General features: G+C 34.4%; 5 protein-coding genes across 50 annotated transcripts in view; 4 read left to right on the top strand and 1 right to left on the bottom strand.

Annotated features, from left to right (window-relative positions):
• Positions 1-19,680: 19,680 nt before the first annotated feature.
• On the top strand, positions 19,681-20,070 carry LOC145291125 (uncharacterized). The gene has a single exon (XM_080136640.1). It carries the CDS (start codon positions 19,681-19,683, stop codon positions 20,068-20,070), a length of 390 nt encoding a protein of 129 aa, XP_079992766.1.
• A 34-nt stretch (positions 20,071-20,104) lies between these two features.
• Positions 20,105-20,575, top strand: LOC145291124 (uncharacterized). The gene has a single exon (XM_080136638.1). The coding sequence runs from the start codon at positions 20,105-20,107 to the stop codon at positions 20,573-20,575; it is 471 nt and encodes a 156-aa protein (XP_079992764.1).
• Positions 20,576-28,976: 8,401 nt separating this feature from the next.
• LOC145291556 (rRNA N(6)-adenosine-methyltransferase METTL5-like) lies at positions 28,977-80,426 on the bottom strand. 2 transcript variants are annotated; one of them, XM_080137617.1, is made up of 6 exons: positions 80,339-80,426; positions 73,981-74,101; positions 54,281-54,395; positions 40,036-40,223; positions 35,092-35,174; positions 28,977-29,168 (listed from the first exon to the last, which is right to left on the bottom strand). In XM_080137617.1, the coding sequence occupies exons 2-6, from the start codon at positions 74,090-74,092 to the stop codon at positions 29,028-29,030; spliced, it is 639 nt and encodes a 212-aa protein (XP_079993743.1). In that variant the 5' UTR covers positions 74,093-74,101; positions 80,339-80,426; the 3' UTR covers positions 28,977-29,027. The 2 variants fall into 2 exon arrangements, with proteins under 2 accessions (XP_079993743.1, XP_079993744.1); XM_080137618.1 differs by lacking the exon at positions 80,339-80,426 and adding an exon at positions 80,085-80,230.
• A 176-nt stretch (positions 80,427-80,602) lies between these two features.
• On the top strand, positions 80,603-91,893 carry LOC145291557 (INO80 complex subunit C-like). Its single transcript, XM_080137620.1, has 5 exons — positions 80,603-80,748; positions 85,746-85,850; positions 86,809-86,914; positions 91,029-91,096; positions 91,255-91,893. The coding sequence occupies exons 1-5, from the start codon at positions 80,635-80,637 to the stop codon at positions 91,384-91,386; spliced, it is 525 nt and encodes a 174-aa protein (XP_079993746.1). The 5' UTR covers positions 80,603-80,634; the 3' UTR covers positions 91,387-91,893.
• Positions 91,894-141,171: 49,278 nt separating this feature from the next.
• Positions 141,172-144,179, top strand: part of LOC145291553 (phosphatidylinositol-binding clathrin assembly protein LAP-like) — a 343,700-nt gene continuing 340,692 nt past the window's right edge. For 11 of the 45 annotated variants that reach the window (XM_080137615.1, XM_080137614.1, XM_080137600.1 and 8 more), the window contains exon 1: positions 141,184-141,738. In XM_080137615.1, the coding sequence (XP_079993741.1) occupies positions 141,609-141,738 (130 nt within the window). In that variant the 5' untranslated portion in view covers positions 141,184-141,608. Of the gene's footprint in view, positions 141,739-144,179 lie in introns of all 45 variants that reach the window. The other 34 variants (XM_080137613.1, XM_080137603.1, XM_080137610.1 and 31 more) reach the window with 9 other exon arrangements.

Genomic DNA, 144,179 nt, shown 5'->3' with positions numbered 1-144,179 from the left:
AATTTGGTAGAAAAGTAATTTATCTTGCCTTTGATAACATTTATTTGTTATATATTTCTTTTTTAACAACTTTTTCGAATCTATGTGTACAGTAATACAAACCCATAAGAACCAAAATAGGAGAGGGTGAGAATAGAGAGATAGGGGGAGAAGAGAGAGGGGGAAGAGAGAGAAAGAGGGAGGGGATAAATATAAAGGTGTATATCGAGAGCTAGAGAGAGAGAGAGAGAGAGAGAGAGAGAATACTCGTATTTCAACTGTTTTATTGTGCTGACCGCGCTCCCGGACAACGTCGGGCAACCATTTAATATGGGAATTCATTTTCCATTCACACTCGTCGTTTCTTAGGTCTGACAAGTGATTATTATTAAAACGAAATCTACCCAGTTTTATGAGTATTTCTAAATAATAACTTGTTGGCTAAGGGTAAAGTGTAGTACCTGTTCTCATACTACAGTTTATCTTTTCTGTCCTTGATCAGAGAATGAGTTTATTTACCTACTTTCTAGGAAATCAGTCACACGATTGTGAAAAGACAGTGCAATATGATAAACGCACTCTGGCCTACAAAAAATGTCTGAACAACCCCATCAACATTCCTTGGTAGCGGCGCCTCAGGAAATTAGCAATAAACTAATCCCTTCTCAGAGAGATTATAAAGCCTGGTAAGGCGAACCTCCCGTGATTTTCGAGCACAGCTAACAAAAAAATAAAATAAAATAAAATAAAAAAGGTCGAAAAAAAAATACAAATTCGAAAATCAAACTCCAGATTGTTTTTCATTAACTGCAAAGAATTTTATAAGACTTGAAAATTTACGTGTTTTTTTTTTGTTTTTTTTTTTTTGTTTTGCTTTTTTTTGCATGACGTGGTCTTTAGGTTCAAACTCCGCACGTAAATTTCTTAATGTTGTTGTTGTTGTTGTTTGTTTGTTTGTTTGTTTGTTTGTTTGTTTGTTTGTTTGTTTGTGTGTTTGTTTGTTTGTTTGTTTGTTTCGTTAACTGGAAAGAAGTTTATATAAAATAATTTTAAAATTTTATACAAATAATCCTCACGATTTAAACCAACTAAAGGAGAACATTACCAACGATATCAGGAGAATCACCAAAGAAGATCTACAGGCAGTATTTTCAAACGTCGTTCAACAATGCATAAATGTCAACGCAGAGCACTTCCAGCAGACTTTATAACACTACAGGTAATTTAAACAATAAAAAAAATATTCCTCCTCCTCTCTACTACATTTTCTGGACTACTTTTAAGTGGGCCACCCTGTACATACTACAGTGGCGCCCAACTTGACCTGGGTGTAAAATATGCTTAAATATCATATTTTAGTTACTTCAGATTTCGTATATATTACTAGCAGGGCGCCCAGCATTGTCCGGTCGTAAAATACCTTTAAATATTATACTTTGATGAATGTAGATTTCGTATTTATTATATCCAATATAAAGTAATGATTTAAAAAGTTTTTTTTTAAATGACTCATTCGCCACCACTGAGAATCGAAACCAAAACGTTTACCTAACAATTTTTTTTCCTCGGCCGTTAATGACTAAGCTAAGAAGACATGTTTGCTATAAATTAAAACATGAACCAATAGCTACTACGTTATGCATGCATATTCGTAATGCCGACGTTCGACTTTCACCTGGCAAATTTCCTTTTTTCTTTTTAACTTTCACGCTTATGTACCGACTTTCCTGGGCTAAAAGCCAAATATAAAGTTTCACTTATGTATGAAGTTTCAAGGCTGTATGCCAAAAACTCTAAGAGGGGTTTGGTAGGCAAACTTTTTAAATATATACGTAAACATAAATATACTAGCATGAGTGCCCGGCGTTACCCGGGTGTGAGGTGTATGCTAAGCAAAAAAAAAAAGGTCAATTTTTTTAACTTTGACCCCTATTATGACCCCTTAAAATTTATTGTTTTGGGCTCAAATCAAGTTATTAACTTAGATCCATGTTCAAGGAACCTATATCTAAAATTTCAAGTGAAGACCCAAAATTTTCGGAGGAGTTTGGTAGAGTTCTCAAAGATCAAATCGTTGAACCTTGACCCCTTAATCGCCAAAGTTCTGGCTGAAAACCGATCACATAGATTTTCCCAAATCACAGTACCCTGTATATCAAATTTCGAGTCTGTAGACTAAAAATTGATAAAGTTATTGCGTATGGAAATGTACACATACAGACAGATACACAGACACATTCACTTTTATAGATATATACTAACATTTCAGCCCGGCGTTGTATGACGAGCAAAAAAAAAAAAGTGGTAGTAGGAAGACAGGCTTGAACTCGTACCTCGTAGGAGGAAAAGAACAGGAAAAAAACTTGACGTTTTTGCTGTTACGATCACCGCCAAAACGGAAGTCACGTAGGTTTAAATTACGGCTAGACAATCGAAAGGAGCGGATGACTTTCAAAAATGTCGGCGTAAAAAGCGACCCCTCCCTGTAGAAAACTACCGAGTTTAAGGTGAAGATATTAGTGTTTTAAGCCAATTTTTCGATATTTGCATCTGAAAGGTCGAACTTCAAAACGATACTGATTTTGGTAAAATCCGTCGCTTTTGTCGAAGGTTTTAAGCAAACATACAAACATACATTTATATATTGGTAACTAAAGATTTTCGACACAAACTGGTGAAAAATCTTGCCCTATCTCTGAATACACTTTATGTAAAATTTCGAATGCTTAGACCAGAAATTGTCTGAGTAATTTGGTAGAGACCGCAGAGGTCAAATTTTTAAAAAACTTTGACCCCTATTATGACCCCTTACCATTTATTGTTTTAGGCTCAAATTAAGTTATTAACTTAGATCCATGTCCAACGAACCTATATCTAAAACTTCCAGTGCTTAGGCCCCAAATTGTCGGAGGAGTTTGGTAGAGTTCTCAAAGATCAAATCGTTGAACTTTGACCCCTTAACAGCCGATATTCTGGCCGAAAACGGATTACAAAGATTTCCCCAAATCTCAGTACCCTGTATATCAAATTTCGAGTCCGTAGACTGAAAATTGACAGAGTTATTGCGTAGAGAAATGTACACAGACACACACATACAGACACACACACAGACACCTTCACTTTTATAGATATATACTAACATGGGTGCCCGGCGTTTCCCGGGTGTTTGGGGATTTATGTTGACAAAAAAAAAAAGCCAATTTTTTAACTTTGACCCCTTAAAATGTATTGTTTTGGTCTCAAATTAAGTTATTAAGTTAGATCCATGTCCAACGAACCTATATCTAAAATTTCAAGTTTTTAGACCCTAAATTGTCAGAGGAGTTTGGTATAGTTCTAAAAGGTCAAATCGTTGAACTTTGACCCGGGGAAAAAATATCGAAAAATTGGCTAAAAGCATTAATATTTTCACCTACAACTAAGCACTTTTCTACGGGGGGGGGTCACTTTTTTGGCCGATATTTTTAAAAGTTATCCTCTCCTTTCGAATATCTAGCCTAAATATTAACATGAGTAATTTCAGGTTTGGCGGTGGTCGTAACCGCAAAGACGTCAGGTTTTTTCCCCGTTCTTTTCGTCCTTCGCGGTACAGGTTCGAGTCTGCCTTCCTACTACCACTTTTTTTTTTTTTTTGCTCACCATACACATCCAAACACCTGGGCAACGCCGGGCTGAAATGCTAGTATATCTATAAAAGTGGACGTGTCTGTATCTTTGTGTCTGTGTGTCTGTCTGTGTACATTTCCCTACACAATAACTCTGTCAATTTTTAGTCTACAGACTCGAAATTTGATATACAGGCTACTGAGATTTGGGAAAATCTATGTGATCGGTTTTCGGCCAGAAATTTCGCTGTTAAGGGGTCAAGGTTCAACGATTTGACCTTTGAGAACTCTACCAAACTCCTCCGAAAATTTGGGGTCTAAACACTTGAAATTTTAGATATAGGTTCGTTGGACATGGATCTAAGTTAATAACTTGATTTGAGCCCAAAATAATACATTTTAAGGGGCCATAATAGGGATCAAAGTTAAAAAATTGACTTTTTTTTTCTTTATCGCCTAAAGAGGTCTCTAGTTACTAGTAACTAGTTAACCGAAACATGTTCATGAATGTGTAGCGATATATTAATGCTGATGTAAAAACAAATAAAAAGTGTGAAGAGAGAAAGAGAGAGAGAGAGAGAGAGAGAGAGAGAGAGAGAGGGACGTTGTCTGAAGGTAAATTCTGATGGGATAGTTTAAAATGATAGTTCAGTGAAGCGAAACGAATGAATACTTCGTGCGTGCCGTCAACATACCGAACGGCCGTTGGATTATATTTTCTTTACCTGCAAATCCGTGATGAACCAACTTTCTTTAGCTGAAGCTTCAATTCTTGTTTACCTGCGTCTTTTGCTTAAACACAAGGTCAGATGAGGTTTGGGAAATATATGCCTTACCAGCTCTGTCGGTATTCCCCGGTAAAATTACCTCAAGCAATTAACAAAAATGTTAGGTTTATTGTCAATAAACTAACTCTTTCTCAAAGAGAGAAGCTAATGCTTGGGAATAGGGCTCTCCTAAAACTGAGCAGAATCATGCCTCAGTCCGGTTGCAACAAAATTTGTGTCGGAATGATTGTCAAAGACGTACCCTCGACTGATATGATTAACACCTACTCAAGCTGTTCCAGGTTTTAAGACACATTGTTGAAGTATTGAATACATTTGTTTTTCATTTCCCTACGATAAAAGTACAAATGTCCCTCTCTCTCTCTCTCTCTCTCTCTCTCTCTCTCTCTCTCTCTCTCTCATTACCATGGAAATAAGGACACACGTGAGATATTTTCATAAGTAGCAAAGTAAGGGAGCACTGCCTGTTCTACAAGTACTTTAACGGTGAATGCTCTGACGAACTGCAAGCACTTGTACCCCCTCGACGTAAATACCCCCGACAAACCCGACAAACAGCAAAACCCCACCCCTTCACAGTAGAGATCCCTAGATGCAAGAAAGCCTTCTACTCCAGTAGTTTCTTCCCCAAAACCGCTAGACTTTGGAATTCCCTTCCGGGACCCTACTTCCCAACTGTACTGATATGCAGAAGTTCAAGTGTAACGTGAACCGACATCTTGCTGCCTAACTCCCTACATAGTACCCCTGTAGCTTATGTCCCTGATAGTAGCTCCCTACATCAAAGTGGCGATGTGCCTTGTTTGAGGTAAAAATGTAATAAAAAAATTTTAAAAATTTGACCCAAAATAGCATTGTTATTTTTAGGGTCCAAATGTAAAAAAAAAAAAAAAAAAAAAAAAAAAAAGGTAAAATCGAACTTTTTCAATCAGTTTCATGCGCTTCAACTCACCTATACCCCACTCCCATCCCCCAAAATACTGAAATGTCGATGATTGTTCAGAATTCCTCCTATATTAAAAAACAAAAATACAGAAAAATTTTTATGATGTGCGTGCGTACCCGTCACGGAACGAAAAGGTCATATTCCAAGAATCACGTAAATTGATAAGGCAGTTTGGAAACTCATTTCTTTTTTTACTATTTTAAGCGATGAATGGAAATCGTAGCATATGGCAACAAACAAAAATTCTCAGAAGTTCGAATTAAGTTATCTCCCTTTGTTTATTCAACGTGGCGGACCGAGATACTCTATCCTTGATTCCTCATAAAATTTGATTTTCTTATTAAAAAAAACAAAAACTTACTGATCAATTTACGCGATTTTAAAAATATGACATTTTCGTTTTGTCACGGGTACGTACATCGCACAGAATTTTCTTTATTTTTATTTTTGTTTTTAATAAAATAAGAATTCTGGATATGAACCGAAATATTAATACCATGAAGAGTATAAAATAGATTTCTTGCTTTTTTACTGCCCTCCCCCGCCCTCTATTTTGTCTGTTGGTTGGTTGTTTTTGTTTTACGGCATATCAACCATTTTCAGATTATTTAATGCCGAATTCAATGATTTTGAAGAACAATTTTTTCAATAGAATATATTTGTTTTTCTTAAAGTCGGTTTCTATTTAACCCATAGTTGGGACCCTAACAGGTACTACCACTCCGGGTCAGAGTGGACCTGGGAGCAATGGCAATTAAAGGGTGGCTCCACACTCCCCAAAGCCCGAAAATTGGGGCCTCACCATAGTTCAATGTCATATCCAGGACGATTTCGTCTGTTAATTTTCACATTCATGAGCGATGTTTCTGACAAAGGTGGAACAATTGCTGTTTTCTCGATCGGCAATTGATTAGTATGTGAAGATTTTCGATACTTTTAAAGTAAACTCGAGAATCTGCACGGAATTTCGAATGGAACCCTTTATTAAACCCATGGGAGTAATATGCTCTCGTTCTGTCAGTCATGACTGGATAAAAGTCCTTAGTAATTCGCAATTGTATTTTGAGTGTCACCCGTACCGGCAATAAGTTTAAAATTCCTAAAATGCATACTATAATTGTCCGTAAGAACCCGTGGTGAAGTGTATAAAGTATTTGGTGAAATTCAGATGTAATTTGTACTCTTCTGGGGGTCGAAGGTTCATTCCTTAGTGCGGGCGACATTAAAAATACAATTGCGAATTACTTAGGACTTCTACAGTCGTGAAAACCAAATTATAATACTACCATTATTACTACTACTACTAATAGTAAGAATGATGATTTTGACGAAAATAAACAAGTTTTTTAAGCGAAATAAACTTAATTTCTTTTTTGTTTTCTTTCTTTTCTATTTCTGTTCCTTTCTTTATGTTATAATGGAATGACCTAGCACTCCTCCGGACAATAAGATAGACATTGTAGATATACTCCTCTGGAATTCGAGAGTTTGGGAGACACCGAGCGAGACAGACTCTCGTATTGTACCCTTTGTAAATAAACCTTTGTAGTAACCCTAAGTGAATGCCCTGTGTTATGATGATCTAACGAAAGATATATCAGTTTACATTTCCAATCGCTAAACAATAGAGAGATCAATCAGAGCTACCTACCCCTAAAAATAATAGAATCTAAAGAACACTTGTACCTCCCCGACGTAACTACCCCCGACAAACCCGACAAGCTACTAAGTCTCATCCCTTTACAGTAGAGATCCCTAGGTGTAAGAAAGCCTTTTACTCCAATAGTTTCTTCCCCAGAACTGCGGGTCTTTGGAACTCCCTTCCGGGATTCTGCTTTCCCAACTGCAACGATATGCAGAAGTGCAAGTGTAATGTTAACAAACATCTTTCTACTCATCTCCCTTCATAATGACCCCGCTAATTAAGTCCCTAATAGTAGCCCCCTGCTTCAAAGTGGCACTGTGCCATGTTTGGGGTGAAAATTGAAAAAAAAAAAAAAAAAACATACCTGAAAAAAAGGAAATAATATCAAAGATCCCCTCCCCTGTCTTCCAATCAAATGACCAAAATAAATAAAAAGGCGGTAAAAACGAATTAGTGAGAAAAAGGGCGATAAGCAAGAAACTATAATTTGCTGCGCTGAATTTTATTCTTATTCCTCCAACAATCATGGAATTTTAAAACAAAGGAATTCAGAAAAATTGTTGCATAGACGAAGGTTATATTTAGAGATAAATGGGGACATTCATATTGATGAGGGGAGAAGAGAGAGGAGAGACATTTATACAGTTCTGTGGACCTTATGACATAGATTAGCGACTGAGAGAGAGGGGTGGTGATCAGTTCTTTTAACACAGGAGGAGGCAACAATCATTACTTATGATGAGTCATTCAAATTTCATTAAAGATGATTGCACATTACTTTTGTTGTAGAAAGGCGACACGAAGACGGCAGTTACAAAAATATGAGATGTTCTTTTATTCCATTTGACCGGTCGAAATGATGATGACATCCAGGAATTCAAAGACGTGATTAAAACTTTCTCCCTCGCTTCCAAAGGGACCCTCCTCTGACCATGTTAGCTACTATTGTCTCCTATTTTCGTCTCCAACTCTATATCACTCCTCTTCGACTATAGATCCTATATTGAGAAATCATTTCTGCCATGACGTCATACGTGTGTCCAAAAACGTGATCGACTCACGTGGCCTGAACATGCGTGGTTCGGCAAGTTTCTAAACCATTTCTGCAGACAAAGAATTTTCACTCCTATTTTTCCTAACCTATTTTTCAACATATTTAAATTGCATTGTTCATTAATTTCTAGCTGACCTTATTTTAATTAAGTTTTCATAAAAAGAATTGAACAATCAGAAATCCTTTTACAAACAAACATATCTAAACTATTTTATGTGAAACTGAACAATGCTAAATTCCATTACAAAGTTCAAATCTCGGTCTATCCTGATCTCATTTTCACTTATCTAATGCTTTTTCTTACAAGGGAAACAAATACAAAAGAAGAAAAGAAATTCCATATTTCTTTCAACAACATCAACTAAAGTGCATGAACAGTCTGAAATCGACATATATATCTATTTGTCATACACATACACATACACATACAGAAAGACTGAAAAGAAATGGTAAAACATTAAATACATTTATTTATTTTGTATAAAAATCACAATATTTTGGAGCCAGAAATAAAATAAATTTGAATTATAAAAGTGGGAAAATTTCAATAACTAATATTAACCAATGTGACACTACCATTAATGACGAAACGAAAACATGCTACCCCCGTGAATTAAATAAAGGGTTTAATGTGAAATTCAGTGCAGATTCTCCAGTCGACAGAAAGATTCCCGGGTTTGACAAGATATATCTGAAGAAAGTCGGAGGTTACATCGACCAAAACATTGTGAAAATAACTTTCACAATGAGAAGAAAATAATATAAATGTCTTTTCATATTTCATTGGATTACTCGCAAAATAAATTCTGGTATCTTTTTTATAAATTCAGTTTTTACTTTGACGTTGGCTTCTCCCATTTATTATTATTTAGTATTACATACTAGCCTGAGTGCCCGACGTTGCCTGGGTGTTTGAGCAAAAAAAAAGAAAAAATAGAAAGAAAAAGTAGTAGTAGGCAGGCAGGAAAAGAAAGTGAAAATAATGTGACGTATTTGCTGTTGCGGTCTATCGCCAAACTGGAAGTGAAAGTGACGAATGTTTAAATTAAGGCTAGTCAATCGAAAAGAGGAGATGAATTTCGAAAATATCAGCGAAAAACGTGGAGCCTCCTTGTAGAAAAGTGCCCAGTTGAATGTGAAGGAATTAATATTTTTAGCTAATTTTTCGATATATTTTTTTTTTTACAAGGAAGTCACCACTTATCAAAGCCATTCAGTGATAAGGGTTATTGCGTGTACAGTAATCAATGGGATAATATCGTAGTAATCATTAGTAATGGAGATCTGATAAAGTTTCTTACTTAAGGGGGCGGTTCAACAGGAATTTGTTTATGTTGGACTTGAAGATATCCAAGTTGTAGTCAGGTGAGAAACAGGCAAATGGAAGAGAGTTCCACAGTCGTACACTTCTAAGAAAGAAGCTTTGTTCATGGAATCTACGTTTTGAATGAGGCATAGATAAAGAGTGAAGAAAATTACTGACAGTGGTTTAAGCTAGACGGGTGTTTTTCGTGAAAGATTGGCGAGGGGGGGGGGCCAGAGATTGAAGCTCAGATGAGCACTTGCCATGGAAATAACGATAAAACAAAGACAGGCGCGCAACGTCCCTTCTGTGGGAAAGAGGTTGCAGGGAAGAGAAAAGGGCATCCCTCACTAGGCTACGAAGTCTATTTTGTATTCTGTCAAGGCAGGATAGGCTGTTTTTAGCAGCTCCTGCCCAGATATAGCAGCAGTACTCCATCCTTGGACGTACTTGGCTTTTATATAGATAGAGAATTGCATCAGCAGTGAGATATCTACTGGAGCGGTAAAAGGATCCTACCATTTTTCCAGCGACCTTGGCAACAGATTTGATGTACATGTTCCATTTCAGATTAAGAGTAAAATCCCAGAAGGTTGTCAAAACATGGAGCTTCCCCAAAACGAGAGCCATCCATTTCAATTGATGCCAGATGGGGATCAGAGCGTTTATGATGTAAAGATAGAATCTCGATTTTTGATGCATTAAAAGTAACCAGCCACCTCTTCCCCCATCGTACCACGTGCTCAAGATCAGAGGAGAGAGAATCAGAGAGAACTTTGTCGTTTATGGCCTTTGATGTGTTGCCATAGATGGTCGTGTTATCAACATACATGTCAACGAATGATTTTATGTGTTCTGGGAGATCATTGATGTAGATCAAGAAGACAGTTGGGCCCAGGATGGACCCTTGAGGGACTCCAGCATTAATAATGTGAGCTTCTAATTTCTGCCCATCAACCACTACTCTTATGAGCCTATCAGAGAGAAATGATTTAATAATTGAGAAAAAATTTCCAGTTATACCATAGCTGAAAATCCTGTGAAGTGGGCCTTTACGCCATACCTTATCAAAGGCCTTTGATATGTCAAGAGCAATTGCCCTGAAAAGGAAGGCTTTTCGAGAGATTCACTAATCCTATGAGATATAACCGTTAGCACATCTGCTGTAGATCTGGCAGAACGGAAACCATATTGCATGTCACTGAGAAGGTTATTTCTGTTGAGGTGGTTGACTACTTCTTTATTTAATATGGATTCCAGCAACGTATTCATGACACACAGGAGACTTATTGGTCTGTACTGAGAGGGAGATGACCTGTCACCTAAATTCTTTAATACAGGGCATACTGATGAGGTTTTCCAGGGTGTTAGGAAGCCCTTCTCCTTAAGGCAACGTTTAAACAGTTTTGTAAGTATGGAGGCAAGTTCTGGTTGAAGCTTTTTCAACACTATAATTGAATACCGTCAGGGCCAGTTGCTTCACTGGAATCACGGTTCTTGATTAGCTAGGCGACATCACGCACAGATATTTGTATGTTGCATAGCGTGTTGTCTGTTATAGGAGGAAATACAGGGAGTTGATGGCCTTCGTCGCATAGGGTAGAATTAGCTGCAAAGATCTTGGCAAATAGTTTGGCTTTGTCTGATGCTGACGAGATAACCTCTGGTCCATTGATGATAGTATGTATAGATGGTTAGGATAGAACGCACACTTCTGTTCAGGATCCTATTTGCTATTTACTAAAACTGGTGGCAACCAAGCTGCTGGATTTAACGGACTGAGCATATAGCTCTCTTGCATTTTTTATTACTCTTTTACAGTGGTTGCTGGCAGTCCTGAAAGCAGCTTTAGTCTCAGTACATCTATTACGTTGGTAGCTATGGAAAAAGTGATTTCTGTGCGCGATGACAGCAGCACATTCTGGGAAGAACCATGGCTGGCTGTTAGGTTTTTGTTGGAATTTTTGGGATGATATGAATCGGTCTATACCTACAATTAACCATTCAGGCAAGTTCTGATACTATAGAGAAGACATCCTTTTTAAACATTGAATGAAGAGGTAGATCAGATATAAATGTACAGAAGCTATCCCAGTCAGCCATAGAGTATCGATACACTGTACGGTGGAGAGGTACGTCTGAAGACTTGTTGCATTTCATTTTTATCTTAACTGATACAACCGAGTGGTCAGAAAATCCCAGAGGAGATAGAACGGAACATGAACATAGGTCAGGGGAAGTTTTGAGAAAAAGATCTAGAAGGCTTGCATACTGACCGGAAGTATCAGGTATACGTGAACAATCTGAGTCAGGTCATAGGCATCTGTCTTATTTGAATGGGTCAGCCATTCCACATTATGGACATTGAAGTCACTGCAAATGTGAATGTTAGCCGAAGGATGAGCAGACAGGATGTGGTCAATTTTCTCAGATATGCTCTTAAAGATAGTAACTCCGCTGTTGTGGGGCGATAGAGGGCAAATATAAATGCAGTGGTGTAAGCAAGTGCAACCCAGAAGCACATATAAGATAAATTCTCAGGAGATATCCCTACCACACAGAAAGCCATCTTTAATGTAGGCACATATTCCATACCCATCGCGATCTTTGGGGTCAGATTTAGTTAGAGTATCCATTAATTATAAACTCATCTAGGGAAGTGGTCGGCCCTATTCCAGTTTCGCTTAGGAACAATACATCCGGTTTCGTCTCCTGCAATTGGGTTTCAACCTCTGGAAGGTTGGAACGTAGACCCCTGACGTTAGAGAAGGAGACATGGTAGTAAGGGTCTACATTGGAAGGTGGGGTTCTAGGTTTATTCGTGTTTTTTTTTGGAGAGATAATTCATGTTGAGGTTTTGGTATTTGTGGAACAGGTTGACAGACTTGGTTAGAGCAGGTTAGAGAGGGAAAGTAAGAGAAAAAGACAGAATTTTTTTGTGGCAAATGATAAGATAAAGCCGTAACAATTACCCACTAGTATGGCATGGAGAGGTCCCACCAGAAACTACTGCATGGTCCAGAATCCATTCACCAAATGGCAATACAGCAGCCCCAATACTTTGCACCTGTTGATAAGCCAGCCTGCGTAGTGGCTCATCCAAGATTCAGGTCCCTGACTATCAGGCGGATAACGTAAGCCCAGATGAAACATTTACCTCCATCACCCTTACTAGTGACATGGCCACAAAGATAGACATAGAAACAGAAAATCTCAAGCTACTGTTCACATGTTCTGCCAACCTGGAAAGCAGCTTTTTCTTCACCCTTTATCAGAAAAATTACTCATTGACAAATTTGTCGCCCGAAAGGTCGAGCTTCAAAACGATACCGATCTTGTGAAAATCAGTCGCCTCTGTCGAAAGTTTTAGGCATACATACATACATACATACATACATTTAAGTAGACAGGTGAGATTTATATTATAGATAAAGTAGTAGCGTTCGTGTGTGTGTGTGTGTGTGTGTGTGTATACAACTCTCCTACAGCCAACACCACTGGACCGATCATGACCAAACCTGGCATCCAACCTAGGGATGGTGCGCACCATTTTTCAAAATCAAGGTCCAAGGTTAAGCTCATATTTAGTGCAGCTCTTCATAAACACCCCTACTTAAGGATGGTGCATACCAAGTTGGGGAGAAACACCATCCCAGGGGGCGCTGCCATGGCACCGACCAAATTCTTTCTGTATTTGAAGCAAATAACCCTCCTCCTCCACATCCACTTTCTGCAAAGATATCTGTTATGAGCGCTCGAGAGTATGATGAGTAGTAATTAAAGAGATAAATTTTTATAAAATATATATATATATATATATATATATATATATATATATATATATATATATATATACTAGCAATCGGTGCCCGGCGTTGCCCAGGTGTTTTGAGGTTAATGCTGAGAAAAAAAAAAAAACGGTCAATTTTTTAAAACTTTGACCCCTATTATGACCTCTTAACATTTATTGTTTAGGGATCAAGTAAAGTTAATAAGTTAGATCCATGTCCAAGGAATCTATATCTAAAATATCACGTGTTTACTGTTTAGACCCAAAATTGTAGGAGGAGTTTGGTAGAGTTCTCAAGGGTCAAATCGTTGATATTGACCACTTAATTGCCAAATTTCTGTCGAAAACCTATCACATCGATTTTCCCAAATCTCGGTACCCTGTATATCAAATTTCGAATCTCTAGGCTTAAAATTGACAGAGTTTTAGCGTAGGGAAATGCACACAGACACACACAGACACTTATATATATATATATATATATATATATATATATATATATATATATATATATGTTTATATATATATATATATATATATATGTGTGTGGCATCCGTCTGTCGAAACGACTATGGATCAGCAGCGCCGTATTAAGATGTTGTTATAAACATAAACATCATATATATAAGGATGATAGTACGCCATATATATAACAAAAGACCATTATTTACTCAAGTGAAAGGAAAACCCGGGGGAACTTTACCCCAAAATAAATCTATATTTTTTTTGTGTGTAATGATAGTCTTATAAGCGAGTAATTAATAATTCAGCCATCTTGATTCTTAACCAAACAGAAAGTTCAAGTAGGGGGAGTTCCCTTTTTTTTTTGATAGCGAGGCCAAATTTCGCGAATTTGGCCTTTTTTTAAAGCAGTTTGGCCTTCAACATTTCTGTTTGGCCTTTTTCTTCACCGATGAAATCTGGAGACGCAACGGGAATTTTCGGCAAAAAAATGTTGTTACTATGCACATCTATGTAATGAAATACAATTTGTGGCAAAATTTCAGGAAAAACTAATGGATGGTTATCTCGCAATAGTCCGGATAATTCGCTAAATTATCTCGTCAAAACCTTAAATCTCGAATTTGTGTGCATTTTGGGGGGGGGGGGGCTAATTTGGCATAATAGTGTCCATTTAATAGTAATATCTTGAAAAAATAAAAAAATAAGGAAAATTACCAAAAAAAACAAACAAGAACAACAAAAGTGTGCCGTATTTTTAAAAGTTTTATTGCGTTGTTTTTATTTGCTTTTTTTATTTCATCGGTGAAGAAAATGGCCAAACAGAAATTTTGAAGGCCAAACTGCTTTAAAAAAAGGCCAAATTTCGCGAATTTGGCCTCGCTATAAAAAAAAAAAGGGAAATCCCCCTACTTGAACTTTCTGTTTAATTTCGCTTGTAGCGTTGATTGTTTCCTTTTTTCGCTATAAAAAAATAACTACTTGATGAAATTACGTGATTTTTTCTGTAGGAAAACTTTATCCCATGACGAGTACGTACAATATATTTTTTTTTTAAATATTTCCATTTTTTAATGTCAATGGAAAACTGCACAAGTACCCAAACCCGAAATGTAAAGACCACGAGTGAACGCGCGTTTTTTTTTTTTTTAGTTTAGTTTCATAACGGCGGCCGTGATGTCGGAGGTTCGATTGTTAGATTGTAAGTTAGTTTCGTATTTTTGTAATTTGTAAATCGCAAGTTAGGAAAAAATTAAACCCTTCCAAGATGGACAATAAATAAAGCCATAATATTTTATGGTAAAGTTAAGAGCCTACGAACCATAGTTTTTTAGGAGATGTGATTATTGGATTAACCAATCAGAAATCGTCTGTGGCACACACATCTCTGTTTTTATAGATATATAGATAGATAGATAGATATAGAAGATAGATATAGATAGATATAGAAGAAGATATATATATATATATATATATATATATATATATATATATATATATATATATATATATGCATACATTGTGTGAGAAATTCCAGATACAACCGCCATCTTTTTTGTTTAGGCCAGCCACACAGTTCTAGTAGCCGGTCCGTGATTGGTTAATTTTGAATGAGTCAAGTAAATTGCTTTGCGCCCTTTTTTGCATCATGTTTTTATTTTTCAGTCTAACAGAAAGTCGGCATCGGAATAGACTCAACACAGCGGCTTTCTCTCGAAGACAATTCCTTCATGACCACTAAACAGTTGGTGAACGAAGGACACATCTCTACAAGCAGAAACAACTTATATTTCTGTATTTATCCTAAGTGAGGATGACATTCAAGAATTGTTCCGCAGTTATTTACCAAATATTGGATTTTATCTCACTTCATCTTGAGTTCCAAGGGGCTCACATTTTGTCTAATTATAGGCGCTATCATTCCCGCCGAGTTTACCATGAACATTCATGGATCCTTCCAAAGGAACAACAAACTAACATTCCAACAATAGGAATTCGAACTGTTACTTGTGAATAAATTTTGAGTTTAAAGGTATGGCTTTGTTTGTGGAATTCATTTGCTTCTGCAGGGAGGAAATTGAGAGGTGTAAGAAAGAAATTTCTCACATTATATATATATATATATATATATATATATATATATATATATATATATATATATATATATATATATATATATATATATATAATTTGATTGCAGAAATTCCCCTCTGGACCAAATTACGATAGGTTTGCAATGGCAGATGCCACATCCGAATTTATTTCGTGTAAACTTTACCTACCATTTTATGTAACTTATTACTTATTAACGCCATTGCAGACACATTTATTAGATACTAGCTGTACCCTGCACGTTTTGCTGTGGCTCGATTTGGTGTAACGGAAGAATCCCCATCACCGCGGTTTTAGCACCCCAAAATCTACCAAAGAAATATTTTGTTATATACAAACGTGAGACGGACGTTTCCAACCCAAAAAAGAAGGAAAAAAAGGAAGGAGAATTGAAAAAAAAAGTGGATTCCGATTACCGCCGGGAAATACTTAAAAAAGAGAAGAAAAAAAACAAAAAGAAATAAACGATGAAAATAGAGAGGAAGGCATCGAACAAAGCGAAATGTAACGGAAATGTTTTATATGTTTATTAAAAAAAAGAGGTTGGAAAGACAGCGAACAAAGAGCAAAGAAACGGAAGAAAAAGGAAAGATTCGTTGTAAATTATTTTGTTTTTAGCGTAAAAAATCCGGCTATTTAACAAAGAAAGAAACGATGTTAAACTTGCCAAAGGAAGATGAAAAATGGAAACAAAGAAGAAATAACAAAAGGAAAGAACGTGAAAACAGGAACAGAAACAGAGGAACGTAAAACAAATAAATAGATAAAAATAAAAAGCGGTCACGGACAGTGTAAATGGGTGGCGGTGGAAGTATGAATTTATTAGAGAGAGAAGACTTTACTACTTCCATTGATCGTAACCGATTTTGGCAGTGGACTCTCACCAGATAAAATATAGGAAGCTCCGATCAGCGAGGTAGCGGATAGGTAATATGCCTATAACACACCTCAGATAGCGCGATGCAGTTTGTGTACAGTACATCTGCATAGAATCTCTAGATTTTCAATCCTATTAAGGTCAAACTCGGAGGGGAAAAATGAGTTCATTTTATTTATATAGAGAAGAGAAGAGAAGAGATAATAAAGCCTTATCTTATTTCCTAAGAGCGACATCATCACGATTGCCAAGACTTAAAGGCGAAGTAGCTCATATTTCCTCCTCTAACTGAAAAGCCCTCCCACTCTCCTAAGCAGGACAGGGTATTTCTATAACCATTATAACTATATTGACCTGACGCCGATATTAACTGGATTGCACACTCATACACTTAAAACTACCAGTACACTTCAATATTCAAAAATACTGATTTCTTCCCCATAACAGTTCGCCGATTGTCATTGCTTGCAACGCTACCATCCTATTATTCTGGAATATACACAAGCATACAAAATAAAACGAACACTGCAGTCCTAATTCTCTAAGGCAATTCAACCGCCGCACATTGTTATACATCATTTCTTCCGTTTAATCTTACACATGCCATCACGCATTGTTATAAATCATTTAATCACTTTAGAGTTACTATTGCCATTTTCCTTTACTTGCATTACCGTTGTTTACATCTTGTTAGATTTAACACATTCTACGTCGAAGCTTTCTATACATCATAACCAGTTTTAGCGTCCTATATTTACCGAGAACACAACCGATCTTGACAGGTTAGGCATTCTGATAAATCATTCCGACGTATACGAATACATCGCAGAACATATGACGTATGCCCTTGCTCTGAATCGTCTCAGTGATTTATATCTAAAACCGACTAACGAAATTTTCGCTAGACATACGTTGTCAACTCGAAGACAAAAACACGATGAAAACATCGACGAATACGTAGAATCGCTATTGTTAGCTAAAGTTTGCGACTTCCAAGCAGTTAATGCTATTGAAAACAGAGACGCTTGCGTCAGAGACGCCTTCATTACTGGTTTACGTTCCAACTCTATTCGGTAGAGATTGTTTGAGAATAGAACACTTGATTTAAATACGGCCGTCGACCAATCTAAATCATTTTTTTTTCAGCACAGAAAAATTCCGAATCCTACGCTCATTTTAAATCTTACACTCATTCTTATGACACGGTGGCTACTGTTAACGACGAACAAAACTATCATGATAAATCTGAGGATGACCTTTGTGATAATTCTGCTTTTATAAAAACTAAATTTACTTGCTATTTTTGCGGGTATTCCAGACACGATCAGAAATTTTGTCCAGCGAAATCCGTCATTTGTAAAAAATGTCATGTTAAAGGTCATTTCGCGAAGGCATGTCAAAATTCTCAGAAATCTACATATGCTTCCATTCAATCTCAAGCCACGTCAGCATCTACACAGTCACACAAGCTAATGTCCATATTGTCTGATCCTTCAACAAAGAAAAACAATTTTTTTCAAAATACATCTGCTTCTTTTTCGGGTAGTTTAGAATCAACTTCTGCATACATTCTAGTCGGGAAAACTGAAGCAACAGCTATGATAGACACTGGGAGCTCTGGATCCTTCATCTCGGAAGACTGTTGAGAAAAATAAATTGAAAGTACAACCAACTACTGAAAGGGTACATATGGCCTCCTCGTCACTTAATACTCCAGTGAAAGGATAGTGTACCGTCAACATCAATTTACAAGGTGAGTGGTATGCTAACACAAAATTTTAAATGTTACCGGATCTTTGCAGTGGTATCACTCTCGGCCGAGACTTCATTCTAGTGTTTCTTTTAACTTTGGTGGTCATAAGAGAAATCTCCAAATCTCTAGCTCTGTTTCCTGCTTTAGTAGAAACACCATCTCTTTTCACAAACCTTTCTCCGGACTGTAAACCTAATACCACTAAATCTAAGAAGTTTGGAAATCAAGATAGACCATTTATACAGTTAGAAAGTGAGAAAATACTCTGGGAAGAAGTAATTGAAGAAAGTACCTCACCTTGGGGAACCCAAGTTTTAATAGTTACTGCTGAGCGTCACAGAAAAAGATTGGCTGTTGATTACAGTCGAACAATCAATAGATTTATATCATTAGACGTTTACCCTCTACCAAGCATGGATGATCTTGCTGCTGAAATTTCCAGATATAAAATTTACAGCTCCTTGGATTTAAAGATTCCGTATCACCAGATATCCATTCGAGAGGAAGAGAAAATCTACAATGCCTTTGAGGCGAACGGAAAATTATATCAGTTTTATAGAGTTCCGTTTGGCGTCACTAATGGTGTCACTTGTTTCCAGAGAACGATGAACAACATCATGAAGCAACATAAGTTGCAGGGAGTTCATGCATATGTTGACAATATAGTTATAGTCGGGAATACCCAAAAGGAACATGACGAAAATCTTGTAAAATTTCGGAAAGTTGCTCAGGTCCATGACCTGACTTTCAACGAAGCAAAGTCTATATTGTCAACTACCTCAATAGATTTCCTTGGTTACACAATAACACACGGAACAATTAAACTACGACCACACAAGGAAATACCTTTTCCGAAAGACAAGGTTTCTATGCGCCGAGTCATTGGATTATTTTCATATTATTCGCAATGGATATCTAAATTCTCCGAGAAAATAAAACCTCTTGTTAACAATGACTCTTTTCCCATCAACACAGAATCTAAGATGGCCTTCAATAACATCAAAGATGAAATCGGAAAGGCTCTGCTACATTCAATAAATGAAGATATTCCCCTAATGATTGAAACTGATGCTTCAGATACCGCTATATTGGCCACTCTCAATCAAGCTGGTTGACCAGTTGCCTTTTTCTCAAGTTCTCTTATCCACACTGAATGCAAACATGCTTCCGTCGAAAAAGAAGCGTATGCTATTGTGGAAGCAATCAAAAAGTGGTCACACTACCTATCTGCCAGACGTTTCATAATAGTTACTGAACAAGAAACAGTGAATTACATGTTCAATTAAAAAAAAAAAAAACAGGAAAAATTAAAAACAATAAAATTCAAAGATGGAGAATAGAATTGGGATGCTACGATTATGATATCATGTATCGGTCAGGAAGAAATAACATTTCTGCTGACACACTCTCACGAGCTTATTGTGGAGCCATCAACAACAAAGCTAAACTATCAGATATCCACATGTCTCTCTGCCACCTCGGAATCCCACGAATGGTACATTTTGTCAAAGTTCGAAATCTTCCTTATTCGATAGAAGAAATCAAGAAAGTGTGTGCCGAGTGCCCCATATGTGCACGATGGAAACCAAGGTTCCACTCTCCAAACTCAACCAATGGAAAGCTACTCAACAAATGGACTCAACATAGATTTCAAAGGATCGCTTCCATCTACATCGAAGAACCGGTACCTACTAGTAGTAGTGGACGAGTACTCATGTTTTCCATTTGCTTTTGCTTGTGCAAATATAACTACTAATGTAGTAATCGAATGTTTATTCCAAATTTTTACAATGTTTGCGATACCCTCATACATCCACTCTGATCGAGGAACTTCATTTGTATCCAAAGACCTACGGGAACATCTCACAAGTTTAGGCATAGCAACTAGCCGGATTACTCCTTACAACCCTCGAGGAAATGGACAATGTGAGCGATACAATGACGTTATATGGAAAATTATATCCATGGAATTGGCTTCTAGTAACCTCAAAGAGTCACAGTGGGAGACTGTAATTCCCAAAGTATTACACTCCATCAGATTTCTAATGTGTACTGCAACTAATGCCACTCCTCATGAGAGACTATTTTCCTACCAACGGAAGTCACTTAGTGGTCATTCTCAACTCTCTTGGCTAACTGTACCAGGACCTGTATTACTGCGTCGTCATGTTCGACATAGTAAATATGAACCCTTGGTCGATGAGGTACAACTTTTGGAAGCAACCCCTCAGTACGCCCACGTGCAGTTTAATGACGGATGAGTCTACGGTCTCACTACGTAACCTACATCCCATTGGAAACTTGCTTCTATCTAAAAAGCCGATTCCAACTGAAACCTTAGTTCATCCAGTCGAACAATCCTTTCGCTGAGAATAACTTAGCTAATCCAACTTCTACCAAAGAACAAAATACAACACCTGAGATATCTTCTCCATTGATCCTGAAGCTGGTGCTGATTTTTTCCGTTCCTGAACCTAAACCTTCCTCCACGGTACCTATGGGCCTGGAGGAATTATTACCCCCTCCTAAACCTGAATGCCCAGGGACTCTAAGACGATCCTTACGTGAACGTCGAAAACCATCACGTTATCAATGACTGTGACAAATTAACTTTAATTAACACTATAACTAATTCTTTTAAGAAGGGGAGAATGTCGTAATATTAAAACTCTCGTATTTTTTGTTTACTGTGTTGTCTAATTATCTCCCCTTGTTGTGTACTCTCTAGTATTTTCTATTAGTTCATTAAAACCTTTATTCTAGGTAAACGTGTCTTTTGTTCTCTTTTTGCAACACACACACACACACAAACATATATATATAGTAAGTTATAAAATATATATGGCGATTAAGCTATACTGAATATTCCGCGTTTCATCCACTTTAGGATTCTTCAGGCTTATGCGCATAAGCCTGAAGAATCCTAATGTGGATGAAACGCGGAATATTCAGTGTAGCTTAATTGCCATATACATTTTATAACTTACTAACTAGCTCTACCTATGTATTGGGCACTTTTGAAGTAAATACTTAAAGCTTACGCATAAATCTATACTTTCGTATATTAATTTTATGTGAGTAAATGAAGTAGTTATATATATATATATATATATATATATATATATATATATCGGCATGCTTTTAATATCCTACATAGTTTGGGGGGGGGTGTTTAATGTATTAATATGTTCACGACTGTGGAACCCCCATGTATAAAAAAAATAAAACTTCTTATGTTTTTTTATTTAGAGGGCGGATCAACAGAAAGCGAAATGCGTGATTATGTAAGAGATGTTTAATTTGCTCTTCAGCCAATGTGATTAAAATTCTTCGCGTGTTTGAGTTTTTTTTATTGCTTTTTTTTTGTTTGTTTTGTTTTTTTCTTTTTGTTTTTTAAGTTTATGGAAGGGTGCGGTTTATTCTTCTTCTTTGGTTTGTGGTTGTTGTAAATATGACTGTATTTGGTTTTATACCTGAATAAATTTTGATTGTTGGGAAGGTTTTAATGTCCTTTGTGATACCTGCTGCGTGATTTGTTTTTGTCTTTAATGTTTATTGTTTCGCTACAGTGAAAAATGTGTTTTGAAAATTTTATTTTTTCAATTTTGTAATAGTATGAAAAGTGAAATTGATTTCTTGACGAGAACACTTTTATGTCCCTTACAAAGAGTAAAATCAATATATCATTATGTCTTGAATCCCTATTTCACTTTCAATAAAAAAATTACGTGTAGCATCACTCTCTCTCTCTCTCTCTCTCTCTCTCTCTCTCTCTCTCTCTCTCTCTCTCTCTCTCTCTCTCTCTCTACTACAAGAAAATGTCCCCTTTTTTGTAAGAAAAATATTAAATAAGTAAAAATGAGATAGGATGGACGAGATTCGAACCTCGTAAGCAAGGTTCAGGAATAGAGTCAGAAATGGAATTTAGCCATTGTTTAGTTTTCACATGAAATAGTTTAGATATGATGTTTGAAAAGGAATTTAATTATTCAATTCTTTTTATGAAAACGGAATTAAAATAAGGTCATATAGAAAGCGAACAATAGAAAATTAAAAACATATTGAAAAATAAGTTAAGTAAAAAATAGGTTAGTAAGAATTCTTGTCACGCATGTTCGGGCCACGTGAGTTTGATCACGGTTTTGGACATGCGTATGACATCATGAAGAAATTAATTCTCAATATAGTTTGCTAGTTTTAGACAGACAAGAGGGGATCGGACAGACAGAGACAGACAGAGTCGGACAGACAGAGAGAGAGTTGGACAGACGAGAGACAGAGCTGACATCGTCAGAGAAGCAGGGTCTCCCTTTGGAAGCGAAGGGTTAGAAAGTTTTAATCATGTAGTCGGCTTTGAATTCCTGGAACCATCATCATTGCAAGCGACCGAATGTAATAAAGAACACATCATATTTTGTAACTGCGTCTTCGTGTTGCATCATTCTCAACAACTAAAGGTAATGTGAATCATTTGTACGAACATCGTCTCCCTCATTTATAATGAACTTGTGTATAAACCACATCCTTAAGTAATGTGTCTCACCATCTTCTAAGTAATATGGCCCTCTCTATCATAAGTAATGACTGTTCCCCCTTGTGTCATAAGAACTGATAACCCTCCTCTCTAAATATATGTTATAAGTGCATCTCTCTGTTGTATACTGCTGGTATTTTTGAAGGCACCAAATATGAGAGCATGTTTCGTTGTTCTTATTTAGTGTTCTTGTTGTTGAGTGTTCATATGTCTTAATATGTTCATGTTTGTGGAGATAACATATTGGAGACATAAACAGGTATATATAAAGAGAGAGGCAGTTCTGTATATATATATATATATATATATATATATATATATATATATATATATATATATATAATAGACAGTGTACATGTTACTAGAAGAGCACCAAACCTGTAATTCAACTAGAAGAGATTTTTGAATATCTTGATAGACTGAGAGTGCGTTTGACATTTACGTTTGACAGTTGTACATATAATATAAACACGTTACCTTCCTCGTTGTAATGATGAACACAGAAAGACGGCAGTTATAAAAAACATGATAATCATTTATTCTTCGACCGGTCGGAAATGATTCTGTATTTCAGGGATTCAAAGTTGTTACATCGTTATTTCTAAACCTTCTCGCTTCCAGAGGGAACCTTGACTCTAACCGAGAATCGGTCTGAACCTCTCTGCTTCTCTGGTCTGACTGATCTAACTCCCCCTAACTAACTTTGAACTCTTTCCTATAATGAGAAATCACATGTATGTCTGGTCAACGTGACCATAACTCACGTGTTATCAACATGCGTGATTTGCACGTTTTTGAAACCATTTCTGGCGACCAGGAAATTTCCCATTCTCTTTGTTGTTTTACAAAGAAATTTAACCTACTTGTCTAATTCTGTAACCCATATTTTATTATGCATTCTTTCTAAGAATGTGAATAGTTTCCAGCCAAATTTATATTTATTAAATATTTTAACAGAATCAACATTTTACTGGACATTCCATTTATGATAACATTCTGTGTTTATTTTAACTTATGATTGAAATTTTCAACTCCAAATCTAGCTTCGCAAGTTCGAATCCTTGACTATCCTATTTCATATTTACATTTAACTAATCCCCTATTTTTTTTTACTTACATGAAACATCACTTCTATCTCCCCCTCTCACTGTTATATACATGTCCGCCATATCTCTCACCAATATGAATGCCCCCATGATATCTCTAAATATAACCCTCGTCTATACAACATATCTCTCTCTCTCTCTTTCTCTCTCTCTCTCTCTCTCTCTCTCTCTCTCTCTCTCTCTCTCTCTCTCTTCCCAGATCTTGGAAGGACAACAATTTCACATGGAACTTCTCTCTTGGGACTCATCAGAACTCACCCGGCCTTCGGGCTCGGAATTAGACTAAGCCGTGAATACAAATCAACCAACATGACTATCTCACACTCAGACTTCAATGCGACGTACACACACAAACATACACACACACACACTCACGTACACGCACACACACATACGAACTCTGTTTCTCATCCTACAGTGCTGTCTCTAAGCTTTCGTGATGCACGTTTCCCCTACTTCAGACAAAAACTCTTTTTACTTTCAACAAGTCTGTACAATCATCAACGTCTCTACACATGATTTTAATTCTAGAAATTGTCTAAAATTTTAGGGTTAAGCTTAAACGGTGTTAAGAAAACACTAAAATTCAGAGAATTAGTGTTTAATCATGTATTTAAACTTTTAAATAAAAGAATATGATTATATTATGCCACTTAAAAACCTTTTTTTAAATCCTAAATAAACTGAAGTTTGGGGAATATTTATTAATTGATGTTTGATATCTATTGTTGTTTCGCTGTGTGTATTAGACCACTGCTTCCAAAACAAACAATGGCTACACTTGTCGGCAGAAACAGTCACATGACCAAGACTTCCTATTGTTTTAATAACAAACTAGAGGAAAAAAACATGAAACAATTTTTCACAAATAAGCAATAACAGCTGACTTTTAATTTCCAGCCGAATTTAATAGAACACACAATCAATATACAACTATTATACCTGATATTGATTAACGACCTCTGCTCTATAACATGCATGAAGAAAGAACAGATGTACACAAACCTAAGTCAATGGCAGAATCATTACACCATAAACGGATGATAACATTTAATGCTAGTAAGACTAAGCTGCTTTCCTTTAACAATTACAAAAAGCCTCTCTAACCACCAATATCCATGAGAAATAACAGCCTGCCCGAGAATTCTTCCTACATTCACGAGCAAAATGAACTTAAACGAATACATTGAAGACATTGCAAAGGCTGCTACAAAGGAGGTGGGTTCCCTCTATCGACCTAAAAGACTACTCACACCTGAGAGTATCCTGTACCTTTACAAGGACACCATTCGCCCATGCATGGAGTATTCGTTGCCACATTTGAGCTGGCGCATCTCAAATAAGACCGATGATGAGGGGAGGTTCTGTCATGATTTTGCCCCTGCCTATGACCTCACTCAGATTGTTCACGAACCCACCCATGTGCTCGATACAACCGGTCAGTATGCAACCCTTCTAGACCTTTTCCTCACAACTTCCTCTGAGCTATGTTCATGTTCTGTTCTATCTCTTCTGGGATTCTCTGACCACTCCGTTGTAGCAGTTAAGATAAAAATGAAATGTAATAAGTCTTCAGACGTACCTCTCCACCGTACTGTATATCGATACTCTTTAGCTGACTGGGATGGCTTCCGTACATTCATATCCGATCTACCTCTCCATTCCATGTTTAAAAAGGATGGGTCCTCCATAATATCAGACCTGACCAAATGGTTAATTGCAGGCATAGACCGATTCATATCATCCCAAAAATTTCAACAAAAACCCAACAGCCAGCCATGGTTCTTCCCAGAATGTGCTGCTGCTATCGCGCACAGAAATCACTTTTTCCATAGTTACCAACGTAATAGATGCACTGAGACTAAAGCTGCTTTCAGGACTGCCAGCAACCACTGTAAAAGAGTAATAAAACATGCAAGAGAGCTATATGCTCACTCCGTTAAATCCAAAGTAGCTGATCAGCGGCTTGACTCCCACCAGTTTTGGCAAATAGCAAACAGGATCCTGAGCAGAAGTGTGCATTCTATCCCAACCATTATCAATGGACCTGAGGTCATCTCGTCAGCATCAGACAAGGCCAAACTATTTGCCAAGAACTTTGCAGCTAATTCTACCCTATACGACGAAGGCCATCAACTCCCCATATTTCCTCCTATAACAGACAACACACTATGCAACATACAAATATCTGTGCGTGGGGTCGCCAAGCTAATCAAGAACCTTGATTCCAGTAAAGCAACTGGACCTGACGGCATTCCAGTTATAGTGCTGAAAAAGCTCCAAGCAGAACTTGCTCCCATACTTACAAAACTGTTTAAGTGTTGCCTTAAGGAGAAGTGTTTCCAACACCCTGGAAAACCTCATCAGTATGCCCTGTAGTTAAGAATTCAGGTGAAAAGTCATCTCCCTCTCAGTACAGACCAATAAGTCTCCTGTGTGTCATGAGTAAGTTGTTGGAATCCATATTAAATAAATAAGTAGTCAACCATCTCAGCAGAAATAACCTTCTTAGTGACATGCAATATGGTTTCTGCTCCACAAGATCTACAACAGATATGCTAACAGTTATATCTCATAGGATTAGTGAATCTCTTGACAAAGGTTTCCTTTCCAGGACAATTGCTCTTGACATATCGAAGGCCTTCGATAAGGTATGACATAAAGGTCTACTTCACAAGATTACCAGCTACGGCATCACTGGTAATGTTTTCTCAATCATTAAATCCTTTCTCTCCGATAGGTTCATATTAGTGGTTGATGGGTAGAAATCAGTATTAATGCTGGAGTCCCTCAGGGGTCAATCCTGGGCCCAACTGTCTTCCTGATCTACATCAATGATCTCCCAAAACACATACTTAAATTATTTGTTGACATCTATGCTGATGACACGACCATCTATGGCAACACATCAAAGGCCATAAATGACAAGGTTCTCTGTAATTCTCTCTCTTCTGATCTTGAGCGCATTGTACAGTGGGGCAAGAAGTGGCTGGTTACTTTAATACATCAAAAACCAAGCTTCTATCTTTACATCAACGCTCTGATCCCCATCTGACATCAATTGAAATGGATGGCTCTCATCTTGAGGAGGCTCCATGTTTTGACAAGCTTTTGGGTTTGACCTTTACTCCTGATCTGAAATGGAACACGTACATCAGGTCTGTTGCCAAGGACGCTGGAAAAATGGTGGGATACCGCTCCAGAAGATATCTCACTATTGATGCAATTCTCTATCTATATAAAAGCCAAGTACGTCCAAGGATGGAGTACTGCTGCCACATCTGGGCAGGAGCTGCTAAAAACAGCCTATCCTGCCTTGATAGAGTACAAAATAGACTTCATGGCTTAGTGGGGGATGCCTTTTCTCTTCCCTGCAGCCTCCCTCCCACAGAAGAGACGTTGCGAGCCTGTCTTTGTTTTATCATTATTTTCATGGCAAGTGCTCGTCTGAGCTCCAATCTCTCGTCCCCCTCACCAATCTTTCACGAGAAGCACCCGTCTAGCTGAAACTACTGTCAATAATTTTCCCACTCTTTATCTGTGCCTAAATCAAAACGTAGATTCCATGAGCAGAGCTTCTTTCTTAGAAGTGCACGCCTGTGGAACTCTCTTCCTTTTGCCTGTTTCCCACCTGACTACAACTTGGATGTCTTCAAGTCCAACATAAACAAATTCCTGACAAACTGTCCTCTTAAGTAAGACATTCTATCAAATCTCCAATATTAACGATTACTACAATACTATCTCATTGATTACTGTACATGCAATAACCCTTATCCCTGACTGGTCTCCGGGCCTTGATAAGTGGTGACCTGCATGTAAAAAGAAAAAAAGAAAAAAAATAAAAAAAATAAAAATGACCTTCTTTTGGTGCAACTCTGAATTTAGGAAGTGTTGTAGATCTTTGGTGTCTAACCATTGATCTGAGCGTCGCTAGTTCATGTAAAGAACCCACTTTTCATCACAAGTCACAACCCAGTCAAGAAACGGGTCATTCTTGTTGCGTAAAAGAAGGAAAGATAGCTCTTCATAACAGCGTTTCTTTTGGTTGTTGTTCAATTTGTGAGGAACCCACTTATCAATTTTTTTGGTTTTCCAATCTCTCTCAAGTAATTGAAATCATTATATACATTACATCTAATTCAGAAGCAAGTTCTCGAACAGTTATGCATGGATTGGCTTCGACTAAAGCTTTTAATTGATCGTTGTCAACATCGGATGACCGACCACTACCCTCATCATCTTCAAGACTCTCATCACTGCCATGAAATTTCTCAAACCATCATTGTGCTGTGCATTCAATAATGGTTCCTGGACCAAATGCTTTGTTGATATCGCGAGCTGTTTCAGCAGCTTTTTGGCCTAACTTAAATTGAAGAAAGAAAACTTTGCGAATTTGCGTTTTTTCATATTATATTTAAAAACTGCAAAGAAGACACAATTGTTTTAAAACGATTGTAATTTAAACAATTAGATAGAGCAAAAAAAACTCTAAAATATAAAGTAAAGGTATGAAAACAAATACATCATTTGAAATCCAAATTAAAAATTCTGCAAGAACTTTCTGTTCAACCTAATACGTGCAAAAGATTCGATTTTTTTTATTTTAGAATGTAATATCATTAAGCTAATTTATTGAAGTTAAAAAATCAAAGTGATTGTTTAACTTCAGTTTACTTCATACTCAAAAAATAGTAAAAAGAAAAAATGATTTGTTCTACAAGAACCTCTTCATTCCCAAACAAAAATCCACATAAACTCATACTCGATCACATAAATTAATCACTTCAAAAATCTTGAACGCCAGCTTTTTTGTGTGTCGATAAGTCAATTGAATGAAACAAAATTCTAAAACAAAAACTCTTAGTTTCCACACATTAGAAGTATACAGGTCTGTAGAGAATGTATTTCTATTGTGTTTGCTAGCAATTATTTTTTCGTTTTATTTTGTGCTTTTGAGTTTGCAACTGTTAACTATTCTTTATCCTAGCCAGCAAAAATAAAAAGAAAATAAAAGCAACATTTGTTTTATGTTTTTATTTTTACAAAAATAATTTAGTTTTTTATCCTTTGTTAAAAAGAGAATCGGATGAAGTCAACTTCAATGTCCACTGAATTTTTTTTGTGGCATTTGTAAATATTTTTTATATCAAACCGAAGCTGTGCAAGAACATCCATTTTCACACGCCATTCGTCAGCTTTCTTCTTGATATGCTGCCAATAAAAAGATACATTTATTAATTTTTTATATAAACAGCAATGTCTGTATGTCTGTGCTTCTTAATCTACATAAAAACTAAAAGTATATATGTAAAATTTTACATGCATTTTATATGCAAAATTCTATATATAAAATTTTACATGTAAATTGTTGGTTGGTTGGTTGGTTTTGTTTTATGGCATATCAACCCTTTTCAATTTATTTAATGCCAAATCCAGTGATTTTGAAGAAAAATATTTTAGTAGAATATATTTGTTTTTGTTTTTTTCAAGTCGGTTTCTATTTAACGCATAGTTGAGACCCTAACAGGTACTACCACTCCGGGTTAGAGTGGACCTGGGAGCAATTGCAATTAAAGGGTGGCTCCACACTCCTCCACTCCCCAAAGCCCGCAAGCTGGGGCCTCACCATCGGATATAGTTTAAGGTCATATCCAGGACCTTACATATAAGAAATAAAATTTTATATATAAAACTTTACATGTAAAAATTTACATGTAAAAATTTACATGTAAAAATTTACATGTAAAAATTTACATGTAAAAATTTACATGAGAACAATGGAAGTATTCCCCAAGTGCTCCCTAAAGAAGCTGTTAAGAAATTCAAATATATTTTATTTTGATGAAATTTAAATCATGTGTGAAATTCTTGAGACTAAGACAATGGAAGATGTTTCGAGTTTCTGTGTGTTCCTTCTGAAGGATGCCCCATGGACCAATATCTTTTTTTTCCTGCTCAACAGTGTGCCAAGGAGACAATTGAATGGTGCAAAGCAGGAATTGAAGCACATGTTCCCACACAGAATTATTATAGCAAGACTCAATCTCCTCAATGGTTCACTTCAAATTGTGTGGCTGCCATTGCAAAATGGCAGCATGCATTCTGCTGATTCGTACGTCATAAGTACAAATAGGCAAAAAAATATAAGGATGCTAGAAATCACTGTAAGAGTTAAACAGCTGCAGACAAAAGGTAGCAAAACAACCAGAATACGTATAATCACAGAAAAGGAACTTGTGATTTCTAGAAAATTCATAGCAGTATATTAAACAATGGGCAATCAATAATTCTTTCATTATTCAAATATCATTAGGTTGTTTGCACAGCAACCGAAAAACTTACTTGCCCGACGGTTTGCCTTTAAATCCACTTTCGACTCAACAAACAACTCTCGCCTAAATTTCCCTATGTGGACAGAAGCCTCACTTGATGATCTGAAAATCACCCTTTCTCTTGTCTGCAATATCATAAAAAACTTAGACACATCCAAGGCTGGTGACCTTGATCTCATTCTTTCTATTAAGAAATACTCTACTGAGCTAGTCCTTGTACTTTCTAAACTCTACAACAAATGCTTTGTTAATCTTGCTTCTCTGATAGCTGGAAATTAAAAGTTTAATTAAAGCCTCATGTTTACTAGCAAAAATATCCGACCATAGGAAGCATTTATTTACAAATTAATATGATAAGATGTTGCAATTAAGTTTTGCTCTTTTCTTTCATTTATACTTGTGATGCATCTGTCCAAATGTGATAGCGTTTTTGTTCAGTGAGATCCCTTGAATATTTATTGTTATCAATGGAGTGTTTTTCGCATTCATTGGAAAAATATTATGGAGTTTGTGTTCACATATTTTCTTTTGGATTTGTGACCAGATTTGGTGCTTAAAAGCTTTGCCTATTTTCTCAGATGATTCACTTCCAATATAAGTTTTTCTAGTTGTATAGATTGCATTCAGATTTCATACCACAATTTCACTTTTAAAGATTTGCTCCAACTCTGAGGATTGATTATTGAATGTATATGATAAATTTGGGCTCTTATTAAAGACCAATTTTTTCCCAGTTCAAATGAATGGCTCTCCAAACACCAATTTTTTCCCAGTTCAAATGAATGGCTCTCCAAACACCAATTTTTTCCCAGTTCAAATGAATGGCTCTCCAAACACCAATTTTTTTCCAGTTCAAATGAATGGCTCTCCAAACACCAATTTTTTCCCAGTTCAAATGAATGGCTCTCCAAGCACCAATTTTTTCCCAGTTGAAATGAATGGCTCTCCAAACACCAATTTTTTCCCAGTTCAAATGAATGGCTCTCCAAGCACCAATTTTTTCCCAGTTGAAATGAATGGCTCTCCAAACACCAATTTTTCCCCAGTTGAAATGAATGGCTCTCCAAGCACCAATTTTTTTCCAGTTGAAATGAATGGCTCTCCAAACACCAATTTTTTCCCAGTTCAAATGAATGGTTCTCCAAACACCAATTTTTTCCCAGTTCAAATGAATGGTTCTCCAAACACCAATTTTTTCCCAGTTCAAATGAATGGTTCTCCAAACACCAATTTTTTCCCAGTTCAAATGAATGGTTCTCCAAACACCAATTTTTTCCCAGTTCAAATGAATGGTTCTCTAAGCACCAATTTCTTTCCCATACTTTCTGGCACCATCGAAAAATAACAAACAAACAAAAATAAATAAATTTGACTTAGCTTTCTTTTTTTTTTTTAACACAAGTCATTTATCATTTTTCTTTCTCCCCCATCTCAACACCAGCTTAAAACGTCTCTTGTTCTCTGCCATTTTATGGCCACATATCCATCTCCCTTGGCATTTGTTTTGATTTTTGCTTCATTCCACGCTGGCTGTAGACATTTCTCATCTTTTTCAACTGCACTTTTTCTTCCCTCAGACTTTTTTTCTTTTATTTGTCGAATCAACTTGCACACACTTTCTGATTTGCATATGTACTTTTTTAAGCTGCTGCTGCTAATATTCTCGCAAGCCAGTTATCTTAGAGCTGCTGCTGATACTTTCCCATGCACTCATACATGCTCTATTACACTAGCACTGAATTTCACTTCAGGCTTGAAATAGAAGACTTCCATCTAATCTGTTGCTAATAGTTGGATCATTCCATCTCTCTAGAAATAGCAATATGCATGAAAAAATTTAAATGGCTTAAAATATTTCAATATTGGTATATATAGAAAGAGCTTGATAAGCTAAGAAAGAATCTTTTTAAATTTTTTTAAATCCAATTAAAATCAAGGAAGTTATGACTATTTTTATGCCCTGCGTGTTTGGATATTTTCCCCTCTTTAAGACCATATGCGTTTTGTCACATTTTTTGCACTACTTTTTCAGTAAACATGCTATATCTTTGTTAAAACACAAGATTAAGCAATGAAATTTGCCATATAAGTGTATTTTTGTGCAAGGAATCTGAATATGCTACTGAAAATCTCCAGAACTGAATGGTTTCCAAATAATCTGCAGTAAATGCACATAAATATGCTGCGATTGCTTAAAAATGCCATGTATTCGTTAAAAGAAAAGAAGTTAGAAAACTCAAAGTTTAGTTGTAATGCATTTTATGAGCCAAAGACTGAAATCGAAATCTAGGATTGGTTAAAAATGAATATATTGCAATATTTCTTTGGTATTATTGTAGATTGATACCTTCTGCTACCCCTCCCCCATCTGACCACCTCTCCAAAATATGTGATTCTACCTTTATAGGCAATTGCATGTGAACAACTTGAAAAACTTTAAAAGATAAACAAAAATTATTTTAGAAATTAATGTAAAATGATTTCCGATTTTGAATCATTCGAGCGTTTTAGGGCAGTTACTCCCCACTTTTCCTATGATAGATAAATCCTGGGTGTTTTTTTTTGTTTGTTTGTTTGTTTTCTAAAAGGCGATTATGCATGGTTTTAAGAGGGTCTTCGTGCAATTATAAGAAGGTGGGAAGGTTGCAACTCTGATTTTGGGTTAATGATAGGTCTAAGGAAAATTATGTGTGAACATCCTGAAGACTTGATAGAAACAAAACAAAAACAATTTTAGAATTTAGAGTGGTGGTTGGTTTCACATAAATGTAAAATAATTCACCATTTCAAGATGATCCTAGCATTTTAGAACAGTTGACCAATTTATTTTTTTATGGGTGATTAATCATATGCACTTTCTTTAAACGTTTTTTATGCTTTTTTTTTACACTTATATGAACTCACAGAGGAAGTTGGTTTAGTGGGGAGCTCTGCCACTTGTACTTAGCGTTATTGTTAAGGCTAAAGGATTAGACATAGAATTAAGTGAGTTTTTTTGTTTTTTTTTAAGAGGGTGTTTCATACCCATTGTGAAACTTTATAAGAATTATGACAGACAGACAAAAATAAATGTTATTTAAAAAAGTGACGTCCCTCTAACAGAAAACATGATGCTTGGAAAAATATCAAGTATTTAAATTCTATTTAAATATAAAAACGAAACAAGTTTTTGCTAAAGCTGACAAATTGTTAAAAATTTTGAATTAATGTTATTTTGATTTTTAATTACATTTCATGTCTTTTCTTACCGTTTTTATTTTTTAACTGAGCACCTCCTACAAATATTTAAATATTGATTATTTTTTTATTTCATTTTTAATAATCGGGTAGATTAGTTTCCATTCGATAATAATTCACTGAAAACATTTTTTAAGGGACGAAAATTAGAAGTGTGTGTACCGTTTGTACACGTGAACCAAAACAATGATAGTTCATATTTTCACTTGTTAAAATATTTTAAAATTTACTACTACCCAATTTTTAAAAATATTTGTATGGTTGATAACAAAATAGCTCTAACTAAACATGTAAGAATTTTTATTTATAACCAGATTTTCAATTAAAAAAAAAATCGATTTGGAATAAAAATAACAAAAACAAAATGTCTGTTTACGCCATGTTTTCGCTGCTGCTACTATCACTACTACTACAGAAGACTTGATTCAAATTCATAACGATTTTTTCGGATATTATGTTTTTAAATTGCTACGTACCACTAGAGAAAACACTGTCCAATCATCTTTTTAACGAGTAAACATAGTAAAAAGATTGTTTTATTTAATAGTGAGTGTCCGAAGAACATTTTTTTTTAAATTTTCAATACTCATCATTTTGAAATCTTTTTTTTTAACACAACAAAAAAACGAGTGGTCAAATGAATTTCGGACACTCAAAATTATTAAAAATGACGTCTCTTTTGGTTAATTTCCAAATTTCATTAAAAAATTCTTTACAGAAACATGGTACGAATGTTTAGAAATAAGGGGGGGGTCGTTAAAAAATTTACCGGAAATGCTGTTTTATGATGTTCACATTTTTATCACTTTATTTGCTTAAACTCTAAAAATATATAATGTATGTTATTATTTCCTAATTCATTTGAAAGTATATTCATTTCCGAACAAAACGGTGGTATTTTGAAGTCTTAAAGTGCTTTGGTTTTTAAAATATGACTATTTTAGCAGAAACCCCTTGAAATCTGTGATTATCCAAAACGTTTTAACGGCCATGTGTATTGCTACTAGAAAGTACCTACTGACACAATCTGTATGAGTTAGATGTATTCTGATATGGAGTACTGCTATCATGTCAAGGGACGGGGAGGATTACCACTTGGAGAAAACTTTCCTGATACATTACTGGCCTCTATTGTTATGTTCATGGTATGTGCATCAATGAGCTCCGTTTTCTAAATACCCTGTAAAGCATTTCAAAATAAGAACTCGTCTATCTACAACCACATCAAAATTTTTTTCTGTTCTGTGTGTACCTAAAACTAAATAGAACTTCTATGAATGGATTTTCTTTCCCAGAACATCTCATCTGTGAAACACAATACAACAAGGCTGCTTCCTAACTGACTATGACATAGTCTTCAGGTCTAATGTTAACAAATACTTGTTGAGTCAAACTCATAAATAAGCAAATTTTCTCCTTTCTATCCATCGTTTCCAATCCTCTCATAATATTGGGCATCATCCAACTAACAATCACATTAACCTTTACCCTTGGGTGCCCCACACCCCAATCACCCCAGATCCAAATAAACAGTGAACTATTAGAAAAAAAAAAAATTAACATACGTTTCTCGTAGTCGACTTGTGTAATGAATAGACAGCATCTTTTGCAAGATCAAGGCCTGTCTTCAAAAACTGCATGTCAATTCCTAAAAACAAAACAAAAAAAATAATCATCATCATCATCAGTTTAACAATCATTTTAATTCATCCTTATCATTTCCATATTTCCTTAGTCTTCTATGAACTAACCCTGCTACCTCAACTGTTCTACATCTACTAATCCATCCAAAAACTCTCATCCATTCTTTCAACACGACCATGCCATCGGAATCTGCCTTGCACACATCTTTGCATTCTGAACAGATTAAATCTTTTTCGGATGTCATCAGATCTAAGCTTGTCTTAAAGATTCACATAAAAAACATCTATAAAAAATCATCCTTATAGCATTTTCTTTCCATGCAATGCATATCCTCAACTCTCAGTTCTATATTTCTTTTGTTCTTCTTCTGCATAAACATGCTTAATCGACACTTTTATTAGTCAGCAGTGGTAACGCTCTGCTGATTAGTAATAATAATGATTAGTAATAATAATGATTAGTAATAATAGTTCTCTAGATTTATTAATTATTTATGTATTAATTATGTAAATTATGAAAAATTTATAACATTTCAAATAATCACCTGAAATGGATAGAAAAAATCTTGAACAACAAAAAAATTATGTATTTCCATAAATTTTCTGTTACCTAATTTTACCAAGTTTTTTCTTGTTTTTCTTTGAATTAATCCCAAACCATGGCATGGTTTGCAATAATTGATTTTTGTCTTCTCTTGACAGTCTCCGTTGATTTTACATCTGTCATTCTCATCATCGGTTTTCATGCAGTCACTTCCTAGCCATTTCAATTTTAAAAGAGAGTTTCATAGCAGTGTCGATGTCGGCCATCAGCATATCCAACCTATTGCCCAAACGAGGTTTCAACTCATAATCTCTGCTTTTAAGAACAGCATGCTAAATGATTTAGCCAATGAATCAATTTCTCTCTCTAAACACACACAGTCGAATGATGATTGAATGGAATTCTTTCCATCTGTCTTCTCCTTATTACTTTCTCTTTCATTCTGTCAGCCAAAGACAACAAAAGAACGCAATGAGGATAATTTGAGTTCCTTTTAAAACAAGAAAATGTTGCATTCTTTGTTTTCTTTCTCTCACTTTACTTTCTCTTTCTAACAAAAAAAATGAAAGTAAACAAGCCAAACATGAGGAATCTCCCTCCACAGGTGAAAAATTTACTTTCACCATGACTAATGTTTGTGCAAATTTTTGTTTTAATTCAAGGCGTAGTTATTGAAAAAAGTGCGAAAAGTGTACAGATGAACGATTTGGGGGAAATTTTACCCTGTAATACCCCCTAGGCAGGCAATCGATTTACTTTACCATGACTAATGTTTGTGCTAAATTTTTAAAAAAATTCAAGGCGTGGTTATTGAAAAAAGCACTTTACTGTTGAATATTTTTTTTTTCCTTCTCTCTTTTTTATTTTCTTTCTTTTTTACTTTCTTTCCTTACACTTAAATGTTAATCGGCCAACGGCAACGAAAGAGAAAGAAAGTAAAGAGAACAAGTCAAAACTTCTTTTTTTTTCATTAATTTTTAAAGATTTTGTATTATTTTGATTCTTCAGATTATTGTTCTCTTTTTTTTTTATTAACATGGAGGTCACCACTTATCAAGGCCCAGAAGCCACTTGGGTATAAGGGTTATTTTGTGTACAGTAATCAATGGGATAGTGTTGCAGTATTCATTAGTATTGGAGATTTGATAAAGTGTCATTACTTAAGGGGGTGGTTCATCAGGAATTTGTTTATGTTGGACTTGAAGACATCCATGTTGAAGTCAGGAGGGAAGCAGGTAAGCGGTAGAGAGTTCCACAGGCATGCACTTCTATGAAAGAAGCTTTGTTCATGGATTCTACGTTTTGATTTAGGCACAGATAAAGAGTCGGGAAAATTATTGACAGTGGTTTCAGCTAGACGGGTGTTTATCGTGAAAAATTGGCGAGGGGGGGACGAAAGATTGGAGTTCAGACGAGCACCTGCCATGGAAATAACGATAAAACAAAGATAGGCTTGCAATGTCTTTTCTGTCGGAGAGAGGTTCCAGGGAAGAGAAAAGGGTATCCCCCACTAAACCATGAAATCTATTTTGTACTCTGTCAAGGCAGGATAGGCTGTTTTTAGCAGCTCCTGCCCAGATGTGGCAGCAGTACTCCATCCTTGGACGTACTTGGCTTTTATATAGATAGAGAATTGCATCAGTAGTGAGATATCTTCTGGAGCGGTAGAAGGATCCCACCATTTTTCCAGCGACCTTGGCCACAGACTTGATGCACGTGGAGCCATCCATTTCAATTGATGCCAGATGGGGATCAGAGTGTTGATGATGTAAAGATAGGAGCTTGGTTTTAGATGTGTTAAAGGTAACCAGCTAGGTCTTCCCCCACTGTACCACACGCTTGAGATCAGAGGAGAGAGAATCAGAGAGAACTTTGTCATTTGGGGCCTTTGATGTGTTGCCATAGATGGTTGTCATTGAGTGTCATTTTCACGTTTCAGTTTATATAACCGTCGATCTTCTTCAAGGATATCTTGTCGGACTTAGGAATCTGCACAGAATTTTGAATGGAACCCTTTATTTACTCGTGCTTTTTTGATATCCATTCTGGTGTTCGTCAAGGCGGTGTTCTTTCGTCCACACTCTTCAATTATGTCATGGATTGGATCACATCCAAGGCCTTGGCCAATTTTCCCGTCACAACAGACGGTCGTGGTTTCAAATTTTCAGACCTTGACATCCAATCAGCCATAAACGAGAGGCAATCTTATGCATCAATGATCGGCATGAAGATTAACGCAAATAAGACTAAGCTTCTGACTGCTGGTTTCCTTTCAACTGAAAGATAGCCGGTTGTCCTTGACACGGAAAACCTCGAAGACGTCAATCGATTTAAATATCTTGGCTCCATCAACACTGCAACAGTCTAATGTCAAGATCTACCTCGGTCCGCACTACTCAGCTTTATGGTTGTAAAATCTGGCCTATTCGTTGGTTTGGCCATGCGCTTTTTTAAAACTCAAGTGACCTCATTCTATCCAGTCATGGCTGATGGAACAAGAGCATGCTAGCATTCAGAATTCTGTGCAGATTCCCAAGTTCAACAGAAAGATTCCTGAGTTCGACAAGATACACCTGAAGAAGTTCTGAGGTTACATCAACCGAAACATTGTGAAAATGACATTCAAGATGAGAATAGTAGTCCAAAAATTCTAAATAATATGAATAACCAATCCTCATCTCAATAGTTCAGAAACGTTTTAAAAATTTATGTTATTAAATTTCTTCCAAGTATTAGGGAAAGGGGGGAGGGGTAGAAGATCTGACCGTAAGAGTAGAAACTTCTACATCTTTATTTATGCTTAATCAAAAAGAAAATATCAATGAGGATTAAGTATTAAAATTAATCAAAAAGAAAATATCAATGAGGATTAAGTATTAAAATTAATCAAAAAGAAAATATCAATGAGGATTAAGTATTAAAATTAATCAAAAACACAATTTTTACTTGTTAACAACACCAATGAATATTTACCATAAACAGATTTTTATGAAGAAAACTATTAATAAGGGATAAACTGACTATTTTAAGTGTTCACAGCTAAGAACGCTAAACGGGCATTTCTTATTTTTGCACGTATATTCCAGTCAGGTTTTTTGCAGTTCTTGTAGGGAAGTGTTGATGTCTATCAGTAAATCTGTGATGCTTAAACTCAAAATAAAATTCTAGTTGATTTGTCATGCATAAGTTTGAAAAAGATTTTGTTTTCGTAAACATATGTAACCAAAACGAAAATGCTATTTTCATTATCAAAAACTTTTAATATGTTTACATAAATCTTTATAAAACATAAACATAGTATCAAATTTATTTTGATAGCTAAACATGACTTAACATGAAGTTTTGTTCATCCGATGTTGAGAATACCTTCCTGACAATCAGTCCGACAGAGTCTGGGTCATTTTTAAGTAGGTGATGACCATATATCTGCCAGGCTGAGGTTCTAAAATTCTGCACAGTTCTAAGAGGCCCACCCTCCCAGGCTTTACCTTCTCTTTTTCAGTCTGTTTATTGCTAATCGCCTGAAAAGCACCCTCAGTAGGGAATGCCAATGGGGCTGTTCAGTAATTTTTTGACAGCTAGAGCGCATGCCACTCTTATGCACTGGCTTTCAATCCTCACCTTCTGACCTTGTGTCACATCTTCCCACGATGGGATGGAGGTAACTATTAACCTACTAAACATGCAGATTGAATGAACTCATTATAAATGAATCTGTTTTCATTTCTTCAAGCACAAGTGGCAAGTTTATCAAATTGGCAAAAGTACATCCAAAGTAAAACGCCTGATAATAAGATTGAGAAAAATAAGTCAAAAGTCAATTTGATAAGATTCTTCATATTTTTACACATATCTTTTATCAAAAACAGATTAACAAATAATAATAGTAATAATAATAATTGTAAGTTAATCCCCTTGCACCCCTACCTTCCCTCATTTTTTTTTTTTTTTGTATGTGTGTCACCAACAATTGACACCACACCAAATAATGAAAGTCAAGGAGGATGGAAAGGCCGACGAGAGAAAGCACTAGCCAGACCTCCGCTAGATGAGTCCAAACAAGACTGGGACCTTGAGGAGGCTTATTGCCACCCAAATTCCAGTGAAAACCAATGGTCACTGTCACCTAGAAATCAATGGTTAGATCAAACTCAGTCATCAAAGCACACACTCACTATGAAGAAATTAATTTCAGCAAATCCAGTCAAACATGAGATGTAGATGAAAGAGTTGTTCAACATTAAAAAGGGAATCCATAACAAACTTTGGATGAATATATGAAATCAAGGATTATAAAATAAAAATCATTTTTATCAACTGACCTTCATTTTTTTTCGTTCCAAACGGAGGGTTCATAATCACAACGTCAAATTTTTTCCTGTACGCAACCATTAAATCAGCCTGAGTTATATCTACTTGCAGTAAGTCGATGTTGTCAATTTCAAACTCAGCAACATTTTGTGCAGAGACACACAACGCATCTTCATCAATATCAAAGCCAACACAAGCTCTTAAAAAAGAAAAAAAAAACGTAAGATATTAGATAAATTTTTAACCTGGGACCACATCCAATATATAAAGTCGGCCAGTTTCTTGCATTTTTATAATAACTTTTCTCCTACAAAGTTAACTATTAACTGTTTTAATATAAAGTTCTTCTTTCAACTATGCTCTTAAAAAAATTATTCTGCTTAATCTTATAGATTACATATACAAGGTGCCTTCAATAAGTTTCCAGATTTTTATTGTATGGGCACTTTTATTGATAGTACACACATGAAACTCTAGTCCCCTTCGAAGTAATCTCCTCCGGCTGCAATACACATTGTATCATTCCAACAACTTCTGCAAGTTCCCATCAAAATTCTCTTGTGTGAACGTGTCAATGACCCTCGTCACAGCCTCTTTCATCTCCTCAATTGTCTCATAATGACAGCCTCTAAGGTTTTCCTTGAGCTTATCAAATAACCAAAAGTCACAGGGAGCAAGGTCTGGACTATAGAGAGGGTGAGGAACAGCCTTGACCCCCATCTTCATCAAATAGTCTGTGATCTTTGAGCACCCTTGGGGCAAACTTTGTGCAAACCTTTTGCATCTTCATTTCTCCATGAATTATTGGCCTTTGATAGAGTATGAAAAAGTCTAATCCACAAAATCTCTAGCTACGGTATAGCTGGAAAGGTCTTCTCAATTATTATATAATTTCTCACTGATAGGTTCATAAGAGTAGTGGCTGATGGACAGAAATCAGAAGCTCACAGTATTAATGCTGGAGTCCATCAGGGGTCCATCCTGAGCCCTACTCTCTTCTTGATCTACATCAATGATCTTCCAAATCACATCCTAAGAAAGATCATTTGTAGACATTTATGCTGACGACACTACTATCTATAGCAGCACTTCAAAGGCCATAAATGACCAAGTTCTCTCTGATTCTCTCTCCTCTGATCTTGATCACGTGGGGAAAGAAGTGGTTAATTAATGTTAAAGCATCTAAAAGCCAGCTTCTATCTTTCCATCATCAATACTCTGATCCCCATCTGGCATCAATTGAAATGAATGGCTCGTCTTGAGGAGGCTCCATGTTTTGACAAGCTTCTAGGTCTGTCGAATTTGCTTCTGGCTGATGGCACTCAAATTGGCAATTATTTCATGTAGAAATGTCATTTTGTTTGAAGGAAGAATCAGGTAAAACCTTGGTTTGAACGCTGTTTGTTAATTACGCATGCGTGGACAGTCGATTTGTTGTTTCATTTTAAAAAGCTAAATTTGCGGTATCATAACATCTGTGTCGTCGTGGTCTGATCGATAACATGTTCACTTTTAAACTTAAGTTATGCAAGTTCACGTTTACCACCCGCCATTTTTTTTTTATAACACAATAAAGTTGCATCCAAGTCCCGTTTTTTTTATTTCTATTTAACCGCATCTTACAACCAGGCAACGCCAGGTGCCCCCCCCCCCTCCAGTCTAATATAGAACAATATTGTCCTTTTTAATCCCACATCAATAATGAATTGTGTAAATGTTTTTTTTTTATCACTACACACGCTGTTTCATCCATCCATGGGAATAGCTTCCAGCATCCTCCCCTCCGAATTAGAATTTCTGTCTTAAATTGACCCATATATTTGTATATAGAGTGCCAATTCTCTGACTCTATTCTCATTTGTTGTAAAAGTTATTAATAATTAGCAGGGTGACCTGGTATTGTCCGGGAGCACAGTAATTACTTTATTTTATCAATAACAACTGATTTGACATGTTTTAAAGAGTCAGCTCAATCAGCTGGAGGAGTAATAATGGAGGAGATATACCAGCTTATAAAGTTTGTTGGTCTTCCTCTTCTTGATTCCTATTGCAAGAATATTTTTTTTTAATATGTGAGATAAGTTTTACTCTAAAAATAAAAACTAATCTGCTTTTTCCTTTTTTTTTTTAATCTCTAAATAAAACGTGTGCATCTACAAGGTGAGACGATAAAGTTGTTGCTCTTCAGAAAACAACACTACAGCTTTATTGAAAAAAAATCAATTCAAGTAACTTGATTATGTAGTAGAGCTGACATCTATTCAATGTAGCCACCTTCAGCCTCAATTACCGTCTCGATAAGGGTCTGGAACTGGGAGCATGTCTTTTCCACAAGCGCCGGTAGGAGCAAGTACTCGGCGGATGGCGGCGATCAGGCTGGCTTTGGGTGTTGTGGAAGGTCATGTTGGTGATGTTTTCGATGTATGACCAAACGAAGTAGTCCAACGGGTTCAGGTCAGGGAGACAAGAGTGGGGCAATGAGAGAAGGACACCTGAAGCCTGTGTTGCTTTGAACTTGTGGGCTGGTGCTGAGTCCTACCGGCAGCCAGGGTCTGTCAGCAGCGACTTTGGAAATGTGAGGTGGCATGAAATCATACCAAAGATCATAACCATGGTCAGAAACTTTGTTGAACTGTGCCCTCAAGCGTTGAGCTGTCCAGATTTGCATTTTGGGGATGCTGACAATGGTCCTGTTGTCATAACTTGGGTCAGATGTGGTGAGTTGTATAGTAGTGCATCTCTGATCTCACTCGTTGAAAATTGTGTCACTCTCAGACATGATAGAAGGCTCCTATTGTTCTTGGGATTTGTACACAACTGGCCAACTAGTAGATGGTCTGCAACAAAACAAGAAAACCGGTTTTCATCAAATGGAAATGGAATCAAGTCTTTTCTAGGGCAACAATTTTATCATTAAGTACAAAATGTGAACAAGGGATTAAATTTTGTGTCTAAATGAAAGATTTTTTCCTTATTTTTTTTTTTATCAGTTATTAAAATTAACCTCCTTTTTGCTCATGAAAATACATGATTTTCTTTCCTTTAGAAATTACCCCTGACTCACCCGACTTTTGTTTTTGATTAATATTGAATAATAATGTTCCATTTTAGTATAAATCTGATCATGTTCTTTTCTTATTTTTAAAGATATCATTCATTATTGACAGCTAGACTTTTCAGCATGTTTCTCTTGCCACAAAGTGTCTGACGTCACTTTTAACAGCATCAAAGAGGAGGCCAGGATAGACCGACACTATTTGGCTAGAAGGTAGGTCTGAAAAAGATTTGAATAAGAAATCATTCACATATTTTATTGTTTATCAAACATTTTGTTTAAGCTTTGTATTTTGGAAAGTAAACATGCACAATATGTTGCATCTCACGTTGGAACACGTTTGCTTTATGATTGAATAAAACTCATTTAAAGGCCATCAATAGATATGATTGAATAAAACTCATTTAAAGGCCATCAATAGATATGATTGAATAAAACTCATTTAAAGGCCATCAATAGATATGATTGAATAAAACTCATTTAAAGGCCATCAATAGATATGATTGAATAAAACTCATTTAAAGGCCATCAATAGATATGATTGAATAAAACTCATTTAAAGGCCATCAATAGATATGATTGAATAAAACTCATTTAAAGGCCATCAATAGATATGATTGAATAAAACTCATTTAAAGGCCATCAATAGATATGATTGAATAAAACTCATTTAAAGGCCATCAATAGATATGATTGAATAAAACTCATTTAAAGGCCATCAATAGATATGATTGAATAAAACTCATTTAAAGGCCATCAATAGATATGATTGAATAAAACTCATTTAAAGGCCATCAATAGATATGATTGAATAAAACTCATTTAAAGGCCATCAATAGATATGATTGAATAAAACTCATTTAAAGGCCATCAATAGATATGATTGAATAAAACTCATTTAAAGGCCATCAATAGATATGATTGAATAAAACTCATTTAAAGGCCATCAATAGATATGATTGAATAAAACTCATTTAAAGGCCATCAATAGATATCACAAACCAGTTTAGTATGTGAAAACTGGTAAAGATAGTAAACTTCCCTTCAATTTCAACTTGTGATAATTCATTTTTTTAAGTTATTTTGATAAAATTTTGGATGGAAACAAAATTCAACCTTTTTTCTCTATTTTTTAGATATACCGTTCTACTCTATCATTAATCACTTCTTTTTTTCGGGATACTTCTAGTTAGATTACTGTTATTAGTGATGAACAATTTATTTTTTAACATTGGCGTTTTTGTTTTGTTTTTTCAACTAAATGCATATGATAGTGTGTGTGTGTCTATATATATATATATATAAAAACATTTCCAACTTAAAGAAGAAGGGGACACTCATAAATATGTGGGAAGGTTAATACAAGGTTGTAAGTGGTTTTTCATTTAAAAAAATTCAAGTTGAAAACTTTAGTGAATCAAATTTTTGCACTATAATTAAATGTTTTATTTTTTAAAATGATCCAAATTTAGATATTTTACTTAAAATAAAAATCTAGCTTGATATCTACTATGATATGAATTATATCATGAAGATTCAATGTGTTAGCTGTTGAAATTAATCTTTTATGAACATTTTTTGCATGATTTTTCCAGAGGTAATGATATTTTCTCCAATGTTTAGATTTGTGTGTATTTAATAATTATGGCATTCATTATGATTAATTTTCATTTACCAGAAGATGAGATTATATTTGTAAGAATTTTTCACTTATTTCAAGTTTGCATTTTTAGTTAAACACTGAAAGTTGGCCTCTGGATCAATAGCATCCATGATGAAGTTTTTGTTTTCCAACAGATTTTTAATAATCATAATTCAGTGGTTCAAATAAATTTTCATTTTAAAGAAAAGAAAGTTTCATTTTAAAGAAAAGGGGGCCACTCATCAATATAATGGGCTTAAATTTAAGTTGTCTTTTACAAAATAAGTTCAAGCTAAAATTTTTGCCTCATGATCAAATTGTTTCAGTCTGTTTTTACATCGGTCAGATCAGAGATTTTTTTTTATTGATTCCTGTTAAAATAAAAACTTAGCCTGGTCTCTATTGTGCTATGAATCATATTAAGAAGATTCAATGTGTTAGCTGTTGAAATGAATAATATATGAACAAAGTTATGTTTCTGTGCCATTTCATACATTTTTGTAAGGTAACGAGATTTTATCCAATTTTTAGGTTTTTGTGTATATTTAATAGTTATTGCATCAATTTTGATTAATTTTCATTTGTTAGAATTTATTTCAATCCTGCATTTTCAGTTGAAAAGTTGTCTTCTGCATCAATAGCATCCATGATGACAAACGTTTTTCATTTCCAACAGATTTTGAATAATCATAATTCAGAGGTTCAAATAAATTTGCTATCAGTGTTTGTTTTGGATATCAATTCAATCTCGCAAAATCACGACTCCAAGTTAGCAACATCACACACGGTTTCAAATCTTGATTATTTTGGAGATTTGAAGCAACTAAATTTGTACATATTTCACATTTGCTTGTGTTATATCCCAAGGAAAATTTAATTTGCATTGCAAGCATTGGGTAGACAAGAAGTGAAGTGTAATTACAATTGAAATAGAACAACCAGTTTGTAAGAAGTGTAAGACGATGGAAATGGATGAGAACTCAGATGTGGAAAAAATGTATTTGGATGATGAAACTGTGAAGTTGTATCATTTACCACAAAGTGATATTGTTAGATATTGGCAGGCGACCCTGAGAAGAGAAACATTTGATGAATTGAATACATGCAAATGGATTCTATGTGTGGAATGTGGGACTTTCCACCATCATCTATTGGAATGCATAATTTGATCCAGAAATATATGTAAGAATATCGGTCAAAGGATTGAAACAATAGACAGTAGGAAATATTAAACATTCCAATAGGAAAAGAATGTTTATATAAACTGTCACAAAGAGAAAGCAGACAGTCAGTCAGAGAAAAGCAAGGTTGTCACATTTCTTGATCACCTACATCTTCACCCACCTCACATGCCTTCAGAATGTCAAAACACCAGTAATAATTTATAATCAAAGCTTAATTTATCGGTGTAAAATAAAAAGAATACGTTTTTTATAGATCAACTGAGTTGTGTTTTACTCTCTGTCAGTGTGTATATATCTTCGACCAGTAACAAAAATAGATATTAACAATTATGTAGACTGGAAAACGCATTTTGAATAACTGGCCACACCAACTACATAACATTATATTTGTAAGGATTTCTCATTTTTTGCAAAATCTATTAATTTTCTAATTTTCAACAAACTTTGAACAGTTATAATTTTGTGGCTAATTGTAAATAAATTCATTGTATAAGGTTTGCCAAATTCTATCTAACTACATTACAATTTTTTAGATATAATGAAATATAATGAAAATATAATGAAATATAATGAAATATAATGAAAATATAGTAAAATATAATGAAAATATAATGAGAATAAAATATTCGTTTGGGAAATGATCTTGTAGCATAGCATCTATATAATGTGTGTATATATGTATATGTTGTATGCATATAGTAGCATCCATATGACATGTACATATACATCCAGTGTCTCTTTAAGTATGTGCGTGTATATATATATATATATATATATATATATATATATATATATATATATATATATATATATATATAATATCAAGGTTTCTCTTAACTGTATTCTTAACAGGCCATATCATCTGGTGTGTGTATACACTCCAGTATTGTCATTTGTAAATGCATGCAATGTGCAGGCATGTATGTGTTTAATACATCAAATACATATAGTTTGCAACTGTGACAAATAACAGTTTCAATACATCCTTGTCTGCTTGACACACCAGACAAAGGTAAACATACCTTCTTGTATTGTTCCTCCAAATACTGGTTTTGTAAAATACTGTGAATGAAGATACTTTTTTTTGAAGGAAACACCAGACAACAGGTTACATTTTACATATAACTATTTCCACACTTCCCTCAGTGTTTGCAAACGTTTCTCTTTTGGTTTCTACATCTTCTAGTTACGTCCATGAGATGCTTCCATGGACTACCAGAAACAAAATCTCTTCTAAGCTAATATCTACAGTGGTTTGACTGAACCCTACCCGCTAAGTGACTAACTGACTCATCTTTTTACATGAATATATCATAATCTCATTTCTTTGTCAGTTACACATGTCACATAATCAGGTCAATCTTATTGCTTAGTGTAACTATTGTTTTGCTAACTAAATTCCGGTCCTATATTAAAAAAAACTGTAAATATCTTATTGTTTTAAATATTTATTTTACTCTATTCTTCTGCTATTGAAATATGAAATATTTTCAATAATAAAACTATAATTTCAATAACTCTGCTATATTTTCAATAATATTGAAAATATAGCAGAGATTTTTGTTTCACTTGCTCTCTCAAGTAACCTCGCAAGAAGTCATAATTTTCAACAATATTTGGTTACAATTCTCAACAACTAATTTAATACATTTTCTTTCATTGTCACTTATGACTTCATAAAAACAGTGACTATATTTCCATTTTTTTGTTGTTTTGTTTTTGCAAAACTGTTTCTGAACCATAACCTGTATTGCATGAGAGTGATGGCGCTCACCTTGTTATAAATACCGGAAGAACATATAAGGAGATTTCAGATGTTGTCCAATGTCAGCAGGAAGATGATAGGAAAGATCAGAAAGGAATTTAAAGATTTAGGATTCAAGTAGAGAATATCCCATTAGAAGAAAAAAGAAAAGACTTCATATATGAAGGGTAAAATGAATGTCTCAAGAGAGAAGCTAGAGGAGGATGTTCAAAGAAATGAGTTCGCTGGGTAATAAATAGCCAAAATGATGAAGAGTCTAGTCAACACTCCATTTTATTCATTTCAATAGTGTACTTGGGTCACCTAAGAGATGACCTCTGATTAGGCAAGCCAGAAAGTTAAATGCTTGCACCAATTAGTGCTGAGCTTAGAAATTAAGTACAGATTCAAAATCATAATGGTGATTGTTGTTCCTGCTGCTTGTAGCACCACTGTTACAACATCAGAGAGAAAAATGGACGATTGATGCTTTAACACGATCAGCAGTGAAAGTGAAGTCATACCACCCCACTTCTTCCGTGAGGGTCTTAAACTGAAAACCAATGGCTGTATCTGTATTCTGAGCAAGGCAGTGAAACCCTTGATCAATTGGGTAGATGCAGGTAAATTACAACCTACCTGCATCTACCTAATTGGTTCATAAGACTCGGCACTATCATATTAGCCAGTCTGTCACAGAACTTTGTTGACCACACTTCATCTGGCATCGGAACCCCTAACTGGCCTGACTGCAACTTCCTAGTCTTCTTTGTGTGGAACACAATGGAACGAGACACCAACAGACCAATAGGAAGTACAAGTTAAAAGTCAAGATCACCAGTCTTTGAGGGGGTCCTAAATTGAGAGACTGAGAGACACTAACGATGGTTTGTCATGAAAGCTAGGTTCATCGAATGGAATCGACAGAACAAGTCATAAAGACAAACTAGATTTTTTTGCAACATAGAAAAATCTGTAAGTTGTCTCGCTCATTTCAATGTAGTTAATTCTCTATGAGTTAAGTCTGAGTGCACTACGATTTCCTTTTTAATAGCCATGGTTCATATCGTAGCACTGTAAGCAAAATGTTGGCTTGTCACGTCTTAACAGGTGGTCAGCAAATGTTTGAATCAATTTCTCTGGATGTCCTCGATCACGTGCATTGATTCCCCACTAAAATTGATTTCTCCAAATTCATTCTATTTGTTTGCTTTGCATGTGGGAAGGTGGGCAATGTAAGTCGAGATAGATATGTATATATGACACGTTAGGGAATGGATGGAGTTACTTTTGTAATAAATGAAATGGACTTATGTTCTTCAAATTGTTCTTTAAAAAAAAAAAAATGGAGAGGGTGGGGGGCAATCATGAAAACAATTAAGAACAAAAGTTTATACATTTTTTTAACAATCATTAATATTTTTTAAGTTTTAGTGAATCTATTTTAAATGTTTTTGATAGATATATTAAATCAAAATTTTATTTTCATTATGTCTAAAAACTTTGTATAATTTAAACCATGGTATCAAATTTATTTGGGTCACATAATTAGTTACCGAATTCTGACTGTCCAAAGTTTGTTATAATTTTTTTTTTTAATAATCTATTTCTTGTTTAATCAATATTTTTATTGTTTGTAAAAAAAAGTGTTAAAAATTTTTACTGTAATTTTTAAAAAATATTTTTTAATAAACAAAAATTAAATAAACTAATTTAAACATCTATTGTAAATTGTGACTTAAAAAATCGTGAAATGGTTTGTTACTTCTTTATAAACTATGCCATATTTAAAGACTAGAATTGTTTTTAAAGTTAAAAATGTTTTTGTTAAAAGTAAAAATATATTCGTAAATTTACTCTCCAGTGTAACAGTTGAAATGTTTTTCAATCTTTTAATTTCTTTTAAGCAGATATATCTTCATGCTGCTTAGACATAATCGATTCCAAAATTGGAATTCTTTTCTTTTTTTGCTTGTTTTTTTTTTTCTAGGTAAACTACAGTGTACTTAAATACACAAACTTGTTTTTAAAGTGATCCCCCAATCTAAATTCTATTTTTTTAAATAATTTCTTTATAGCAGGTATATTTTTATGTTATTTACACAATTGCCTACAAAAGTAGAATCTGTTTTTATATTTGTATTTAAAGAAGAGAACTTGTTTTCCAAGTGATCCCCCGTCTAAAATATGAAAAATATTTTTTTACATTTTTTTTTTATTAACAAGTATATTTTTATGCTATTTACACATAATCAGTTCCAAAATGTAAAATCTGTTTATATTTTTACATTTGATGTTAGCATTAGGTATGTTAAACGGGTGTGGTGTTTATGTGTGTATAAAAGGTATTACAGTTTGTTACATTTGTAATTAAAATGTTGAGGTGTGTTTTGTGTGCGCTTGTATTGAGCGGGTGATTGCATTTGATTGCATCAATGTAAGGAAAGTTCAAGATGAACTTCATGATAGGATTAGTTTGTATGTTACTGAATTTTTTTTTTTTTAAGATCAGTTATGATTTTGTGCATGTCTTGAGCATGGTGGTTGGTGTTTTTTTTTGTTTATTGTGTACTTAATGAGATGCAGTTTCTTAATTTTTGTGATTTAATTTATAGCATTTTTTATGTATTTCATGGAATATTGACTAAATTATTGCATAAGATTAGTGACATGGTGCGCATAATCTAGAGGGTCTGCACATATGCGTTTTATGCATATGCGCAAACTGTAAATAATTGATGTTTTCAGGTTTCAAGGGTGGTTGCTGTTGAAATTAAGGAATGTGTGGTTATCTGTGGGTTTAATATAGAGCAAGGTTTCCTAAAATGGGTTCAACAGAGCCCTTGGTCTCTGTAAGTGAGGCTAAAGGGCTCCAGAATCCCTTTCTTAAAGAGGACCAAATGCTTTATATGGAAAAATTAAATGACTGCAGGCATTAAATTATTGATCTTTTTTTACTGGAAAAAGATATGATACATAACTATAGATGCAAAGAATTTCAGGATGATTCATGAAAAAGAAAAGAAAAAATAAATTAACAAAAAATGCAACAGTTTTTTATTAATCAAAAACAAAAATGGTTGTAAATATGAACATATAGTAAAATCACGAACAGGAACAACTAATGAACGAGTAAGGAACAACTAATGAACGAGTATAAGTTAAAATTGAAATTAATGTTTTTCATATTTATTTTAGAAATTATCTTGTTAGGGCTCCATGAAAAATCTTTGTCCTGCTCAGGAGCTCCATAGTGTCCTGAAGTTTGGAAACCCCTGGTATAGAAGGATGTAGATATTTTTTTTTATAGAATATATGTATATGTTTGTGCAGAGTAACTGCAAAACTAATTAATTGATCACTATAAATTTAGAAACAAAATTGCTTGGGATAAGTGTAAGTAATATGGGCTATATTTACTTTAATTTAGTTTCATACAAAATAGGCACAACGTGTAGGAAGCATTTTTGTGAAAATTTAAATACTTCCAATTTGGAGTTGGGAAATTAGTCAAAAACAATTTATTTAGGTTTACCCATTTATTTGTAATGTTTTTGCATGAAAACAAGCCAAGCATACATGGTACTCCTCCTCCATGAGTCAAAACTTTACTTTCACCATGACTAATGTTTGCACAAAATTTTTAAAATATCAAAGGCGTAGTTATTGAGAAAAGTGTGAACAAATGAACGATTTGGGAGCAATTTTACCTGCGTAATGCCCGCAAGGGACAACCAGAGTTATCCCCGAAAATCCATTCTGGCAAAAATTTACTTTTACCATGACTAATGTTTGTGGAAAAACTTTTTAAGATCCAATATGTGATTATTGAGAAAAGTGCTCACAAACAGGAGTGAATTACTATGTCCAATCCCTTGTTTGCTGGGGGACCAATAAATATTGAATAAAAAATATAAGCATGTTAAGTTACAATACATATTGGTTGAGTGTGTGAAGTAATAAAGGGTGAGACATCTTGTTTTCCGAAAGTCCGTTACTGCATTAAACCCGTTTGTAATTTTATTTTAGTCTTTTTCAACCTGAAATAAATTAATTTCTGAAATAAAAAGATGTTTCTCTCCTTATCACTTTATATACAACTAATGATTATAGTTTACATCTTGTATCAAATATTGAAAATTTTTAATGCAAAAAAGTATTATGAAGTCAAACAAATTGTCATTAATTGGTGAGAAAATAAGATTGTTTTTATTGCTTGTTAGCACCTCGAATAAAATAATTGACAGTCAAACACAAAGCATGGAATAGCAAAACCTCTTTTAAAAACAAAACAATGAAAGCAGAAAGTTGAAGGTTGGGCTGTGTTTGGGTTGAAAAAAGAAAGAGTAGGAAGTTCTTTGGGTTTCTCAGTTGGAATCCCAGATTAGACAGTAGTTATCTTCCATGAAAATCGTCAAAGCTGGAACCTCTATCTCACAGAAGAGATGTTGCGAGTTTGTCTCTACTGTATCGTTATTTTCATGGAAAGTGTTTGACTGAGCTTCAGTCTATGGTCCCCCCCCCTCACCAAACTTTCACAAGAAACACTTGTCTAGCTGAAAATACTATCAATAATTCCCCCACTCGTTATCTGTGCCTAAACTTAAACATAGATTCCATGAACAAAGCTTCTTTCTTAGAACTGCACGCCTGTGGAATTGTCTTCCGTTTTCCTGCTTTCCAGCTGACTACAATATGGTTGTCTTCAAGTCTAATGTAAACAAGTTCCTGATGAGCCATTCCACTTGTTAACAAATTTACTGAACTTCCATTACTAATGATTACTATATTGTCCAATTTCTACTGTACACACTTTAACCCTTATCCTTCAGTGGCCGCTTGGCCTTGATAAGTGGTGATATCTATGTAAAAAAAGAAAAAAGAAATGTCCAGTGGATAGGGACAAGAGAAAAAGGAAAATAATCTGTCTTTGTTGCTTGCTGGGTTCTCTCTGATGGCTAAGCATGGTTCTCAAAGGGGCTAAAATAGTTCCTTAGAGGACAGATGGAATCAATGCGCCTTACCAGTCGGTTAGTCAATATGTGGATGAATCACTCAGCAAGGAAGGGGGAGGTATTGATTTGTGAATGAAAATACGTCCAAGGATGGAATACTGTTGCCACATATGGGCAGGAGCTGCTAGAAAAGATTTGTCCTGCCTTGATAGGGTTCAAAATAGACTTCGTGGCCTGATGGGAGATGTCCTTTTCTCTTCGCTGCAACCTCTATCTCACAGAAGAGATGTTGCGAGTTTGTCTCTGCTTTATCGTTATTTTCATGGAAAGTGTTCAACTGAGCTTCAATCTTTGGTCCCCCTCGCCAAACTTTCACAAGAAACACTAGACTAGCTGAAAACATTATCAATAATTTTCCCCACTCTTTATCTGTACCTAAATCTAAACATAGATTCCATGATCAAAGCTTCTTTCTTAGAACTGCACGCCTGTGGAATTGTCTTCCGTTTTCCTGCTTTCCAGCTGTCTATAATATTTTTTTTTTTTTTTTTTTTATTCAATTTTCACCCCAAACAAGGCACAGTGCCACTTTGAAGCAGGGGGGTTACTATATGGTTGTCTTCAAATCCAACGTGAACAAGTTTCTGATGAGCCGTTTCACTTAAGTTAACAAATTTACCGAACTTCCATTACTATCGATTACTATATTGTCCTTTTGACTACTCTACACTCTTTAACCCTTATCCTTGAGTGGCCGATCGGCCTTGATAAGTGGTGACGCCTATGTAAAAAAAAAATAAAATAAAAAAAATATTATGTCATGGATGATAGAAAGTGGTACGGAAGCTCTCAAGCAGTCTTCGCAGAAGAAAACAAGCATGTATTAAAAATAATCTAAGCAAATAGGAATATAATTGAGCAATGGGCTCAATACATAAATATCTCTCACCTTCTCTTTCCCCCTTCAACCTTTACGTTTCCAGGTGATCATTTGCGGCTGCTGATAGGATTCACCAGCTGTGGAACTTAATTACGATTATTGTTGAGTGAAGAAATCGTTCATCCTCTAAAACGCACTCTTGTGAAATTCATTCTTCTTTTTTTTAGTGTCGGGACAATTAATCGGAATCAGAAATCAAAAAAATTGGAACATTTGTGGGTATCAGAATGGGTACTGGAATTGGAAAAATTTGTGCATATTTTCTGATACCAAAACCAAAAAAAATTCTTTTGTCTTTTATTTGAATGTGTTTAAAGCAAAATTTCCCTTTGCTGATAATTATAAAATACTAAATATTTATTAAAATTTTTTTTATAAAACTAAAATCGATAGATGACTACCTACAAGTGTATTTTTTTTTTCGTTTAGGAAAATATCTCCACATTTAGCATTTACATGCGAAGAGGATTTTAGTTTGAGGACAATTTTTTATTGCTTATGTCTTTGAAAACTTGCTACTGTTTTATAGATTAGGATCCACTTTTTAGATTTTTATTATTCCATTTTGAATCCAGGAAATTATTTGTATGAATCTGGTAATAATACATGTCCTTGTGTCACATTTCACAGTTAGTAGCAATACTGAGCTCACATAGATTGGTGATGATATGAAAACATTGTTTGAAAATTGTTATCATAAAAGTATTTGTAACAGAAAAAGAAATGAAATACTAACCCAGAGCCAAGAATTGAAGCTCCAATACTCAACACTCCACAACCGCAGCCAAGATCTGCAATATATTTGTCTTTGATATCGTCATAGCTTGTGTGAATCATATACAGCATACAGGCTGAAACAGAGAAAGAAACAAAAAATAATAAGTGGAAAAATTTATATTGTTAAGTGAACTCCATTCTTATTTTATTTACAGACGGTTATTTTCATTTTCATACTTGTTAATTCACTACATTTCAATGAACTATTCTTCCAGCATTCTCCCAATAAAAAATAAAATAAAAATACAACTCCATATTTAATCAAATATCTTTTGTATTCAACATTTAATCAATTGTTGTTATTCCTAATCAGAAAATACTTTTAAGGATTTTTAAATCAAATCCATATATAATAATTACATAAACATTTTTTACAATTTCAATTAATGTCCAAAATAGGGAATTATCAAATGTTATAGCTTTTATTATTTGTATTTTCCACATCATTCGGACTATTGTTCGCATTCTAAGTGTCTGCAAGGGTAACAGATAAAGTACTAAAATTCAGTTCAAAGCGACACTCTTTAGGAGGTTGAAGGTTCAATCTTCACTACTAGTGATACTGAGAATACATTTGTTACTTAAGACTTCTCCTTGGTCATGGCTGAATTTTGTGCAGGTTTTCAAGTTCAACAGAAAAATCTTCAAGTTTGACAAGATATACCTAAAGAACATAATAAAATATGTTTAAAAAAACATTCAAAATCAGAACATGAATTGGAATAATCAAAAAAATACAAATTAGTAATTTTCATTTTTTTTAAAACATAATATTATACTTGTATTTTACTTTTTTGCATTTTCATTCCAAGCAAGGCACAGTGCCACTTCGATGCAGGGGGGGGGGGGCTACAAACTGGGATATAATTTGCAAGGGTACTATGTAGGAAGTTGAGCAACAAGATGTCTGTTTACATTACACTATATCAGTACAGCCAGGAAAGCGGAAACCTGGAAGGGAATTCCAAAGTCTAGCAGTCGTAGGGAAGAAACTATAGGAATAGAAGGCTTTCTGGCATCTGTGTAGGGGTGGGATTTTGCTGCTTGTCAGGTTTCTTGGTATTTACGTTGAGGGGGTACAAGGGCTTGTAATTCATCGGAGCATCCACCATTAAAATACTTGTACAACAGGCAGAGGTATTATTCCGCCTATTATTCTAATCTTGGTCAATATATCTTCCGATCTTGTTCAAATGCATCCTGTCAAACTCTGGAATCTGTACAGAATTTCAAACATGGGGGTAGTTTGTTCTTATTCCGTCAGTCATAACAGGTAGAAGTTTTAAGTAATTCATAATTCTTAGTATCACTGGTATTAAGGATTGAACCTTCAACCTCTGGAAGAGTGTTGCTTAGGCATAAGTATTACTTTGCACTTTGATTCATTGCACCAAGGGATCTTGTGAAATGTTGTGATTATAACAAGATGAGAACAGGAGTTCAAATGATACAAACTATCTTCATCTCAAATATTCTGAAACAAAGTTACAGAGATGAATTTATAGTTATGGAGTGTTTTAAAAATAAAATAAAATATCATGCTTATATCTAATTTAATTTTATATTAACTTTCGTGGTCAGTGTCAAAACGAATGCTTGTCCGAGTTCCTCAAACTGTTCTGTTCAATAGTGTTTTTGCTATGGAAAAGAATAGCAAGTTAAACAAACAAAATAAACTTCAAACCTTGAGCTACATCTCTATTTATATAAAGTTTAGCATGGGTTCATACAGTACAAAAACTTTTGTGTGATGATACAGATTTTTATTTATTTCTATACAAATAAATACACATTAGTTTTTATTATATGCTCTCCCCCGACCTGAACTCACTGGACTTCTTTGTTTGAGTATATGTCTAGAACATCACCTACATGACCTCCCGCAATACCAAAGTTAGCTTGATCGTCACTATCTGCCGAGTATTCGCCAAGCTCCCACCGGCGCTTGTGGAAAAGATATGCTCCCAGTTCCAGACCCATATCAAGGTGATTTGAGGCTGACGGCGGCTACACTGAATAGATGTAAGCTTTACTCCAAAATCAAGTTACCTGAATTGATTTTTTTAATAAAAGTTTTAAAATAAAGCTGTAGTGTTGTTTTTTTTAGGACGACAAATTTATCGTTCCATCCTGTACGCTCGTTTTTATTAGAGTGGAGGTTTCTTATTAATATTATTATTATAAATATTTAAAATGTCATTTTTTTTTTTTACTTAATTTGTTTGTTTTCTATTTATAAAAAGTAATAAATATGAATTATTTCCCTTGGCTTAAAAATAAAAGTTATTCCCCTTAGCATTGGAAAAACTCAATCATACTCCAATTTATAATAAAGACCAAGATATATATATTAGTGTTGGGACGATTAATCGAAATCGGAAAAATTGGAAATTTTGGGAGTATTGGAATCAGTATCGGAATCAGATAAAGTTGTACCTATTTTCCAATGCCCAAAACGATTCCGTTACTTGTCTTTTTTTTTTATTTGATTTTCCACTACTGATGATGACAATAAAGGTTTATTGATTTTTAAATACCAGTAAAACTAAAACCTATAGATAATCTCCCACAAACGTATTTTTTACGTTTGAGAAAATATCTGCATATTTCACACGTGTTTTTATGGTAATCAGGCAAAAATAACAATTTTATAGTTAAATATTTAGACATTTATAAAGCATCGGAATCGGTAATTGTATCAGAATCAGAAAAAAATATTAGAATCGTCCCATCATTAATATATATATACATATATATATATATATATATATATATATATATATATATACATATATATATACATATATATATATATATATGTAATTTTTAATTTAATTTTTAATTTAATTAAATTTTGATTTTTAAATTTTAAAAATTTTAAAACTTTTAAATTATAAATCACATTACTTAATATTGAATTAGCTCTAGGACATTTAACTATCGAGCTTATTATATATCTAAATTACAACGAGCATTTCCTGTATTTTAATTAAACTAGTAATTTCACTATTACATTAAAATACACTTAGCTCTTTAGACTATTATTCTAATCCCCTTTATATATATATATATATATATATATATATGTATATATCTTATATTCTATAAAAGTGAGACTGAGTGTGTGAGGACACTTTTCAACCGATATACTCAACAAATTTTTAATCTACAGACTTGAAATTTGGTATATTGGTTATTCAGAAATGTAGAAAACTTTCATTCCGAAGAAGAGGTTAAAATTGAAAAATTGGTAAGCAGGAAGCCACTGGATTTTTATCTGTTTTCAACTGTTTCACGATTGCGCATGTGCAGTCATGAAACTTCTTTATGTTAAGTATGAGTTGGTTTGAAAACACTTTTTAAAAGTCATGTAAAGTTGCCGTAATGCTTATCGTACTTGGCTCGCTGTCTTTTTTAACTTACAAGAAGTGAACTGTTTTGAAAAAGCATAATACTCGCATGGACATGTCTCAGTTTCTTTTCGTTATTTTAAAGGAATTTAACGTTACGTTTAATACCTACGGTATTTCTGTTTATAATAAATAAGAAATCAGCATGAGTTAAAATATGATATTTATGCGTATTTGACGACCAGGCAACGCTGGGCGGCTTGCTAGTATATATAAAAGTTGAAGACACTTCAACCTATATAAACGAATTTTTGATCTACAGATTTGAAATTTGGTATATAGGGTATTCAGACATGTGGAAAACTTTTTACTCGGTTTTCATCAGGAAGAAAGTCCTGCTAAGAGTTCAAAATTGAAAAATTAGTACATGGGGGGGGGGTCATCAGATTTTTTTCTGTTTGTCAACTATTTCACAAGGTTTGAAAACACTTTTTAAAGATCCTGGCAAGCTGGGCTAATGGTTATCATACTTGACTCACTGTCTTTAGGTTTTGGTTTCGATCTCAAATCGAGTATTTTTTTTTACTTACAAGAAGTGAACTGTTTAGGAAAAACATAATACTCGCATGCACATGTCTCAGATTCTTTCTGTTTTTTTTATTTTTTTAAAAAAGAATTTAACGTTCTTTTAATACCGGGCAATTCCAGGTACATCTAGTATATATAAGATATCTTTAAATTTAAACAGCTAATTGAAGACAACTAAGAAAGTCATGACATAGCTGTACAAATTAAAATAAATTTTAACACAACAAATTCTAACCTTTGCAATCAGGGCCGCCTACCCCCTATATTTTCTCCTGTGACTAAAAACACACTATGCGACATACAAATATCTGTAAGTGATGTTGCCAAGCTTATCAAAAACCTCGATTCCAGTAAAGCAACTGGCTCCAACGGCATTTCAGTCATAGTGTTCAAAAAGCTTCAACCAGAACAAGCTCCCATACTTACAAAGCTGTTTGAATGTTGTCAGAAAGAGAAATGCTTCCCAATACCCTGGAAAACTTCATAAGTCTGCCCCACATTTAAAAATTCCAGAGATTGATCATTTCCCTTCCAGTACTGACCAATCAGTCTCCTGTGCATTATGAATAAGTTGCTGGAATCTGTGATCAACAGGAAAGTGGTCAACCACTTCAGCATAAATAAATTAGTGACATGCAATATGGTTTCTTTTCTGCAAGATCTACAGCTGATGATCTCTCAACAGGTGTTAGTAAAAAACAAAGTCGCCACAGCTTTAAAAAATCCTTGTTTTATTAAAGAGTTTTTTGCTAAAATCACAATTTCCTCTTCCAACTATCATTGAATTTTCCTTTATTTTCACAAAAAAATCTTACCATAACATTTATCTGTTAATTCAAACAAATAATACTCCCTCCTCACCCCCCCCCAAAAAACGTAGTCGTAAAAATTCCATTTCTTTTGTAATGTTTGCATTCTATGGGGTTAAAGCTTAAAGACTAATTTTTTTAGAAAACCTCACCATAATATTTACTTTTTAATAAAAATGTAGTTGAAACAAAAAAAAAGAAAAAGTTGCCGCAACTTTCTTTTTCAAATGTTTTCATCTGATGAAAATATCGTTGGTTTTAGCATCGTAAATTGTGATATGAAAACAGAAACGATTCTCTTAAAAGTCGCATAAAAACTACGTTTTCTATTTTTAAGGTTATCAACTTTGTTACATAAAACAAAAAAAAAAAACGCTGCGGTTTTCTTTTTTTAATGTTTTGACTAAAAATATTGTTGGTTTTAGCATCCTAAAAATAATTTCTATACAACTATCGTTACATTTTCATTTTGTGTAATGTAACTGCACCATAATAAACAAAGCACTCTCCCTCGACACTAGCACACAAGTACATGTGACCACAAAAACTGGCTTGGATTCTCTACTTACACAGATGTAGCGGGCAGCACAACTCATAGCTTCTCTATATCTCACTCCCTATCACAAATTATTACGCTCCCAACCCATTTCCCTGACCAGGAAGAACAACATGCATCACTTCTAGATCTGTTTTTGATCACAGTTCCCGATGATTGTATAACGAATGCCGACAACCCACTTGGGAACGCTGATCACGCAGTGATAATGGTTGAAATCGCCCTAAACTCTAGATCCAAAATTGAAGAGCCAGTGCTCAAAACAACAAGATATTATAAAAAGGCTGACTGGGAAGCCACCAGAGATCTTATCAGAGATGCCCCATGGGGAAATATTTTTTCTCTTCCTGCTGAACAGTGTGCAAACGAGACCACTGAATGGTTCAAAACTGCAATTGAAGCACATGTTCCCATGCGGAAATTTTATAGCAAGCCCCACTCTCTCCAATGGTTTACTTCTACTTGCACAACTGCCATTGCTCAAAGGCAGCATGCATACTGCAGATTTAACCGACATGTCCAGTTCAAACAGACAGAAGTATATAGAAGCTAGAAGTAACGTTAAAAAAGAAATAGCGATAGCTAAGAGAGAATTTACGGAAACCACTAAAAAACGCATCAAAGCACAAAAACTAGGAACTCATGACTTCTGGAAATTCTACAATAGTATAGTAAATAATGGGCAATCAACAATTCCCCCACTAACCAACAATCAAGAGGTTGTTTGCTCAGCAACCAAGAAGGCTAACATGCTTGCCAGTCGGTTTGCCTCAAACTCCACACTGGACCCTTCCAACCACCCCCTACCTGAATTTCTTATGCGGACAGATGCCACACTAGACAATTTAAAAAGCACCCCTGCTCAGGTGCATGCTATCATAAAAAACCTTGACACTTCAAAAGCATGTGGACCCGATCTCATCCCAGCTGTGCTATTAAAAAAGTGCTCAGCAGAAGTAGCTCCAAACTCTACAACAAATGCCTTAATGAATCTTGCTTTCTGGGCTGTTGGAAAACTGCTTCTGTGGTACCAGTATTCAAGAATCCTGGCGAAAGAACTGGCCCATTAAATTATCGCCCCATTAGCCTCCTCCCACTTTTTGCCAAAATATTTGAGACCTTAATTAACCATGCTCTAGTCCATCACCTTACAGATGCTAAACTTCTGACTGACCAACAATATGGATTTAGACAAGCCCATTCCACAGCAGACATCCTAACTGTAATCTCTGAACGTATATACTATTCACTAGACAAAGCGGGGGGGAGGGCAGAGTTGTAGCTCTAGATATATCTAAGGCTTTTGACAGAGTATGCCATGAGGGTCTCCTCAGGAAAATTAGATTATATGGTATCACTGGTAGAATACTTAACATAATTAAATCCTTCTTAGATAAGAGAAAAATCCAGGTTGTCCTCGACGGTTGTACATCTAAACAATATCATATAAATGCGGGAATGCCCCAAGGGTCTATCCTTGGACCTCTGTTGTTCCTGATATTCATAAATGACCTCCCCGACAAAATTGCCTCTGAGATGGGTATATATGCTGATGACACCACACTCTATAACAGGCACAACAGGAAAACAAATGAACACATATCTAAAGAAATGGCAGAAACACTAGAGGAAGACCTCCAATCTGTGGTGGAATGGGGACAAAAATGGATGGTCACGTTCAATGCCGCCAAGACTAAACTAGTTTCATTTAATAATTACAAGAAACCTTCTCTACCACCTATAGCAATGGCCAATGACTCTTTATCTGAGAGTACGTCTTTCAAACTCCTTGGCCTCACGTTCACAGGAAACATGAGTTGGAACAATTACATTGAAGGCATTGCCAGGGCCGCTGCAAGAAAGGTGGGCTCTCTCTACCGTGCTAGAAAACTACTAACACCCGAAAGTATCCTGTACCTCTATAAGGCCACCATTCGCCCATGTATGGAGTATTGCTGTCACATTTGGGCTGGTGCATCTGCTACTAGTCTCTCGCTCCTTGACAAGGTTCAAAAGAGAGTCGCAAATCTGATAGGCCCTGAACTGGCATCTAAGCTTCAGCCTCTGTCCCATCGACGAAATGTTGCATCCCTCTGCCTGTTCTACAAGTATTTTAATGGTGAATGCTCTGACGAACTGCAATCACTTGTGCCCCCACGACGTGAGCACCCTCAACAAACCCGGCAGGCTGCTAAATCCCACCCCTACACTGTAGAGATCCCTAGATGTAAAAGATCTTTCTACTCCAGTAGTTTCTTCCCCAGAACCGCAAGACTCTGGAATTCCATTCCAGGTCCCTGCTTCCCCAACTGTACTGACATGCAGAAATTCAAGTGTAACGTGAACCGACATCTTGCTGCCCAAATCCTTAGATAGTACTCCAGTAGTTGTTGCCCCTGATAGTAGCCCCCTACACCAAAGTGGCAATGTGCCTTGCTTGGGGTGAAAATGTAATAAAAAAATAAATAAAAATAAAATAAATCGGAAAAAAAAACTGTGACATAAAAACAAAAACGATTCTCTTAATAGTCGCGTAAAGACTACATTTTGTATTATTAATTTTATCAACTTTTCGAGATTAAAATAAAAATTCGTCGCAGCTTTTTTTTTTTTTTTTGATGTTTTGATTTAATAAAATATCGTTCGTATTAGCGTCCTAAATTATGAGATGAAAAAATTAACGAATCTCTTAGTAAAATGAAGTTGTCTTCCTCTGCACAATGACCTTGTATAAAAAAAAACGGCCTTCTTATCCTCGAGTGACCTTTGAGCCTTGATACGTGGTGACTATTAAGTGAAAAAAAAAATTAAAAATTAAAATAAAACAGACATAATCGCTAAAATACTGCACTAGTGCACTACTGCAGGAGGGGTTTAGAAAAGTTCTAAGGGAGGTAATTTGTGTTCAGTTTCTTCTAAGGGAGATAACTTTTACGTAAATTAATACCCTTTCATAATCACTGTACCCACCTATTTCCAAAAAAAAGATTCTATTTTTCTTTTAAGCAATTACGTGTGAACAACTTTAAAAACTTGGCAAAAAAACAAAAAAAATATTTGTAATATCACACGTAATCATAAAAAATAGAAACCTAAAGATAAACATAGCAAATCTATCTATATAATACTAAAAGTCTATGGATCTTGTATGTTTGCAATCAGATTTCCGGTTTTCAACATCCGGTTGCGCATGCGTAAATAGCAACGTCTTCAATCCGTTATTCCAATTCCGGAATTTTTATATCGCTTTTAATACAAACAATTTCATTTAATTTGATCAAATAGTTATTTATATATACAAATAATACATTGATTCATAGATAATTATAATATATATTATAAAATCTATTTATCTATGAATCTATTAATAATATGAAATATTACCCTATACAATTTATGGAAAGAAAACACCTCTCACTTTCCCTCTAATAGATTTCAACACTCCTACTCCCTCTGTTTTCGTTACGTACGCGAGAAATAGTTACGTGTATGTGTGAGAGAGAGAAAAAGAGAGCGATGTAAAACTGGATAGAGTTATCCCCCTTAACTAATGCAGACCTTTTTACTAGAGGGCGTTATTACAAAAAAATTTCTTTTTCTTCTTCCCATGTTTTTTAAAGTCGTCTGCTTACATTTCCAAACGGAAAGCTGAATCGGTAAATGCACACATTTCTATTACATTAAATAGTGTTTTCCTTTACACAATGGGTACTGAATGTTTGCTTAAATTAAATGAAAAAAGTTACATTTTATTTTCATTTTCTATTTAAAAAGCCATTATTAACATGTGGAGAGTGTTTTTTTTTATTATTCTGTACTTTCAACTAACAATTTCATTTAAAAGATGATATATCAAAATTTGAATTTAACTATAATAAGGATTATGATACCTGTTCAGTGCATATTTACCTATAAGTATGACCAACCACTTATAATTCAGTAACTGTAATTTTAAAAAAAATAACAATTATAATAAACAGAACGACTCATAGAAATCTATCTATATTCTTTTTTCATTTTAATATACTTTCATAGAAATGCTTCTGTTATGTAAAAAAAAACTATTTTCTTTATGCCACAAGTGTCACGCTCATACATGAATTCCATACCTAATATAACGTACTGACCCAACGGGTCACGGGTGGTTTAGTTTAATTTCTAAAATTGTTTTTGTTTTGCTTTTTTCCATCTAGTTTTTTTTAGAAAAGGATCATTTTTGGAAGGGGTGGTAATCTATAATAATAGCAACTTTGATAGGCACCGCCAAAACTGGGGGGGGGGGTAAGTACTTTTTGACGGGCCGTCTTTTTAAAAATCTACCAAAATCAGGTAATTATCCAATCAATACGAAATTTTCAGCGATTATTAAGAGAAGAATGAACTTTATAACAGTGTACTTATTTTTCATAAACGATATTTATATATATTTATATATATATATTTTTGCTTACAACCCCCTCCTTGTTTTGAGTGGGTTCCAAATATGCTTAAAATAATCATCTGAAACTGAACAAAACATATTGTTTTCTTCTTTTTTTTTTTTTTTTTTTACAGGGTGGTCATCACTTATCAAGGCCCTGAAGCCTCTCAGGGATAAGGGTTATTGCAAGTACTGTACGTTAGTGTGAAGATTTAATAAAGTGTCTTACTTAAGGGGGTGGTTCATCAGGAATTTGTTTACGTTGGACTTGAAGACATCCAAGTTGTAGTCCGGAGGGAAGCAGGCAGACAGAACAGAGTTCCACAGGCATGCAGTTCTAAGAAAGAAGCTTTGTTCATGGAATCTACGTTTTGATTTAGGCACACATAAAGAGTGGGGAAAACTTTGGACAGTGGATTCTGCTAGACGGGTGTTTTTCATAAAAGATTGGCGAGCGGGGACCAGAGATTGGAGTTCAGACGAGCACCTGCTATGGAAATAACGGTAAAACAAAGATAGGCTCGCAACGTCTCTTCTGTGGGAGAGAGGTTGCAGGAAAGAGAAAAGGACATCCCCCACTAAGCCACAAAGTCTATTTTGTACTCTGTCAAGGCAGGATAGGCTGTTTTTAGCAGCTCCTGCCCAGATATGGCAGCAGTATTCCATCCTTGGATGTACTTGGCTTTTATATAGATAGAGAATTGTATCAGTAGTGAGATATCTTCTGGAGCAGTAGAAGGATCCCACCATCTTTCCAGCAACCTTGGCAACAGACTTGATGTACGTGTTCTATTTCAGATCAGGAGCTTGTCAAAACATGGGGCTTCTCCTAGACGAGAGCCATCATTTCAATTGATGCCAGATGGGGATCAGAGCGTTGATGATGTAAGAATAGGAGTTTGGTTTTGGATGCATTAAGGGTAACCAGCCACATCTTCCCCCACTGAACCACGCGCTCGAGATCAGAGGAGAGAGAATCAGAGAGAACTTTGTCATTTACAGCCTTTGATGTGCTGCCGTGGATGGTCGTGTCATCAGCATAGATGTCAACGAATGATTTATGTGTTTAGGGAGATCATTGATGTAGATCAGGAAGAGAGTTGGGCCCAGGATGAACCCTTGAGTGACTCCAGCATTAATACTGCAGGCCTCTGATTTTTGTCCATCGACCACTCATCATCATATCTTATCGCAATAGAAATTAACCAATCGCATGGCGGTGTTGTTTGCCTCCTTAAGGTCTTGGTTTGAGCAATGACGACCCAATCAGCAGTTTTCCCTAAGGTGGTGCATCGTTCGTACCTCTCCATATGGACATAAAGGTGAGGTGTCTAGGCCCCACTTGTGGAGATTGTCTTTTGTTTTGCCTACTTTGGCTCTGGCTCTATTTAGAGTCACCCAGTTTTTTCTACCATAGTTTGAACCCTGGGGGAGTGTTTCTTTTGGGTCTGGTAGGGCTTCATTTTTATTCCTGCTGTTATAGTCTCGCCATCGTTCCATCCTATAGGAGGCAACTTGCCTGGGATCGATTTCCTCTATATTGATGAAGCTACTGCGAGATTTTAGTCTTTGTCTCATTGATTGGTGGCCAAACAGTGAGTGCCTGTGGTCGTTAAGCTGTTTGTACCATTCTATTCTGGTGATGGAATACAGTATAGAGCTGGCAAGGGAGTTGGTCTTAGAGCAGCAGTTATGGTCCGGTATGCCTTGTTCAGCTCTACATCAATTTTATGGGCACGGCATGATCTTGCCCATACTGGGGCACAATACTCCGCTGTGGAATGGCACAATGTTTTGGGGTCGGCACCCCAATTGCTGGTGGGAAGCTTACTGAGAAGGCTGTTTCATGATGACAGCTTGCCTTTCAATTTGGTAATGTGTTTTCTAAAAGAGAGTGTTCTGTCCAGAGTTGTTTGGGTTTGTATTTAAGTACCACTTTTTGTAGTACCTAGAGAGAATGGCTAGGGCATCAGAGAGTCTTTCTTCTATGATGTCAAAACTATTTAGAAATATACATCGACCACTACTCTTATGAGCCTATCAGAGAGAAATGATTTAATGATAGAGAAAACATTTCCAGTTATACCGTAGCTGGAAATCTTGTGAAGTAGATCCTTATGCCATACCTTGTCGAAGGCCTTTTGATATGTCAAGAGAAATTGCCCTAGATAGGAAGCCTTTGTCAATAGATTCACTAATCCTATGAGATATAACCGTTAACACATCTGCGGTAGATCTTGCAGAACGGAAACCATATTGCGTGTCACTAAGAAGGTTATTTCTGTTGAAGTGGTTGACTACTTCTCTATTTAATATGGATTCCAGCAACTTACTCATGACACACAGGAGATTTATTGGTCTGAGAGGGAGATGACTTATCACCTGAATTCTTAAATGCAGGACATACTGATGAGGCTTTCCAGTATCAGTGGGAGCACTTCTTATTAAGGCAGCGCTTAAACAGTTTTCTAAGTATGGGGGCAATTTCTGGTTGAAGCTTTTTTAACACTATAATTAGGACGCCATCAGGGCCAGCTGCTTTACTGGAATCAAGGTTCTTGATTAGCTTGGCGACCTCATGCACGGATATTTGTATGTTACCTAGCGTGTTCTGTGTTATAGGAGGAAATATGGGGAGTTGATGGCCTTCGTCGCATAGGATGGAATTAGCTGCAAAGTTCTTTGCAAATAGTTTGGCCTTGTCTGATGCTGATGAGATGACCTCTGGTCCATTGATAATGGTTGGTATAGAACGCACACTTCTGTTCAGGATCCTATTTGTTATTTGTCAAAACTGGTGAGAACCAAGCCGCTGATCAGCTACTTTGGATTTAACAGACTGGCCATATAGCTCTCTTGCATTTTTTATTACTCTTTTACAGTGGTTGCTGGCAGTCCTGAAAGCAGCTTTAGTCTCAGTGCATCTATTACGTTGGTAGTTATGGAAAAAGAGATTTCTGTGCGCGATGGCAGCAGCACATTCTGGGGAGAACCCTGGCTGGCTGGTAGGTTTTTGTTGGAACTTTTTAGATGGTATGAATCAGTCTATGCCTACAATTAACCATTCGGTCAGGTCTGATACTATAGAGGACACATCCTTTTTAAACATGGAATGCAGAGGTAGATCAGATATGAATGTACGGAAGCTATCCCAGTCAGCCCTGGAGTATCGGTATATAGTACGGTGGAGGGGTACGTCTGGGGACTTATTACATTTCATTTTTATCTTAACTGATACGACGGAGTGGTCGGAGGATCCTAGAGGAGAAAGAACAGAACATGAACATAGCTCAGGGGAAGTCGAGAGAAAAAGGTCTAGAAGGCTTGCATATTGACCAGTAGTATCGGGCACACGGGTGGGCTCGCGAACAATCTGAGTGAGGTCATAAGCAATGGCAAAATCATGACAAAACCTCCCCTCATCATCTGTCTTATTTGAGTGGGTCAGCCATTCCATGTTATGGACATTGAAGTCACCACAGATGTGGATGTTAGCCGAGGGATGTGCAGACAGGATCTGGTCTATTTTCTCAGATATACTCTTAAAGATAGTAACTCCACTGTTATGGGGCTGATAGAGGGCAAATATAAATGCAGTGGTGCAAGCAAGTGCAACCTGGAAGCACATATAGGGTAAATTAGGATCTTCTCTAGAGATATCCCTGCCACACGGGAAGCCATCTTTAATGTAGGCACATATTCCATGCCAATGACGATCTTGGGGGTCAGATTTAGCTGTTAAGTTAGAGTATCCGTTAATTATGAACTCATCTAGGGAAGTGGTCGGCCCTATTCCAGTTTCGCTTAGAAAGAATATGTCCGGTTTCGTCTCCTGTAATTGGGTTTCAACCTCTGGAAGGTTGGAACGTAGACCTCTGATGTTGAAGAAGGAGACATGGTAGTAGGGGTCTACGTTGGAAGATAGGATTCTAGGTTGTGTTGTTGTAAGGGACAAGATTATAGATTAAAAAAAAAAAAAATTGTTTGCATACCTTATTTTGACGTCTGAATATCAGAACTTCGATTGTGTTTAATTATTCCGCTTTTGAGTTTTGAAGCATGAAATTCAGTGAATATGTTAAGTAAAATAATTAATTTAAGTTAAGCAAAACAAAAAAAAAATTTTTAATATTTAAACGGAAAAAGCCATTTTAAAATCTTTGATAAATAAATTAACAATTTTTTTTTAGCGAGCCGAATAATGTATGACCATTATTAAACAGGGAATGCTTTGAAGAATTGATACAAAAAAAAAAAAAATCGATAAATATTATGCCCTTTGTGTTAAAATATCATCATTTTTTCGATCCCATTTGAAAACGTTTGCCGCCTTTCGACTACAGTGGACTAAACGCGCTGAAATAATTTTTTTTTATTCTGCTTTAAATTGCCCCCCCCCCCCATTTTGGGGAGCCTGACCCCCACACACATACACATGAAAAACCAACCTCATACAAATGGTCACCCATCTGGTACTGGCCAGCCTCTGCGTTAATAATACATTGAAATTTTCGTCACTGAAAAATAAGTTTCTTTTTACCTGTTTGGTCTTCTGTAGTCTGCTTTTTATCAAGTACAAATGTAAACATTGTATCAATCGAAGCAAAGTAACTGGTTGCCTATATGAATAAGTGGAATTATTTGAAATCCAGGTACTTATATTATAATATTTTTACATATTCTCATAGAAAATCACACTGAATCTTAGACAAGAAATAAACAAATTAATTCCTTCAAAAACCTTTTTTTTTTTTTTTTTTTTTTTTTAACTATTTAAATACGATTTTTGCGCAAGATAAAAAAATGTCAATTGTTAACTTTTGGGGAAAATTTAACATTTAAAATTTAATTAAAAATAGTAGACAAAGTTTTACATTATTCTGCTTTCTATATGATAAAATTCAGGGTTTTATCTTTCTGGAAAAAAAAAATTACTAAGAAATAATGGATTTTAATAAATGTAATTTCGTTTTAAAAAACAACAACAACTTAATTTTTCGGCCATTTTTGGCAGTGTCTAAACTTTGATATCAGTTTGTTTTAAGGATTTAACTTTTATGTTACTTTGTTTTCAAGTAGAGTAATTTTTGTTCCAATTTTGTTTTGAGGGAATTTGTATTGGTTTATTCTAAGGGACATAACTTTTGTCTTAACTCTGAAATAAATCATTTCCCCATGATTTCATTAATTCTAAATAGAAAAACAAAACAAAAGGAGGCAGTATTTTTTGACAAAGTCTCTCTTAAAAAATCTACCAAAAATCAAGTAATTATCCAATCAATTATTAAGTGAAGAATGAACTTTATAATGATGTACTTTTTTTCATAATCGATATCTATATATATATTTTTTTTTACCTACAACCCCCCTTCTTTATTTGTGGGTACAAATATGCTTAAAATAATCAGCCAAAACTGAAAAAAATATATTGTATTGTGGGGAGGGTGAGGTTTGTACACAAAACTAATAAACAAAAAAACTGCATATATCAGATTTTAAGGTTGAAAATCCGAATTTTGAATGTGTTTCATTTTTCATCTTTTGTGTTTTGAAGTGAGTATGTTAATAATAATAATTATCTTTCAGGTTCCCAAAAAAAAAAAATTATATATTTTCATTTTTTTTTTTTTTCAGAAAACACTACTTTTAAATCTTTGAAAAATAAATAATTAATGTTCTTTCAGTGAGCCCAATATTGCTAATATACCATTAAATAGGAAATGCTTTGAAAAATCGATACCAATGAAGAAAAAAAAATCAATAAATAACTGTGCATTTTGCTAAAAAAAATACAATAACTTCTTTCAGTAATTTCTTGTTGATTCATCTATGGTAGATCAACTGTGATACTAGATGCAGGAGTTGTTTCAACACATACAATGCCTAGCATTCCCAAAATGATCACCCACCTGGTATTAGCCAGTCTTATTGTTGCTTAACTTTGGGTTTATGTAGGCAACAAATATATATATAGAGAGATATCGCTTATGAAAAAGAATTAAACCCTTCACTTAATAAGATCAAACATTAAAAATACATGGTTAAATATAGTTTACTTAGTTCTATCCAGGCCTCCATACTTAATTTTAAACCATCATTAAATTTTGTTGGGTTTTTTTTTAATTTCAAATCCATAGAGTGATGCATATGCTGCACGAATTCCTTACTTTTTCCGCCTTTCATTTTGTCATTTGTCTGTTTTCTAATCTATATCACTTATCACAAATATGTTTGTGATGTTGCCAAGCTAATCAAAAATCTTGATTCCAGTAAAACAACTGGCCCTGATGGTATTCCAATTATAGTACTCAAAAAACTTCAACCAGAACTAGTGCCCATACTTACAAAACTGTTTAAACGTTGTCTTAAGGAGAATTGCTTCCCATCACCCTGGAAAATCTCATCAGTATGCTCTGTATATAAGAATTCAGGTGATCGCTCATCTCCCTCTCAGTACAGGCCAATAAGTCTCCTGTGCGTCATGAGTAAGTTGCTGGAATCTGTGTTAAATAGAGAAGTAATCAACCATCTCAGCAAAAATAACCTTCTTAGTGGCACCCAATATGGTTTCCGTTCTGCTAGATCTACAGCAGATGTGCTTACAGTTATATCTCATTGGATTAGCGAATCGCTCGACAGAGGCAACCTTTCTAGAGTAATTGCTCTTGATATATCAAAGGCCTTTGATAGGGTATGGCCTAAAGGTTTACTTCACAAGATCTCTAGCTATGGTATAGCTGGAAATGTCTTCTCAATTATTAAATCATTTCTTTCTGATAGGTTCATAAGAGTAGTAGTTGATGGGCAGAAATCAGAAACTCACAGTATTAATGCTGGAGTCCCTCAGGGGTCCATCCTGGGCCCAACTCTCTTTCTGATTTACATTAATGATCTTCCAAATCCAGATCTTCCCCCTCTTTATCTGTGACTAAACCTAAATGTAGATTCCATGAACAAAACTTCTTTCTTAGAACATCACGCCTGTGGAATTGTCTTCCATTTTCCTGCTTTCCAGATAACTACAATATGGTTGTCTTCAAGTCCATCGTAAACAAGTTCTTCATGAGCTGTTCCACTTAAGTTAACAAATTTACCAAATTTCCATTACTAACAATTACTATATTGTTCAATTGACTACTGTACACTCTTAACCCTTATCCTCGAGCGGTCTTTGGGCCTTGATAAGTGATGATGCTTAGGGGGGGGTAGGGTTAGGGTTAGGGTTTTTTAAAATCAAAAGATGATAGTGCTCAAAATCCAGTTTACTTTCCGATTCTATTTGTTCACCAAATCCTAACGAACTATTCTGTTCATTTTCTATTGAATGACATCAAAATCAAATTCCAAAAATAACAAAAGAATATGCTATTATTGGAATTCTTTGAGGTGTGTAATTTGTATATTTATTTACTTATTTGCAGACTGTCCTGCTCATCTGTCTGAATTTAAATTAGTAACAGCCAAATTAGATGTATTTAAATACTAGAACCTGTAAAAACCAATTAAATATGACCATTTACAAGTAAGACAAGGAGGAAGAAGAGGAAGTAAAAACCACTTGAAATAATTATAAATTTTTATTTAAAGAGAAAAAAATAAATTGAAAGCGGAGAGAGAAAAAATAATAATAACTGCCTTTTTTTTACTCCCATTTTCGCTTAAATCGGCAAGCAACAAATCACTCAACCAATCGTCAACAAAGAAACAGCCACAAACTATCAGTAGCAGTCTACAACTACTTGCATAGAGGGTGGGGGGGGGGTCAGAATTTAATTCTTCCATCTTTCTTTCTTTTCTTCTTTAAAGAAAGAAGGTTAGATGAAAAAATTAAATTCTAACACATCTTCATAACATTTCACATTTCTGTCAACTATTCCTCTGGCCTTTGTCAGGTGGTTAACCACAATGGGATAGGAAAGTCTGCGTCTCGGTTAATAAATAAATATACAAATTACTCATCTCAAAGCATTCCAATAATTAAAGAATATACCATTCGGTATGGACCCGACAGACCAGATAAGAACGAAAAACTTTGATTTATACGACCAAAAAATTCAACCTTGATTGCCCAACGGGGCTTGTGACAAAGTGGATAGAGACGTTGAATCTCTACAATTCCAGGTGAGCATTGTCTGAAGATATCGGTTTCAACCCTACCCTAAGCCGGCCAAAGGCTTAGTTGACCAAAACATGAGGAGACAACAACAACTATGGAAGGCAGTAATTGCTGAGGATACAGTTAAGAGACTCAGCATTCCTATCCCGTCATGGTTAACAACCTGATGAAGGCCAAAGGAATAGTTGGCCGAAACATGAAACAACAACTATAAAGATGAGGATAACAGTCTGCAAAAAATAAAAGAATATTATTTTATTGTCTTCTTTTCTTCGACAGTAAACTGCTCCATCGTTTTACAGATTGATATTTGTTTAGCCAATCAAAATCTAAAACTGCCTCCGAAATAACAATCTGGTCTCTTTGCCCATAACTAACTGGAGGATTTGCTGAAACAGAATAGAAGTGATCCTAAGGATCCAAATCAGTTACACTGGTTATGTGAGCATTCATGCTTCTGGATAAACCATTCCAGAACCACTGATATGTTGAATGATAGAAAGGTTGATAGGAAAATTTGGAGCCAAATTATTAGATAAGACAGTACATGAAATTTGGAGACAGCTGCCTTGCGAAAGCAAAGGTTGGTATCATCATCATCATCAGTTTAATGCCCATTATGCTCACATGTGTTGGACGGATTTTAGAAATAGACTTCCAAACTAAGTGATGTAATGGAATAACCTAACATCCCTTCATATATGAAATGAACTATAGATATATTGACCCTCTTACGTGACTGAGAAAGAAGGAAAAACGACAGGAAGAGAATAAGAAAATATGTCGAGTAACTCTTATGTCACATGTATTCCCTTGTAAATAAACCCCTTTGTCTTTCACCCATAACCCCGTGTTTCTTGCTGTATTCTTATTTAAAGTAGGGATATAATATATATATATATATATATATATATATAGTAATTTACAAAATATATATGGCGATTAAGCTACACTGAATATTCTGCGTTTCATCCACTATAGGATTCGTCAGGCTTATGCGCGAATTCTGTGGTTGCTTCTTGTTTTTATATATGTTGAGGATTTCTAGTTAGCCTATAGAATATATATATATGTTATATATATAGAATATATATATATATGTTTTATATATATATATATATATATATATATATGTTATATATATATATATATATATATATATATATATATATATATATTTATAATTAAGGATATAACACTAAGCTCTTTTCATTTTTTCTCTCAACTTATCAGTTCCTCCCATGTTTTCCTTGGTTTCCCCTCTGGACTGACTCTGCTATCTCAATTGTTGTACATCTACTAATCCAAGAATTCTTTCAACGTGACCAAACCATCAAAGTCTACTGTTCTGCACACATTTCCCTATACTGTCCAGATAAAGTCTTCCTCCAAGCTCATCTGAATTTCTTAAAGTTCATATTAAACATCCATCGTACCATTTTCATATCACTTCTCTCCATGCAACACATATCCTCAACACTTATTGGTTTCTCTTCCATACATCATTATACTGCATATGCATGCCTAATAGACTCCACCCTTAATCGACAGTGGTAATGCTCTGATGTTAGTATTGCCAGAAGTTTCTAAAACTTACTCGATCCACTCATTAATCTTGCAATCATACTAGCACCTGCTCTGTGCGCTAATGATATGACTTTGATAACTTTTAAATATATTTTTGCTCACATTTTCACTTCATCGTTTTACACTGCTTGCGAAATATCAAAAACCTTGAACAAGAGAAAAGTGACATTAAAAGAATACAAGAAAAAAACGGCAAAAAGTTGTCCACGAGTAAATCATGTTTATCATCTTACCTGCGATATGTGGAGTTGTTGGGTACTGTTCAAGTAGAATTTTGGGCTTTTCAAACTCATCAACATCCTGTAACCATTCCTCCAGTTGTTTCCGTTTTATTGTTTTTGACATAACTGATAACTGAAATTATAATAAAATATATAATATATAATTATAAAAATATATAATATATAATTATAAAAATATATAAAATATAATTATAAAAATATATAATATATAATTATAAAAATATATAATATATAATTATAAAAATATATAATATATAATTATAATAATTTGACATAACTGATAACTGAAATTATAATAATATGCAAAACAAGATTCCACAAATAAAATAACCAAGTAAAAAAATACACATCACAGAACAGGTAAAATTAATTTCAAAAATAGTTTGGAAACACTTATGTCCTCTTATGAAAAATAAAATCAAAATATAATTATACTAAACCTTATGCTTAGAATCCTTATTCTAAATATAATCAAAATTCATTTCATGATTTTGATTCAAGAAAATATTAAAATTTATGTCTTTAGCTTAAGAGGTTTCAAAAAGAAAATGAAATTCAAGGAATTTTACTTAAGATGTAATGATTATGAATAAAATTCTATGCAAATCTGAAATTGTCCCCTCTCAGCCCTTTAAAATACTCGAAAGAAACTGAAATTTTTGCCATGCACTGGAACCTGCCCCCACCCCCAAATAAATCAAAACAAATTTTCTTTCAAACAAAACAGATGGAAGTGCCTCTGCAACTCAAAAAAATAAAAATGAGCCGCAGTGGCCTGGCTTCAACGTGAAATGCGAAAGAGAGGAAGAAGTCAAAAACTTACGGACAAACTATTTTGCCGGCCATGAGTGCGTATGGCATCATAACGTTGCAAAATAAGTGTTTTAAACATAGTTTAATACACATGCATGATTCGTGAAAAAAGAGATGCCAAAAACAGACCTTTTCCTTCCAAAAAGTGGTCCAGTTGACCCCCACTTTTTTTTCTAATTTTTACATATTATGCGTCCAGGGTATTGCCCTTTTATGATGGTACCAGTTTCGTTCTGGTCCAATGCAGATGACAAGTTTTTAGCAGACATACACAAACACACATTATCAGCTCTGTGGGCCAGTGGATAAGGCGGTTTGCCTTATCCACTGGCCCACAGAGCTGATGGCGAAATATCATTGGAAATTCTTTTATTTAAGCCAATAATGCTTGATGCATGCGCACTACGCAGTCTTTGAAGTTGTTTAGAATGAAAGAATTTTACTAACCCTTCCTTCGTTTAAAACTTTATTTCTATACAAAATAATTGACAATTTTTTCTAATTTTCACATATGCGGCCAAGGGATAGCTCTTTCAGATAGTATTAGTCTCAACCCGGTCCAGTGCACGTGTCATGTTTTAGTGAGACATACAAACATACACACACACTAACAGGCGTTTGATATTTATATTATAGACTAGCAGAGGTACTCAGTGTTGCCCAGATGTGTGTGGGGGGGGGGGTAAATCAAAACAGTGAATGTGATGGAAAATAAAGAGTAAGCGAACACAGAAAAAAATCGCATAAATAAACTTGTTTAAATGTTAAAACTTCTTTTAAAAAAAATCAGAAAAACATAACAGCAAACGTGATGAAAAAATAAAAAAAGGGAAAACAAACCAAAAAATGGCATAAATAAACCTGTTTAAATCTTTAAACTTTAAAAATTGAAAAAAAAAAAAAATGTCTGATATGTTGGCGCAAAGGAAATAATTGACAGATTTTTTCTAATTTTCCCATATTATTCAACCAAGACAGATTGTACCGGTTTCACCCCGGTCCAATGCCGCTGATAAAAGTTTTAGACAGACATACAAACAAACATACATACATACATACATTTAAACAGACAGGTGAAATTTATATAATAGACTAGCAGGGAGTACCCAGTGTTGCCCGGGTTGTAGGATATTGGCACAAGGACTAAATAAAAAAATTTTAAAAAGATAGAGAGAGAGGTGGGATCGAACTCGAAAACTTAGGCCAAAGAGAATAGTGAATTCAATGAGTTGGTAATTAACTTAAGAATTATAGGAGTCGCCATGCATGCGCAGAAATGAATGTTGCTTTTAAACCTGGCCAGGAGCCACTTAAGCTTCTTGCTTTTTGTCAAGGTATTTATTTGTTTCCCCACGAAAGCAAATTAGACACAAGGTTGTTTTTAATGTGGGGGAAAATCAGTTCCCCCCAAAAAAGGGGGCACTCTGGCAGTATGTAGTAATTGTCTCAGTATGAAGGGTTTCCCCCTACATTGACCGAGTACCAATTAACTCAAGTGAAGCATCAGAAATACCGGCCCTCAGGCCAAGAAATGCTTTGCTGCTTTTTCAAATAGTTTCATTTTATACGAAAAAACAAACATCCGAGACAATGTCATGATGGGAATTTTGTTTAACTCAATCAAAAAAAAAAAGGAAAGAAAGAAAGAATGTTCGTTTGTGAATGTGAGATATTACAATCTGGGAAGTATGCGAAAACTTCTCCCTGAATCTAACTGACGCAAGAAGCCTGATGCGAAAAGCATTTGGCGGACATACACAAACATTCGCGCCCATTTTGCCTTTTATATATATAGAAAACTAGCGGGGATACCCAGCATTGCCCGGGTGTTTGTAGGTGTAAAAGAAAAAAAAAGTGTTTCAAACCCATGACGGACCCAAAGGTGGAAAAGAAAGTGAAAGAAAACGTGAACTTTTACGCTACAAAGCCATAAGAAGTGAAAAGCGTTGAAATTTATCAATGTCAATCAAAAAGTTGGCTGGAGGCCAGTTCAGCTTTCCACTGTTTCATTCATTTGTTTGTTTCCCCACGATGTTGGGGAAAACCAGCTCCCCACAAAATGGGAGTGTCCAAATGAATAGCAATTGTCTGATATGAGGGGTTTCCCCGACACTGATCAAAGCTGATTGCTTTCTGGACGTCCCGGCACAAAAGGCTGGTAAGGTGCCTTCGCTTTCAATTCAGTTTCGCTTTTATACGAAATACACGAACAAACACGCAAGAGGATGGAATAGCATGAATTTTATAAAAGTCGATCAAAATAAATCTAAAGATGATGTTCCTTTGCAAATCGTAGATATTATAATCTAGTGAGTATATAAAAAGTTGTAAAATATAGTACCCCCCCCCCACCTGAGAACCCCGGCAACAAAAAACCCTTGGTGGACATACAAAAACGATGCGCGGCTGTTTTGTCTTTTATATATATTGATGTCGAATACATTGTATTAAATTGTAGACATTTTCTAGAATCAAAATCATATAAAGATTCTACATATAGTTTTTTATATGATCCTGCAGAAAAGGGAATTTTTTTTTTTTTTTTTTTTTTTTTACACAGAGATCACCACTTATCAAGGCCCGGAAGCCACTCAGGGATAAGGGTTATTGCAAGTATATTACGTTAGTGAGGAGATTTGATGAAGTGTTTACTTAAGGGGGCGGTTCATTAGGAATTTGTTAACATTAGACTTGAAGACATCCAAGTTGTAGTCCGGAGGGAAGCAGGCAGACGGAACAGAGTTCCACAGGCATGCAGTTCTAAGAAAGAAGCTTTGTTCATGAAATCCGCGTTTTGATTTAGGCACAGATATAGAGTGGGGGAAATTTTTCACAGTGGATTCAGCTAGACGGGTGTTTTTCGTGAAAGATTGGCGAGGGGGGACCAGGGATTGGAGTTCAGACGAGCACCTGCCATGAAAATAACGATAAAACAAGGATAGGCTTGCAACGTCTCTTCTGTGGGAGAGGGGTTGCAGGGTAGAGAAAAGGGCATCCCCCACTAAACCACAAAGTCTATTTTGTACTCTGTCAAGGCATGATAGGCTGTTTTTGGCAGCTCCTGCCCAGATATGGCAACAGTATTCCATCCTTGGACGTACTTGGCTTTTATCTAGATAGAGAATTGCATCAGTAGTGAGATATCTTCTGGAGCGGTAGAAGGATCCCACCATCTTTCCAGCGACCTTGGCAACAGACTTGATGTACGTGTTCCATTTCAGATCAGGAGTAAAGGTCAAACCCAGAAGCTTGTCAAAACACGGGGCCTCACCCAGACGAGAGCCATCCATCATAATTGATGCCAGCTGGGGATCAGAGCGTTGATGATGTAAGGATAGGAGTTTGGTTTTGGATGCATTAAAGGTAACTAGCCACATCTTCCCCCACTGAACCACGCGCTCGAGATCAGAGGAGAGAGAATCAGAGAGAACTTTGTCATTTACAGCCTTTGATGTGTTGCCATAGATGGTCGTGTCATCAGCATAGATGTCAACGAATGATTTAAGTATGTGTTTAGGGAGGTCATTGATGTAGATCAGGAAGAGAGTTGGGCCCAGGATTGACCCCTGAGGGACTCCAGCATTTATATTGCAGGCCTCCGATTTTTGACCATCTACCACTACTCTTATGAGCCTATCGGAGAGAAATGATTTAATGATTGAGAAAACATTTCCAGTTATACCGTAGCTGGAGATTTTGTGAAGTAAACCTTTATGCCATACTCTATCAAAGGCCTTTAATATGTCAAGAGCAATTACACTAGAAAGGTAACCTCTGTTGAGAGATTCGCTAATCCTATGAGATATAACTGTAAGCACATCTGCTGTAGATCTATCAGAACGGAAACCATATTGCATGTCACTAAGAAGGTTATTTTTGCTGAGATGGTTGATTACTTCTCTAACACAGATTCCAGCAACTTACTCATGACGCACAGGAGACTTATTGGCCTGTATTGAGAGAGAGATAAGCAATCACTTGAATTCTTAAATACAAGGTATACTGATGAGATTTTCCAGGGTGATAGGAAGCAATTCTCCTTAAGACAACGTTTAAACCGTTTTTCTTTCTGAGTCTGGTTTTCTTCCTTTACTGTCAATGATCTGCCTTAAATATTGTTTCTTCTTTAAAAAGAATTTGCATATTCCAGAACTGAAAGACTGTAGTGGAATGGGCTGAAAATAGGTCCCACTTTGTCAATTAGGCTCCAACCCCTGTCTCGTCACCGTAATGTTGCGTCCCTCTGCCTATTTCACAAGTATTTTAATGGAACGTGCTCTGATAAACTCATGCCTCCTCGATGTACATATCCCGACATGTTGCTTTGTTAACAACCGCTTTTTATTTGTTTGGTTAAATTGTTTCGGCTACAGTAGCCACTTCTGGGTGACTTTAGCAGACCAGACTGGCTAGTTGGAAAATCCCCCCAAAAAGTACAATAGTGTATCTTTGTTTTAATTTTGTTTTAGACAATTTTTTTCTTCGAATTTTAGGTAAATTTTTAGATTAGGCCCACCTCCACAATTTTCTTTTAAATGACGACTTATATTGGTTTTCGACTATGCTGAATACGGAAATTGCATTGAAATTTTGCAGAAATAAGTAGTTATCGAGATATAAAAATTTGTATTATGCATTGTATTCTTTTGGCGGCCATCTTTTTTACGTGCGTGCGCGCGCCATAAACAAATCTACGCGCGTAACAAAGATGGCCGCCAAAGAATACAATGCATAATACAAATTTTTATATCTTGATAACTACTTATTTCTGCAAAATTTCAATGCGATCTCCGTATTCAGCGTAGTCAAAAACCTATAAAAGTCGTCATTTAAAAGAAAATTGTGGAGGTGGACCTAATCTAAAAAAATACCGAATTTTAAATTGTCCGCCAATGATAAAAAAAAAAAAAAAAAGAATTTTAATTCTGTTCTGAAAAAAAAAGGGGGGGTTCGACATTACCCCCACCCCCGCTTGGAGTGCTTTTCTTCTCTTTCGTATAAGTTTAAATGTTACACCAAAGATTCGTACGCCATGTGAAAAGGCAGTTTCTCTACGTGAAGGCACATTCAACAACCGCCGTTTACGCTGTAAAATGGCGGAAAGTAGTTCGTGGGTTCAGGGGTTAATACCATGCAAACGGTAAACTTGCCCCGGGTTTGATTATCAGATTCGTTGTCAGCGACCTCGATTACCCCTAAAAAAAAAAAAAAAAAAAAAAAATTAGAGTGGTCGGTGTTCTGTTGTAACGTATCCCTATCTTTACCCAAGAAAATATGCTTACATGAGGAGACGGTCATTCGGAAAGTCTCGATAATCGCTCAAAAATCGAAAATTAAACAAAATACTGGTAGAAATCCACTCAACAGTTTCCACACGTTAAAAGGCGATAGAGAATTTTATTCTACTTCGTTGTATGTTTGCTATCAATTATTTTTCTTCGCGATTTCTGGACTATTAATTATACTGCAATTTTACCATTGTTTTTTTCCGGACAGAGAAAAATAAGAATTAATTTAAAAATGAAATCACTGTTACCGTCGTCCGATGGTGTTTCGTTTACTGCGTTTACATGTGTTTTTTACAAAATTGACTTATGACAACAAGTTTAGTTAAGGTATTAAATATTTAGAATAGTTAGTTTCGTAAATTGAAATAGCAACAATATGAATGGAAAGATATCCATTTTTATACACTTATATGCATAGATACATGTTTGAAAAAATCAGTTTGAATCTTAATATTGTAATTTTAATTTTAAAGTTACATTATTATTTTTGTTTAATTCTATTCTTAGTACGAAACAATGTCTTTTCTTCAACAAATATACAAATATGGCGACTGCGTTAAAGAGTCCTGCTAAAAGAAAATCTTCAAAAGGCAAAAACTCCGTTGCAGGGTCTCATGGCGTTGCACAAGGTTCATCAAAGAAGAGAAAATTAAACCCAGTAAGTTAATATTGCAGACTATTTATTTATAATCTCTTGCGCCAATCAAGTTGCACCGAAAAGAACTTTCTAAACTTAACGTTAGCGATCTTTCGGTATTGGTACGTAAAATAAAACATAGAAATTATTTTATTGGATTATAATTTACATATATTTAACCATTTTTTTTTTTGTTTGTTTTTCGTATTGCCACTGGGCTTAGGGTTAATGCTGGGGTTAATGAATAACACGTTTTTTTGTTTTCTTTCGTTTTTGCTTTTCAGCAAAGAAAACAACACAACAAAAACATGCCTTGTATCTATTCGAACTAGTGTTCTCGTTATTATTCTCATAACGTGTAACCGCCTACCTCCTTCCGTTGCGTGATGGATGGAACTCTTCATTTCATGGTTAGCATAACGGAGAACTGCCGGGGATTAAAGATTCCTTTCGAAATTCCGTACAGATTCCCTGAGTTCGGCAAAATATACATGAAGAAGGTCGGAGGGGCAATGTGGCCTGGTTGTCCCACTAAAGACTTACCTACAAAGGATGTTTATTCCGAGAGTCGTTCTTAACATGGGGAGGTTGGGGTGTTTATTCCCAAAGTAGTTCTTAACTCGGAGAGGTTGGTGGTAATACCCATAAAAAGGAGTTCAGTGGGATAATCAGGCCACATTGACCGGTCGGGTGTTACATCAATTGAAAAGTTCAATATGAGAACGTTAGTCTGAATAATAAGAATGATCAAATCTCATCTAAAAATACCAGAGTATATTTAAAAAAAAAAAAAAAAAAAAAGATGTCATTAATTAATCCCAACATTAATCCTAAGATTCGGTGGCAATACAAAATGTGCGCGCACACACACACACACACACACACACATACATATATTTCCCCAAAATCTCTGGCCTTAATGGAGAGGAGACTAAAATTTGTTGCTATGGCTTTAAATGATCTGAAATAACAGCAAGGGGAGACTTGATTCCAAGTATTTCTCACATGTTATCTCTCCCCTCTTTTGGAAATAGGGTATGATTATGAATATCTCCAGTATCAAATAATCTTTATACACTGTGAAATTTACTTTATGTATGAAAACCAAAGGAGGAGATATAGCATATGAGAAATATTTGGAATCAAGTCTCCCCTTTTCATATCACTTGAAACCATAGCAGCAAGTTTTAGTCTCCCTTCCATCAATGCCAGAGGTTTTGGGGAAATATCAGATATTTTGTAATTCATATGCAAAACTAGGAAAACAAATGACTGATTGAAACATTTTATGGTTGTAAAATAGTGCCAAAAATAGGCTCTGGGTGATGGATGATCCCTTTAATGTGCGACCTTAAGGGCAAATGTTACATAGTCTACTACACAATTCAGGTCATTAGCTTTCCAACGAGCCTTCATTTGTTAAATTCTGAACAATAATCACTGAAATTTCGAACTTATGAAATTGTCAAAAAAGGTAGTGTGTGTTTATGTATATATATATATATATATATACTTGTAGCCAAAGTAAATATTGAAATGCTCACATCTTTGGTTCTATGGGACGAAACTACATGAAAATTTGCAGGCTTTTTAAAGATTATAATACTATTCTATGGTTAAAATTTTATGACAATTGGTGAAAAAGAACCTATATTTTCAAACCAATAAAATATGGCCAAATTTGCCTACATTTGTGTGTGTGTGTGTCCTGGCAAGCCAGCTTCAGTTTTGCTGCTTTCGGATGAATTTTGCTTAGGGTTTTTTTTGTTTTTTTCTGTGATCTTGCCAGGCTACTAATATATATATATATATATATATATATATATATATATATTGGGTGCTTGTTTATAACTCCTCCCCCCTGAAAAAAGCAAAAATGAAGAAAAATCTTTATGATGCACGTACTCATGATAGAAAGAAAATATCGCATACCAAAAATCACGTACATTGATCAAGTAGTTTTATTGTTATAAAGAAAATCATTTTTAAGCAAATTTGGGTTTTTCCATTGCCCTTCTTTAAAGTAGCTTTCTAAAATTTTACAAAAATTTTATTTTGAATTATCTCCCTTGTTCTGCAAAAAAGACGTCGAGAGATCGAAAATCATTGTTTACGTTTAGCATTAAAATTTGATCTTTTTTTTTTTTAAATAAAACTAATTGATCAATTTACGTTAAAACAAGGGTTTATGTATTCACTCAGTGTACAACTAGAGATTTTAGCATCATGTAAACCTTTGTTATTCAGAGAAACACTCAATATTTCCTTAAACATTTTTTGACAGACAAATATAATTTAGGGTATATAAAATATCAAAAATATTCATGAAGAGGTTTCAGTTGCGGTTGAAAACCTAAAATGCACCCGACATTAATTTAATTGTTTTCTTCATTCACACCCCTTTTTTCATTTTATTTTCTTATGGAAAATAAAATGAAAAATGAAACAAGAAGAATTAAGAAAAGGACCTTAATACAAATAATTGCAATTGATAATAAATGCTTATTGATATGTTCGATTTGAAATCAAATCCTTTTAAACAAAAGGGAAACCAGAACATGAACTTTTTATATACAAAAAAAAAAAAAGGAGTAAGTTTGAATGAAAAAAAAATACGACTTCAATGAATGTCAAATGCATTTGATTAAAACTGGTTGTTAAATTCATTTTTGGTTCATCAATGTCATCAACCTTGCTAGGATAAAATTATTAGTTATCTCCCTTGGATTTAATTCCTGATTAATCTTGAAGTTGTGCAGAAGTTAAAATAAATTGTTCTATTCATGTGTGTAAAATTTAGAATGAGATTTTTTGCCATGTGTCGCTAACCGACTGTCCATCTCTGCCTGCATATAAACACTTGGTAGCATGTCTCTTGATCGCAGTTGAATAGACTCTCAGAACTTATATGCATACATGTTTGAAAAAAAAAAAATAATATAACATTTACTTATTCATTACTCACATGAGAATTCATCTGTCAGAATGACAAAGACCATCTGATCGTCTGAGGGACGATGGATGACGCGTGCTGGGAGTTTTAAGTGGAGCTCTCTGGTTCCAACTAAACAGATCTAGCAGCAAGACAGTCAAGATAGCCGAAGGCCAGGAGGGTGCAGGAGCTGCCAGAATTGTCAATGTTCTCCTAAATACAGTGCCTTGTATTCCCAAATAGTCACTCATCTGGTACTGGCCAGGCTCAACGTTGCTTAACTTTCATAATTTAATGAAAACTGGTGTGTCAACGTGATTGTCATACATTTCTCTATCTACAATCCTGACAAATGTATCCTTTCTTATTATACTGGCACTTTAATGTATTCTTAGCTTAATACTTATGTCTGTTATCCTCCCCTGTATATTTTGTATCGCATTACATGTTTCATAATCGACAAACTGTTCACCTGCGAATAAATGTACATAAATGAGAGTATCCTGTACCTCTATAAGGCCACCATTCATCCATGCATGAAGTATTGTTGCTACATCTGGACTGGTGCATCTACCACTAGTCTCTCCCTCTTAGATAGGGTCCAAAAAAGAGTTTTGTAGAGGGGGACTTTGCATGCTCAATTGGTGTATGACATTGTAGTGACCAAACATGTTTTTCAAGGCCCATCACCCCTGCTCAGGTCAGATAATTGCAATTTGTAGAAATGTATTTTGCTGTAAATTATTGAGAAAATAAACTAAACCTCAGAAGCAAATAATGGTGCTATTTGTTGTTCTTTTTAATTGCCTCCATTATTGCAACTACAGAGAGAAAGAAAAAGATAAAAATCTTTGCATTTGCCACATCAACTATTTCAGCTGTTTTCTGTTCACAATGCAACACCAGCGAGCTGTTCACAATAGCGATTAAGGTACATTTCTGTGCAGATTCCAGAGTTTGAAAAGATATATTTGGATAAAGTTGAAATTACATCAGCCAAAACTCTGTAAAAAATAACATTCAAGATGAGGACGGTAGTCCCAATAATAAAAATTATTAAAATTTAGAAACATGGAATAAAAATACTTGGTTTCCAAATTATAGTCAATCGGAATAGATACTGATCAATATTCTTTAATGCAAACATCTAACGCATAAAATGCACGTTATAGTGCACTGTTATTTCTACATATGGATAAAAAAAAATGACTACCAGAACAGTTGCAGAAAATCGTCATGAAGCAAGCAAACAACAGAAGATGTGTTTTTTGAAAGAAACAGCTTACCTTGTAGTATTGTATATAATCATGTTTTTCAGCTGTTTTTACTTGTGAAATAATTTATTCCGGCTTTCAGTTAATGTCGGTTATCAGGAGAGAAAATAAATTGTTTCAGGGCCTTCGTCATAGTTTATTCGCTTGTAGATTTGTATATAATCGTGTTATTTTTTTCCATGGGGTATTTCATTTCATCCTCCAGATATTACTGGATCATCAGAAAAGAATACACACTGTTTCAGAGCATGTATTCTCTCCTAACAACCCGATATTCTGATAGATAAGCATTGTCCTTGTGACAGCATCACAGGCAAAATAAGTCTGGACCTGGTGTTGTCTCATCTACCAACAAAACTATTAAAAAAATAAACCAAACAAATTATAAAATCTTTGAGACTCGGAAAAAGTTTTGAATATCATGATCAGCAGGGTATCCTTTGCTAACGTAGAGGATTGTTGTGAATGTGAGTCCTTCTTATTTCAGGTAATGTAATATAACTGACTCATATCCGTATATAAATTAAAAATCCTATAGAAGAAGAAATGAACCACAAAGGAAATTAGTAATGAAGTGCTATTACAAGACAACTCGCACAAAAAAAGCTCTTTGATACATAAAGGATATCATCCTAATTATGCCATCAATTTTTTTTTTTATATATAGATATAGGATATCATCCTAATTATGCCATCAATTTTTTTTTTTTTTTTTTTTTTTTTCAATATACATTTTCATCTTTATTCAATGGATTTTTTTTCCTTTAATATTTTTTATGTTATGATTTCAAAATGTTCTTTTTTTGTTTTAGCCTCCACCATCACCACCACAGCAAACTGAAGATGACGAAAGCTCTTTGATGGCTACCACAGAAATTGTAGAAAGAATTCCTATATTCAAAGATCCCAATTTTGTGGTAAGGACTTTGTTTTTAACACAACATTTTTTTTTAATTTTTTGGAACTTTTTATTTCTGATTTCCTTTTGCTGCATAACATGGGAAATGAAGAGAAATGGAGACTTTTTTGGCTGTTTTCTCCTGTTTTTCTGTTGTGTAACGACTGCAATTCGTCATCTAACAAATATTGCCACATGCGTATGATAAAAAAATTTGATGAAATTTTACATATGAAAAAGGATCCGACAACAGCATACCTTGCCTGGAAATTCTGATCACTTACAATATTTTTACAGGTTTACCACAAACCAACTCTTGAAAAAGACTATGTACACTTTTTTGTTCCTACCATCATAAGAACAAACTTAAAAACAGACCTCCTAATTGGTTTCTATCTACATGCTCCTAGAATATGTTGTCCTTATACCTCAGCAAAAAAAGATAAATGGATTGAGAATTTTCTCCAAAGTTTGAAATGCCTTACATACTCTATATTAAATGCTAGAAGAAAAGCCTTTGACACACAAATAACTTTATGATAAATAAACTAGAAATTCCATAACCCATCGAAAGGAACACTAATGCACTCATAATTATGTATGTAAAATATGGACTAGGTCTCACTTGAAAATTCAAATATTTCAGATTTGCATTAAATGTGATCCATTGTCATTCAGGTGCTAATTAAGCAAGATTAGCTGAATTTCAATTTTTTAAGATTCTTTTTAGCCTAAAATTTTAATTTCAAGTCTAAGTTTTAAATTTTAGACATTTTCTGAAATGAAAATCATGTTGCAGATTCTGACTAAAAGTAAAGAATGCAACAAAAATGCTATCAGTGAAACACAACCAAACTTAGATAAAGAGTATATGGACATAAAATGGCTGTTAAAATAGGCATTAAGTAAAATGCCTTTTCCTCCCACATGTTCGATTTCAAAAATTACATACTAAATTTTTTTTTTTTTTCCCCCAGCATTCCACAAAAAGTGTTTCTGGAGTGAAAAGAAGAGGCTGGAAAAACTTGAAGCAAATTATCGCCTCTGAACGTTCATTAGCATGGGGACCAGATGCAGTCACATGTGAGTCATCTTTTCTTCATCAGTTTTTATCTATTTTATTAACATGCGGATTGAGAAGCATCATCCACACTGGTGGGACCCTGTCCAGGTAGCTGCACACATGAAAAATAGACATGAAGATTTATTTGATGCAAAAATTTTACAGAGGATGTTCTTCCTTGCGTAATGCTTTTTCGTGTTCAAAACTAAGTGTATAATCAGCCATGGCCAAAAGTCAAAACCTTTACATTGGACATCTGTATGTATTTCATAGATACACCTGACTAAAGCATAATCTACATACACCCTTTGAGTAAACTACTGGTTAGTCTGGACTGCTTATTAGGTATTCACCTTTATATGAAGGCCATTCCCCTATCTACAACAGTGGATGAAAGATAGTCGCTCCACATCAAGATCAACACAGTGGATGGAAGATAATCACTTTAAGTTTGAATTTTGTTGATTGAAAAATGTATTGATGAATGGTTTGTTTTTGTTTTGTTTTTTCTCTTAGTATTATTTTGAATATTGTTTGAACAAGCAATACTTTCCAAGAAATAGTGAAACAGACAGAGAGACTAAAAGAAATATCTTAATTATAAAACTCTGTGACCATCTTGGCGTCCTTGCTTGTTTGCATGTTTGAATCTTGTCTTTGACAATCAGGCGATTCCATCTTTTAAAAAAGGATAATAGGTTAATATATATATATATATATATATATATATATATATATATTAGTGTTGGGACAATTAATCAGAAAAATCAGAATTTTTGAAGGTATCGAAATCGAGGGAAAATTGGAGTTCCATTTCCGATTCCAAAACGATTCTTTTATTTGTTTCTTGACAATTATAAAGAAATAAACACAGTATTTATTTGTTTATTCATAGCATAAAACTAAGGGATGCAGGACCAGGATTTCTGGGTCCAATTTAATTATTTTATTGGTAAACGAAGTAAATAATAGTTCACTTACTCCTATTTGATTAGAAAACCCTTTGAAATTTTATTTTAGCACCTAGTTGATAAAAGTCAATACAATGCCCCTCAGAGTTCAGTTAAATTAAGATTTAAACTGCTCCTAACAAATTTTATTTTTAATTTTTCTGATGCCGACCTGATCTTGTGTTGTATTGAATAGTCATCTTTGAAATAATCCTATATTTTCTTACAATTTTTTTTTTTTTTTTTTTTTTTTTTTTTTTTTTGACAAAATTGAAAAACACAGATAAAAATCTCATGAGTTCATCAAAACCTCGGAAAGGACAAACGTTTAGAAATTTATCAAATTATAAAAAGAAGTTATATCTATATTTAACCCCCTCCCCTATGAGATTCTGTTTTTTTAGGCGAGTATTGTCAACACACAAAAAAAGAAAACCAATATTTATTGTAGAATTTAGCGTGGGTTGAGTTGTGCATATAAATTTAGCATAAAATGATCCCCTATTTCTAGGCCATTCTAACTTTTAGAGCAGTTAACCAAATTTTTAACAACCACCCTTAAGTCCGACTGGCAAAATCATAAAACTACTCATAATCGCTTTTTTTTTTTGCATCACTGCCCAAACGTATGGTTAGTAATAGGAAATAATCATGTTTTGCATGACTATTCACATTGGCGTATTTCATACTAAATTCTTGGTCAAGAACATTAACATGAAAAGAATTTAAAGCAAACAAAATTGACTACATCCTTAAAATGCTGTCTTGTCCGAAAGGGCTGATTATTTTCCATTAACTTTATATGCAAAACAGACTTTTTGATATTTTTTTTTTTCTCGGGCCATTTTCATGTAATCTGCTGAAAAATGAAGAATCATTTTTTTATTTTCTGGTAGATTATCATAGATTGCAGAATTCTAATAGCATTATTTCTTTCACAACAAAAAGTTATAATTGCAAATTGGGGAAAATAAGTCGCGATAATTTCTTCAAATTTTTTACCTAAGTAATTTTTCATCATAATCTCCTTAAAAAAAAAAAAACGTAGAATTTTATTTTTTGAGGAAAGAGATAGCTGAAGATCTTAATATACACATTTGATACTATTATTATTATTATTACTATTATTATTATTATTACTATTATTATTATTATTATTATCATCATTATTATCATTATTATTACTATTATCATTATTATTATTATCATTATTACTATTATTATTATCATTATTATTATTATCATTATTATTATTATTTTTATTTTTATTATTATTATTATTATTATTATTATTACTATTATTACTATTACTGTATTATGTTTTTCTTTCTTTTTTTTTCTTACAGTAAAACAAATCAATCTAATAGCTGATCACATCAGGATAAGAAATATGAACATTCTTTGATAGAGAGAAATCAGAATAGTTCACCATCACCCACCCCGGAAATTTCCATGTTACAAATGGTTTCCTAAATTGTAACATTATTTAGAAAATTATTTTAATATGGAAAGGAAGATGTAACTTATTCTCTTCACTGTCTTACTGCAAATTCAAATCGTCAACTATTTTCCATTATGAAAAATTCAAATAGCATTAAGGACAAACCTTGCAAACTGGCTTTGTTTTAAAAGAAATGTAAATTTTTGTCATAACTTTCAATTATAAGGAAAACATTTAGAAAGATTTACTTATGTAATATGTCTCGCCTACTCTAGTGTACATTTCGCAAAATTAAATACATGAGTTTTTACAGTAATTAAAAAAAAAACGTTTTCAAAGCAACAAATCTCTAATTGAATATTGAGAAAGTTTAAAAGAATCAAAATCAGGAATTTTTAACAGAATCTGTAATTGTATCAGTATTCAGGAAAAATTTAGGAATCATCCCATCACCGATATATGCCATGTGGGCGTGGCTCAGGGTGGAGAATTGTATGCTTTGGTTTCAATTCTAGCTAATAGCACCCAAGTCATATATATATATATATATATATATATATATATATATATATATATATATATATATATATATACTAATTTTGATCAATATTATAATGGATAGAGAATTGTCTCTACAATAATAAATACATAATTTGTATGAATTAAAATATATTTAAATGTATCTGATGACCAGGCGGCCTGCTAGTATGTATATATATATATATATATATATATATTTACTAAAAATTTTATATATATATATAAATAAATGATTATTACTAAAATTATTTTTAATACCTACAAACACTAGTGTTTCATCCTTTTGAGAATCATCAGTGTCAGTAGATACAACCAGTTGGGAGATTTGAACCTGGTCACAAAGCCATCTTTAACTCCATTAGCAAGGAACAAACCACACTTAATATAAGATGATCTTGTGAAATTTGAGCCTAAATAGCATTTAAGCTTACAAATCAAACTTTGATTATACCAAGCTAACTTTAATGTTATTGTTGCACCATGTTATTGCAACAAGTATAACGTGCTACAGTACATTTTAAAAATTGTCTAGTCTTGTGGAGCTGGTTAAACAGAAATATTTTTTTTTATTGTGACTGAAAAAAAATCAAACTTGTTATTGAAAAATATAAAGAGTGGTTTCCCTTACAACTAAAATTTATTTCATTTTCTGTAGACGTTTTCAAAATGTGCAAATAAATAAAAATTAAAAACTAAAATAATTTGATTGTAGCCAGTGCAGCATTGGGAAGGTATACTATAGCAACTTGCATGAACAAATTTTCTCCACTGCTAATTTGACTTGGAACTGGAAGTGGGCGATCATGCCTTCTCTCAAATAAGGATTTACTACATAACCGAATATGCAAGATCTGACACAAGATGAGCATGTGTCAAGCTTTCATCTCCTCCCCCTCATCTGCAAAGAACTGGATTGAATTCTCATCTGGAATTTCGTCCAGATGCAGATCATTTAACTGAAATTAAATTTCTGTTCATCCCAGATAATCCAAAATTATGATGCAACATTTACAGATTAGCACCTGAATTCTTTTCTGATTTAAAAATAAAATAGGAATATTATAAAGTATTTTTTTAACATAAACATTTTACGACCACATCGTTATTTATATATATGCTTTCTGATTTGTATCTACACACACACACACATACAAACAAAATATGTAACTTTGCTTTATGTATAAGATCTCATTCTTTTTTCAGACAGCAGCATGGAAGGGCCGCCATCTTTTAAACCATCCAAGAAATATTCCGACATATCAGGACTTGAGGTTTGTTTTTTGTAAATTCAATTTACTGTCAATATCTGAAAAATATCCATATTTAATTTGAATATTCATAACATTTCTAACCGTTTTGAAGGATTGCAGTTTTCTTGAAGTTTTATCAAACATATTTGAAATCTAATTGTCTTTCTTTGTCGTTGCAGTCAAAATACAGAGATCCACAGAGCAAACTCTATTACCATGATAGCAAAGAATTTGCTCAAGTCCGCATGCTTCCAGGTGATTCAGTTTCATCATATCTTGCCTTACGAAAAGCAAATGCCCCAGTTCCCTGAATTTGGACCTCCCCCCCCCCCTTTCTGTCTGACTTTATTGCAACTGTTGAAATTCTTTTTAGGATTTCATTATTAAAGATCAAAGAACATTTAAAAAAAACTTCCTTTGACTCTGAGCAACAGTTTTTTTTTGTTTTTTTTTTGTCTTCAAAATATCATGTCATGGATATGCAGTAGCATAAATATGTAACAATTCTGCCGGATAAAAGAAACGGACAAAATAATTTTTTTTTTTTTTCCTTGGGTGGAGCATGATTCCATATTCATTTCTTGCTATGTTTTCTGCATTACAAGTTGTACATTAAAAATGCAGTTTCATAGTGAACAACTACATGTTTCCTAAAAACATTTCTACAGTACCTTGCAACACTAACAAATTCTAAAATAGATGAAATATCTGAAAAAAAAAAAAAAATTAAATGTATTTATGAACATAAGAGATTTCAAAAGTAAATTTTTTTTTCTTTTCAAAAATTAAAAAAAATGTTTCTATTTCTTTTCCAAAAAGTATTTCTTTTTTGTTTTGGATATTTTTGCATTTCAGGTGTTCTTTGTCATATACAGTGTGCCACCACTTGTATCAACTATAATACACACTAGAGAGCACAGTAGACCAAGGAAAACCTGATTTGAGTGTGTAAAAAGTGATTTCACTGTATACAACTGGACTAAGAATCACCCTTTGGATCAGACTGCAAGTAAATTATGAAGAATGATAATATTGTGTCTGATCCAGTAGATATCTCACTGCTGATGCAATTCTCTATCTATATAAGAGCCAGGTACGTCCAAGGATGGAGTACTGTTGCCACATCTGGGCAGGAGCTGCTAGAAAGAACTTATCCTGCCTTGATAGAGTTCAAAATAGACTTCGTAACCTCATAGGAGATGTCCTTTTCTCTTCTCTGCAACCTCTATTTCACAGAAGAGATGTTGCAAGTTTGTCTCTGCTTTATCGTTATTTTCATGGCAAATGCTCAACTGGGCTTCAGTCTATGGTCCCCCCTTGCCAAACTTTCACAAGAAACACTCGTCTAGCTGAAAACACTCAATAATTCTCCCCACTTTTTATCTGTGCCTAAACCTAAACGTAGATTCCATGAAAAAAGTTTCTTTCTTAGAACTGCACGCCTGTGGAATTGTCTTCCGTTTTCCTGCTTTCCAGCTGACTACAATATGGTTGTCTTCAAGTACAACATAAACAAGTTCTTGATGAGCCGTTCCACTTAAGTTAGCAAATTTACCGAATTTCCATTACTAACGATTACTATATTGTCCAATTGACTACTGTACACTCTTTAACCTTATTCTCGAGTGGTCTCTGGCCTTGATAAGTTATTATGCCTTTGTAAAAAAAAAAAAAAAAAAAAAAAATGACCAGTATATTTGCTGATAATACAACGCTCTATAACATGCACAGGAAAAAATAGATGTACACAATTCTAAGACAATGGCAGAATCATTAGAAAATAATCTTCACACCATAGTGGAATGGGGTCGTAAATGGATGGTAACATTTAATGCTAGTAATACAAAGTTGTTCTCCTTTAATAATTACAAGACGCCTTTCCAACCATCAATATCTATGACAAATATAACCCTACCTGAGAACTTTTCCTTCAAACTCCTCGGTCTAACATTCACAGGCAATATGAACTGGAACAAATACATTGAAGACATTGCGAAGGCTACTGCAAAGCTGGTGGGTTCCCTCTTTCAGGCTTTCTACTCATACCCAAGAGTATCCTGCACCTCTACAAGGCCATCATTCGCCTATGCATGGAGTATTGTTGTCACATCTACCACTAGTCTGTCCCTCTTGCATAGGGTTCAAAAAAGTGTTTTCAATCTAATAAGTCCCACTAAGCTCCAACCGCAATCTCATCACCATAATATTACATTTGTGTGCCTGTTTTAAAAGTATTTTAATGGAATGTGCTCTGATTAACTCATTGCACTTGTGCCCCCCTCGACATACATATTCCCCCGACAAACCCGCTTACCAATAAAATCACACCCCTTCACTGTTGAGGTCCCTAAATACCAGAAAGCTTTCTACTCTAATAGCTTCTTCTCTAGAACAGCTAGACTTTGGAATTCCCTTCCTGCTTCCCTGACTGTACTGATATGCAAAAGTTTAAATGTAACGTAAACCAACATCTTGTTAATCTTTCCCAGGCATAGTCCCAAATAATAGCCCCTTACGTCCAAGTGGCGATATTCCTTGTTTGGGGTGAAGGTAAGTAAAAATAAATCCAAAAGACTGCACTGGTTTTGCTAACAATATAAACTTTGATTCCAAATAGTAGTCCTTTACGTCCAAGTGGTGATATGCTTTGTATAAAAATAAAGAATGATGTAGAAAGCACAGTAAAATTTCCATTGGATCCTGCTAGTTATCCTTTATAGAAGTAAAGGGATTTGTTATTTTGCCATCTAATTTACATGTGGTGTATACAAGAACATGAATATAAATTAGATGACTACACGGAAAAGAGTCACCCTTTCTCAAATTGCGCAGACACTAGTCTTCAGGCTGGAATCAAAGTGTAGTATCTGCTCTGTCTTCAGTCCAAGGAGAAAATATCCTTCTTGATTTTTCTTTTTGCTGTATACAGAATGTCCCTTTTTAAGGGGTATTGGATATCCCCCACATAAAATCAACTTTGCTCTCATAGAGAGGTAAATAAATTGGCACATTAAGGAATATTAGGGAATGGTTGAATCAACATGAAAGAAAAATACATAGATGCTAAGAGAGCAATTGTTCAATTATGACTAATTAAAACAATTTTTTTTATACATAACTCAATATTAGAACTAAAGTATATTTTAACATGTATTTTGTATTATAAAAGTGTTTAGCTAAAAATTCTTTGAGAAATAAATGCTGATAATTTTTTTTTTTTTTTTTTTACTTGAGAGTCAGCGCTTATCAAGGCCTGAAAGCCACTCGAGGATAAGGGTTAATGAATGTAAGTTGATAGTGCAGTAATCATTAATGGTGTAAATTGGGTAGAATTTGATTATTTATGGGGACGGCTCAACAAGAACTTGTTTACATTGGATTTGAACGTTATCATGTTGTATTCAACTGGGAAGCAGGCCAGCGGGACAGTGTTCCATAGGCGGGCAGTTTTGGGAAAAAAGCTTTGTTCATGGAATCTGCATTTAGATTTAGGCACAGATAGAGAGTGGAGGAAATGTTTTGGGTTTTTGTTTTTTTGCATTTTCACTCAAAACACAGCACAGTGCCAATTTGATGTAGGAGACTACTATCTGGGACATAATTGCAGGGATACTATGTAGGGACTTGAGCAGCAAGATGTCTGTTCATATTACAATTTAACTTCTGCATTAGTACAGTCAGATAAGCAGAAACCTGGAAGGGAATTTTAAATTCTCGCAGTTTTGGGGAAGAAACTCTTAGAGTAGAAGTCTTTCCGGCATCTGGGGATCTCTACAGTATAAGGGTGGGATTTTGCTGCTTGTCTGGGGTATTTATGTTGAGGGGGGATACAAGGGCTTTTAGTTTGTTGGAGCATCTGCCATTTAAAATACTTGTAAAACAGGGGTTGCAACATCTCATCGCTGAAGCTGAAGCCTAGCTGACAGTTCGAAACCTATTAGGTTGGCAACTCTCTTTTGAACCTTGTCTGTGCTCCATACATGGGGGAATGGTGGCCTTGTAAAGGTCCAGGATAATTTCAAGTGTAAGTAACTTTCTAGCACAGTAGAGAGAACCAACATTCCTCACAGCAGCCGCAGCAAAGTAGAGACAATTTTATCAGGGAGGTCATTCATGAATATCAGGAATAATAAAGGTCCAAGGATCGACCCATGAGGTACACCAGCATTTATATCATTGTTTTGACGTACCACCATCGAGGACAACCTGGATTCTTCTCTTATTTAAGAAGGATTTAATTATGTTAAGTATTCATCTATTAATACCATATGATCTGATTATCCTAAGATCACTGTGCCAAACCCTGTCAAAAGCCTTAGATATATCTAGAGCTACTGCTCTACTCTCCCCTGCTTTGTCCAGTGTATAAGATTACAGTTGGAATATCTGCAGTAGAATGGGCTTGCCTAAATCCATATTGTTGGTCAGTCAGAAAATTAGCAACTGTAAGGTGATGGACTAGAGCTTGATTAATTATGGACTCAAATATTTTGTCGAAAAGCAGGAGGAGCCTAATAGGGCGATAATTTAATGGGTCAATTTTTTTCATCAGAATTCTTGTGAACTGGTACCACAAGCAGTTTTCCAACAAAGCAAGATTTGTTAAGGCATTTGTTGAAAAGTTTGGAGAGAACTGGAGCAAGTGTCGTGCAACCAATGTCATGATTGTTGGAATGTGAGGGAATTGTTGCCCATTATTTACTTCACAGTTGAAGATTTTCCAGAAATCACAAGTTCCTAACTTCTGTGCTTCAATGCGTTTTCTGGTATATTCTCTCTTAGCTGTTGCTATTTCTTTTTTACAATTACTTCTAGCTTCTATAAACTTTTGTCTGTTTGTACTGGAAATCTGCAGTATGCCTGCTGCCTTTGAGCAATGGCAGTTGTGCAAGTAGAAGTAAACCATTGGGGAGAGTGGGGTTTGCTATAGAACTTCCATGTGGGACATTTGCTTCAATTGCCGCTTTGAACCATTCAGGGGTCTCATTTGTAGATTCTTCTGCAGGAAGAGAAAAGATATTTTCCCATGATGTGATCTCTAATGGCATCCCAGCCTTATTGCAGTACCTTCTCATTTTGAGCAATGGCTCTTCAGTTTTGGATTGAGAGTTGAGTGATTGCTACCATTATCACAGTGTGATTAGCATCGGGAACTGTGGTCTAAACTACATCTAGAAGTGAGGCTTGTTGATCTGGGAGACAGGTTGGAAACGTAACCATCTGTGATGGGGGATGAGATATAGAGAAGCTATGTGTTGTGCTACCAGCTGCGTCTGTGTAAGTAGAGAAACCAAGCCAATTTCTGTTGTGGACATTAAAGTCACCAAATACATGTATTTTTGCACACTAGTATCAAGGGAGAGTGTCTCTATGTTGTCAGAAACTTGGTTGGTTAGCGTGCAGCCCTGGGTCGAGAGTGGTAGAGAAATAAAAAAAAAAAAATCAGATTTTTTTAAGATATCAGTATGAGGAATCAGAAAATTTTGTGGCTATTTTCCAATGCCAAAAACGATTCTTTTGATTATCGTTTTTTTATTTGATTTTCTTTAAAAGAAAATCTTCTACTCCTGGTAGTAAGAATGAAATAACAAATATTTATTGGTTTTGAACTAAAATTTATAGATCCCCACCGACAAGTGTGTTTTTATTTTTGAGAACATGTATACCTATTTAGCATGTGCTTTTATAGTAATCAAAAGAAAATGATCACTCTATAATTAAACATTTAGAGATTTATAAAGAATCGGAATCAGTAATTGTATCGGAATCAAGAATTTAGTACGGAATCGGTAATTGTATTGGAATTGGGAAAAATATTGAAATGGTCCCATCACTAGTACGTAGGTTATCACCTTTCACACACATTAAGCAACGTTGGATCATTCAGTTGGGCGATTAGTGATCTCACCAAAGTAAGATATTCTGTCTTTATCAATTTTCAAATGAATTGTTCCAAAATCAAATTAGTTCATCCCGTTGACTAAAACAGTCTAATTCTAAGTAAATACATTTCAAAACGTGATATTGGTTTTGTTGATTTGAAGAATAGTTTGCTAACAATTATTTTTTACCATAAAAAGGCGGGGAATATTTATAGTTTTAAAAAGAATTGCTGCAATTTTAAAATAAAAGAAGAAATATATTTGGGAAAAATATTGAAATGGTCCCATCACTAGTACGTAGGTTATCTTATCAAGAATATTCAGCTGATAATGACTTTTTTTCTAAATAGTTTTGACTCTGATAAGCATTTATTATCTCAGAAGGAATATTATTATTTAAGATTTAATTATGCAGATTAATGTAGAAAGCACTGGAATTTCCACAGGGTCCCACTAGTTTAAGGAACGTTATTTTTTGCTCCAATTTGAACAAGTCATTTTGTCCAGGTAATGATCTAGTATGACTATTTTTATATTTTTGTACTCAAGTGTTTTCCATAAAGGTCGGCTTATCTCAAAAACTCAGAAATATCAGAAAAATCAATAAGTAAAAATGTCAAAAAGTAAAAAAATAAATCATGTTATTTTTCAAGTATTGATCTTCTGTGCTTTTGTTGTTGCTGTTTTTTATAGCATGTCAACCATTGTTGGATCATTTTATGAGGAAGTCGTATGCGTCCGTTTTGTTTTATGTATATGATTGAATTTTAGATTAATTTGAAATTGAAGATATTTTGTTACATTTCATACTGTCTGTGCTTTTGCTAGAATGGATTAATTAAAATGAAAAGCAATTGCAACACAATCCCTAATGTAATCTGTCTATGAGGGTTGCAACATACTATAGAGGACACATCCTTTTTAAACATAGAATGCAGAGGCTTTGAAAGGTTTTTAGGAGGAGGAAGTTAAACTCTTGCCAAGTCAATATTCTTCTTTTGTTCCTATTTATTTTTATCATATTTGCATTGAATGGCCGTGGAGAGAAACAAAGCAGGGGCTATTAAATTTCTGCGATAAAGAAATATTTTTCACTGAGTGCATTTTTGTGATATTGAAATGTTAGAAAACCATTTTTTAAATAATTTTTTCAAAATATTTGTTACAATTTCCTAGCTTAATGTAAATCTAACCCTAACTGGCAGCCACTTGGACTTAAGATTAATGATAAAAAATTTAGTTAACTGCAGTAAAAAAAAAAAAAGCTACAATGGAATAGAAATGGGAGATCATTTTACATTAAATTTATATAATCGCAGTTATTAGTTACTTGGACTAAGTATTAATTGCAAAAGAATTCAGTTAAATGCCCTTAAAAAATGGCCTGAAAATGGAGATTATCTTACATTAAGTTTATATGCGAAATTGATCCTCCATTCTAAAATTATAAAAAACATTTAATCCTTGTAAAAAGTAGAATCTCATGTTGGGGGGGAGGGGGGTCAGCAGAGGGTGTTAATCTACAAATGTATCAAAAACACATATTGGTTTTATTTTTTTTATGGTAGTCAAAATAAGGGAACATAATAATAGATGTTACAAAACCCCATAATTAACTGAAACGAAATTGCTCCAGTCAAGGAACAATTAAAAACACCTAAACCTGCTTTGTTAGGATTTGCTCTCTTCGTCACTTCCAAAGACAAGTAAGTTTTCACAGAAACGTATTAACTCAAATTATTTTCAACCAATGAAAATCGTTTTAAGCCCCAAATCTAGCAAACACGTCTATAAAACCAGTGACTTGACCAACAAAATAAGATATTTCCAAACGATCATGAACAAGACCCAAGAAGGTATGCTCAACCTTTGGACGAGGGTGGCAAACCTTTAGACGAGGGTGGCAAGGTTAAAGGTAATCTCCACTGATTCATATATCAGCCTTCTTCATCTCGTGCATACATTATTAAACACCAATGAAAGTCTAACATGAACGAGTTGCACTCACAGTTGCACACGTACTAACAAATAAGAACAAACGATGTTATGTAATCAAATTGCCATTGTTGATCAAATTCTTTGAATGCTTTACTGGAATATTATGGTCCATTGCCACTAAAAACTCTGATGGGAATACTGTGTTCAGAGAAAATCTGTTTTATTACTTAGGCTAGTCATTTTTTGCATAATTGAAAATTTGTAGTAATTAGCAATTATTAGGTATTCGTGGCCATTACAGTAAAACAAATTGTCAACAACTTTTCATGCTCTGCTGGGGGTGTCATGCAGCTGCAACATTTACTTTGTTTGTGCTCGGAAGTTTCCCTGGCATATTGAACATTTCTTGATTTTCAAACTTGCATCTTTTTTATATGAGTATGCTAAGCTTGAAACTTAATCTGTTGGTTCTCTCACCTTTTTTACCTGTTTTTTAGGTTGTCAAGTACCTGTTTTATGCTGTCTTTTAGGGAAATTGGTGGGGTTTTTTTTCGGTGCACCAATGTGTGATTGTATGTTTTGGTTGATCAATAGTAATCAGGTCTTTTATTGAATTAATTGCTGCTACTGCAGGAGTTTGGTATGCATCTTCTTTTTTGACTGTGCAGTGAAGTGCAATTTTTCTAGTGAGGGTAATCCTAGGTGGTCTTTGCACATTTACAATGTAAAAAATGTTGTGTCAGTTTGATTCATTGCATTTACATGTTATGTTGATGCTATCATAACATTTTGTTGGAGTGCATTTATGTGCTATCAGTTTCTTATCTCTTGTTTGTTTGTTTTTTGTTTAGAAAACCATCTCTGGGAACATTCTATGAAATGTAGAGATTGGTAATGTATTTCCTTGGGCTCCTGTGTCAATTTTCAATCGCATCCTATGAACTCCACTTTTATTTGGCATTTTATGTTTTTATAAACAAAATCTTCATCTTTGAGTGATAGACAACTCGAAAGTCTAACATTCTCTATCTAATTCTTGCGTGTTGTATACTGTAGCAGTTTGAATGCATTGCCTTTTCTTGAACTGTTCCTCTTATATTGTGGTTGATGTTTTAGCTTTGATTTTTATGTCTTTTATCAAACTTAACTCAGTATTATGCTCCAATGCCATCATGCTCAAGACAAGACATTCTTAAAGTGTTTGTTTAGTCTATCTTGTTATATGGTTGTGAAAGCTGGACTATATTCTCCAAAATGCAGAAACGCATTAATAGCACAGAAATTTGGTTTGTGAGACAAATGTTAGGGGTCGTTTGGAAAGATCACAAGGAACTATGGACTACGGATTGCTGATGGAAATAATCATGAAAAGGCAAATGATGTTCTTCGGACATATTTACCATTAAAGACGCGTAGAACATCTGGTATTGATTGGTAGCAAGGTTGATCAAGATGCACTTTGATGGACAACGTGATCAATTGGACGGGATTATTGTCAAAAGTGTAACTGTTTTGGGCTATGGATAGTCACCTGCATTGGAGAGCCATGGTCATCAACTCTGTTAAATGACTGCTGATGAGATACGAGGGGCGTGCAATAAGTAATGCCCCTAACCCACTTCCAGTTGTTTGATCTAGCTGAAATTTTGCATGTGGAATGATTTATATCTCTACGAGTTATGTGGCAAATTACAGCTCTGAACTAATTGTGGTTTCTGTTTTACAGGTGTTTGAACTGAGTCAGGTGTGAAATGGAGCCTGTTGAATGTCGAGCAGTGATCCAGTTTTTGTATTTGAAAGGACGCACACCACAGGAGACTTGATGAAATGAAAGAAACTTATGATGTAGTGATGACAGATTTCCTGGTAAAGGATACCACAATTACGGGAGCCTATTATGCTTCACTTTTGAGGAAATTAAGGGAAACTATCAAAATCAAGAGGCAAAATCAGCAAAGGTACCATCCTCTTGCAGGACAACGCTCCGGTCTACAACTCGCATGTAAGCAAATCAGAAGCACAGACGTGTGGTTATGAAATCCACCCCCATCCTCCCTACTCTCCTGACCTTGCACATCTGACTTTCACCTATTCCCAGCCATGAAGTTATTTTTGAAAGGAAAGCGTTTCCCAGATGATGCAGCCTTGATTTCTGAAGTCACGTCGTGGTTGGAGGACCAACCTGGGGTGTTCTACAAAAACGGTCTTCAGAGCTGCATCAAACGGTGGGAGAAATGCATAACTCTGGGTGGTTCCTATGTACAGAAAGACTAATAACTGTGCCAAGTTTCGTTGCTCTACTGCTATGGGAAGGGGGTCAGGGGCATTACTTATTGCACGTCCCTTGTAATGCTTCAAGCAAACTACTTTAATCTGTCAAGCAATTAATAATAAATAAAATAAAAGTGTGCAAATTGTGTAACGTAAACAGGAGAAGTAAGATTCTTTTTTGGTGTCAAAAATCTATAAAATTACTTTTTACAGTTTGCATTGATGTAACAGCAGGTGCTGATCTTCTGAACTTCATGAGCTGACAAATAATTTTAACTTTTGTAGACCACCAATATAAATTTAGAAAAAAAAAGTAAATACATTTATAGGCTTTACAGTCGTAATATCCTTTCCCCCAAAATGCAGAAATGCATTAATAGCACAGAAATTTGGTTTGTGAGACAAATGTTAGGGATCGTTTGGAAATATGGAATAAATTGTGGATGCACTAAAGAAATGCTGATGGAAAATATGAAAAGACAAATGATGTTCTTCGGACATATTTACTTGATAGTGGTTACATTTATTGCATGTATGAAAATAGTTCCATGATATTACAACAGGTGGCAGCTATGATTTCATTACAAGATACAAATGAACAACAATAATAAAATTAGGTTGACAAGAAAGTTCTTGTGAAATTTTTCATTTTGATTTCAAATGATGTATTTTCAAATAGGTTTTTGTTATAATACCTTTATCTTTATCTATAATTTTAAAGGGGCGTTTCTTGCTCTATCTAATCATTTAAATTACAATCGTTTTAAAACAATTATGTCTTTTCAGAATGTTAAATACAAGATAAAAAAAAAAGCAAATTCACAAAATCTTTGTTGGTTAATTAATTAGTTAAACAGCTCGCGATATCAATGAAATATTTTGGCCAAAAACCACTACTCAACACACAGCACAATGGTGGTTTAAGAAATTTTGTAGCAGTGACAAGAGTCTAAAAAATGATGAGTATAGTGGTTGACCAACAATCAATTAAGAGCCTTAGTCAAAGTCAATTCATGCACAACTGTTTGAGAACTTGCTTCTTAATTAGACGTAACATATACAACGATTTTCAACCACTTGAAAGAGATTGGAAAGACAAAAAAAACTTGATAAATGGGTGCTTCACGAATTGAACAGAAACACTGTTACAAAATGTCATTTCCCCTTCATTTATTCAACAAGAACGATTCGTTTCTCAACCAGGTTTTGACTTGCAATAAAAAGTGGGTTCTTTACGACAACCAGCTACACTCAGCTCAGTGGTTAGATGTCGACAAAGCTCGATAACACTTCCCAAAGCCAGAGTTGCATCAAAAGATGGTCATGTTGACTGTTTTGTGGTCTGCGACTGGCCTCATCCATTACAATTTTTTGAATGCATGCAAAACTATTATGGCAGGAAAATACTGTCAACAAATCGATGAAATGCATCAGAAACTTCGACAACACCTAGCATTAGTCAAAAGAAAAGGCCAAATTCTCCTCCACAACAATTCCCGATCACACATTGCTAAACCAACCCTGCAGAAGTTTGAAGAATTGGGCTACAAAACTCTGCCTCATCTGCCATACTCTCCAGGCCTCTCACCTACTGACTATCATTTTTTCAAGCATCTTGACAACTTTCTGCGTGAGAAATGCTTCAAAATCCTAAGCGATATCAAAAACGCCTTCAGTGACTTCATCGCCACCAGACGCAAGGTTTTTACGTTACTGGCATAAATACATTTGTTTTGTGTTGGCAAAAGTATGTTGATTCTGATGGTGCTTATTTCGGTCAAAAAATTTACAATATCCTGGTCAGAAAAATATAATATCAACGTTTTATTGAAAATATTTTGTTGTGGGTTCATCCCATGCATTACTATTGTAAAAATTTTGTTTTACACACTGTCTTCCTTTTTCTTCTTTCTCTTATTTATCCTTCTTCTTTTCCCCCTCGCTCTGATTTATTCTATTTCCTCCTCTTTGACAAAACAGGATCCTGTTCAGCTCGTTGATTGGACAAGCCATTTTTTTCCCATTCAATGGTGAAGAATTCGAAATAAAAACTTAGTTGCTGAAAATCTGTCTTGGAAGAACAATATTAAGATGAAAGAGTCCTGGTGTTCACTGCGAGCGGTTAAACTATGCATGTGCTCTCTGCTTGATGGCAGAAATGTCTGGCATACATAGTGCCAAACAAATCCACACTATCATGGCTATAGGAGTATTAACTACCCCAGAACACCCCCCCTCCCTCCGAAAATTTATTTCCTCAAAATAGATTTTCTTTCTTGGGTTGACTTCTAAGAGGTTCATCAATTTCCTTTTTCTGCCGGAGCAACGCATTTCGGTACTAGTTTAAGGGGTTCCAGGTCAAGTCTCTTCTTCTGGCGAAGTTTCACTCAACTCGTTCGAAGTGCATTTTGGGTCCAGAAGAATTTGGAATAATAAAACGAATTGAAATCCCTTTTCATAGCAAAAATCCAGTCGAGCGTTCACATTGTTGTCCTAAATTCTTGTAATTTAGCAAATGCGGCTTCGATTCTTCATAGAGTTGATATACTTCTTTTTTCTTTTGTTGTTGTTTTACTGAGAAACCAAAAATCATGCTGACTATGAACAGAGAAATTTTTATGTCACAGTAATAAGATTTTTATTTATACTGTAAAACGAAAATTGTTGCAAAGAGGAAAAATAAGATATTTGCACAAGCAAAAGTCGGCCCACAAATAAAGCTTCATTTTTCTTCTTTTTTTTTTTTCATTTGTGTGTTTAAAACCAAAAATGTTCATTTTCAACGAAAAGCCCACAAATAAAGCTAGTTTCATTTTTCTTCTTTTTTTTTTTCATTTGTGTGTTTAAAACCAAAAATGTTCATTTTCAACGAAAAGTCCAAAAATAAAGGCTTTTGGATAAAGAAAAAAAATTCTACGGCAATAAAAATGTCTTATTTCAAATTTGGAAACTTTGCATGACTTGCACAAACCAAAAGTTAGAAATAAATTAGGTCAATTCTTTAGCAGTAGACAGCATTGTAGATTTTTTTCTACTTACAGTTTTTAAAAAAAAAACTTTTCCAAGGTGAGGTCGCTTTTCGTTGTTGAAAAAACTTTGTGAAGCCAATCTTTGCTTTTTAAAAGAAGGTAGAAAAATACGAGTTTGTTGAACAGAAGTTGGTCGTTTATCCAAAAGATATAACTGTGGGTCCTTTTTCGAATCCATACGTTGCCAATATTGTGGTCTTGTTTAGGGGGTCACAACGGTTAAACTATACGTGTGCTTTCTTCTTGACGGCAGAAATATCTGTCTTACATAGTGCCAGATGAATCAATAATATCATGGCTATAGCAGAACACTTTCTGATCCTCTTCAGAGAAGGATTTTTCAAAATGCGTGAAGAACTGTTCTCTTTTAGTTAGCTCTTAAAGGAGTGAGGACTGTTTCGTTAATTTGGTTGATTTTTTTTCTCGGGAGGAGGAGGAAGGACTTGTTCTTTTAGTGAATATACTTTACTCGAGCACAAGAGAATTCATGCAAGGAAATTAAAAAAGAAAAATCACGCTGAAGCTTGCTTAAAAAAAAAAAATAAAACGAATATGCTGAAAATGCGTTTGGAATGCGGATACTATTATGAACACAAAGAACTTTTCTAAGAACAAAAAAAGATTCAATTTGTACTTTGAATATTGGACATCTACTTCTCTGCTTCTATTTCTATCCTTTCTAAAAAGAACAGCTGTCGGAATAGACACCCCCAAAATTCTGATATTAAGAACGGCTTTCAGAAAGGACACCACCAACCTCCCTATGTTTTTTTTTTTTTTTTACAAAGGCATCACCACATTATCAAGGCCCAGAGGCCACTCAAGGATAAGGGTTAAAGAGTGTACAGTAGAAATTGGTCAGTATAGTAATCATTAGTAATGAAAATTTGGTAAATTTAATAACTTATATGGAACGGCTCATCAAGAACTTATTTACTTTAGACTTGAACACAACCATATTGTAGTCAGCCGGAAAGCAGGAAAACGGAAGACAATTCCACAGGCGTGCAGTTCTAAGAAAGAAGCTTTGTTCATGGAATCTACGTTTAGGTTTAGGCACAGATAAAGAGTGGGGGAAATTATTGATAGTGTTTACAGCTAGACGAGTGTTTCTTGTAAAAGTTTGGCGAGGGGGGACCATAGATTGAAGCTCAGTTGAACACTTTCCATGAAAATAACGATACATCAGAGACAAACTCGCAACATCTCTTCTGTGAGATAGAGGTTGCAAGGAGGAGAAAAGGACATCTCCTACGAGGCTACGAAGTCTATTTTGAACTCTATCAAGGCAGGACAAGTCCTTTCTAGCAGCTCCTGCCCAGATGTGGCAACAGTATTCCATCCTTGGACGTACCTGGCTCTTATATAGATAGAGAATAGCATCAGCAGTGAGATATCTACTGGATCGATAGAAAGATCCCACCATTTTTCCAGCGGCCTTGGCAACAGATTTGATATATGTGTTCCATTTAAGATCAGGAGTAATGGTCAAGCCCAGAAGCTTGTCAAAACTTGAGGCCTCCTGAAGACGAGAGCCATTCATTTCAATTGATGACAAATGTGGATTAGAATGTTGATGATGTAAAGAGAGAAGCTTGGTTTTAGATGGATTAAAAGTAACCAGCCACTCCTTTCCCCATTGTACTACGTGCTCAAGATCAGAAGAGAGAGAATTGGAGAGAACTTGGTCGTTTACTGTCTTAGATGTGCTACCATAAATGGTAGTGTCGTCAGCATAAATGTCTACAAATGATGTAAGGATATGATTTGGAAGATCATTAATGTAGATCAGGAAAAGAGTTGGGCCCAGGATGGATCCCTGAGGGACACCGGCATTAATACTGTGAGCTTCTGATTTTTGCCCCTCAACTACTACTCTTATGAACCTATCAGAAAGAAATGATTTAATAATTGAGAAGACTTTTCCAGCTATACCATAGCTAGCGATCTTATGAAGTAAACCTTTATGCCATACCCTATCAAAGGCTTTAGATATGTCAAGAGCAATTGCCCTAGAAAGATTGCCACCGTCGAGAGATTTGCTAATCCTATGCGATATAACTGTAAGGACATCTGCTGTAGATCTAGCAGAACGGAAACCATATTGAGTGTCACTAAGAAGGTTATTTTTGTTGAGATGGTTGATTACTTCTGTATTTAACACAGATTTTAGAATGGCTTTCAGAATAAACACTCCATCTTGTGAGTGGGGGTGGGGTCGTCAAAAAATTTGGCCAAAATGCAACTTTGATAATCAATGTCAGGATTCCCATGTGCAAATACCATGAACGAACAACAAAATTTGGTGGTTGCAGTGTTGCTCGGCTCGTGCATACTAATCTCGTGGGCAGGGTATAGTTCAGGGTATGGTATTTTTGTTGCCAAGCCTGGAGTTTAGGTAGCAAAATACTCTCGAACCCTGTATCACTTAAAAGGAACTAAATTCCCGTAGTCACCTTTATGTTAACAAGTAAACGGTATTTCAGAACGGGACAGTTTTAAATAAGCAGAAAAAAAGAAACAATTTTCTTCTTTTTTTTTTTTGAACAAGGAAGTTACCACTTGTCAAAGCCCGGAGACCGCTCGGGGATAAGAGTTATTGCGTGTACAGTAATCAATGGGATAGTATCATAGCAATCGTTAGTATTGGAGATCTGATAAATTGTCTTACTTAAGGGGGCGGTTCATCAAGAACTTGTTTATGTCGGACTTGAAGACATCCAAGTTGAAGTCAGGTGGGAAAAAGGCAAACGGAAGAGAGTTCCACAGGCATGTACTTCTAAGAAAGAAACTTTGTTCATGGAATCTACGTTTTGATTTAGGCACAGATAAAGAGTGGGGAAAATTACTGACAGTGGTTTCAGCTAGACGGGTGTTTTTCGTGAAAGATTGGCGAGGGGGGTATCAGAGATTGGAGCTCAGACGAGCATTTCCTATGAAAATAACGATAAAACAAAGACATGCTCGCAATGTCCCTTCTGTAGGAGAAAGGTTGTAGGGAAAAGAAAAGGGCATCCCCCACTAGGCTACAAAGTCTATTTTGTTCTCTGTCAAGGCAGGATAGGCTGTTTTTAGCAGCTCCTGCCCAGATATAGCAGCAGTACTCCATCCTTGGATGTACTTGGCTTTTATATAGATAGAGAATTGCATCAGCAGTGAGATATTTACTGGAGCGATAGAAGGATCCCACCATTTTTCCAGTGACCTTGGCAATAGATTTGATGTACGTGTTCCATTTCAGATCAGGAGTAAAGGTCAATCCCAGAAGCTTGTCAAAACACGGAGCCTCCCCAAGATTAGAGCTATCCATTTCAATTGATTGCTAGATGGGGATCAGAGCGTTGATGATGTAAAGATAAAAGCTTGGTTTTAGATGCATTAAAAGTAACCAGCCACTTCTTCCCCCATTGTACCATGCGCTCAAGATCAGAGGAGAGAGAATCAGAGAAAGCTTTGTCATTTACGGCCTTTGATGTGTTGCCAAAGATGGTCGTGTCATCAGCATAGATGTCAACGAATGATTTAAGTATGTGTTTGGGAGATCATTGATGTAGATCAGGAAGAGAGTTGGGCCCAGTATAGACCCCTGGGGGACTCCAGCATTAATACTGTGGGCCTCTGATTTCTGCTCATCAACCACTACTCTTATGAGCCTATCAGAGAGAAATGATTTAATAATTGAGAAAACATTTCCAGTTATACCATAGCTGAAAATCTTGTGAAGTAGGCCCTTATGCCATACCTTATCGAAGGCCTTTGATATGTCAAGAGCAATTGCCCTAGAAAAGAAGCTTTTGTCGAGAGATTCACTAATCCTATGAGATATAGCTGTTAGCACATCTGCTGTAGATCTAGCAGAACGAAACCATATTGCATGTCCCTGAGAAGGTTATTTCTGCTGAGATGGTTGACTACTTCTTTATTTAATATGGATTCCAGCAACTTACTCATGACACACAGGAGACTCATTGGTCTGTACTGAGAGGGAGATGACCTGTCACCTGAATTCTTAAATACAGGACATACTGATGAGGTTTTCCAGGGTGTTGGGAAGCAATTCTCCTTAAGGCAACGCTTAAACGGTTTTGTAAGTATGGGAGCAAGTTCTGGTTGAAGTTTTTTCAACACTATAATTGGAATGCCATCAGGGCCAGTTGCTTTACTGGAATCAAGGTTCTTGATTAGCTTGGTGACCTCACGCACAGATATTTCTATGTTGCATAGTGTGTTGTCTGTTATAGGAGGAAATACGGGGGAATTGATGGCCTTGGTCGCATAGGGTAGAAGTAGCTGCAAAGTTCTTGGCAAATAGTTTGGCCTTGTCTGAAGCTGACGAGAAGACCTCAGGTCCATTGATGATAGTTAGGATAGAACGCACGCTTCTGTTCAGGATTCTGTTTGCTATTTGCCAAAACTGGTGGGAAACAAGCCGTTGCTCAGGAAATTTGGTTTGTGAGACTTTGGATTTAACGGACTGAGCATGTAGCTCTCTTGCAATTTTGTTTATATTATAAACAATATAAATAGAACACTTTATAATTTGGAACAATGTAAACCTTATTATATTTTATATATTAACAGAAACAGAATTTTTATAATTTTGAAAAAAATCATTTAATATTATAAATGTTTAAAGTACGCACAAACTATTTTCAATGTACATACCCAAAAGAAAATACAATAGGGGAAAAAACAATTTTATTTTGCTTTGTGATCTATGTGCATTCAAAATTAAAAACAAAACATATAACACTAGTAATTACCCGTAAAAAAAATGTAAATAGCAATGAGTACCCATGTGAGTGCAAAAAAAAAGAAATTAGCTGCAGTAGGTAGGCTCGAACGTATAACGCTAAGAGGAAAAGGAGATGAAAAAAAAGAAATGCTTTGATCAACTGGTCTACAGCAAACTTATAACATTACATTCCTTTAAAGTCGACACCAGTAATTCGCTTAATGTAAACAGAAGTGTATCCACTGTAAAACTAAACCAACATTTTATTTTTATTGTTCAATGTTTTAAAATTTAAATTATAAAATAAAACACATATAATCAGTTTAAAACTTCATCTTATATTATTTCTCTTTTTATTCGTTAAACAACGTGGTTAATTTTAATTAAATTTTAATCACATGATTACATTTACAATAATCACGTAAATATAAATAAACTAGTTTGAGGATATTTGTACACCTGAACTGCAAATCTGCCCCAATTTTGTCAGTGGTCATTGCGTATGTCAAAAGCTGATTAAACTATACAAGAAAAAAGCTTTTAAAAATCAATCAATCAGTTTAAAGGTTTCCAAATCTCAAAAAATCCGGGCCTCGACTGTATTAAGTGCGGAAGTGCTTTGTTTATTTTTTTATTTAGCGAATAAAGAAAGAATTCTAGTCAATCACACTTTATAAAAAAAAGAAAGGTTTATCTAGCATTTAGAAAAGGAAGAAGAAATAATGGCTATCAGTATGTGATGATGTGTCAGAACCAGCATGTACGCTGTATGTAAACACAAATGATGTAGCACTGTATCTGATAAGAAAAATAAAGATGTACGATACATTTAATTTAAAAATAAAAACAGTCTTAGCTTACAAACATGTTTCAATGTGTTAATATGTTTGTATTTGGGGTATTTTATTTAAAAGGATTGCCTCTTTCATAAAGGAAAGCCATGTTTGTAGATCTCAGGAGCTTTCCTTTTTGTAGGAAGGTTCACATTCTAGAATGAATGAACAATCAGTTCTAAGCCAATGAGATTTGGCGGAATGTGAGAAGGGAGAAATCATTATTTTTGGAATAGGGAAATGGAAAGATTATATTATGTATATTAGGATATGAGTAAGATAATCAATGTGCAACCCAATATCTGTCCAAAATGCAGAATACCTCTAAGTGTTGACGGGGAGTGGTAGGGATACTTTTTATTTAGAGGGAAAAATAGCAACTACTTCTACTATAGATGGTTGCGACTGTGATGATATTGCTAGGATGTAATGTAGAATATTAACTATAGAAAATAAATGTGTGTATAATGGCGTTCTAAAGTTACATAAGATAGTGGCTAATAGTCTAGATATAATAAATTTGTATGTGGCATCTGTTGAAGCAAATCTAGTGTACTTTGGTCCAGAGGGGAATTTCTGTAATCAAAATATTATATATATATATATATATGTATGTATATATATATATATATATATATATATATATATATATATATATATAGTCATCCACATATAGTACTGTTTAGCTGTTTCACAGCTCATCAATGTGGCTAGACAAGCAACTACCTCAAGCCAAGATCAAAACCCGACCACGCAAACGACAGTCAGAGCTTTTAATCATTGTGCTATTTGGCTACTTCTATGCGGGCAGTAAATTAACAATGTTTCGGGTTTCGATCTTGGCTTGAGGTAATTGTTTTTCTAGCCACACTGATAAGCAGTGAAACAGCAAAACAGTACTGTATGTAGATGATTATAATGCTCCTTATCTTGGGTTGAGCATATTTGGAAGATATATATATATATATATATACATTTTTTTTTTTTACACAGTGATCACCACTTATCAAGGCCCGGAAGCCACTCAGGGATAAGGGTTATTGCAAGTACATTACGTTAGTGTGGAGATTTGATGAAGTGTTTACTTAAGGAGGCGGTTCATTAGGAATTTGTTAACATTGGACGAAGACATTCAAGTTGTAGTCCGGTGGGAAGCAGGCAGATGGAACAGAGTTCCACAAGCGTGCAGTTATAAGAAAGAAGCTTTGTTCATGGAATCCGCGTTTTGATTTAGGCACAGATATAGAGTGGGGGAAATTTTTCACAGTGGATTCAGCTAGACGGGTGTTTTTCATGAAAGATTGGCGAGGGGGGACCAGAGATTGGAGTTCAGACGAGCACCTGCCATGGAAATAACGATAAAACAAGGATAGGCTTACAACGTCTCTTCTGTGGGAGAGAGGTTGCAGGGTAGAGAAAAGGGCATCCCCCACTTAGCCACGAAGTCTATTTTGTACTCTGTCATGGCAGGATAGGCTGTTTTTAGCAGCTCCTGCCTAGATATGGCAACAGTACTCCATCCTTGGATGTACTTGGCTTTTATATAGGTAGAGAATTGCATCAGTAGTGAGATATCTTCTGGAGCAGTAGAAGGATCCCACCATCTTTCCAGCGACCTTGGCAACAGACTTGATGTACGTGTTCCATTTCAGATCAGGAGTAAAGGTCAAACCCAGAAGCTTGTCAAAACACGGGGCCTCACCCAGACATGGTGCCTTCTATAAGTTCCAGACATTTTGTACAGACATTAAAAATTGTCAAAAACTCCTGAAAATTCAGTATGTTATTTTTATACATATTGTATGAGATGACTGACCTATTTTTATGATTTCAGGTTCAAATGAACAGCTACAGTAAAAATTGGAATGCGCCTTACTAAAGCCTGATTGTCACAGCTGGTGAATTTTAACAATCCAATCTGGACGTACGGACATTTTAGGAGATGGATATGCAATAAAATTCTGTTTTGAACTTGGAAAAAATGTCACAGAAACATATGGAATGCTTCAGGAACATTGTGTATGAACTGAGCATCAGTTTTGAGTGGCATAAGAGATTCAAGGAAGGCAGGGAGTCTGTGATGATGAGAAGTGTGGAAGGAGTAAGGAAGTCAGGATACCAGAATTGATTGGCCAAATAAAGAATTTCATGGATAAAGACCGCTGTGTGTCTATAGACAATAAGTGCACAGTTTGATGTCAGTGTGAGAATTGTACAAACAATTATTCTAGAGGAACTGAAGATGCAAACATTGTTTTAAGATTAGAATGAAAGACATTATCATGACAGACTATTTGACCAAGATGGGCATCAAGACAGTTCTTCAGCCTCGCTATAGTCCAGACCTTGCTCCTTGAAACTTTTGGTTATTCCCTAAGCTCAAAGAAAACCTTAGAGGCTCTCATTATGACAATTTAGGAGACAAAAAGGCTGTGACGAGAGTCATTAACATGCTCACACAAGAGTACTTCTATGGGGTCTTCCAGAACTTGTTGGAACGGTTCAACAAGTAAGTGCATTGCAGCCAGAGGAGATTACTTCAAAGGGGACTAGAGTTTCATGTGTGCACGATCAATAAAATAACAAATAAGAAAAAAGTCTGAAAACTTATATAAGGCATCTTATATATATATTGTTTTATCGTTATTTCCATAGCAGGTGCTCGTCTGAACTCCAATCTCTGGTCCCCCCCTCGCCAATCTTTCACGAAAAACACCCGTCTAGCTGAATCCACTGTGAAAAATTTCCCCCACTCTATATCTGTGCCTAAATCAAAACGCGGATTCCATGAACAAAGCTTCTTTCTTATAACTGCACGCCTGTAGAACTCTGTTCCGTCTGCCTGATTCCCACCGGACTACAACTTGGATGTCTTCAAGTCCAATGTTAACAAATTCCTAATGAACCGCCTCCTTAAGTAAACACTTCATCAAATCTCCACACTAACGTAATGTACTTGCAATAACCCTTATCCCTGAGTGGCTTCCGGGCCTTGATAAGTGGTGATCACTGTGTAAAAAAAAAAAAAAATAAATATATATATATATATATGCAGCATAAGATGGTGTCTCTATGTGTGCTTGGAATTCAATGCTTTACTTTGGGGAGGAGGAGGGGGCCTATAAACACTGCAATAAGTGTTTTTTATTCTAATGTTTTCACTTCTTTTATCAATATTTTTCTTCATCAAATCTTTTTTCATTCCAAGTAAAAAACTTTTCAACTGTTTTCTAATTTGTCTCTGATGAGTTGTTTGGTGGACTTCTGCTTTTCAAACGTACTTCATAAAAATATGAATAAAATATTATGAGGGTGAATTGAATATATCTTCTGGTTTTAAATGATAACTATATATATATATACTAGCAGACCGCCCGGCATTACTGATCATAAAATACACTTGAATATGATGTTTTAATGTAGATTTTGTATTTATTATTATAGAACCAATACTCTATTAATTATTATATTGTACCCAATATATAGTAATGATTTCAAAAATTAAAAGAAAATATGATTTGAGTGTCATCAGCTAGAATCGAAACCCAAACTCCAGCCTTATTTAACCTAAATAGATACACATACAAAAACTAAAAAAAATAACGTGGTTTAAGATATATGTAAATGTATATTTGTACATATATAGAAATAACATGCTTAAATATATTTTAATTCATGCAGCTTTCATATTTTTTATTTTAAAGCAAATTATTGATTATTATATTGTACCGAACATATATAGAAATGATTTCAAAAGTTAAAAAGAATGATTTCAGTGCCATCAGCTGGAATTGAAACCAAAACATTCAGCACTCCAGCCTTAGTTATTATTTAGCACTTCAGCTTTCATCGTTACCATCCGGCAATAGCTCAGATGTATAAGAAAAAGGATAAAAATTAAGCGATTTCAAGCTAAATATAGATATGTACGCATGCTCAGAAGTTAGTCGATTTACTCCTCCCAAGGTCGGTCCTGGATATGACCTTAAACTATATCCGATGGTGACTCCTCAGCTTGCGGGCTTTGGAGAGTCTGGAGCCACCCTTTAATTGCCATTGCTCCCAGGTCCACTCTGACCCAGACTGGTAGTACCTGTTAGGGTCCCAACTGTGCGTTAAATAGAAACCGACTTAAAAAAAAAACAAATATACTCTATTAAAAATTTTTCTTCAAAATCACTGGATTCGGCATTAAATAACTTGAAAAGGGTTGATATGCCGTAAAACAAAAACAAGCAACCAACCAACCTGCCAAGGTCAACTTTTTTTTCAATTTTGACCCCTTAGAAGCTATTTTTACTGGCTAAAAACCACATCGAAAGTGTTCTCAAGGTCCACATACCTCATATATCAAGTTTCAAATCTGTAAACCAAATATTCAAAAAGGAGTTTGATAGAGAATTTTCGCACACACACAAAGTCACTTATATATATATATATATATATATATATATATATATATGTGTGTGTGTGTGTAACATGACAGCTGAAGCGCTAAATAATATACGGCATAATCACGTTGACACACTGGTTCTCATCAGATCACCGAAGTTAAGCAACGTTGAGCCTGGCCAATACCAGATAGATATTTATATATATATATATATATATATATATATATATGTATATATGTATATATGATGACTGCAACGTCTTGTCAGACGAGTGCCACTCCCTCAGACACTCAAATGAAAGAAACTTATGCTGATAAACAGCTCCCAGACCTGGTCGCCCCCCCCCCTTCTGCAATTGATGAGGCATCTGTCCGTCAAGTTGAGGCTGCCATTTTGGAAGATCGGCACATTACTATTTGCCAAATAGCCCAAGATGTCAAGATTAGTACAGGGTCTGTGGAAACTATCATTCATGACCATTTGCATATGCATAAGGTGTCTGCCAGATGGATTCCCAGGTTGCTCACATCATTCAAGAAGTGAAAACGTGTTGAGTGCTCGATGAGTAATTTGGAGATGTGCCAAGAAGATGAGTCAAAGTTTTTCAAAAGACTGATTACACAGGATGAAACCTGGGTCCATCACTATGATCCAGAGACCAAAGCCCAGTCAATGCAGTCGAAGCACTTGGACTCACCACCTCCAAAGAAGGCAAGGGTGCAGCCCTCCGCTGGCAAGGTCATGCTCACAGTCTTCTGGAACCAGGATGGAGTAGTGATGACAGATTTCCTGGCAAAGGATACCACAATTACAGGAGCCTATTATGCTTCGCTTTTGAGGAAATTAAGGGAAGCTATCAAAATCAAGAAGCGGTGCAAGATAAGCAAAGGTACCCTCCTCCTACAGGACAACGCTCCGGTCCACAACTCACATGTTGCCAGATCAGAAGCACAGGCATGTGGTTATGAAATATTTCCCCATCCTCCCTACTCTCCTGACCTTGCACCCTCTGACTTTCACCTCTTCCCAGCCATGAAGTTGTTTTTGAAAGGAAAGTGTTTCCCAGATGATGCAGAGGACCAACCTGGGGGTGTTCTACAAAAACGGTCTGAGGAACTGCATCAAACGATTGGAGAAATGCATAACTCTGGGTGGTTCATATATAGAGAAAGACTAATAACTGTGCCAAGTTTCGTTGCTCTACTGCTATGGGAAGTGGTTCAGGGTCATTACTTATTGCACGTCCCTCATACATACATACAAACATATATATATACGTATATACATACACACACAAACATATATACACATACATATATACATACATATACACATAGATATACATACATGTACTTATATAAACATACATACACATATACATACATATATACATAGATACATATAATGATGGCAGATCAATTATCACACGCCTCCGGCATTTCAGGCCTACACGCGTCACAACTTTTTCATCGCCACAGGACTACTTTTTTATAGACAAATGCCTGAGGGTGTATCTATACAAAGATGATGTTACAGAGTTTTAGCTTTGTATGACAGCTAAATCTCTCTCTCGGTTCAAAATGTTGACATCCAGCAACAAGCAAGAGCAAGATAGCCAGCAACAAGTCAAACTGCAGACCAGCTTAATGCGGGTACTGGTCTCCCACTATGGTTTTTTAAATCAGAGATTTGCTTCTCCTAGAGAGGTTGCCTTCAACATGGCTTACAGGAGCCCTCTCCACCTCACATACACATGGAAATAAACACATGCGTACATACAGATTTACGCCAACATACATATGCATGTGCACACACATGCAAACATACACACGTAGAGGCATACATATGAAATAATGTGTGAATTTGCCAACATCATCATTATCATCATCATTGAAGTCTTAACAAGTGTGAGTCTTAAACAAACTTTTTATTTAAAACAAAAAAAGTCCAAGCATCTTTAATACATATATGATGATGATTGCAACGTCTTGTCAAACGAGTGCCACTCTCTCAGGCACTTAAAGTCCATGAGCCTAAAAATGACTTCCATTGCCACAGGACCATTTTTATAGACAAATGCCTGAGCGAGTATCTATACACAGATGATGTTACAGAGTCTTAGCTTTGTACGACAGCTAAATCTCTCTCTTGGTTCAAAATGTTGAGATCCAGCAACAAGCAAGAGCAAGATAGCCAGCAACAAGTTAAACTGCAGACCAGCTTAATGCAGGTACTTGTCTCCCACTATGATTTTTTAAATCAGAGATTTGCTTCTCCTAGAGGGGTTGCCTTCACCACGGCTTACATGAGTCCTCTCCACCCCAACATACACATACACAAACACTAGTTGGCCGTTGACCCCGAAAAAGGGTTCATTCGCCCTTTGGAAGGTTTTGTTTTTAAATCCTTCAGGGAGACTAGCCACCCTCCTCACCAAACAAGTCTGGTGGGGGTACCAGTTTAGTCGCCGGTGACCCGACCATGAGGCAGGTAGTACTGGGCTACATGGTACCAGTAGCATATGACATGACCTGACATAAAGATACATACATATATATATATATATATATATATATATATATATATATATGACATGACCTGACATATATACATATATATATATATATATATATATATATATATATATTTAAACATGTCCATGTACGAGAACTTTTTCATTCTAAATTGTATATAATTATACACGATGTAGAAACTATGGTTTAATGAAACCAATCATCTAATAAAAAGCCATAAAAATGGAGAATTAATTTATGAATTCTATTTTTCAAAAGAATATGCAAATTAGTTAACCTTCATGAAATTGCCTGCATATCCGTGACTAAGTATATTAAGAAATTCGTTTTAATAATTTTTAAACAGAAAAAATAGGCTTTTAATATCAATGTCAGAGCGATAAAAAAAAAATCAATTCTATACGTATAGAAGATAAATACAGGCATTAGGTCTATTTTTAAATTTACTTTGAACAAGATTGAATAAGATAGACAAACAAAGGGGAGACAACAATTGAACTTCTATTTTACACTTAATATGTACCCTTGAGGAGATTTATACCAATAGTATTAGTGAATGCAATAGACTTAATAAGACTTGATCTCTGCTCACTGATATCATAGTCTGTATCAGTATCCATTGGGCATTGTCTATTCTCATGGAGTGTCAGAGATAGGGTTAGGGTTAGGTACCCATTGGGCATTGTCACTTCCTATGGAGTGTCATGTCTTTCCAGTTCTGAGCACGTGTACAAATATTGGCTTACATTTCCCAAAGGCTTCTACAATTACACTTTGGTTTTTTAATTACCAGTCAATTATCGGTACTAATCTTTACATGTGTTTTTTTTATATTTATACCTCTTTTTTATTACTTGGTATTTTCTTTAGAAAATACATATTGTTTTATGGTAGGGCTACCCAGCATTGACAGCCAGAGTCAAAGTCAAAAATCAAAAATGCATTTCAGTTCTGAAGTTTTTAGATGAAGACTGATTGTATTGCTTGTTTTGATTGGACTATTGTTCTCATCTTGTTATTTGTGCATTCGGTTGAATTGTCCTTCAACCATCATCAGGTATGTCAATAGTTGTTCGGAAAAGAAAGGATAAAAGTTACTGGCTCCATCTATATTTTTATATTTCTGTGAATCAGTCTCCATTTTTTTGGTTAAACAATGTCACAGCCTACAAGAGCCATGATAGTAAACGAACCGGAAGTGCAAGACTAGAGGTTCGCCCTCATTTAGGCTCATCAGTGAAACACATCTGAACTCAGGTTTCGAAACCCGAGCCTCTTGCATGCAAGACAAGCACTCTGCCAACTGAGCAAACGCCTCACACACAAGAAATTCTAACCAAAGATCAAAGAGTTACTTGCGATAAGTTTATGACGATGTCGAAGATGACAGCGAGGTATATGCAGTAGGTTGGTGTTGGCGACGATGGTGGTGATATTCACAGTAAGTTAGTGTCGGCAACGACGGCGGTGTATTCGCAGTATGTTGGTGTCGGTGCTGATGATGCCGAGTGATCCCCAAAGACAATAAGACTGCCTTGTGGTCGAAGAAGGGGTTCCTTTTATAATTGGTCTTTGGCTCGAATCGGATCCAAAAAATGTTTCATTTTTTGTGTCTCTGATTGGTCAGTAAGGCGCGTTTTCTGATCATGTGGTATGTCGCCTACTACGTCCGCGTGGAAAATGCAGTTTTGTTTTTGTTCTTCACATAGCATGCATAAGTGTAATCAACATTGTGTACGTGACTGAAATTTTAATGTCTGGCAAAATGCGTGTGCAATTGCACTTTTTTTAACAGAGAGGATCATACCGTAATTGAGTGAGATCTGTTATATAACAAAGGCCCCCTCAGATTTCAGTCTATGTTTGTGGAATGTTTTTAGTTCATAGTCATCCTCTCGTTATGCTCACTGGGGGTGGAATTCTGTCCGTATTACCCTCCTGTAACGTTGTAGGATGCATGTTGTGAGTTAGTGCTGGGTCATTTGACGGCTGCTGTGTGGTATGATCTTGGTGGTTGGTACATGGTGGGGAAATTGCATGGGTGTGACGGTCAAGGTGCCAAGTGTCTATGTGTGCAGTAGATCCAGGCTGCATGGCCCTTTTCATTTTGTACGTGGCACGTCACATCATTTGATTTTATGTTAAATTTCCCAGCCAAGGTAGATGAAATGCTTGGACCTTTCCTGATTGCGGCTGATAGAATAAGACCCTGTCGCCCACTTGTATTGAGTCCTTGTAAGTGGGCGATGTGCATTTCTCTCAAGTTTGTGGTCAGCCTCGTCATTTGCCAGAGTGATGTGGCAGTGAACCTGTCCCAACAGGGCTTTGATCTTCATGCCATATGCTCCCAGATCATCACCTCTGGCTTCTTTTCTGTGAAGCGTAGGTAGACCGGTTTGGGTGATGGCCATTGATTTTGAAGTGGGGAGAGACACCGGTGGCATCACTGGTCATGGCATTCATAGACGAGATGACAGATTCGAGGATGTCTGTTCATTCACAGTCTCTATCTTCACATATCATGTATAGGGCATTCTTCATTGTGCAGTGTTGACGGTCAATGTTTCCTGAACTTTGTGGTTGCCAAGGGCAGTGGAGTTCTTGTGTAATGGACATTTGGCTACAGAATTGTCTATAGACCTCTCCCGTGAAGTGTGTGCCTCAGTAAGAGGATACTATGTGAGGAATCTCTCTATTCGTGAAGTATTGACTGAAGTTGTCCAGAATGGTCCGGATGTATCGTTTCCCCTTTGAGTTTGGCATTGTCACAAAGTCTATGTAGATAACTTCGAATGGTCTCTGTCTCTGTTTGCAATGACTGATGGGCCAGTGGATGCGTCTGCCATAGTTCCCTTACTGTGAATATCACTGCCTTTGTCGCCGACACCAACCTACTGCATATACCTTGCTGTCGTTGCCAACACTGTCATTAACTTATTGCGAGTAACTCGCCGACACCAACCAGACTCATTGCTACAGAGGACGACGCCTCTACTGCTATGAATCTCTGATTTGGTGAGAATAAAATATGTATATTTAATTTTATTTAGTTGTCTATATTTTTCTTGCAACCATACGCTTGTTTATTACAATGGCCTATAGTTTGCTTGCAAGGTCGAATTAATTCGACCAAGTCCATTAATATGTTGATTGAGCATTTTCTATCCTACTTTGGCCGGAATTTGGATGATAATCCAATCTTAATGCAGGATAATGCTCCGATTCACACAGCTGGCAATGTCAAGAAGTTCCTTGAAGAGCCTGATATTACAGATTAGCCTACGCAATCTCCAGACCTCAATCCTATCAAAACGTATGGCATTACATCAAGCAACAACTATGCAACGATAAAATTTCAAGAAAAACAAAACTGAATATTTCAACAAAAAATATTAACTAAACTTTGCCATTATGGAATATTTAGAAGCAAAAAATTATGTCAAACAAATGATGGCCATTTTCATGAGCACAAATTTGAAGCCACTTTCTAAAGTTAGCCTCCACTTTCACTAAAGTTTGTTCACCTAATTTTTGGATGTTTCCATGTATTGCAGAGGTTTCCCAGCATGGACCCTTGATTTCAAAATTCCCCACAGATAAAAATCGCACGTAGAAAGATCGGGCGAGTGCAGAGGCCACAGGAGATCTCCAAAGTTTGAAATAACATGATCAGGGAATGCAGCTTGAACAGCAATTTCGCTGTATCAAACCACATTGATTCCTTGTCTGCAAAGCTCAGGAAGGAAACTGTTGCTGTCTTTTTTCCTTCTTCAAAAAAGAATGGACCAAAATCCCGCACTTTCCCACACCACACCAAAGTCACTTTTGGGTTATGTAGTGGTCGCTAATGTAATTCACGAGGGTTGTCTGAAGCCCAGTATCAAAATTTTTGCTTGTTAACTGTACCATTGAGATGAAAATGAGCTTCATCACTCATTATTAAGGTTAAATCCTCGTTTTCTTCAAACATGTTGAGCATTGTTTGGCAAAAAAAACATTGTTGGTAATCCGATGTTGAATCTTTGCTTGAAGAGACGTTGGGTTTTTGTCACTGATTCACCATTGTTCACGTAAGTGTCATAAGCAAACATACGGTGTTCACGATTCCATAGTAGCATGAGGTCAATGAACTTAAAAGAAAAGCAATTCAAAATCAATAACTAAAACAAAATTTAATGTAAAAGATAAACAAATAACAACAAAATAAACGGCATCTTAAAGACTACCTTCCTCACTCTTTACCCGTTACTCAAGCATTCTAAAAACATCCGTTTCCTGTGACTCTCTCTCTCCCTCTCTCTCTCTCTCTCTCTCTCTCTCTCTCTCTCTCTATATATATATATATATATATATATATATATATATAGTCTTGGAGATTTTTAACCTTTAAAACTATATAAAAACCTTCTTTAATTTTTATATTTTTTTATGATTTGTTGCAAAACTATATAGTAAGTAAATCATTTAATCATGTATTAACTTGCTTTCTCAAACTCACAATAGTCCTAATGTTATTTCAGGGATCATCAGTTGTCTAACATGAAATACTCTTTCAGGAATTTAAAAACAAAGCAGTAATGAGTTGACAGAACCATTTGTGAAGTTAAGGAAAAAAAATGCGGAGTTCATTTGGTTAGAACACCAACAGAAAGCCTTTGAAAACTTAAAACAGATTCTGGTGAAAAAAGCCAATAGTACAAATTTTTGACCCTAAGAAGGACATAACTCTAACTACTGACGCTAGTGAGCATTCCGTATCCGGTATTTTGCCACAAGATGGTCATCCCATAATGTACTTATCGAGGAGATTAACAACGACTAACACAATTATTCGAATATAGAAAGGGAGGCATTAGCTATAGTGTGGACAACAGACAGAGCAAGACATTCTTGATGGGAAAAAAAATTCTTGTTAAAAAGTGATCACAAACCACTGGAATTTATTTTCAACCCAAGAAAAGAACTACCGAAAGTTACAACGTCCAGAATATTACATTGGGCGATCAGAAAGATTTCTCAACCAAATTCTCCTAGATCTTTGGTCAGAAGTGTTGTATGAGAATGAGCATTATCATGATGGAAGATAATTTCCTTTCTGTTGACTAAACAAGTTCTATTTTACTCTATTCATATTATTTAGATACTGTTCTCATCTTGAGTGTCATTTTTACAACATATCTGTTCTGTATGAGTCCTGGAGATGAAGAATTTTCACTGGGTAGCTGTTCTTTTTTTGATCCTGAACTTTATAATTTTGCAGACAAAGAGCAATTATGTACTGGAATGCTAAAAGATTCAATATTTTTATGGAGCGATTCTGGTTTCTGATTGGTTGCTAGCAGAACGTGGTTCAATTTGATTTGTCAGTTTCTATCGCCAGTGTATATTAGTAGAACATTCTAACTTTCCGTGATCATACCCTTATTATATAAAAAATATTGCAACATCCGTTTGACAAGATACACCTGAAGAAAGTCGGAGGTTACATTGACCGAAACGTTGTGAAAATGACACTAACCATGAGGACAGTAGTCTGAAACATCCAAATAATACGAATAACCAATCTTCATCTCAAAAATTCACAATGATTTACTCTTCCTGCAATCAAATTGGTGGATGCTACCAACACAGCAGTCACCACTGATGTGGATGCATTTTTGACACCATAGTTTGTTTTGAATGTTATGAAAACTTTTGCATTTATATTTGCTTTTAATTCTATGGAAAATATACGATGAGAAAATCAGGCCATGGTATTTGTGTTTTATTTCTTTGTTTTATCACAGCAGGACAATTTGCTGATAATTATAGTCCTTTATCAGTTTGTCAGACACATTAATGCTTGATGTAAATTCAAAACATCTTGTACACTTTTATAACACAGAGATAATGAGGAAAAAAGACATCTGACATTTATATATATATATATATATATATATATATATATATATAAATATATATATATATATATATATATATATATATATATATATGTGTGTGTGTGTGTGTGTGTATATATATATATATATATATATATGTATGTATTTTTAGAATGTGAGAGAATATATAATTATTTCTACAGCCAGATAACATCGCAGCTCACAAGAGTCATGACAGCCAACAAACCGGAAGTCCAAGACTCGGGTTTCGCCCTCATTTGTGCTCATCAGGATTTGAAATCCAAGCCTCTTGTATGTGAGGCGAGCACTCTGCCAACTGCCAAACATGCCACACACAAGTAAGCAAAACTGCGGTGAAATCCAAATCATTTCAATTTATTTTTCAGAGAGAAGCTTAGAGAGATATGAGACAATTCATCTGGTTGTATATCTATCTACCTATATGGTCGGGCTCCTTCCCTTGACCAATGTAACTCACTCTCTCCAGATTTCTGTGTTTTCTATCAGTTGGCTCAGATCTTCAGGGCCACAGTTGCCATCATGTGCAATTTGCTAGATGCATGTGGATCTAGATCGTCCTATGCTTGTGTGTCCGTGCCGTGGAGTCCACAGCAAACATTTCTCACCAGCTCTTGTTTGCTTCTCTGGCAGTGACCGGTAAATCGCAGACGTCACTCCCTAATAGTAGTAGATGTGGCAGGTAAGTTGCCATAGAGTTGTTGCTTTGTGGAATGATCTTGCCAAGATATATTTAACACTGTTTGTAGCATACGGGTGTACGTGCAGTCTAGCTTTCTTTCCAATCTTTTTGTGAGTGTCCAGGTTGTAGCACCGAAAACAAGGACAGATTCCACTACTGCTCTGAAGAACTGCCTTTTCAGTTTGTCAGTTAGCCTTGAAGTCCATACTAACCACAGCTTATCCAATGCAGTCCATGCTTTTGAGATGTGAATTTCGATATCTCTCTCCGTGGAACCTATGTTGCTGCCCAAGTACATAAAAGTGACTTCTTTTAGTGTTGTTCCATCTAAAGCCCTGATCTCCCCCTCCGCATGGAAAGTAATAAACTTTATCTTATCCACATTAACGTAAAAACCAATGTCATTTGCAGACTTTTCTAGTTCATGTAACAGCGTTTGTGCATCAGCTTCTGGGCTTGACCTTTACTCCTGATCTTAAATGGAACATGTACATCAAATCTGTTGCTAAGGCCGCTGGAAAAATGATAGGATCCTTCTATCGATCCAGTGGATATCTCACTGCTGACACAATTCTCTATCTGTATAAGAGCCAGGTACGTCCAAGGATAGAATACTGTTGCCACATCTAAGCAGGAGATGATAGAAAGGACTTGTCCTGCCTTGATAGAGTTCAAAATAGACTTCGTAGCCTCATAGGAGATGTCCTTTTCTCTTCTCTGCAACCTCTATCTTACAGAAGAGATGTTGCGAGTGTGTCTCTGCTTTATCGTTATTTTCGTGGAAAGTGTTCGACTGAGCTTCAGTCTATGGTCCCCCCTCGCCAAACTTTCACAAGAAACACTCGTCTAGCTGAAAACACTATCAATAATTCCCCCCACTCTTTATCTGTGCCTAAACCTAAATGTAGATTCCATGAACAAAGCTTCTTTCTTAGAACTGCACGCTTGTGGAATTGTCTTCCGTTTTCCTGTCTTCAAGTCTAATGCAAACAAGTTCTTGATGGGGTGTTCCACTTGTTAACAAATTTACCGAATTTCCATTACTAACGATTACTATGTTGTCCAATTTCTGCTGTACACTCTTTAACCCTTATCCTCGAATGGCCTCTTAGCCTTGATAAATGGTGATGTCTATGTAAAAAAAAAAAAAAAAAAAATCTGCAGAGCAATTTCATCTGTGCAATCTGCACCAGTTATATGTGCTGATGTATGGCGTCTGCTTCTGGATTCATTTAAGGTGAAACCCAGTGGGCTGTGTATATCAAGAGAGGTGCGAAGTTCACAGTGAAGAAAGTACAGTAGAGTGGTTTCTTGAAGAACCCTCGTGCGACTGTCAAAGAATTCAGTGTCATCATCTGGCAATCTGACCATTGCTCGAGTGTGTTTGTATAGCATCATGATAACGTTAATGATTTTGTTTGGAATGTCATGTTTTTAAGATGCTGGCCATTTTCTCTCTATGTACAGAGTCAAACGCTTTGGAGAAATCTACAAAGAGTATGACTGCCTCAATGTTTTTGGCTTTGACTCCTTTGATTAGTCTCCTGACGGTAAGAATTTGACCAGTAGTAGAGCGACTCTTCCTAAATCCATTCTGGTTCTTTCTGAGCACTTTTTCGATCTTTGGTTGGATACAATTGAGAAGCATGGTGTTGTAGATTTTCGCTGCAATTGGAGTGCGTGTTATTCCTCTGTAGTTGCTTGATATGATTTCGTCACATTTCTTGGGGAAGGGAAGTATGCATTCTTCTCTCCACACATGAATAACCTCTTGATTATTTACAGCATTGCATGAATCAAGTAATTCTACATAAATGTCCCAAACATAATTGAAATGTATTGTGAGTAGCAAGCATATCATACGATGAAAAATCAATGAAAAGTGAATACGACTCTGGGTTTTATTGGAACTATTCTTGATATGAATGCTGAAGACAACAGAAGTTGCGTCATGCTGAAATAACTAGCTGTTGAAGAGTCCCATTTTAATTGCCCAGAAACAAGAGTTGCTGACATAGCATTAGTTGGAATAGAAGATCTTTCTGATTTTCTTTCTTTAGACTTTGAACATGTGATACAATGGGGCAAAAGTTGGTTACCTTTAATGCATCCAAAATCAAGCTTCTCTCTTTTCACTACAGTATGATCGGTTTCAAGTCTAATGTAATCCATCCTCTTAAATAATCAAATCCTACCTAATTTCCACCATTACTGATCATCACTGTGATGTCTAACCCCTATCCTCGAGAGGCTTCTGAGACTTGATAAGCAATGATCCTCTAGTAAAAACACAAAAAAACAAAAAACAAAAACAAAACACATCCACCCAGCTTTAAACTTAAGCTAGAAAAAAAAAGGCCAGGCTTGGATTTCGAATCTTACACATATGCAGTGTGAGTCTTCATTTTTTTGTACTTCAAACTGAAGAGTTCAATTGTCTTGTTGCCAGTATAATTCAAGGGAAATGATCTGAATTTAATTCAAGAGATGTAATTCCCGTATTCGTATTTCTGACGTTGTTTCTCTTGTGCATTCCTTTCTTTCATTATCTTGTGGTGAAAGTAATGAAAAACGTGACTTACACAAGCCTCTGTCTATCCTGTCAGGTGATGAAATTAAGAAAGGAAAGAAAAAAGAAAGACTTTTGTCTATAGACGATTTATTAACATACCTATGGCATTAATTTGCATATGAGGACAATGACTGCTGTGAAAAAGAGTGAAGGGGAAAACACAGGGAAGTCTTGAGAGAGAGAGAGAGAGAGAGAAAGAGAGAGAGAGAGAGAGAGAGAGAGAGAGAGAGAGAGAGAGAGAGAGAGAGAGAGAGAGAGTATGATTGATGAATATTACAGCTGAAGTCGGCAGTTGGCAAGAAGGAGTTTGGACGAATACTTATTATAATTTTTAAAACTCACTTTCATTCAAACAGCAGAAAGCTAAAACATCTGTAATTGTACCCAATTTTTTAACTCTTAGTTTCATTCACATCTTTCTGATATGTCTTATATATCTTATATGTCTTAGTTTCATTCACATCTTTCTTATACGTCTGGTCGCTCATTGATGAAATAAAAACAAACATGAAATTTCTGTTTGTAAATAATTTTTTTTCATCTTGGAATAAGAGATGGGGCATATCTTCACATCTTCACATCTTTTTTATTTTCTATTTCTGTTATTATTGAAATCAAAATTTTGTATTCAAGACGCCCCTAGTTTCGACTTCCAAAGGAAGACTTTACCAGGCGTGTGCATCGAAGTGTGATGATGCATGGAAGTGAAAGGTGGCGAGTGAGAGGTGAGGGGTGAGGGGTGAGGAGATGTGTTGGGTGCAGGGAAATGCTATGAGAAAAAATATGATGGATGAAATGGGTGAATCTTAAAAACAGGCTTAGAGCTAATGACCTTATAGAAAGATTAAATCTGAACAATATCTTTCAGAGCAGGTGATTGTGATGAAAAATGGATGAGACTAGATGTAGATGCAAAACCGTTGAAGTAGTAGGTTCACTTCAGAGAGGAAGTGCAAGTAAAACATGTTACAAAGTGATAAGGATTGACTTGAGAGAAAAAAAAAGATAAATAATGACCAGAGAAAGGTTAGTTTGGAAGTCAATTTTTAAAAGCCATTCAATGCATACAAAGTATAAAAACACACATTAAACAGCAAATGATGATGATGATGATGATGAAACGGTAATGGTAAATTGATGTGTTGTTGAACCTCATTCATTTTGAATAAATCAGATGATTATTGTTGCCATTTGTTACATAGATATCTTTTTAACTAGAATTCTTTCTAGAAAGACATCAGGTATCCTTGTTTTACCGTTATTTCCATGGCAGGTGCTCGTCCGAACTCCAATCTCTGGTCCCCCCTTCGCCAATCTTTCACGAAAAACACCCGTCTAGCTGAATCCACTGTGAAAAATTTCCCCCACTCTATATCTGTGCCTAAATCAAAACGCGGATTCCATGAACAAAGCTTCTTTCTTAGAACTGCACGCCTGTGGAACTCTGTTCCGTCTGCCTGCTTCCCACTGGACTACAACTTGGATGTCTTCAAGTCCAACGTTAACAAATTCCTAATGAACCGACCCCTTAAGTAAACACTTCATCAAATCTCCACACTAACGTAATGTAATGTACTTGCAATAACCCTTATCCCTGAGTGGCTTCCGGGCCTTGATAAGTGGTGATCACTGTGTAAAAAAAAAAAAAAAAAAAAAATTTACAGGACGGATCTTGTGAAAGTTGCCAACATCCCTAAGTAAAAGTGTTTCTTGTGGAACGAACTGAATTCGAACTTGGCTCATCCAGATTGTCAGTCCATGTCGTTAACCACTTAGTCACTGACACCTCCATGATGATGATGATGATTAAAACCTTAGGTTCAAAGATTAATTTCCTTTAATGATTCAATGCTCTTATATATAAAATGTGAAGTTCTCTACAGAAATCAAATAATTAGTTTAAAAAAAAAGGCCCTGATTATCTTCTTATTTATCTATATTCTCATTATTTTCTAAGGCGAAAGAAAGTCGGCAACGATGAAGTGCAAAAGGCAAGAGATAAACTTTAATGGTCAAAAGCCCCACCCACGCTCACACCCATCTATCCACACAGCCCCCCCCCTCAAGTAGAATAGTTTTAAATTATCGGATTTATATGAAGCAATTAAAAAAGTAATCCATCCTAATTACCTGATTTCTTAACTAATATGCACTTTTGTCCGTGCGCCATATAGTTTGTATTTTTTTTTCTTCTTTACTCTAATTCAATCCAAATAAGGCACATTGCCACTTGGACATAAGTGGACACTATACGAGGCCATGCCTATAAGCACACTATGTAGGGAAGTGAGCAGTCAGATATCTGTTCACATTACATTTAAATTTATGCATGTCAGAGAAGCAGGAAAGAGGGAGGAAATTCCAAAGTCTAGCAGTTTGAGGGAAGAAAATATTACAGTAGAAACCTGGGGGACTAGTGGTAGATGCCCCAGCCCAGATGTGGCAAAAATACTCGCGAATGATGGCTTTGTAGAGATACAGGGTATTGTCAGGTGTGAGTAGTTTTCTAGCACGGTAGAGGGAGCCCATCTTTGCAATGTCTTCAATGTATTTGTTCCAGTTCATGTTGCTTGTATGTATTGATAGTTTAAAACCTAAATTCATGTAGTGAAATAAATTATTTATCATTAAGGCCATCCTTATAACAAGCCGAGAAATTTGATGTTTGTTTTTTTTTTACTGGTGGCAAGATTTTCTGTCAATCAATAGAAATCTTTTTAGCTGCTAGCACTTTAGACTCATTGCTCCAAGAAAACTTCATCTAGAAAGAGGATTTTAACGCATCAAATTTATTACAGCTGAGATTCTGTATTGTACGATGTGTCTTCAAGAAGTTTCCAGACTTTTTTTGTACAAGCATTTAAAATTGTCATAGACTTCTGAAAATTCAATATGTTATTACTATGCATATTATGAGATGACTGGTCAATTTTTATGATTTCAGTTTCAAATGAACAGCTACAGCAGGAATTGGAATACACCCTACCAAAGCCTGATCATCACAGTTAGAATATTAGATATTCTATTCTCTCAACTTTATCAAATTAAATTAATTCTCTGTGTACTGGGATATTGCTAAAATCCACCATGTATTAGACTAGCTGTACATACATGGGTTGGAAAATAAAAGACCGTTTAAAAGGCTGCAGTGGACAAATACATTTTATTTATTAATAGTTTGCAGACGACAAACTACAAAGACATTAGATGACACAAATAAGGTGCTGCAATATTTTTGATATCAGGTATGATCACTGAAAGTTTGAAAGTTCGACTTATAAAAACTCGTGATATGAACTGATGAATCAAACTGAGCCACGTTCTGCTAGCAACCAATCAGAAACCAGAATTCAATTTTTTAGTATTACAGCACATAATTTTTTCATGTCAACATGAGAAAGATCTTTTGCACTTTAATTGCAAAATTATAAAATCCAGGACCTGTACAGAATAGCTACCCATCGGAAACTCTTCTGAAATTAAACATGGCTTTCAATTCAATTATAAAATTACATACCAAATTAATACAACAGAAGAATGTGAAGAATTACATTTGAAGGAATATGCTCCAAAGCCCTTCGTCTGGTGAGCAAATGGAGAATGGAATATGGTTTTAATTATCGACTACATAATGGATGAGTTCACCATGAAATTTCGGTTTAACTTTTTTTTAATCAAAGCAAATCATTCTGGTCTTGACATGAGTTTCTCTCCAAGGGAGATAATTCTGGTTCTGACAATTACACTCTTTTTTACCCAATGCTTAAATTACCGAATGCAATTTTAATTTTATTTTGTTTTTCTATTTTTACCTCTACACAAACAGTAATTCTTGCTGTAATTATGTGACTTTTTTCTTCCATATAAAAAACAGACAACTTTTTAATCTTCTATTCATCCAGAGCTTTCCGATAAAATATAATAGAATAGGAATCAGCCATCTGTAATAAAAAAAATAAATGTCTTTTCTTATATATAACTTGAAGAATATCTGTAACAGGGCAGGTAAAACATTGTTTTTTGGGAGGATTAGGTAGAATTAACTCCAAACAGAACAATTTTGCACTACTTTCATGTCCTAATACAAAAATTAAAATTAAAATATGATGATAATAAACCTTACACCTAGTATCCTTATTCTGATTTCAAGCGAGATCTTTTACATAATTTTGATTCTAGAAAACACACACACACACACACACACACACACACACACACACACACACACACACACACTAGCTAAACTAGCTCGGGATCATATTTAAATTTAAATAGAAGTAAAAACATGTGTAATATCTATATCAAAATTTCTATCTCTCCTCCTCTATCAAGCCGTATCTTTATGTTTCTCTCTTTTCCTCTCCTCTTTTTACCGTCTTTATCCAATTGCAACGCAACAAAATAATGTCTTGATCAGATAGAAAATTAATGTTAAAAATTATCACCACAGTCAATGCTATGAGGATGAACTAATAATAATGTCAGTTACCGAGTTCCAAACATTTTGCATCAAAATACAATTGAACTATTGAACTATTGAACTATTGGTATTTTAATACCATGTCAAGTAAAATTATTGTTATTGTTAAAACATGTGTGTGTGTGGGGAGGTGTGGAAGGTCCATCCTAAGCTACTAGATGTCTGTAAATGAGACATCAGGCGGCATCAACCCAACAGACTGGTAGTCCATGGCTGAAAACACAGGGACTAGAAAAAAATTGTAAAGGCTTGTTCCACGAAGAGTGAGGAGAGTAGACACCAACAGTGGAGAGAGCAAAAACGACAAAGGGCTGCAACTGAGTTCTCACAACCAGACACCACCTAGATCTGTAACATCTGCAACAGAGCCTGTCGATCAAGGATAGGCCTGTGCTGTTACATTAGAACAGAGTTATTTTGGGAAAATATCCTGAAGTTTTCGTATTTCTTAAATTCACTGTAAGACTAAACATAAATAATAAAATACCATTACGTTAATGTTCGCATCTCATATCTTTAACAATACATTTAACAATATATTTAACAATACATTTAACAATGCATTTAACAATATATTTAACAATGCATTTAACAATATATTTAACAATACATTTAACAATATATTTAACAATACATTTAACAATGCATTTAAACAATACATTTAACAATACATTTAACAATGCATTTAACAATGCATTTAACAATATATTTAACAATACATTTAACAATGCATTTAAAAATACATTTAACAATACATTTAACAATGCATTTAACAATGCATTTAACAATAAATTTAACAATGCATTTAAAAATACATTTAACAATACATTTAACAATGCATTTAACAAAACATTTAACAATACATTTAACAATGCATTTAACAATACATTTAACAATACATTTAACAATACATTTAACAATACATTTAACAATGCATTTAACAATACATTTAACAATACATTTAACAATACATTTAACAATACATTTAAAAATACATTTAACAATACATTTAACAATGAATTTAACAATACATTAAACAATACATTTAAAAATACATTTAACAATACATTTAACAATGAATTTAACAAAACATTTAACAATACATTTAACAATGCATTTAACAATACATTTAACAATACATTTAACAAAACATTTAACAATACATTTAACAATGCATTTAACAATACATTTAACAATACATTTAACAATGCATTTAACAATACATTTAACAATGCATTTAACAATACATTTAACAATGAATTTAACAATACATTAAACAATACATTTTAAAATACATTTAACAATGCATTTAACAATACATTACACAATGCATTTAACAATACATTTAACAATACATTTAACAATGCATTTAATGTTCACATCTCATATCTTTAACAATACATTTAACAATGCATTTAACAATGCATTTAACAATACATTTAACAATACATTTAACAATGCATTTAACAATGCATTTAACAATACATTTAACAATGCATTTAACAATGCATTTAATGTTCACATCTCATATCTTTAACAATGCATTTTACAATATATTTAACAATACATTTAACAATGCATTTAAAAATACATTTAACAATACATTTAACAATGCATTTAACAATGCATTTAACAATATATTTAACAATACATTTAACAATGCATTTAAAAATACATTTAACAATACATTTAACAATGCATTTAACAATGCATTTAACAATATATTTAACAATACATTTAACAATGCATTTAAAAATACATTTAACAATACATTTAACAATGCATTTAACAATATATTTAACAATACATTTAACAATGCATTTAACAATACATTTAACAATACATTTAACAATACATTTAAAAATACATTTAACAATGCATTTAACAATACATTTAACAATGCATTTAACAATGCATTTAACAATACATTTAACAATACATTTAACAATGCATTTAACAATACATTTAACAATACATTTAAAAATACATTTAAAAATACATTTAACAATATATTTAACAATGCATTTAACAATACATTTAACAATACATTTAACAATGCATTTAACAATACATTTAAAAATACATTTAACAATACATTTAACAATAGATTTAACAATACATTTAAAAATACATTTAACAATACATTTAACAATGCATTTAACAATACATTTAACAATGCATTTAACAATACATTTAACAATACATTTAACAATGCATTTAATGTTCACATCTCATATCTTTAACAATACATTTAACAATGCATTTAACAATGCATTTAACAATACATTTAACAATACATTTAACAATGCATTTAACAATGCATTTAACAATACATTTAACAATGCATTTAATGTTCACATCTCATATCTTTAACAATGCATTTAACAATACATTTAACAATACATTTAACAATGCATTTAACAATACATTTAACAATACATTTAACAATACATTTAACAATACATTTTACAATGCATTTAACAATGCATTTAACAATGCATTTAACAATACATTTAACAATGCCTTTAAGAATACATTTAACAATGCATTTAACAATACATTTAACACAACATTTAACAATACATTTAACAATACATTTAACAATACATTTAACAATGCATTTAACAATGCATTTAACAATACATTTAACAATGCATTTAACAATGCATTTAACAATACATTTAACAATACATTTAACAATATATTTAACAATGCATTTAACAATACATTTAACAATGCATTTAACAATACATTTAACAATGAATTTAACAATACATTTAACAATACATTTAACAATACATTTAACAATACATTTAACAATGCATATAACAATACATTTAACAATACATTTAACAATACATTTAACAATGCATTTAACAATACATTTAACAATACATTTAACATTGCATTTAACAATACATTTAACAATACATTTAACAATACATTTAACAATACATTTAACAATGCATTTAAGAATACATTTAACAATACATTTAACAATACATGAAACAATACATTTAACAATACATTTAACAATACATTTAACAATACATTTAACAATACATTTAACAATACATTTAACAATGCATTTAAGAATACATTTAACAATACATTTAACAATACATGAAACAATACATTTAACAATACATTTAACAATACATTTAACAATACATTTAACAATACATTTAACAATACATTTAACAATACATTTAACAATGCATTTAACAATGCATTTAAGAATACATTTAACAATACATTTAACAATGCATTTAACAATGCATTTAACAATACATTTAACAATGCATTTAAGAATACATTTAACAATGCATTTAACAATACATTTAACACAACATTTAACAATACATTTAACAATACATTTAACAATGCATTTAACAATGCATTAAACAATACATTTAACAATGCATTTAACAATACATTTAACAATACATTTAACAATACATTTAACAATGCATTTAACAATACATTTAACAATGCATTTAACAATACATTTAACAATGAATTTAACAATACATTTAACAATACATTTAACAATACATTTAACACAACATTTAACAATGCATTTAACAATACATTTAACAATGCATTTAACAATACATTTAACAATGCATTTAACAATACATTTAACAATGCATTTAACAATACATTTAACAATACATGAAACAATACATGAAACAATACATTTAACAATACATTTAACAATACATTTAACAATACATTTAACAATACATTTAACAATGCATTTAACAATGCATTTAACAATACATTTAACAATACATTTAACAATACATTTAACAATGCATTTAACAATACATTTAACAATGCATTTAACAATATATTTAACAATGCATTTAACAATACATTTAACAATGCATTTAACAATACATTTAACAATGCATTTAACAATACATTTAACAATGAATTTAACAATGCATTTAACAATACATTTAACAATGCATTTAACAATACATTTAACAATGAATTTAACAATACATTTAACAATACATTTAAAAATACATTTAACAATGCATTTAACAATACATTTAACAATGCATTTAACAATACATTTAACAATACATTTAACAATGCATTTAATGTTCACATCTCATATCTTTAACAATACATTTAACAATGCATTTAACAATGCATTTAACAATACATTTAACAATACATTTAACAATGCATTTAACAATACATTTAACAATACATTTAACAATACATTTAACAATACATTTAACAATGCATTTAACAATACATTTAACAATGCATTTAACAATGCATTTAACAATACATTTAACAATACATTTAACAATGCATTTAACAATACATTTAGCAATACATTTAAAAATACATTTAAAAATACATTTAACAATATATTTAACAATGTATTTAACAATACATTTAACAATACATTTAACAATACATTTAACAATGCATTTAACAATACATTTAACAATACATTAAACAATGCATTTAACAATGCATTTAACAATACATTTAACAATACATTTAACAATGCCTTTAACAATACATTTAAAAATACATTTAACAATACATTTAGCAATGCATTTAACAATACATTTAACAATGCATTTAACAATACATTTAACAATACATTTAACAATACATTTAACAATACATTTAACAATGCATTCAACAATACATTTAACAATGAATTTAACAATACATTTAACAATACATTTAAAAATACATTTAACAATGCATTTAACAATACATTAAACAAGGCATTTAACAATACATTTAACAATACATTTAACAATGCATTTAATGTTCACATCTCATATCTTTAACAATACATTTAACAATGCATTTAACAATGCATTTAACAATACATTTAACAATACATTTAACAATGCATTTAACAATGCATTTAACAATACATTTAACAATGCATTTAACAATGCATTTAATGTTCACATCTCATATCTTTAACAATGCATTTTACAATATATTTAACAATACATTTAACAATGCATTTAAAAATACATTTAACAATACATTTAACAATGCATTTAACAATGCATTTAACAATATATTTAACAATACATTTAACAATGCATTTAAAAATACATTTAACAATACATTTAACAATGCATTTAACAATGCATTTAACAATATATTTAACAATACATTTAACAATGCATTTAAAAATACATTTAACAATGCATTTAACAATGCATTTAACAATACATTTAACAATACATTTAACAATGCATTTAACAATACATTTAACAATACATTTAAAAATACATTTAAAAATACATTTAACAATATATTTAACAATGCATTTAACAATACATTTAACAATACATTTAACAATGCATTTAACAATACATTTAACAATGCATTTAACAATAGATTTAACAATACATTTAACAATACATTTAACAATACATTTAACAATGCATTTAACAATACATTTAACAATGCATTTAACAATAGATTTAACAATACATTTAACAATACATTTAACAATGCATTTAACAATACATTTAACAATGCATTTAACAATGCATTTAACAATACATTTAACAATACATTTAACAATGCATTTAACAATACATTTAACAATACATTTAAAAATACATTTAAAAATACATTTAACAATATATTTAACAATACATTTAACAATGCATTTAACAATACATTTAACAATACATTTAACAATGCATTTAACAATACATTTAACAATGCATTTAACAATAGATTTAACAATACATTTAACAATGCATTTAACAATACATTTAACAATACATTTAACAATAGATTTAACAATACATTTAACAATACATTTAACAATGCATTTAACAATACATTTTAAAATACATTTAACAATACATTTAACAATAGATTTAACAATACATTTAAAAATACATTTAACAATACATTTAACAATGCATTTAACAATACATTTAACAATGCATTTAACAATACATTTAACAATACATTTAACAATGCATTTAATGTTCACATCTCATATCTTTAACAATACATTTAACAATGCATTTAACAATGCATTTAACAATACATTTAACAATACATTTAACAATACATTTAACAATGCATTTAATGTTCACATCTCATATCTTTAACAATGCATTTAACAATACATTTAACAATACATTTAACAATGCATTTAACAATACATTTAACAATACATTTAACAATACATTTAACAATACATTTTACAATGCATTTAACAATGCATTTAACAATGCATTTAACAATACATTTAACAATGCCTTTAAGAATACATTTAACAATGCATTTAACAATACATTTAACACAACATTTAACAATACATTTAACAATACATTTAACAATGCATTTAACAATGCATTTAACAATACATTTAACAATACATTTAACAATACATTTAACAATGCATTTAACAATACATTTAACAATGCATTTAACAATACATTTAACAATGAATTTAACAATACATTTAACAATACATTTAACAATACATTTAACAATACATTTAACAATGCATATAACAATACATTTAACAATACATTTAACAATACATTTAACAATATATTTAACAATGCATTTAACAATGCATTTAACAATACATTTAACAATACATTTAACAATGCATTTAACAATACATTTAACAATACATTTAACAATACATGAAACAATACATTTAACAATACATTTAACAATACATTTAACAATACATTTAACAATACATTTAACAATGCATTTAAGAATACATTTAACAATACATTTAACAATACATGAAACAATACATTTAACAATACATTTAACAATACATTTAACAATACATTTAACAATGCATTTAACAATGCATTTAAGAATACATTTAACAATACATTTAACAATGCATTTAACAATACATTTAACAATACATTTAACAATGCATTTAAGAATACATTTAACAATGCATTTAACAATACATTTAACACAACATTTAACAATACATTTAACAATACATTTAACAATGCATTTAACAATGCATTTAACAATACATTTAACAATGCATTTAACAATACATTTAACAATACATTTAACAATACATTTAACAATACATTTAACAATACATTTAACAATGCATTTAACAATACATTTAACAATGAATTTAACAATACATTTAACAATACATTTAACAATACATTTAACAATACATTTAACACAACATTTAACAATGCATTTAACAATACATTTAACAATGCATTTAACAATACATTTAACAATGCATTTAACAATACATTTAACAATGCATTTAACAATACATTTAACAATACATTTAACAATACATGAAACAATACATGAAACAATACATTTAACAATACATTTAACAATGCATTTAACAATGCATTTAACAATGCATTTAAGAATACATTTAACAATACATTTAACAATACATTTAACAATGCATTTAACAATACATTTAACAATACATTTAACAATGCATTTAACAATACATTTAACAATGCATTTAACAATACATTTAACAATGCATTTAACAATACATTTAACAATGAATTTAACAATGCATTTAACAATGCATTTAACAATGCATTTTACAATACATTTAACAATACATTTAACAATGCATTTAACAATACATTTAACAATGCATTTAACAATACATTTAACAATAAATTTAACAATGCATTTAACAATACATTTAACAATGCATTTTACAATGCATTTAACAATGCATTTAACAATACATTTAACAATGCATCTAGTTATTTGTTTATCCAAACCCAAAAATAATGTTTGTATCTATTTTTGCATACCATTTTGTGATTCCACGTTAATCATTTCTTTCCCAATTTAATTGTTTATTCTTCTAATCATAATAACTGATCCAGCGACCATCTGTCGCTCAAATCAATTAATAATAATAATAATAATAAGAAGAAGAAGAATGTTTTGACCCTTGGCCCTGGTTGCCACAGTTAACACAGATACTACGCTATGATCACAGCTTAAAAAGGGTTATAACATTACAATACTAATCTTCTGCACTAAACATTACATTACTATCCACCAAATTTCATCCCCTAGCCCACTGCTACAATCTTGATACATGTATAGAGCCAAGTACGTCCAAGGATGGAGTACTGTTGCCACATCTGGGCAGGAGTTGCTAGAAGCACTTTATCCTGCCTTGACAGAGTCCAAAATAGATTTCGTAGCCCAGTGGGGGATGCTTTTTCTTTTCCCTGCCACTTCTTTTCCACAGGAGAGACATTGCGAGCCTGTATTTACTTTATCATTATTTTTATGGCAAGTATTCATCTGAGCTTCAATCTATGGTCTCTCCCTTGCCTTACTTTCATGAAAAACACTCGTCAAGTTGAAACCACTACTAATAATTTCCCCCACTCTTTATCTGTGCCTAAACCTAAATGTAGATTCCGTGAACAAAGCTTCTCTCTTTAAACTGCATGCCTGTCGAACTCTGTTTCATTTTGCTGCTTTCCAACTGACTACAATATGGTCATCTTCAAGTCTAATGTAAACAAGTTCTTGATGAGCCATTCCCCTTAAGTAATCCAATTTACTAAATTTCCACTACTAACGATTACAATATTGTCCCATTGACTAGCATACAGTCATTAACCTTTATCCTCGAGTGACCTCCAGGCCTTGATAAGTGGTGACTTTGTAAAAAAAAAAAAAGAAGAAATTCCTTACAAATACTTCAATAAAATGTGCCCTGATGAACTTGATGTTTTGGTGCCATTTCATCATAAATACACCCGACCAATTCAACAATCAGCGAAATCCCCCCCCCCCCTTCACAGTGGAGATATTCAGTTGTCATAGGAATGCTTTCTTATCTAATAGCTTCTTTCCTCAAACTGCTTGTCTTTGGAATTCTTCCCTTGGTCCTCGTTTCCCTGACTGTACCAACATGCAGACTAATAGATATATATATATATATATATATATATATATATATATATATAGGATGCCCCCCCCCAATTCTTTTGAACGTGATAAATTGATTATATGCATACAAGCTGGTACATTGCTTCACTACACAAAGGTGATACTTTCAGAATTTTATTTTTTTAATCCTAGCAGTCATCAAGTGGTGCCAGGGGGCAAGATGGAATTCGGCCTTTTTTTGCTTTTGTTAAGTTGAACGCCTACACTTCTTCACTACACTACACGTCATCATTATCATCATCATCAACTATTCCAGCAATACCCTCCTCTTGCCCTGTCAGGAGCGAGGGGGGGGGTGCCTGTTTTCCTCAGTTTTCGAGTTTAACCGGTCTGTGAAATATATACTGATTGTAACTCTGCTAAGAAAAAAGTTTTTGACATTAAATATTATATTCTGGATTTTTCTTCTTTAGAGAAAACTGTTTTCAATTTCATTCCCAGTTAATTAAAAACCAACACGGCTTTACCAATTAGGAAATTATTAGCCTCAAAGGATTAACTGAGGAATCGTTTGTTTTTTGAGATACTTTTCTGTAAGAAACACAAATTTAATTTGCAAGCCTGACATGACAAGGCGAGCAAATTCTACTCACGCTTTTTCCATGACAGAAGCTAAGAAAAGAGACCGTTTAGAAAACTATTCTACCGAAATTCCCTTTTCATCAGGATATTTTTATTTTAAAAGAAAAAGAAAACAAAGACATTAGAACCAGAAGGTTCTAGAAGATTGTGAGAGTGCCTCTCAAGAAAGGGACTGAAAAAGAAAAGAAAAAACATTATTAAAGACCCCTTTCTACATGCTTCTTTTCTTCCAGGTTTTACAAATCAAGTAAGACTATTTTCGTATTATTAATTTTAAAGGGACACCGTATATTTTCCTGTTTTGTTTGTCACTATCGTTTGGACGATAAATTTAACTTTGTTGTTCCATTCAACAGAATTAATTCCAGAATTAGTCTCTCAGTTAGAGACTTTTTAGTATGTTCTATTTTTTTATTTTTATAAATGGTACCTGAGGTTGATTGCTAACCCCTGCTTTGGGAAATAACAGCAATTCAGCATTTTATTTCTTTCAATAAAAATGACTAAATTAATACACTTTTCATTTGCTCCTTTTTTATATTTTACCTCCATATAATAGTGTTACTTTGTCTTTATTCACGATATTTTGCTTAAATTCTCCAGCACTTTGTTTTATTTTTTTTCCCCTTTTTTAAAAATATTTGTTGCAAAAAAAAAAAAATAAATAAATAAAATAAAAACATGTTTTGTTAATGACAACTACAAAACACGTCAGTACATCTGTTTTTTGGAAGCATCATTCAAAGAAGAGAATGTGATCGTAAGAGGATGCAAAAGGTGTCCGTCTTAAGCTGCAGGCAGGCCTCATAGGATTGACTTTCGGTTTTTGGTCATGTTGAAGAGCAGAGTGTTTCACTAACAGCAATTGGAAAGAAGAACTTCAGAGTAACATTAAAGAAGAATTCACAAGTTCTACATGTGAAAAGACAATCAACACCGTAACTTTATTTTTTGCAGCATATTTCTTTTGATGATACGTATCAAAAGAAATATTTTGAGAATATGTTAGAAATTTAAATAAACCTTAACTTTTGTTTAATACGCATAAGTTAAAAAAAAAAACACATAAAAAATAAACTATTGAATAGTGCTGTCCGATTATATTTATATTTCTTAAATATGTTAAAGCAAACATGAAACCTAAGCATTAAAAACATTATTCCTTCGTTTTGGGACAAGGTGTGTAAAAATAGGAAGTATATATAGATTATTATTACCCTTTTGGCCTACCGTAGTTGTTTAACGTGTGTCGTTAACTCGTTCACGTGATGCCGCCACTGTTGCTGCTGCTGCTGGTTTTCTCAGTTCCTGCTGCTGCTCGCCATTTTGGAGTTTAGAGCAGCTGAGGTCTGCTGTCAGCAACGTCATCCAACCCCCCCCCTTTTCGTTCTTTAGGTCTCTTAAAAAAAATTTGTAAAAAAATTAAAAAAAGACAGGAAAAACAGAAACTCATACCAAGTTTTTCCACGGCAGCTTCCCAGTTGGTAACGACCACCTGGGTTGGCTGCGGACAAACGCCTAATTGCCTCCATTTTTTTTTTTTTTTTTTTTTTTTTTTTACTTCCAAAACACTCACCACCCTCCCCTCATTTTACAATTTATTAAACCTCCGGTGTTTGTCTATTATTATTATTGGTGTACAAACGTCACATTCGAAAGAAAAGAAAAAATAATCAAAGGCGACTTACCCTAAAAACCAGCCTCATCATGTCTGGACAAAGTATTATGGACCGCGTCAATGCGGCCAGGCACAGCATCTCTGGCCAGGGACTCGCCAAATCTGTGTGTAAAGCTACCACGGAGGAAATAATGGGACCCAAAAAGAAACATCTCGATTGTAAGTATTGTCTACCAGCACAACGAATAATAATCATTGTCATAATAACAAAATGCATCACTTTATTTTGTATATTTTTGTTGACAACATGTAATTGCTTACATAATTCTAAAGTCATTTCTTATTTCCCGGGTCCCGTTTTCTACCGACGGTGTGTTAGTATTTCTAGTTTTGAATGCATGTTTTGTGGTGGGTTTAGTTAATATATGCAAGTTTATCACTTTAAAAATGAAAAGAAAAACGTTTGATATTTTGTGTTTAATTCTTGATAAAATCAACACCACGAAAAAACAACAAAAAAAAAAACAAACGGCAAAACTAAACGACTTGATGGTTTTGCTTTGAATATGTCAAGGAATGTGTTGTGTATGCGATGAATGTGAATTAAATAACATGTTAATTTAATTATGAGATATCAAGCAAATGACTCCTTTTATCATTAATGTCCTTTTATTTTATGCATTTGAAAAAAAGTAGAGGAAATTCGTTTTAAAGGTTAAACAAGCAATGTCGGATTCACTGGGTTTTTTTTATGTCGGATCTTGGACGAAGACGAATATCATTCCCTTAGTAATATATATATATATATATATATATATATATATATATATATATATATATATATATAATTTATTATTCATATTTCTCTGTCCACTATTCCTTTTCTTTTCTCTCTCCCTCATCTTTTCCCCTTGTCTCTCTCTCCCTCATCTTTTCCCCTTGTCTCTCTCTCTCTCATCTTTTCCCCTTGTCTCTCTCTCTCTCATCTTTTCCCCTTGTCTCTCTCTCTCATCTTTTCCCCTTGTCTCTCTCTCTCATCTTTTCCCCTTGTCTCTCTCTCTCATCTTTTCCCCTTGTCTCTCTCTCTCTCATCTTTTCCCCTTGTCTCTCTCTCTCATCTTTTCCCCTTGTCTCTCTCTCTCTCATCTTTTCCCCTTGTCTCTCTCTCTCTCATCTTTTCCCCTTGTCTCTCTCTCTCTCATCTTTTCCCCTTGTCTCTCTCTCTCTCATCTTTTCCCCTTGTCTCTCTCTCTCTCATCTTTTCCCCTTGTCTCTCTCTCTCTCTCATCTTTTCCCCTTGTCTCTCTCTCTCTCATCTTTTCCCCTTGTCTCTCTCTCTCTCATCTTTTCCCCTTGTCTCTCTCTCTCTCATCTTTTCCCCTTGTCTCTCTCTCTCTCATCTTTTCCCCTTGTCTCTCTCTCTCTCATCTTTTCCCCTTGTCTCTCTCATCTTTTCCCCTTCTCCCTCTTCCTCTCATCTTTTCCCCTTCTCTCTCTCCCTCATCTTTCTCCGTGTCTCTCTCCCTCATCTTTCTTCCCTATCGTCTCTCATCTTCACCTTTATCTTCTTCCCCTCTTTTCTTTCCTTTTTTTCTATCCTTGACTCGTTTCATTCTCTTTCTCGTTTTCCACCCACTCTTAATATTCACACACACACACACACACGCACACACTCTCCTGATTACCTTCCTACACACTCTTACATAAATATTTCCAAACACACACTTTTGTAAACGGTTTCATACATTTCCAAATTTACCTCCCCCATTGGTCACCTTTTTGTCCCGTAAAATATCCTCCCATTTTATAAAATAAGGAAGTCTTTTCCTTAACGCCAACAACGTCTGTCTCCGAATAACCGTCTTCTTCTCAGCATCTTCTTTACCAACCGCCCACATTCTTTGCTCCCTCAACAAACATGCTCCCCGTTTTTGCAGCCATCCTCTTAAAAATCCATAAACACTTCCTTTTCTTGAAATAAAACAAAAACGCCCCCTAAAATAATTATTGCGGTCATAACTCTTGGACCCCATCTTTCCCTACGCCATTCTTTCTCCTCTTCTTCTCTACTTTAACGCCCCCTCTTTTTTTTTTCCGTTTTTGAAACTCCGTTCGATTTCTTTCATGTATAACAATGTCCATCTCTACTGTCTTTGCCTGAGCATTTCTTTTTTTCATTCTTCGCTTCAAATATTTTCTTCCGCATCCCTCAGAGGAGGGGGACGTTTCTCCTTTTAATTTTTTTTTCTCTTTTTAGTGGGAAGATGAAAGTCATGACGTAATCTCATTCATTCCATCTTCATCTTCGGATTTCTCCCTTCTCCCAATTACGGAATTCTTTTCTCAGTAGAAAACATTGATTTCTATATATCAATTTTTTTTTTTTTTTTTTTTTACTTCAACCTTAAAATGTTAAAAGAAAAATAACAACCTAAAGAAAGGAAATAAAAAAAAAAGATATAAGTATCTTTTTTTTATTTCCTTTCTTTAGGTTGTTACTTATGTTACCGTACTGAAATAATAACGTTATTTTGAAAGCCATTCTTCACATGGGGAGGGGACGGTGTTTTGTAACTACTCTGTACTTTCACCTAACAATTTAACGAAAAAGATATCGTGAAACTTGAATTTAGTTTGAAAATACTATTAAAAATCGCACG

Source organism: Euprymna scolopes, chromosome 12 (assembly GCF_053919585.1).
Source record: "Euprymna scolopes isolate OS-2025 chromosome 12, ASM5391958v1, whole genome shotgun sequence".
Classification (NCBI taxonomy): Eukaryota; Metazoa; Mollusca; class Cephalopoda; order Sepiida; family Sepiolidae; genus Euprymna; species Euprymna scolopes.
The sequence above is the reverse complement of the archived record's forward strand: the minus strand, read 5'-3'. Positions and strand labels throughout refer to the sequence as shown.

Bases quoted from the DNA above. Each gene is read 5' to 3' on its own strand.
- LOC145291125 (XM_080136640.1), top strand. From the start codon at position 19,681: ATGTATCGGTCAGGAAGAAATAACATTTCTGCTGACACACTCTCACGA.
- LOC145291124 (XM_080136638.1), top strand. From the start codon at position 20,105: ATGTTTGCGATACCCTCATACATCCACTCTGATCGAGGAACTTCATTT.
- LOC145291556 (XM_080137617.1), bottom strand. From the start codon at position 74,092: ATGTCAAAAACAATAAAACGGAAACAACTGGAGGAATGGTTACAGGAT. The intron at 35,175-40,035 runs GTCAGTTGATAA...TTTTGTTTTTAG, and splicing joins TGGAACGAAAAAAAATGAAG to GAATTGACATGCAGTTTTTG. The intron at 29,169-35,091 runs GTATGTTAATTT...TTTTATTGGCAG, and splicing joins ACAAGTCGACTACGAGAAAC to CATATCAAGAAGAAAGCTGA.
- LOC145291557 (XM_080137620.1), top strand. From the start codon at position 80,635: ATGGCGACTGCGTTAAAGAGTCCTGCTAAAAGAAAATCTTCAAAAGGC. The intron at 85,851-86,808 runs GTAAGGACTTTG...TTTTTCCCCCAG, and splicing joins TCAAAGATCCCAATTTTGTG to CATTCCACAAAAAGTGTTTC. The intron at 86,915-91,028 runs GTGAGTCATCTT...TTCTTTTTTCAG, and splicing joins GGGACCAGATGCAGTCACAT to ACAGCAGCATGGAAGGGCCG.